At 40.5% G+C, this 144,179-nt stretch overlaps 1 protein-coding gene across 6 annotated transcripts; it reads right to left on the bottom strand.

The window, feature by feature from the left end:
• Positions 1 to 31,587: 31,587 nt before the first annotated feature.
• On the bottom strand, positions 31,588 to 136,052 carry zmym4.1 (zinc finger MYM-type containing 4, tandem duplicate 1). Of its 6 annotated transcripts, XM_041212590.1 has the most exons (29): positions 135,930 to 136,004; positions 120,075 to 120,135; positions 113,713 to 113,815; positions 111,696 to 112,646; positions 102,808 to 102,875; positions 100,384 to 100,551; positions 99,248 to 99,326; positions 93,585 to 93,849; positions 84,735 to 84,897; positions 83,565 to 83,777; positions 78,908 to 79,061; positions 77,874 to 77,989; positions 73,439 to 73,702; positions 70,563 to 70,713; positions 68,388 to 68,560; positions 58,285 to 58,435; positions 56,897 to 57,019; positions 53,161 to 53,204; positions 52,917 to 53,061; positions 50,945 to 51,060; positions 49,298 to 49,469; positions 47,675 to 47,884; positions 43,750 to 43,853; positions 43,389 to 43,560; positions 41,279 to 41,430; positions 40,007 to 40,121; positions 38,750 to 38,998; positions 36,871 to 36,997; positions 31,588 to 34,861 (listed from the first exon to the last, which is right to left on the bottom strand). In XM_041212590.1, the coding sequence occupies exons 4-29, from the start codon at positions 112,633 to 112,635 to the stop codon at positions 34,651 to 34,653; spliced, it is 4,845 nt and encodes a 1,614-aa protein (XP_041068524.1). In that variant the 5' UTR covers positions 112,636 to 112,646; positions 113,713 to 113,815; positions 120,075 to 120,135; positions 135,930 to 136,004; the 3' UTR covers positions 31,588 to 34,650. The 6 variants fall into 6 exon arrangements, with proteins under 6 accessions (XP_041068524.1, XP_041068518.1, XP_041068521.1 ...); XM_041212584.1 differs by lacking the exon at positions 113,713 to 113,815 and having other exon boundaries at positions 135,930 to 136,052; XM_041212587.1 differs by lacking the exon at positions 113,713 to 113,815 and having other exon boundaries at positions 53,173 to 53,204; positions 135,930 to 136,052.
• Between the last annotated feature and the right edge of the window lie 8,127 nt (positions 136,053 to 144,179).

Raw genomic sequence — 144,179 nt, 5'->3', positions numbered from 1 at the left:
GCCTTGCATTCATTTACTGTCGACAAACTCCAAAAAGTCCCTCACAACTGCACCCTACAAATTGGAATGCCGCCACTCTCCGACTGTTAAGTCATTGCACTGGGACACTCCCGCAAATGCAGAAAACCTTCTCACTGTCATCCAGAGCTGGTGCCAGGGGCAAATTCTTTTTCCTAAAATGGACTGGCCCTCAATGGCACGTCTTTTCCCTGCCCTGGTTGGTTTGCCTTTCACTGTCCTGATTGATCATTCCATCAGAGCACTTCAATTGGCCTACCAGGGATTCCATGGAGAAGGCCAGTGGGGGAGAGCAGTAGCCCAGCAGGGGACAAAGGGGGAGAGCAGGAGGGCAGCGGGAGACAAAGGGGGAGAGCAGGAGGGCAGCGGGGGACAACGGGAGGCAGTGAGGGAGAATAGGAAGAACGAGAGACCAATGAGAGACCCCGATAGGTCAGCGGGGGAGAGAAGGAGGGCAGCAGGAGAGGCACTGATTTATAGGAGTTACTGAGGTTAATTTATGGGCCTATTTTACTCACATGACCTCCTATAAATTAACCCCTTGACTGCCTGGGAGTTGGGAGCGAATCAGCCTCTGGGTGACGACAGAAGATTGACAGCAGTATCCGCCAACTGCAAGCCGCAATTCAAGAGGTAGTTGACGGCATCCATCAGTAAACTACTAACCAGCAGTTAGGAAGGAGGCAGGAAGGTTCGGTTGAGCAGTTCAACCAAACTTCTCATTGAAAGATTGCGTACTTTCCTGCTTGCGGCTCTAGGTGCAAATTTCCCACATTTAAGGTACAGCCACTAGTTTAAATTCCAGCTTCTGGTTGAAAGCGTCTATTGTTAGAATCCAGTGTGCAAATGAAAATAAATGAGGCTATTACATGGAGGTTGGGCTTACGTTGTACATTGCGCAGCAAAGTTAGAGTGGGATAGAGGATTCTGGGATCTTGTGACTAACCAAGCCTTGGTTCAGTTTTTTTAAGAAAATGAGGCAGAAATATCATTGAAGCAAAAGTCTGTGATTCGCAACTGCAGTCTTCAAATAATTGTGTGTGTAAATAGTGTTGCCAAATCTGGCTGGACATATTCTGGGAGATGTCATCACATGACCTCTTACCTTCAACTGTTCCCGCCCCAGACCCCTGCCATTGGTCACCCAACATGTGGATCATCAGAGTCTCGCCTTCCCAAGGCTTATAAATGTGTCTCAGTTTTGAATTTTGGAAAACTGGTCATCCTAGCCAGGATAAGTCAGTGAGCCCAGGGGTGATGGGTAAACAGCATTGGTGTGAGTTAGGACAAGGGCAGGGGAGGTTTGGATGGCCTCAAGCTTACAGAGGGTAGAATGTGAGAGAGTGGCCAGGATTGCTTTAGAATAGAAACAGAAAATGCTGGAAAAACTCAGCAGGCCTGGTAGCACCTGTGGAGAGAAAAGCAGAGTTAGTGTTTTGAGTCCAGCATGACTCTCCTTCGGAACTTTGAATTTGGAATTAGAACTCGGAATTTTGAATAGTCAGGTCTGGAGTTAACAGAGCTATGGATGAGGATTTCAGCAGTGGAAAAACTGAGGCGAGGTAGAGATGGGTGATGTTATGGAGGTGGAAATGAGCATTATGAATGATGGCATGGATGTGTGATTGAAAGCTCATCTTGGGGTCAAGTATGTCACCAGGGTTATAACCGTCTGGTTCAGCCTCAGAAAGTACGTTGCCAGGGAGAGAGATGGAATTAGTGACTAGGGAACAGAGATAGTGCAGGGTGCGAAGGACAATGGCTTCAGTATTCCCAACATTTAACTGGGGGAAATTTCTGCTCAGCCAGATCTGGCCTCAGTAATGGTGCCATGAAATTATCACCGATTGTCATAATACCCATCTGTCTCACTAATGTCCTTGAGGGAAGGATGTTATGACATTGCAGAGATGTGTGCCAGGCGGACCAATCCACAAGAAAAACTTGGCCATGCTATTACAATGGGGGTTTTGCAATTTGTATTTATTACAAGATGATTTATGCATTCAGTTCAGAAGTAATGAGTCCACTAACACCTTTAGAGATTTTTTAGAAACTAAATTAAAACATCTATTAACAAAAGAAAAGATTTCAAGCACATACGTAAGATTACAGTTACTTAATACTATAACAAATCCCAAAATTCCTAATTAATCTGACTCCCAACTACACACTCCCTTTAAGGCAATAGTTCAAAATAGATTTTTAATTTAAATAGCAAGCCAGCATGTTTATCATAGCACCCACTCAACAGTGGAATTCTAAATGCTTTTCTCCAACTTTAGTTACTGGACACAGCAAAATTCTGCAAAAATGGCTGGAGGCTTCCCCAAGGCTGTTTCACATACTCCTGTTAAATCTTACATGGCCCCCCAACATAGCCTTTCATTCCTCTAGATATGTTTCCCTCTCTTTAATCTGTAAATACCATTGTTTCATGCGTCTTTATAAATTTACTTTTCCCGTAGTATAAAAATCTTTTATGTTGCCAATATGGGCAGTACCCTTTAGGAAAAATAAATGTAACAACCTTGCCCTATTTGATATGTTAGTTGTAAACATCCTACCATCCCTTTGAAACCTAAGCAACTCCACTTAGCTAAAAATGCAAATTTCCTTCACGCCTTGAATGCTAAGACCTCATCCATCTTTACTCATTAGCATTTCAAATGTCTTTTACCCCTAACTTATTTTGATAATTTTAAGCTTGCAGCCTATATGACTCTAATTTAATTAAATCACACAGGCAGAACCATTTACACTCACTCCCATAAACCTACTTTATAATAAACCACAATAATATTATGAAAATTATTATAGTTTTGTGACAAGGAATCTGCCATCCTTACCTGGTCTAGCCTACATGTGACTCCAGTTTCACAGCAGCTTGGCTGACTCTTAACTGACCTCTAAAATGGCCTAGCAAGCCATTCAGGTGTACAAAGCTTTTACAGAAAAATCAAAAAGGAATGAAACCAGACAGATCACTTGTCATCGACTTAGGCACCGGAAATGACAATGGCACATTCAGCCCTGTTGACCCTGCAAAGTTCACCTTACTAACATATGGAGGCTTGTGCCAAAATTGGGAGAGCTGTCCCAGACTAGTCAAGTGACAGCCTGACATAGTCATGCTCACAGAATCATACCTTAAAGACAATTTCCCAGACACCACTATCACCATCCCTGGGTATATTCTACCCCACTGGAAGGACAGACCCAGCAGAGGCAGAGGAACAATGGTATACACTTGGGATGGAGTTGGTCTGGGAGTTCTCAACATTGAGTCCAGACCCTATGAAGTCTTATGGCCTCAGGTAAAACATGGGCAAAGAAACCTGTTACTTTACTTATTGCCACCCCACCATCACCCCCCACCCCCCACCCCACCACCCCTCTCCCCCCAACAACAATTCCCCCCCTTCCCCCCAGCTGATGAATCAGCACCCCACCATGTTAAACACAACTTGGAGGAAGCACTGAGGTTAGCAAGGGCACAGAATGTACTCTTGGTTGGTGACTTCAATGTCCATCACTAACAGTAGCCCAGTAGCACCACTACTGACTGAGCTGGTTGAGTCCTGAAGGACATATCTGCCAGACTGTGCCTGCAGCAGGTGGTGAGGGAATTAGTGAGGGGGCAAAAGCTGCCAGACTTTGTCCTCACCAATTCATCAGTCACAGATGCATCTGTCCATGACAGTATAGGTAGGAGCGACCAACACACAGCCCTTGTGAAGATGAAGCCCCGTATTCACACCGAGCATACCCTCCATTGTGTTGTGAGGCACTCCCACAATGCTAAATGGGATAGATTCAGGACAGATCTAGCAACTCAAAGTTGGCCATCCATGAGGCACTGTGGGCTGTCAGCAGCAGCAGAATTGTATTTAACCATAATCTGTAAGCTCATGGCTTGGCATATCCCTCAATCTACCATTACCATCCAACCAAAACCCTGTTTCAATGAATAATGCAGGAGGGCATGTCAGGAGCAGCACCAGGCATACCTAAAAATGAGATGTTAACCTGATGAGGCTACAATATAAGGACTACTTGCATGCCAAAGAGCAGCAGCACATCAATACAAAAGACAAGTCTGAAGCATTTGAAACCATCTTTGTCCAGAAGTACTAAGTAAATGATCTAGCTCAGCCTCCTCCTAAGGTCCCCAGCATCACAGACGTCAGTCTTCAGCCAAATCAATTCACTTCGCAACATGTGAAGAAACAGCTGAAGGCACTAAATATGGCAAAGGCTATGGCCGCTATCACCATCTCAACAATTGTACTCCAGATTTGTGCTACAGAACTTGCTTTGCCCCTAGCCAGGCTGTTCCAGTATATCTACAACACTGGCATCTTCCTGACAAGGTGGAAAATGTCCAAGGTACGTCCTTTCCACAAAAAGCAGGAAAAATCCAATCTAGCCAATTACAGCCCCATCAGCCTCTTCTCGATCATCAGCAAAGCAGGAGAAGGTGTCACCGACAGTGCTATCAAGTGGCACTTACACAATAATAGCCTGCTCACTGATGCTCAGTTTGGGTTCTGCCAGGACCACTCGGCTCCTCACAGCCTTGGTCCAAACATTGTTAAAAGTGCTAAAATCAAGAGGTGAGGTGAGGTGACATCAAGGCAGCATTTGACTTAGTTTGACATCAAGGAGCCCTAGCAAAACTGAAGTGAATGGGAATCGGGGGAAAATTCTCCATTGACTGGAGTCATACCTAGCACAAGGGAAGATGGTATGGTTGTTGGAGGCCAATCATCTCAGTTTCTGGACATCACTGCAGGAGTTCCTCAGGGTAATGTCCTTGGCCCAACTTCCTTCAGCTGCTTCATCAATGACCTTTCTTTCATCATAAGGTCAGAAGTGGGGATGCTCTCTTCTGCACAATGATGATTGCACAATGTTCAGTATTATTCGCAGCTCCTCAGATACTGAAGCAGTCCATGTCTACATGCATAACATTCAAGGTAGAATTCAGGCTTGAGCTGATAAGTGTCACTGATATTTGAGCCACATAAGGCAATGACCATCTCCAACAAGACAGAATCTAATCATCTCCTTCTTGACATTCAATAGTATTACCTTCGCTGAATTCCCACACTACCACATCCTCTGGTTACCATTGGGCAGAAACTGAATTCGGCCAGTCATATAAATACAAAGGTTACAAGAGCAGGTCAGAGGCTGCGAATTCCATCATGAATAGCTCACCTCATGCCTCCTCAAAGACTGTCCACCATCTACATGGCACAAGTCGGGAGTGTGATAGATTACTCTTTACTTGCCTGGATGAATGCTGCCCCAACACTCAAGAAGCTTGACATCATCGAAGACAAAGCAACCCGCTTGATGGCACCTCATCCATCAGCTCAAACATTTATTTCCTCCATCACCAATGCATAGTGACTGCAGTGTGCATAGGTAAGATGCACTGCAGCAACTCACCAAGGCTCCTTCAACGGCACCTTCCAAATCCATAACCCCTATCATCCACAAGGACAAGAGCAGCGGATGCATGGGAACACCACCACCTGTAATTTCCCCTCCAAACCACACACCGTCCTCACTTGGAACTATATCACAATTCCTTCACTTTCGCTGGGTCAAAATCACAGCACTCACTCCCAAGCAGCACGTGGACTATAGCAGTTCAAGGAGGCGACTCACCACCACCTTCTCAGGGGCAATTAGGAATGGGCAACAAATGCTGGCCTAGCCAGCGACGCCCACATCCCAGGAAAGAATTTATATTTTAAAAAATTCCTTTCATCAATTGTTTGTGAAGGCTAGTGATTGTGTTCTTCAAAGTGTAGAGTGCTTAACTGAAACAATACCTGGGAACATTAACAATCACCATAGTGATTATCAAACAATGTAGAGAAGCCTTTTCTTTTAAATGTAGTTCGTTGGATTTGCTATGACTATTCCCACGTCTGCAGCTGTAATCATATCGAAACTATTTCAGGCCCAACTTTCAGCACAATACCCAGTACTCAAGGGACTTGGTGCTTGGGAATCAATCATTAATCTAGTGCTTCCTGAATGCCATTCTAGGCCCTTTCAGCCCCCTCAAAGGTTTTGAACACACTAATTGACTAGGTATTCAGTTTTCCACACATTTAAAAAATCATACATTCTTTTGGAAATTGCTTTTAATTTTGTGCATTTTGTAATATTAAATAGATTTACTGAGTTTGAAAATATACTGTGGAAGATTAGTAGACAATAGCAACATTTTCACAAGAGATTGCTACTTTTACTTTAAATGATTTAAAACTATTGTTAAAATGAATGTATGTGTTAAGAAAATTATAGAAGTTATATGGCCTTGGAGTTCTATTATGGTGCAGTAGTGCGCAAATCTGAACCCTACCATTCCACAGCATAATTCCAAGGCCATAATTTCTTGTAGCATTGTAAAGAAAAGATAAAGTATGAACTTTGAAAGCTTCTAAGAACATGCAACTCTCTAAAGAGTTAATGCATCCATCCTCACTTACTGGCCCAATGAGCTAAACACTGGCCACGTTAAATGGGGTGCCACTATATTGAATGTCCTGTTTTTCAGTTAGTGGTACACACTTTGTCAATCGTTGTGAACAACATAGGGGGATTTTCCATAAAATTGACTTTGTGAATTTATTCGAAGCATCTCTCCCATCACAAGAACATTTCCAGTCCACTTCTCTTTTTGTTTTTGTACATTTCAGCTACTTCTAAATTGTCTAACAATTCAAAGAAATACTCTAATCCTTATGGACTATAACAACAATACAATTTGGAGTTCAGGAGGCTAATTAGAATTAAAGGCTCCCAAGGCAATAAATGCCAGAAGATCAGGACAATCCTGTCCAACTCTGCAAAAACATGATAAGAAATTTCAGCCAATATTAGAGTACCATTTATAATATTTTAATGTTTAAATGATAGGACGTTCAATAGCAATATACTTCAGAGCTCGGGGGTTAGTTTGTATTATTTGTCTCTTGTGGTGTTAAACAATTTAGTCTGTCACCTTTGTGTTTGTTCGACATATGAGATCTTTCTCAATAATTGTAACCTCATGAACCCCAATGTATATTGCTAAAAAATAAGATGAAATGTAACCTTATAGGGTCAGAAGCCAAACTCTTGATGACTTACAACAAATTATAACAGGTGTCAGTGTACAATTGTAACTTTAACAATAGGTTCAGCAGGACGCTTTCTTTTTTTAAACATTCAATGCCAGTAGCCATCACTACCAGCTCAGGTGCCCAGATAAAGAGTAGAACTTCCCCAACAATGTATTTTGAACCCAGTTTCTAAAGATTACTTCTTATTGCACCATTCTGATGTTTCTCTTAGTCTAGTTTAGGTGGTTAAATTATGGATTGAGCCTTGAACCTCCAACATTCTAAGTCAGAGGGAAGAGTGCAATTACCGAGCTAAGCCTGGCACATTTATGTTGTTTCTTCCCTCTTCAGTCGCCCTTTTTCCCATGCCACAGTTCAACCCAAACTTAGATGTCCCAAGCCCCTTTGGCTAACAAGTACCAGATTCCAAATTCATCATAAGGCAATAAGGGAAGCAAGGAAAGAAGATTTGGGGCTGAACACCAAGCAACATATTTTGTAAAGGATATATCTCTTTCAGAAATTGGGAATAATGTTAATTCCTGGATCTAATTGGTTAAAATAATGATGATAATTGGCATCAATCTGAAAAGAAACCAAAGGGGTGAACATTAATATAACCGACATGTCAGCAAATGGATGAGGTGGGGTCAGCCATCCATTTTACACCATGACTGATTTTACACTCCATCAAAAGTATCCAAATCCATTAGTTATATATACACAAGTTCTTTCTTCTTTATTTAATCCTCTCCTATTTGTAGATCTTCATCTGTCCTCATCGGAGATTGACTAATTCAGCTCAGACCAAGGAATGAATAAATTACCTTCAATGTAATTATGTACCATACCACACAATGCACTTACTGAGCAACTCATCAAGAAGTATATTGTAAGATGTAAAATGATTTCCACCCTTGTTTTCTTTACTGAAAATGTACTGTTCATAAATAAGTCAATCAAGTTAAGGGAGTAGAGGAAAGCACCTGCAGGGAGTAGAGATCAGGAAAGAAAAGGTCATTAAAAATATGAAACTCATGAAGGTTAATAAAAATCAAATCTGGAAGGAACATGCCCAGCAGAGTGACAAGAAGTGAAGGTAGAAATTCCAACAGCAGTCTAAGGAACTTCATAGGAGCCAGGGAGACAGCAAAAGAACTAGAGAATGGATTACACTATGTCAATTTTTAGATAAGTATAATACCAAGAACCGTAGGTTGTGAGAAAAATATCACAGTTCATAATAATGGAAGCAACAAAGTGCATTTAATTTCACTGGGGCATAAAACAAAACTTTAAAATTATTTATATTAAGGTGGCGATTTTGAACACCAGCCTGTGTACCAAATCTATCCTACAAACGTATTTTATTCAGCCCAAGGAAACACTCCCCGTTCTGTTCACCACAAAGTAATTGAAAAATGCCATCTACCCCATGTATATTCAAAGACATCCAAGGATAGAGCATGAAAAGAGACTGGCAGCTAACATAAAAGGGAATCCCAAGGTCTTCTATAAGCATATAAATAAGAAGAGGGTGAGAAAAGAAAGAGTAGGGCTGATTAGGGTTATAAAAAAAGGGGACTTGCATGTTGAGGCAGGAGAAATAGGAGAGGTATTAAACGAATACATTGCATCCGTCTTTACAAAGGAAGATGATGTTACCCAGGCCAAGGTAAGAGAGGAGGTACATTTACAATTGAGAAGGGGGAGGTGTTAGAAAGGCTATCTTTACTTAAAATAGATAGGGTACCAGGACCAGGTGAGATGCATCCAAATGTACCAAGGGAAGTGAGAATGGAAATTGCAGGACCACTAGTGATGATCTTCCAGTCTACCTTAGACAAAGGGGTGGGGTCAGAGGACTGGAGAATTGTGAATGTTACATCCTTGTTCAAAAAGGCATGCAAGGGTAAAGCCAGCAACTACAGGCCAGGTGGTTTGACCTCATTGGTAGGGAAACTTCAAGAAACTATAGTTTGTGGCGAAATCAATAGTCACTTAGACAAGTGCAGGATAATTAAAGAAACCCAGCATGGATTAGACCATAAGACCATAAGACATAGGAGCAGAAACTAGGCCATTCAGCCCATCGAGTCTGCTCCGCCATTCAATCATGGCTGATAAGTTTCTCAACCCCATTCTCCCGCCTTCGCCCCATAACCTTTGATCCCCTTACCAATCAAGAACCTATCTATCTCGGTCTTAAATAAACTCAATGACCTGGCCTCCATAGCCTTCTGAAGCAATGAATTCTATAGATTCACCACTCTCTGGCTAAAGAAGTTTCTCCTCATCTCTGTTCTAAAAGGTCTTCCCTTTACTCTGAGGCTGTGCCCTCGGGTCCTAATCTCTCCTACTAATGGAAACATCTTCCCCACGTCCACTCTATCCAGGCCTTTCAGTATTCTGTAAGTTTCAATCAAATCCCCCCTCATCCTTCTAAACTCCATCGAGTATAGACCCAGAGTCCTCAAACGTTCCGCATATGTTAAGCCTTTCATTCCTGGGATCGTTCTCGTGAACCTCCTCTGGACCCTCTCCAGGGCCAGAACATCCTTCCTGAGGTACGGGGCCCAAAATTGCTCACAATATTCTAAATGTGGTCTGACCAGAGCCTTATAAAGCTTCAGCAGCACATTCCTGCTTTTATATTCTAGTCCTCTCGAAATAAATGCCTACATTGCATTTGCCTTCCTAACTAGCGACTCAACCTGCAAGTTAACCTTAAGAGAATCCTGGACTAGGACTCCCAAGACCCTTTGCACTCCAGATTTCTGAATTCTCTCCCCATTTAGAAAATAGTCTATGCCTCTATTCTTTCTACCAAAGTGCCTGACTTCACATCTCTCCATGTTGTATTCCATCTGCCACTTATTTGCCCATTCTCCTAACCTGTCCAAATCCTTCTGCAGCCTCCCTGCCTCCTCAATACTACCCGTCCCTCCACCTATCTTTGTATCATCTGCAAACTTAGCCAGAACGCTCTCAGTTCCTTCATCTAGATCATTATTGTATTAAGTGAAAAGTTGTGGTCCCAACACTGACCCCTGCGGAACACCACTAGTCACCTGCCGCCATCCTGAGAAGGACCCCCTTATCCCCATTCTGTGCCTCCTGCCAGACAGCCAATCTTCTATCCATGCTAGAACCTTGCCTCTAAAACCATGCTTCTAAGGGAAAATCATATTTAACTAACTTGCTGGAGTCTTTTGAGGAAATGCCACACAATAGACCTGTGAGCAAAATTCTAGCTCATTAGATCTCGCCAACCAGAAAATGATCCATGTATGCCTAAATCTCTGTTTACTATTAGATAGCCAATCTTCTATCGATGCCAGTATGCTACCCACTATACCACAAGCTTTTATTTTCCACAATAACCTTTGATGTAGCACCTCAGCAAATGCCTTTTGGAAATCTAAGTACAGTACATCCACTGGTTCTCCTTTATCCACAGCATGTTACTTCTTCAAAGAATCCCAATAAATTGGTTAAACATGATATCCCTTCCACAAAACCACGTTGATTCTGCCTGATTACCTTGAAATTTTCCAAGTGCCCTGCTATAACGTTCTTAATAATTTATAACAATTTCCCTACGACTGATGTTAAGCTAATAGGTCTGTAGTTTCCTGCTTTATGTCTCCCCCCTTTTTGAATAAAGGAGTTACATTCACTATTTTCCAGTCTAATGGAACCTTCCTTGAACCTAGGGAATTTTGGAAAATTGAAACCAACGTATCAACTATCTCACTAGCCTTTTTTTTAAGGCCCTAGGATGAAGTTCATCAGGACCTGGGGATTTGTCAGCCCGCAGCTCGAACAATTTGCTACATTCCAATTCCCTGGTGATCATAAATTTCTTGCGTTCCTCCCTCCTTTCCAATTCCTATATTACAGCTATTTCTAGGATGTTACTTGTATCCTCTATCGTGAAGAGCGATGCAAAATACCTGGTTAGTTTATCTGCTATGTCTTTATAGCCCCTTATTAAATCCCCAGACTCACTTTCTATATGGCCAATGTCCACTTTGTTAATTCTTTTCTTTTTCAAATATCTATAGAAACTTTTACTATCTATTTTTATATTTCTAGCTAGCTTTCTCTTGTACTCTGATTTTTCCTTCCTTATCAATCTTCCAGCCATTCTTTGCTGATTTTATATTCTGTCCAATCTTCTGATCTGCCACCATTTTGGCACAATTATGTGCTTTTTCTTTAAGTTTGATACTATCTTTAACTTTTTTAGTTACCATGGATGGTGGGTCCTCCACTTGGAATTTTTCTTTCTTATTGGAATGTATCTATTCTGTGTATTCTCAAATATCTTCTTAAATGTCTGCCACTGCATCTCTAATGACCCATCCCTTAACCTAATTTGCCAGTTCACTTTAGCTAGCTCTGTGATCATGCTCTTATAACTGCCCTTATTTAAATTTAAAATGCAAGTCTAGGACACACTCTTCTCTACCTCAAACTGAATGTAAAATTTAATTATATTATGATTGCTGCTACCTAGGGGGATCTTCACTATGAGGTCACCAATTAATCCTATCTCGTTGTACAATGCCAGGCCTAGTATAGCCTGCCCTCTGGTTGGCTCCAAAACGTGCTGTTCTAAGAAACTATCCTAAAAACATTCTATGAACACCTTAACTAGGCAACCTTTGTCCTAGTTTTTCAAGTCTATCTGTGGATTAAAAACCCCCATGGTTATCATCGTACCTTTCTGTCAAGCTGCCATTATATCTTCCTTTATACTCTGTCCTACCATGTAATTACTATTAGGTGGCCTGTACATCATTCCGACAATTGACTTCTTTCCTTAATCAATTTGCATCTCTATTCAAACCGCTTCTACATTCTAGTTTCCTGAACTTGGGTCACCCCTCTCTATTGTGCTAGTACCATTAATTAATTAACAAAGCCACCCCTCCACCTTTACCTAGCTTCCTGGCCTTCCTAAATGCCATGTACCCTTCAATATTCAGGCCCCAATCTTTGTCACCCTGCACCCATGTCATTGTAATAGCCATCAGGTCGTACATATTTATTTCCACTTGCACTATCAGTTCATCTTTTTTTTTGAATGCTATGCGTATTCAGATACAGACCCTTTAGTTTTGTCCTTGTATTATTTTTGTAACCTCTAGCCTTATCTGCTGATTTACTCTTAGATTTGTACTCTATCCCTTCCTGTCACATTCTGTTTATCATTTACCTTTCTATCTTGCCTTTACCACATCTTCCCAAATTTGATCCCTTGCCCCTATTTAGTTTAAAACCCTCTCTTCTTCCCCAGTTATGTAGCTTGCTGGAACACCAGCCTCAGCACTGTTCAGATATAGACCATCCCAACAGTACAGTCCCCAATTTCCTCAGTACTGGTGCCAGTGCCCCACGAACTGGAACCTACTGCTTCCACAACAACCTTTGAGCCATGCATTCATTTCTCTAATATTATTTGCCCTAAGCCAATTTGTGCATGGCTCAGGTAATAATCCATAGATTATTGTCTTTGAGGTTCTGGATCTTAATTTGATGCTTAGCTCCTCATATTGAGGATGCAGAACTTCTTTCCTTGCCCTGCCTATATTGTTGGTACTACATGGACCACAATAACTAGATCCTCCCCCTGCTACTCCATGTTCCTCTCTAGCCCTGAGCAGTTGTCCCAAACCCTGGCACCAGGCAGCAAGACAGCCTTCTGGACTCTCATTCTTTGCTGCAGAGAACAGTGTCAATATGCCTTAGTACACTGTCCCTGACTACCACTACATTTCTTTTTGCTCTCCCAACCTGAATGGCTTCCTGTACCACGGTGCCCTGGTCAGTCAGCTCGTCCACCCTGCAGTCACCACTCTCATCCAAACAAACTGAAAGAACCTCAAACCTTTCGGACAATTTCAAAGGCTGATACTCCTGCACTCCTGCCCTCTAAGTCCCCTTACCTGCCTCAGCTGCAGTAATGCCCTCTTGTCCCTGACCACTTCCCAAATCAGAAGACCCTATCCTAAGGAGTGCATCTGCCTTCTGGTACAAAGCTTCCAAGTAACTTTCCCCCTCCCTGATGTGTTGCTGTGTCTACCAGGTCGATGACTCTGAGCCAAAGCTCCTTAAGCCGCAAAAGTTTACTGGGGATGTGCCATCACAATGGCATCCAGGTGCTCCCACATGCTGCAGCAGTGGCACATCACCTGCCCTGCAATCTTTAATGTGTTTTAATTATATTATTTAATTACTTATTTTCCTTTTATTTATTTTATTAACCTTATCACAAGTTCCTATATTATTTTAAACCTTAGGAGTAGAATAGACCTTAACCACTTACCAAATATTCACCATACAGCTAGCTTCTTCCCCTGTAGTAGAGTAAGAATCAATTCCTACTGGGTGAAAAAGATAGAGAAAGCAAAGGAGCACCTCCTTCCCCTAACTCCCTTAACTCACCAAACTTCCAGCACTCAATTCAGGCCGCACTCCAGTGCTAGATTGCACAGAGATGCCTATAATTATATGCTCTGAAACTAAAGAGACTGGCTGAGCCCCAGGTATGGAAAAATACAGTTCAAGCTGGTTTCCTTAATTAACTAACTACAACTGCTCCCCAGTGGATAGATTTTACCTCTGTGCTTAAAAGCCTGGGTGAGATTGAGAATTTAAACAGTACTTTCAGTTAAATGTTAAATGCAAACAATATTTGATATTTATAGAGAGATTTTAAATTTCCTCAACTCATCAAACTCCCAGCACACTGTTCAGGCCACACTCCATGTCTGTCAGCATCTGTGGAGAGAGAAACAGAGTTAACGTTTCTGGTTGATGACTTTCCCTCAGAAAAGGGAAAGCGAAGACGCCTAGAAGTTGCCATTAGTGTAAAACTTTTGCTGATGGCAATTATGTGATATTATTCGTCAAATATCCTCTCCATTTGAAAACTTTTTGTATCATCGAGTGAGTAAGCACAAGAATTTGTGCCCAAAATAAACTGAGCACATAAAACAACTTTGAAATTGATGTTAATGCGTTTGGACAATGATTATCACCTTTAGATCAATATTTGCCTGTTTAAAATGTGGATATTTTAAATGGTGGGGGACTATACTCAGTGTTTCCTAGTTTCAACAATTTTTTATCCATTCCCAGACTTTACCTTAAATTGTTAGCCTTTTGTCCGGAACTTGGTGAAAAGCCTTTTGGAAGTCAAAGTATACCACATCATTGGGCTTCCCAAGCCAACGAGGGCTGTCATTTTCTGAAATAAGTTAAGAAGATTGGCCAGGCATGGGACCTGTTCCTTCTCAATCCATGTTAACTACTGATTACTAGATTGCTTTCAAATGATTCCATTATTTTAAGTGAAATATATGAAGGCTAGGTCTCTAGCTGCAGACCTGTCACCTTTTTAAACTATAGTACCACATTAACCAGTTTGCAACCTTCTGGTGCCTCCCAGTGTGCTTCAGAGTTATTGTTAGTGTTTCACTAATCTCTTCACTCGTCTCTTTTAGCAACCTGAGATAGATACCATGTATTCCTGGACATGTGTCTATTTTGAGTCCAAGTACCTTGCTAGGACTTCCATCTCATTTATAACTAAGTCATTAATATTATTTGGGCTGTCCTGGGAGATGGCATGTAGCTTGAGGCTTCCCTTGTGAATAATTAAAAATATAGTTGATACTTGTTTGCTTCTCCTCAGTTTCAAGCCAGTTTGCAGTTTTGACAGTTTTCTCCCCTTCTCTGACTGCCTTCTTTATTATTATGCAATAAGTTTTTTTTTCCTTAATGTCTCTATGCCTCTCTGATCAACTTTGTAACAGGATTCTATAATTTCCTGCATTAACCATAGTGATTCCTGCAGACTTGCACAGGCCAATCATTTCTCTTGTGTCCACAAAGCTGATTAGGATTTTTAACGTGGATAGCTGATTAGAGATTATCATCACTGTGGGTCTTGGATGTGGTAGTCATGGATCTGGATTTACAGATAAGGCTGGAGGCTAGACTGTTGGTAAACACTAACTTTTATTGAACATTATACTAACTATGTACAATACAGACTCAGCATGGGGTTCTACATAGAACTATATCTCTCCATGCTCTGTTGTCAAATGATCTTACATCACTGACAATGTAGACTATATATTTACTTATTTAACAATAACCATTTACACTAGACCTCCCCCAAGTTTCTGATTCTAATAGATACTATTTACATTATCCTACATTTAGCCCCAAAATCTCTGCCTTCATCTCTGATTCACAGAGACAAGTGTTGCAATGGTTTCATCATTCACCCTGACCTTGTTCTCATCTGTCTTAGAGGTTGCATAGGATTCTCCATGTCCTTTCTGGAACTGTGTAGAGTAGCAGCTGAATCTTCAGAGACTATTGGTTCTCTGTTCAGGTTGTCTTCCTGATCATACTGTAGTTAGTCCATTACATTGATGGGCTTCTCATAGATATGAGTGCACTTGTATTTTTTCTCACTATTCCATTCTCAATCTCTAGCAGATGTGATCTTGAACTTTGTGTCTTTTCTGTTAGTTAGCCTTCTCTATTCTGGTCTCTAATCCAGGCTGATTCACTTATTTGGAGTTCCAGTAACTCATGCACTCTATGGTGTTGATTGTAGTTTTTGGTCTGATTTGCACAATATTTATCCTCCTCCCTTACTCTCTCGATCTCAGTTGTTTTTTTTACATCGCTTGAGCATATGTGGAAGGACAGGAAGTTGAGTCCATAGTCTTCTTCCCATCAGAAGTTCTGACAGAGACAACCCATTCTGAAGTGTTGTGGAACAGTAGCTCAACTGTGCTAAGTTGATATCATGATTCCTTTTCAACAAACCTTTGACTGTTCATAATCCTCTTTTGGCCTCACATTTGTTTGCGGGTACCTGTGTGAACTAGTTGTGTGTCTTCTCTAAATTTCTTGAATCCTTCAGTCACCAATTGTAGACCATTGTCTGAAATTTCAAGACTTGGAATGCCGTTTGTGGCAAAAAAATCTTTTTGTGAATTAAAGATTGCTCTAGAGGTTGTTCCATGAAGATGTTTAACCTCAATCCACCTGGAATAATAGTCAACAGCTATAAGGAATGTCTTCTTTTTGAACTCGACAAGGTCCATTTTGGGATGTTCTCAAGGTCTGGACGGAAATGATGATACCATCAGCAGTTCTTTTTGCTCTTGGTGATGGATTGCACAGGTGATGGAGATTGAAATTATTTCCTCTAGTGATTTTGAGATTCCTGGCCACTAAACTGAATTTCATGCTCTAGTATGACTTCTTGTAATGCCTGGGTGTCCTGGTGTATTCTTTGACAGATCTTGAGTCTGAGGACTCTTGATATGACCAACCTCTCATCGTAGATCAATAAGTCGTCCACAATATTGATATGTCTGTGTTGCTCGAAGTATTGTTTTAGGATGAGATTCTTAGGAACATAATCTGGTCATCCACTTTTGCAGTATTCTCTAATTTTAGTACATTCTTCATCTCTTTTCTCTGGTTGCTGGTATGAATTTTGTAGTCAATGAGCTGTATGACTCTACGTCCTCAACAAGATTTATGCCTTCCTGTTCTGGCTTCCCAACAGGAATGCTTGACAATGCATATGTTGTTGTTTGTCTTGTACATGTTTGTCTGGATGCTGCACCTAATGTTCCAGGGAAATCTTCTGTCTGGTTTCCTCATGTTTTCCAATTCATCTCCTTTAAAGATGACTTGTAGGTCTGTGCATGCATTTCGACTTAACGATGAACACACTTTATTGTGGATCTTATACAAAGTTCCTGTGATTTGCCTTCCTTTGTACTGAAGTTTTGTAGCCAACTGTCTCTTGATATTTAGCTGAATGTCTCCTGGACCGTGGAGTCTTATGGTCAATGTTGGGGTAAGTCTGATTTTAACATTGTCCTGTGTCTGAAAGAATTGAAACTCCTGCTCCAGTGTCTAATTTGAAGTTTGTTTTATGTATGTTGACCATAATATCTGCATTCCAGTAGTTCCCATTTGATCCTGTAATTTCTGCCAAGAATTATATTTCTGTTTGCTTTTCTTCTTCAACTTCTTTAATGCCTTCAACTTCTTGAATGGTCCTTGATCTTAGCTGTTTCTCCTTTAATTGTTCTGTTAAGAGTTGTTTTCTGCAGCAAACTGATTTAAAATGGCCTCTCCTTTTGCAGGAATGGCGCTTCACATTTTTGGCAGGGAATTCTTTGCAACAATGCAGCTTTTTCCCACCACAATAAGAATGCTGAATAATGGTGGCTACTCTGCCCTCTTCACTTTTTCTCTGTTTGGGGTTAGGTGCGCTGCAATTTCTATGTGTTACAAACTGGACTGTATCAGCCCTTTTTGCCCACAAGATTTCTTTTTGCCTTGAATAAAAATTTTGTTTTGCTTTCTGTCTTCTGCCTGCCTTGTTAAATGGACAGCCTTCGATTGCGTTGAATCTTCCCCTGGCTGAAGAAAATTCGATAATGCCTCTTCTAAGACTTTCACAACAATGTGATCCCAAATTTATTCATCTTTCAGGGCTTCCTATTCACAATTCTTGGCTAAGTAACTCGTTAATAAAGAAATCTATGCTCTCACCCAGTCTTTGGGTGCACCTATTTAATTTTGCTCTCTCTATAATGGTACATTTTTTTTGAAGAATGAAATAAGTATCAAGGGCTACGAAAGCTTCATTTGTCATTGTGCCTTCGTTTATGCCCTGTCTGACGATTATCTGCATGACTGCCTATGGCATAAAGTAAGGCACTGACCTGCTCCTTGCTCGCCTTCTTTGCCAGTGCCCTTACTGTTCTGTGCCTGGTAAACCGGTGACACCAGTTGTGCCATTTCAGAGCTTGATCTGGGCTTTGCACATGGTTGAAGCACTCTGATAAAGATAGGATTTTTTCTATGTCTTCCTTTTGCTATTGCCTTCTCTAGAGATTGGTTGAAGATTTTCCCATGCTGTCCTTGTCCTGCAGTCACTTCTCTTGCTGCTTCTTCCAGTTGCTGGGCTCAACACTTGTTGCTCCTTTCGTCATGTTTTCCGTTGTCACCCTCAATTATCACCATTTTCACCCTCGATTATCACCATTGTCGGTCTTAAAGGTAGTAGTCATGGGTCTGAATGTACAGATTAAACTGAAGGCTGGACTTTTGGTAAACTTTTATTGAACATTATACTAATTATCCACAATATAGAATTAGCACAAGGCTCTACATAGAACTGTCGCTTTCCATGCTCTGTTATCATGTGATTTTATATCACTGGTGATGTAGACTATATATTTATATATTTAGCATTAACCCTTTATACCATACTTCTTTGCATTAATTGGGAGCCAGTTTTTAACAGCCTCTCAGTCCTTGCGAGTTTAATGGCTGAAGCTTCTAAATATTCATGTTTTGGGGGAGTGGGGAGGATAATGATAATTTATTTGAAAGAAAATATTGTGAATGATCTGCTCAAAGTTTTATATGTAGTTTATTTTATCTAAGGGTTTGATGTTTTAAGATCTACATTTTTGTGTGTAAGTTTGATCTGTTATATGTGTTTTGTTTGTATATGATGGACTTGGATTATTTTTGCATTGCAGCTCATGTGTAATGTGGAAAATCTCTGGCTGCTTGCCCATCATCTTTTACAATACACACTCTGTGACTGAGGCTCCTAGCTGGGAGTGTAGCATTGTGAGATCAGCCCTGTTTTGTACAGGGGCTCAAGGCCGGATTTTCACTGAGTCAAGACTCCGTGGAGCGCTCAAAATAGTGGCTGAGACCCGGATTCTTAAGTCTCGTTGCTATTTCCAGTAGAAACCATTCTCGATAGTAGGGAAAGTCGGGCATGACGTGCTTTGCGCATGCATGGCTCCCAAGTCTGTCAGGACATTTAAAAGCGTTGCAAAGTTCAAATTCAGGTGTGACTTTCATCACAGGATGTGACTGAATCCTCATTTGTGACTCATAACTTTATTGACAAGTGATAAAAAGTTCTGAAGGCCTCCAGAAATACATCTTTCCCCTGTGCAGACCGCAGAGAATTTAAATTTTGACCACAGAGGTTTTCCATCACAGATAGAGATTTGTGGATGATCCTATGAAAGTGGTGGGTGTGGGTCTTGTGGAATTGGAAGGACATATCTCGGTGGCCCATTCAGATAACTCTGCCTTGAGCAGCCACGTGGGAGGCAGGATTGACTGCCAGACTCACTGGGGGAAAAGCATGCAGCATCCTGTTCTTGCAAACACTCATACCTAGTCCTCCCCATGTTGCCACAGAGGAGATGGAGGCAGGCTGCTCATCTTTCCTGACATATGGCATTGAGGAGTGTGACTGCTGGCCTTGTCATGCAGTAACCCGGTGGGGACCTACCTGAGACTGCGGACTCTGCATTCCTCCAGGAGCAACTGTTGTCACTGGGACATGTATTGCAAACAAAGGCTCTGGAGGAGGAGCTGGGGAAGTAGTAGAAGACGGGGATTCCGAGGTGTTCTCGGACCCCTCATCCTCCTCACACATCTCCACAACTCTGAGTTGGCTTTCTGTGTGTTAGATAGGGCTGGCTGCTGAGGCTCAGCCATCTTCCTTTCCTGCCACCGTTGTGCCACCAGCGTGAATGTCCTGCTAAGGGTGCATAGCTCCTCACATGCTCCTTGGAGATCAGCATTCATACTATAATTGGCCTGCTCCAAGCTACTGATTGAGTCTTGTACTCTTTGTAGGCCAGAAGTTATGTTGCTCTTGTATGCAGCATGTGTGATTTTGCATGTGTCTCCCCATGAGATTGGCCATTCTCTCATGGATAGAGCTCATGCATTTGAGCCCCCGAGGCAAGGTAGAGCTCATCACAGCAATGGACACCCCCGCTCGCAGTAGGTGAGTTCGAATTGCCTCAGGGAACTCTGCCAGATGTCACAAATACTGTGCCCATAAGGAGACTCTTGAGGCCCTACCTTCATACCCACTGAAGCATCAGCGTGACTGTCCTTGCTCCTCTGAGGCTGACTCTGCACACATGTCTCTGACTCAGACACCTCCTCCTGCACTCTGGTGTGCTGCCCTTCACCACGTGCCACCGACTCTGAACACATGCTACATCCCTCAGTGTCTGTGTTGGCAGAGGGTGGGCGTCAGATGTGACACTGCCTCCTCAGGCATCTCTTCCTCCTTCTGATTCCCGAGGGATGAGATGGTCTGGGGGGTGGGGGTGCTGAGCAAGCATCACTGGGACCTGCGTAAGACTCAAAAGAAAGTAATTAAAGTAAGACCTTGACATTTTCAGAGCACACACGGGTCTAGAAAATTGCTTTCAACCATCTTAGTGGAACCCTTATTATACAGGCCACCCTTCACACTCTACCTCATACCAATGTCCCCTTCTGCATCGTGCACTAACTGTATCACCTCCACCATTTACACCATGATCGAAGGTGCCTCTAACACCATCTTTGTCCTTTACAATGGGTGATTCACTATCATCAATAAGGTGCTCGGCTGGTACCCTCACTATTTCTGTCACTCGATGGTGAGAATCATCCATAGACTCACAGACCTTTCCCCAGTCCAGGCCAACTCTCTGGCGTTGTGAGCCCGCTTGTCTTGCAAATACAACATATAGAGTGAATGTAAGGTCATTCTCTCGTGCCGCCAGGAACAAAGCTTTTCAATGTGGCGGTGTGTCACAGTGGTCATTCTCTTGTCAACCATAACTGCGTGGATCAACATGTGTGCCTTGGACATACAATTGTCTATGCGAAAGGCAAGGTATGGACTAGGTCTGCCCCAACAGGTGCAGCATTCAGATGTCATCCATCACAGGGACCTATGTGCTTCTGCCAAACAACTCACCTTGCCAGATCACAACAGGTTGTCGACCTCTTGCAGTATTGGATTCAGGACTGTTGATGTCCACCTGCTGCACTCGCACTGGATGCTACCTCCTGCCATGCTCTCTTCATCACACGAGATGCACTCCTCCTTCCTCTGGGGTATATGATCTACCTCCTTCACTGCATCTCTTTGACCAGAATCTGAAGGCCCTGGTCGCAGATGCAGGGTGCTGGCCCTCCCACACCTTCATCAGCTGGCCTCTGCCTGTACCATTCTGACATGACAATGAAGAAAGCACGTGAGCAATTAAAGCTTCCAGTTTCATTGGTCACCACACATAATCTATGTCTGCTCACATGCAGGAACCTGATTCTCTAGTTCAGCACTGACTGATGTTTGTGGGGGGGTGCTGTGTGAATGCAGGGTGGTATGACATATGTTCCTTACTAAACACTAACATAATAATTGATGTACACTATCTCTGTCTCAATTGTCACTATCGTAAACCATTTAAGTAACCATGTGTGTGGAAAAAAATTCTAAACTTCCCCTTCATCTTCCAATGATAAAAGAAAGACTGGCATTTTCTTAGCACTTTTCATGACCATTGGATGTCTCAAAACATTTTACAACCAATGAAGTGCTACTGAAGTGTAGTCACTGCAGTAATATAGGAAATGCAGCAGCCAATTAATCTGCAGCAAACTCCCACAAACAGCAATGTAATAATGAAGATATAATCCATTTTTTTAATGTTGATTGAGAAATAAATATTGGCCAGTACACCAGGGATAACTCCCCTGCAACATAATGTTGTGGGATCTTTTACATTCACCTGTAAGGGCAGACAGGACCTCAATTTAATGCTGCATCCAAGAAACAGCACCTCCAACTCTCCCTCAGTCATGCACTGGAGTGTCAGCTTTGATTTTTATGCCCAAGTTATGAAGTGGGACTTGAACCCAGAACCTTCTGAGTCAAAGGGGAGAGTACAACCAACAGAGCCACAGCTTACACAAATCTTCAGTCTCTGCTCCCTTTTATTTTCCAAACAGTGGAAACAAACTTTCACTTGTTATTCTCAAAATATAAAGTCATAATTTTGAAAAACTTACATCTGCGTTTAACACTTGCGGTTTATAAAAAAAAAACCTCAGTTTTTTTTGGAGCCTAGCTTCATAACCATAATCACCTATTTCTAGCATCAGTGTAGTGAATCTCATTGTATCCTTTTTCCATGGCCTTAAACTTCCTATAATGAGATGCCCCAAACAGCTTATTATACTCCAACTGTAACCTAACTGCAGTATATCCTAGAGTACCAACTGCACCATAAAGCATTAGGTGAGTGCTGCAAGATTTGAGCATTTTGTCACCATATTGACCAAAAAACACCAGCACCTCAAAATGAGCTACGAAGAGAATCTACAGAAACCTGCCCTGGTTGTGAATGTTTCCTTGGTTATTTTCTCCCTTCCTGTCATGAAATCAGGGTGCGTTTCTGCAGGCACCACTCATCCATCAGTACTTTGAACAAATGCCCATTATTCACATGGGTATTGACTGTCAGTAGACTATTCAGCTGTATGAGGCATGCTAACCAAGCCAAGTTCCCCACACAATGCTCAGAGGGTGCATTGCCAGAATGGGCTCCAGATAATAATCAGCAACAGCACTTCATCCTTTGATTCAGCACTTTACAGCCTTCCAGACTCAACATTAAGTTCGACTATAATCTCTGCTCCATTTATTTCCTTTTCTTTGCTGGTTTCATTTTTTTGCTTTCAGACAGCAACACACCTGCTCTAGGCACATCTTTTGTTTCTTTTTTTGCCCCATCACAATTCCCTTTGGCCCTGTATTCTAACCTATCATTCAATCTCTCCTGTCTTCTACCCTATCACAGACCTTCCTTTTGTCCTTGTAACACCCATGCTCTATTCAAAACCGATAACATCTCTAATTTTCTCCAGTTCTGATGAAAGGTCATCGCCCTGCAATGTTAACTCTGTCTTTCTCCACAGATGCTGCCATAACCTGCTGAGTATTTCCAGCATTTTCTGGGGTTTTTTTTACAGAAACCCTGATTTTATTTCCTCTGACGTACCAGGGCTGCTTGAGGCAAATGTTGCCCCTACTTTTGTCCTGAATGAGGTTAGCTACCTCAGTAGGTGCTGGCAATCAAACCTGGGAGTTTCAAGGTCTGTGTAGCCCAACTATTGACTGGATAACCTCCCCCAGCCATTTGAGAGTATCTAGGAAAATCTTTAAAGTTATAAGGAAATTAATAGGATGAATGAGGAGAGAACAGGAAAACTCCCAGAGGATAAAATTCCAAACTAAGTAAGCTTTGAATGTCATAATTCAAGAGTAAGGGCCTGAAACTCCAGATTCTAAAAAGTTTAGAATTTCCTCAGGGTTCAGGCTGCTCCCCTATCTTAGAGCCCCTCAGCCAGCTCCAGGCTGATATATCTCAAAACAAAAACAGAATTACCTGGAAAAACTCAGCAGGTTTGGCAGCATCGGCGGAGAAGAAAAGACTTGATGTTTCGAGTCCTCATGACCCTTCAACAGAACTAGGTGAATCCCAGGGAGGGTTGAAATATAAGCTGGTTTAAAGTGGTGGTGGTGGGGGGGTGGGGGGGAGAGAAGTGGAGGGGGGTGGTGTGGTTGTAGGCAAAAGCAGTGATAGAAGCAGATCATCAAAAGATGTCACAGACGGCAGAACAAAAGAACACATAGGTGTCAAAGTTGGTGACATTATCTAAACGAATGTGCTAATTAAGAATGGTTGGTAGGGCACTCAAGGTATAGCTCTAGTGGGGGTGGGGGGAGCATAAAAGATTTAAAAATATTTAAAAATAATGGAAATAGGAGGGAAAAAGAAAAATCTATATAATTTATTGGAAAAAAACAAAAGGAAGGGGGAAGAAACAGAAGGGGGGTGGGGATGGACGAGGGACGTCAAGACCTAAAGTTGTTGAATTCAATATTCAGTCCGGAAGGCTGTAAAGTCCCTAGTCGGAAGATGAGGTGTTGTTCCTCCAGTTTGCGTTGGGCTTCACTGGAACAATGCAGCAAGCCAAGGACAGACATGTGGGCAAGAGAGCAGGGTGGAGTGCTAAAATGGCAAGCGACAGGGAGGTTTGGGTCATTCTTGCGGACAGACCGCAGGTGCTCTGCAAAGCGGTCGCCGAGTTTACATTTGGTCTCTCCAATGTAGAGGAGACCGCATTGGGAGCAACGAATGCAGAGACTAAGTTGGGGGAAATGCAAGTGAAATGTTGCTTCACTTGAAAGGAGTGTTTGGGCCCTTGGACGGTGAGGAGAGAGGAAGTGAAGGGGCAGGTGTTACATCTTTTGCGTGGGCATGGGGTGGTGCCATAGGTGGGGGTTGGGGAGTAGGGGGTGATGGAGGAGTGGACCAGGGTTTCCCAGATATATCTCATCTCACTCATTGCAAGGGGTGAGTGAAAGTTCTGCCCCCAACAAGGGCAACCAGAAGCAGTATGGATCTAGTCTAATCAGGTCCTTGCCATTGCCCAGTGAGCCCCAGTGAGATTCAATGGAATCCCAAAAAAATATGCGTGGCCTAGCGATCTTATATTTAAAATAAGTAAATTACAGGAACGACAACACCTCGGGTAGTGCATGAAGAGGCATTCAAAAATGAGGTCCAAGTGGGTGCATAAGAATAAGGAATATAGATTGAACGTTTTTCACCTAACCTAATCTTTATATGAGTGCTTGCAATAATTTATCTTTCACTATTTTTATGATGCCACACATCATTCCAACACAGAGTGGGAGCCTACTTTGAGGCCTTGATGGGGCTATGAAACACCCATCAGGAAATGGACGCCAGCATTGAGAGTCAGATCAGTCTCTCGTTTCCCCCTGCTCTCTCCTAAAAAAAGGGGGAAGGAAGGTATCTCACCCACAATCTCCCAAGTTCCTCTTTCAAAGGCTGTGGGAAATTAACGCCACTGGTATTTTCCTGAATTCCCTATGGGTCGATTGTAGACTAATTGATAGAGATCAATTGGTATGATTAATCAACATCTCCATTGCTGCATCACAAAACCAGCAGAATGGTAGAAAGCGAACTTAATGGACCTTGGTCTATTTTTCACATAGCAATTCCTAGGTTCCTAACTAGAGGTAATGAACTCTGCTCCCTTAACCGCCCCCACCCCACCAACTATTACCACCACTACCACTTTGCTTTACACCATAGCAGCAAGCCACAAGCCCACTTGGAAATATGTCTGGATTCACAATTGGCTTAGCAAAAAATGTAGTAAGAGCTGGTTGTGTTAGGACAAAATCTGATGTGTGCACAGCTGTAACTGTGGTGAATGGTCAACAAGGTTCCACAGATCTTTTGACAGCTGGATAACACTTACATATTTTTCAATTCAATTGTGTCTTTGATAGTTTTTAATTGTGAGCCATAAGTCATGTTCTTTAAGGCTTCCTTTAGTTGAATTTGATCTCAAACTAGTATGACCTCTGAACAAGGGTCCTCATGCTTGAATCCGATTGTTGATAAACTTAGCTGGGCACTAATCTCAATTTACATGTGCTTATTTAGGGCGTTTATACTGCATCCTCTTCACTACCACCCTATTTGGAAGTGTTTGTATTCCGATTCCAAGTGCTCCAAGTACTTCTTTTAAAAACAGACTCTGAAAACAAAGTGCCAAAAACAACGAAACCATCGTTTATCAGTCCCCAACATAATGTATTCGCACTTTGGTGTTAATTGCATTGATAGGAGGTTGGTATGGTCCCATTTTACTTCTGTATTTATACAGTTGTATCCCTGGCCATAAAAGAAATCCTAAAAATATCAAAGTCCATTTGTACACAATGTATGAAATTATTAAGTCTGTAATATACCCTGGTGTAGTTTATGTTCACTCATTGGAGGAATGTCCTCGCTAGATAATGGAATACCTTGTCACAAACCTAGAATCAGCATTTACTGAATGGCCTCCTTCTGTGTTGTAACCATTCCATGACCTATAAATTAGCTGCACACAGCTAAATGCTGTGATCCATAAATGCACACACTCAACAGAGCACTTTCTGCTACATCAACAAAAAGGTGCATTTTTATGTAGCACCTCACCATAGTACAATGTCCCAAGGCACTGCACAAGAGGATTAACAAACTAAGTTTGACAATGAGCTGCATAAAGTGATATTTGCCTGGATCTTGCAGTGTGGTGAACTGGAGGTGTTTCCACCAGTTGCGTTTAAAACCACAATCTTACCTTTCTTGCTGGCTGCAGCGGGAACTTGCTTTCCTGGCTGCAGCATAGATCCATCGGTGAGTTAAGTAGGGAGGCCTAGTGTTGAGGCGCAATTCCAGCCACATCCATCTTTGAGGTCACGAGCTGAAGATTTGCCCCTGAGGTCTGCCTTCATCTCAATGACAGCTAAATGCTATTCATGGTTTTAAATGTTCTCTTCAATCAACTTTTAATTCCAGTTTACCACTGCACCCACTCCCATTCCTCCCCTAGCTGTCACCCAAGCTCTGCTCCCACAACCTCGTCGCACCAGTCATCCATTCCCACCTGTCACCACAGCCACCCCGCTAGTACTCCTGACTCTTCTGACATTGGTGGGACTGAGGAGCTGCGGGGCAAGAGAGGGGGGTATGGAGCCGGGGGTTGATCGCACAGCCTGGGGTGGAGTGGGGAGGGTGGATACAGAGCTGGGACAGTGTTTGGAGCTGGAGTAAAGGGGGTTTGGGGTTGCAGGGTGAGGGTGCAGTGTACAGCTGGAGAGCCAGGTGGGGGAATGGGCCAGGGAGTAGCCAGAGATACTGAAGTGCTTAAATGCTCCACCTTATTTAAAGGGTGGTGCACTTGAGCAGAGTCTATGCCTGCTAAGAGCAGCCCTAAATAAATCAGGGCATTCTCCAGTGCTTGCACGAGATGGTACCTAGAAAGGAGTTGGAGCGTTGAGTGAAGGGAGTGGTCACTTTGAAATGCTGGAGGAGGAGAGGAAGATACATTTTGTGGTGGCATCATTTTGGAGGTGGCTAGAATAGAGGGTGATCAATTAGATGTGGTGACTGTCAGGATGGATGGTGAGGACAAGGGGAACCCTAATCATGATTATAGGAAGGACAAGAAGAGGTGAGAGCTAAGATTTGGGAAGCTAAACAAAAATGACCAAGATTCCTGTCAATCACAATGAGGCCAGCAGAATAAGTGTCTAATTAAAGATAAAGGAAGATATCTCAAAGCACTGATATAGAAGGTGGCATCATCAGAACATATGTGGCAGAGATGGAGAAACTGGGAAAATGGAACAGAGTCCTTATGGAAAGGGGGTAGGAGATAATCAAGGTAGTTGTCAGAGTTCGTGAGCTTCTGGTGAATATTGGTCAATAGTATACAGAGACAGAGAACTCAAGGAAGGGAAGGGAGGAATTGGAAATGGACCTGGTGAAGATGAAGGAAGGGTGAAAATTGGAAGTAAATTTGATATTCTCTAGTTTGGATGAGAGCATGAAACGTTATCAAAACAGTCAATGTAGCTCCTCTAGACACATCAATGCTTCTTAACATGACCCATGACCATCCTCTTTTCCCTTGCACCATGATGTCTTTTGTCACATAATCTGTCCGCCTTCCACCTTATCAGACACAAAATTGTTCATGATGCCAAACTTGAAGATGTAACAGAGAGGATGATACAAATTGACTGCAACAGGACGTAGGTAGGCTAACAGAATGGGCAAATGGTAGATGAAATTTAACACTGAAAAGTTTAGAAGGGGGAGGGAGAGGCAATATATTCAATGACACAGTTCTGAAGACTGCAGGAACATAAGGACCTTGAGATCCATGTGCATAGATCTTTGCAGGTAGCAGGATATATTAAGAAAATTATATATTAAGAAAGCAGAGTTGGAATGTGGAGTTGAGGTTACAATCAGATCAGCCATGATCTTATTAAATGGCGGAGCAGGCTTAAGGAACCGAGTGGCTTGCTCTTGCTCCTGCTCCTAATTCATATGTCCGTAAGCATTTAACAGAGCATATGGGATTTTGGGTTTCATAAAGAAAAATATCGAGAACAAATGCAGGGAAATTATGCTGAACCTTTATAAATCGCATTGGGATGAGATGAAGTTGTGGAAGACACTTTTTGTGACTCTATGACTCAGTCCACATACACCACTGCGGATGGCCCAGCCCACCAGAGCCATCATGGAGACACCCATCTCTTTAATCACATATCATTCATGCCATTTTGCTAAAATGCCTAACTATTGACTTCTCTCTATAAAATAACTCATTCATCAAAATGATGTATGATTGCATTTTAAAGTTTGCTTTCTGCTTTTATCTAATCAAACAAACTAAAAGGAAAACAAGACTGTTTTGCTTAATTACCTGAAATAGAAACTCCTCTCAAAGACTGAAACACTTGTTAGATAACAAACCCCGCCAGGTAAACAGGAAATGTTTATTAAGATAAGACTATCAGTCTGGAGGGAGAGGTCAGTCTAAAACACATTTGTTACATCGGAAATGGCATCGCCTGCAGGAAGTGCCTGGTGCCATAGTTACTGGAGTTGTATCTTTAAACCTGGTGTTTTACTTTACATATTTGCTACTTCAAATGCCTTACACTTGTTAATTAGGTGATTAATTAGTTATGTGTACTGATTAGAAAGGTCTTTGATGTATTTATGGTTAGAGGAAACCATAATCACAATCACCAAGCATGTTTAACAGTAATGTTTATTGGAGCACTTTGTTGACCATTCCCTTTCTGCTCTGTGGCCTTTATAAATGGCTCTTTAACAACTAAAACATATGAGAAAACAATAATAATGATAAGGGTTATGAGAACTGCAGGTCTTTTAATGCCACTTCCATCATTTCCCCATCCACCTCTAACTGTTATTGTTGGCTTTACTTATCAGGCGAATGATAGCAAACAGAGAGAGGGGGAAAGGAGGCGGGGACGGAGTATTTTAGCAGATTTGGCAAGACTCATTGATTCTGGTCTGAAAAACGACCAATCTGGGCATGTCACTCTTAAAAGTGCACCCAGTACTGTATTTTCACAGGGTTTGCAATCTATGCATTTCCTGATATGTGGAATGACATTCATAATTTTTTTAATGTTCACAACTCAGAATTGTAGTGGATGAGAGTTGGGAAGAGAGCCTGATAGAGATGAAAAAGTACACAATATGCAGCATTGAAAAGAATAAGAATAAATTTGCATTTATATACAGTGCCTTTCACATCTTAGGATATGCTCTGGTGCTTTACAGCCAATGAATTACTTTACAAGTATAGTTACTGGTATTTTGTGAGCAAAAACACAAGTCTGTACACAGCAAGACCCTACAAACATCAAAGGAGTAATCAGTTAAAGGTGCTAAAGTAAAAGTTGCTTTTATTTAAAGTGGGAAAATGTCCCTTCAAAAAGTTTAATAAAAAGCAAGAGGTTGAAAATCTAATCCTCTCGCTGTGTAAACTATGTTCCTTCTCAGGTTGCCTTTGGTTCTTTTATCAATCACTTAAAAGCAGAGATAGTTAACTGCCAAACACAGCAGGACAAAGCAACAAATATCCAAACGGTTTTTATTCAACTCATCAGGGGAAATGCTTATCATTTTTTATTGTCCCACTAAAACAACCACTTAGTCCACAGATGCACTGACCTAAAAACTTGTCATTACTGGTAAACTTGTGTATAAACATATCTATGAAATTTGTTTTGTACGAGGCACTCAATATTAACTGGGTACATGTAATATGAGTACACATAACCCCTGCAATACTGCACCACCAGCATAGTGCCCAGAGGGTTTCCTTTCCAAATAGCCAATGGAGGTAGGGTACAAGAAGCCATTGATGTACAAATCTCTCCAAGGCCTCGCTTGATTATCACTGTCATCTCCTCCTGCTCCACAATCAAGATACCTGCACTCCTCTAATTTCTAGTTTCTTCAGCATTCCCAATTTTAATCACTCCACCATTGGGCACTTTGCCTTTAGCTTCTTTGTTCTCTCTAAGCCTTAGAATTCCTCCCTAAACCTCTCCACCTTTCTCCTTCAAGGCACTCCTTATAACCTATCTTTTCCATCAAGCTTTTGGTTATCTGTCCTAATATCTCTTTAAGTGGCACATCATGTTTTGTTTTATAATATCCTGAGGCACTTCATGGAGGCATGCTATGATGTTAAAAGTGCTACAAATTGTTGATCCCTATGGCATGCATTTTTCCCTTTCTCAACATTACTTTGATTCCATCAGCTCTAGGGGATCTCTGGTGTCTAGCAAGTGTTGTCATCAACCAGACTAAGCAGTCAATCACCAATGAATAATTCTCTCAGACAGCAAACCAGAAAGTAACAAAAACATTATCCTTCATTTTTAATTATTTTTCAGATAGCAAAATAAAGATTAGAACATACACAAGATTAAGGTGCAAACTGAAATATCACACACAAATTTTAATCTGTGGAGTGTATAATGGAGAAATTTGACATTCCACAAATATAAAATTAGTTTTTCATGGCCAGAGGAGTTGTTCATCAGTAGTTATGAACTAATATGCTGTTAAAAACTCAGTTATACCTCATTCAACAAGGCATAACATTATCAAAGGATTTTACTAAACTAAGCATAAAAATACTAGATCGCATCAATTCAAGTGGTTTCAGATTTCCAACTGTGGAGACTTTAACAGTGCACCCTGTGAAATAGTAGGGATTCACTGACAACAAATTCTGCATTTCCATGTTTAACTGTGCTTGCATAGATGTCAGATGTTGTCATCAGGTACACAGTTGTAGTGACAACAAACACTGAACTCAGTGGAATCACTTCCAAGGCTGTGAACTAATTACAGAATCAAATGGTGATGAAGAACCATTAGAATATCCTCCTTTGCCATATAGCCAGTGACCACTCATTTATTTCTGTGGCTTCAAATGTAATTTTATACTTAAAAATCACTGTCCAAAGTTTTCAAATTTAGCATGTTGTGTAAATTCACCAATTTTGGGACCTTTTTTCCCTCCAAAGTGATGCTAATAATTAAAAGTGGAATGCTCTACCCTTTGGTGATCAAATTACAATGTGACTGTACATGCTGAAAGATACCGCTGCCTCACCCAACTATCCAAAAACAATGAACTGTTTTTCTCTTGCAATTTAAGCACCCACGGTGTTGAAAACATTGCCACATCGGGGTATAGTAATTAAGAAGTCATTTGGTTACAAAACTTAAGGATAAGGTACAATAATGTTTTTTCTGTGGCAAATTTTCTTTCAATACTTTTTAAAAAGGACATTCCAGTAATTGACATATCTCCCATTTCCATTGCCTTAGACTTAATATGTTCACAGAAGTTCCAGTATTCCTGCACAAGACAAATTTTCTATTTAAAGGACCGGCAGGATTTGCCTTCCCCTCAAGAGGGCAAGACAAAAATTACTAATATCTTGTCCTTTAATTACAATGGGAGATTTTCTACATTAATTTTAACATACAACAGACAAGAGCAATCAAACCATGAGAGACATCCAAGCAGTAACGAATACAAATGGCTGTAGATTAAAAAAAAAAGAAATTTTATTCAGGTAACATAAATATTCACTTATTTTTGTTCATTTATTATAAGTTGAATTAAAATTTGACTAAAAACTTTAAAAAGGCTCATAAATGACAGCAGCTGAATCCTGTAGTTCTTACTGATAAATATTTTATTAAAGGGGCATAGTCGTTTGATACGTCTTGCACTTTATACCAGGTTTGCGAATAGAAGTGTAAAAAAATGATCCACAACAATGATCACAAAGTCTTTTATGTTTTAAAACAAATCTTTTTTTTTTAAAAAAAGGTTGTACTGTGCCAAAACAAAAATATTCCTGCAGCTCCATGATCCTGGATACTCAGGCTTTTCAACTGGGATTTCAGAACATTGTTCCTGGTCATTTCACACATTCAGCTTGCCTGAAAACCCTCTCCACAAAAAGATTCTCAGTGCCCCTTTAAAATGTACTTATAGCACTGTAATATTATCTGAACACAGTTGAAATATGGAAGAATGCATTGATTATAAAATAACAGTCACTTACTTTCGGCCATTAAAAGGCATTATGCTCTTCAATGATTAGAAAAGAACTGCTGGTTCTATTCGAAACAAATTATACCATCTTGTACCACGTACAGTTTCATTTAAAACCTGATCACTATAGGACCATTCATTTCTTGGGTGATAACATTCAAGAGTTGCTGATAAATTTGTAAAACATGCCAAAGGTTGAAAACCAAACTAGGTTATTCTTCCCCAATCCCAACACTTCACCTCATCCTTTATGCCAATTGAAAATGTTTCAGAAAATGTACTTAACTAGCTTTCAGTTACTCGCCCTCAGATTTACAAGATTTGGGAGTGGGCGAGAGGTGTACTGCAATTTCTAAGATAACCACTTGCAGTTGAATGAAATGACACAATAGGCTAGAAACACTATCCCTTTATCTCTGGGATCTGGATTTGACCCCATTTAGGGTGATGGCATGAATGCCTCCTCTTTCCTGTAGGTTGTGGTAGCCTGAAAAAAAAGAGTGCTGGCAGTCACAACTCAGTGCAAGCCCACCACACAATAGTGCTCAGAATTCGGCACAAATTAACACTAAGTTATAACTGTCACAATGATTGGAAATTGAATATTTACATTGTGCATTAGGGATGCTCTTCTAGATAGTGGTTAAGGCACATTGTTGGGATGGTGGAGTTTCACCCTGTATCTTAACTGATAGTTTACTCAAACTGGAGAAGGCTTAATGCTGACAATAGGTGCAAAAAAGTGGAAAAATCTTCAGTTTCTCGGTTTAAGCTTTCTGCTAAGTTCACTGGAAAAAGATACAAACAGGCAATAGGCAAATTCTACACATAACGATAGGAAAATCTCTTCCTAAAGGTTAATGGGTAAAAAATCTTGGGGATGGACAATTTCCGAATAGGTGCTGTTAGCATATGCTGGGATGAAGTGGAAAATCTCTTCAAATCAGTCAGTTCTCCCAGGTTCTAAACTATGTTTCAGTGACTCTTCCAACCTTTCACTCCTTAGTAAAATAAGTTTAGATTTTTTTTTGAAAATAAAATCAGGTTCACCAAAACACAGTGCCTCAGAATAAAAGGGCACAAGTTTGATTGGTGATTGCTTTCCAGTTCCAAAAGGAAATTTAAGGGTAAATCAGTGATTCTGAGCTCCCATCATTCAGCCTTCCCCAAAGAAAATGAGTGTCTGAGGACGGGCTACAGCACTGCAGTACTCCAACTGGAGCTCCTTGAACATAGCTCATTGTTGAGACTGTAAATGAATTTACCTGACAGACCATCAGCCAAATGTGTATCCACAGGAAGGGGCAAAGAAAATTATAAAAATAATTCAATTATCCCCTCCATCACCACTCTTCTACTTGTATTTTTTAGTCCAGCAGCAGGTGCACTGCTTGGTCATTGCCTGGATTTGAGAATTTTAAGTAAAAGTAATTGATGCACCTCCGTTCATAGAATGAAGCAGAAAAGGTATTAGAACTAAGTCTTTCCCTTAATGGGAAAAAAAAACTCAATGCGTCTAGTTCACAGCAATTTCCATGTACAAAATGCCTTTCTCAAAACTAAACTCAAAACGGTATCTAGTGTATTAACTACTTTCAAGTTGCCCATTGTATATGCAAATGGGGAACAGTGCGTTTCTCGGCTAATGTAGAGGTAAAAGGTACTTTCACACAAACGCCTGTTTACTACAATGCAAACTGTATTATATAACAAGGAGTACATTGGGTTTTTCTACAAATGTAATGAGTTTGCGGTATGTAAAGTCTGACCAGGCTTCACATAAGCAATTATTTTATACACAGTAAAGATATAAATGTAATTAAAATGTATGTACAAAAACATATCGGCAAGAACCTAAACTTATAACAACATCCTTTTAGCTGCCCATCACCTTCAAAATATACAAATTTATACTCATGTGTACATCTACACCTAAACTTACAGCACACGGATCTCCTCTAAACGAAATGTGAGCACAGGACATTTTAACAAGGGATTAGTAGATGCATTTCAATGCTATTTTTTTAAAAACAAAATTTCACAGTTAACAGCAATCTAGGAACTAAACATTGCGTTTTCATTCATAGGTGTTAACATTTAAATGGCGAAATACTGTCTCTATGACCTTCAAACGTGGCTGCAACATTCTAAAATGGTAGTATTGCCATTTAAATACTTCTTGGTGTGATTCTTGCGCCCTTCATCCCACCTGTCCCTCTTCCCCATTCTCCCTATAAATGATTTTGTTGCACATAGGTTTTCATGATGAAAATCCAGTGGATCAGCATGGGGTAAAAACAAATCCACATCACTTGTCATTTTTAACAAAAAAGTATTTAAACTGCAATTGTTTAAAAGCACCAAGATTTCCTGTCAATTTAATTATCAACATCAATTTTTTTTGACCAGTGTGTTTATCAACCCTCCCTTTCCTGTCCCCCAAATCAACCCAGAGGAAGAGTATGCTATATTCCTAGCAGTCTGTTACTCTTCATGGGTACATGCATTCTAAAATTCAGTGCTTAAAAATGGATAAAAATCTAGTTCATTCAAACGCATCTTCCTCTTCAGCATCCTCGTGATTGACCTTTGCAAGCTCCTCATGAACCTCTCTCACCATGAGAATACGAGTTAACATGGCATCCAGAATGGCAGGGTCAGTTGGTAACGTTGAATACCACATGGGGCTGTCAGGCACACACGAGCGTTCCGGCTGAAGGTAGAAAACGTCACTTCTCGACTTCACACTCTCAGAACTATGGAACAGTTAAAAGAAAAATACAAAGGTGGTTAGAAGTGATGAATAGATACTTTTTATTAATTATAAAGGACTTATTTTTTACATTGATCAAATAGAATAATATATAAACATTGATGCAAAAGCAAAATACTGCAGATGCTGAAAATATGAAATAAAAACAGAAAGTGCTGGGAATATGCAACAGGTATAGCAGCATCCATGGAGAAAGAAATAGAGATAACGGTTCAGGCTGATGATCTTTGATCAGAACTGGAAAAAGTTAGAGATTCAACAGGTTTCAAGTAAGTGCAAAAACATGAAAGCGGGGCAGAATGAAAAGGGAATGTTTGTGACAGGTGGAAGGCGGGAGAGATGAACTGACAAATGGAATAGCAGTGTAAAGCAAAAGGAGGTGGTAATGGAACAAGAAACAAAAGATGGTTGTGTAAATACGAATAACAAAACAGCTGCTATGCAAAAACAAAATGTAAAGGATTAAAAAAAGGGTCAGAGATTACAATCTGAAATTGTTGAATTCAAGTATTGAATTGGAAGGCTGTATATTGCCTAAACGAAAGATGAGGTGCAGTTCCTTGATCACACGTTGCCCTTCACTGGAACAGTGCAAAAGGCAGAGTGCACGGAGGTTATAGTGGGATGGGAAAGAGAATTAAAACAACAGGCAATCACAAACTCAGGGTCATGTTTGTGGATAAAAGTGATCATCCAATCTGCGCCAAATCTCCCTATTATCCACCATATACTCACCGCCTCCCTGAGCCAGCTAACTACAATTCCTCAGTCCTGGCATAAAGGCTCTATTCCATTCTCCCGATTTCTCCATATCAGTTGCATCTGTTCTGACCTTGCAACCTTCCATAACATTGCACCAACGTTTCCCTTCTTGCTCAGCTAAGAACTCCACCCCGACCACTGACCAATCTAGTTGTCAGGGTCACACTGCCATTCTATTTCCCCCACTTCTGTTCTCACATCTCACCTCCTTCCCAGACCATAAAGGGTTCCCCCTTGCCTCACTTTCCACCCCACAGCCTTCACATTCAACAGATAATCTTCATCATTTTCATCACCTCCAGTATGATGTCACTGCTATACACTTCTATCCCCCTTCCCTCCCTTCAGCATTCCAAAGGTCCTATTCCCTCCATAACACCCTCGCCATCCCTCAATCGCTCTCCACAATCCCTCCCCATCCCACTGTACATTCACATGTAAGCACAGGAGATGTAACGCTTGCAATTCTACCTCTTCCTTGCTCACCATTCAAGGCTGGAAACACTTCATGGTGGAACATCAATTTACTTGTCCTTCTTTCAATTTAGTACCAGCTCACGACGTGGTCTCCTCTACATTCAGGAGGCCAAACACAGATGGACTGGAATGCTTTGCCAAACATTTCAGTGCAGTCTCCATGCACAGCCACAAGCTTCCATTTGCCTATCATTTTAAATTTCCAACCCTCTCTGGCCTCAGCCTCCTACACTGTTCCAATGAAACTCAACACAAGCTCAAGGATCAGTACAACTTTCCACCAAGTACTTCATGGTACTTCCAACTCAATATCGAATTCAACAATTTCACATCATAATCTGTGCCCAACCTTTTTCTTTGTTTTTCTGGTTTCACCATTTACACCTCCTCTAGAGCCATTTTTTGCTTCTGTACTCTTCTATTACTATCCCTTTTACTTTGTACCATCATTCATTTTGTCATTTAATCTCCCCTGCCTTCCACCTTTACACAGACCTTCCCCTTTTTGTTCTTTCCTCCTCCCTCCTTTCCTTGCCTGAGATTATTAAAACCTGTCACATCTCTAGCTTTTTCCAGATCTGACAAAAAGTCATCACCCTGAAACGTTAACTGTTTCTCTCTCTCTACAAATGCTAACTGACCTGAGTGTTTCAAGCATCTTCTGTTTCTGCTGCAAACATTAATTTTGTTTCATTTTGTGTACTTTTAATTTCATCTTTCAAGACTGATTTTACAAGAAAATTGAAGGCATACCATTTAGACAAGTAGAATTCAAAGAGGCGTACTGGACATCTGAGTGGATTATCTGTATTTTCGGCCATTTCCATAGCACCTTCCTCCTCTTCATCACTGCGCTTCCGCTTTCCATATTGTAACTTATCTAAATTAGAAACACAAATTAGCAAATACAACATTGCCTCCTCTGACCCTGTGGCATCAGTAGTACCTGTTTTAGACTTGGATCCTTTTCTTCTCAACCTGCTATTTTCTTCCCTTGTTTTTAAGTCAGTCTTAAAATATAGGGAAAAACATCAGCACTATATTGATTACTTGACAGGACATGGGTACTGGAATCCCTCAGACTGCTTAACTACAATCCTAGAAGAGCATCCCTATTTCACATTATAAAAGCACAGTAGGTCCTGTTTTAAAGAAATTCTGTGTATTGGGCCACACCTCATTTCATTACTGTACTCTTTTCTCAGTAGCCAGACAGTTGACTTCATCTGATGCCCTGAAAGCTGCCAATTAAATGTGTTGACATCTGAAAGATGCATTCTTTATCCATTCTGAGATGTCTTGAATTTTCATAAAAATCTGGATTCCTAAATTGTACTGTCAATCTCCTGAATTTCAGTCAGTAATGAAAGACAACATGCTCTTAAACTGAATAGTCACTCCCCTTCCATTAACCTCTGTACAGGTATTTAAATTGGCTGCATTCACAATAACTGTAGCGTGATACACCCTCTGCAGTTACAATGTAATACTGACTGAATCTCAAGTCAAAGCTAAAACCACTTCATACTGACATAAGTTTATAGTGTGAATGCACTGTTGGCGAAATGTGTGTCAACAATCACTTGCTGGCTGCTTGCCATGTCCATAGTGCAGTTAACTATTATCTGCTGGACAGCAATCGCAAGAGAATGCATTGGGCCACCAAGGATGTCAGAACCTCATGTGTCAGTGGATCACATCTGCATCATAGGGAATACGTCATGTAAACAACACAAAGCACTGAACAAGGAATTTTCTTACTACTACAAATACTTAAAATCATAACTTTTTTTAAACACTCTTCATAAGAAAAAGGAGTTTCACAGTTATAGCTGCAAAGTGGTATACACATCCAACTCTACTGTTTCCTGAGCAATATGCATTGGAATTGTATTTGATAGGACAATTTGGCTTCAGCTCTTTTGAGTACAAACCCATTTCCATCTGTTTCAGATGAAGTTACATTGTTTCATAGTTTGCCATTGTGAGAGTTGAACTCTTGATCTTGGGGTTACAAACCCAGTACCATAACCACTTGGCTATTTAGGCCAAGCATAAACACCTTCAACTCTTTCGAGTACAAACCCGTTTCCATCTGTTTCAGATGAAGTTACATTGTTTCATGGTTTGCCATTGTGAGATTTGAACTCTTGATACTCTTTTTGAGTAAACCTGTTTCCATCTGTTTCAGATGAAGTTACATTGTTTCATAGTTTGCCATTGTGAGATTTGAACTCTTGATTTCAGATGAAGTTACATTGTTTCATAGTTTTGCCATTGTGAGATTTGAACTCTTGATCTTAGGGTTACAAACCCAGTACCATAACCACTTGGCTATTTAGGCCAAGCCTTTTAGTTTAACCGGTAATTATAGGATCAGCCATACAGCACTAGACAGAAGTGCACTGAAAACCAGACAGCTGCAGCTCATGGGAAATACTTAATTTGGTCACAATTTGATCAACAAGCATGAGACAAGAGGAAGACTCAGGAGCTTCCTTACTTTGTCTCAGTACAAACTATTTGGATCATTTTGTGTCGCAAGAACTATCAACCATTTTGTGATAGAACTTCACCAAGTGGTGCCCCAATATGCTACTATATATCGGGTAAGAAAAAGATTTGCTTGTACCTATATCTTTGTCCTTTTTGTACATAGGTGGGAAGAATCGAAGGTAGGTCAGTTTTGTGTTATGTTTCAAAGACTTTGTACACCTCATTACATGAGCAAAAGAAAGCTTCATATGTTCACTGACACTTTTCAGCTGGAAGTACTTGGTGTTGAAAAACAGTAACGTATTGAGGAGGACTGTTGGAGAATACGCTCCAAGTTGTTTACACTCCCATAAATGTTCCTCTTCAATTCGACAAAATAACTGGCCTGCAGACAAAACAGTGAGATAGTGAGTACAACATCAAGCAGGAGTATGCTGTTCATAAAATAACTTAGATGCTAATTTTTCTTGTATTTATCGCACAGGACATAAATAGCGCCAAAACAGGATCTGGGATCTAAGTGACAGGGCAAAGATTTGTATCTCCTCAATCAGCCAGACTGAAGGACTATGAAATTATGGAATAATTACAAGGTCAATTGTTGGCAGGTAAGCTCTCAACAAATTGTAACCATCTTGCTAGAAGCGGGCAAATAAGCTAATTACGCGATTAACAGAGAGCACAAGTTTAGCTTTGGCATTTGACCGCATAAAGTACCACCATTTTTTAAGCAAATTAGATCACAATTTTTAAAGATGTTCATTAAAAATCTGTTTTTGGAAGGAACAAGCAATTTATTTTTCCTCAGATAAAATACTTAAGATAATGGTCCATGACTGTATAGTGATTCCAGGGATAAAGCAAAAAAAGGGCTGAATTTCAAAGAGGCCACCCATATAAATGTTTTTCCCCCACTGCTTAGCATTTTCTGGTGTTTCGAGCCACATAAGTCAAAAGAGTACCTGGAAACTCAAATTTGGAAGAAACAAAGATAACTGACTCTGTTGGTGAAACAGAAACACCCTTACTGGAAGATGCCTGGAAGCCAAAAACATGTGTCCACCTGACCAAAGGAGTTAACAAAAATTTAAATAAATATTTTAAATAAAAATAAAAAGAGTTATAAGATTAAATAATATATAAAAGGAATAGAATGTGTAATTCTCCTACTCTGTATACATGAAAGCTGCATTTCCACTTGCTATAACTCCAACAGATTCTATGCTTTATTCCTGAGTCCCCAAGGAATAAAGCCAAATTTAGTTTTTATGAAATGACTGAGGCACTGTACAGCCAATATAAAGAGGCATGTTATCAAAATTATTTTTTTAAAAAACTGGTAAATAATGATACTGTTCTCAAATGGGCAAGAATTCTCTGTACTGACACTTACCATTTGGGAGAAGCTGCGGTTGCCAAAATTTCAGAGCCTTTGTAAGCTCAGAGGTGAATTTTGTGTAGTAAAGGTCTGTGAAGATGTTATCAATCCGGCTGTTCTCAAATATGTACTGAAAGAAAGCAGAACATCTGATTTATGCAGTTCTCAAAACAATCTCATTGGCCATTGAGAACATGAACTCCCTCTCTGGCCTAGATTCTTAACACAGCTCCAAGGGGTCAAATAGCAATATTTAACTGACTGAGCCAGAGGCCTTTTTAAAATAAGGGAGCTTTTAATAGCACTCTGGGACTGTTTGGAATAGCACATCGTTGGTTTGCTGAAGCTTCATACTGGAATATTATAGACACTGTCGTGGAGTTCAATCTCTTGCCCTGCTCAGTTCCTGCTTAAACCGCACAGCACATATAAACTAGAGGTTAAATGAGTCTTCATGTGGGAGTAGAAAATCCCTTGATGACCTACTTAGAGCATGACTGGTAGAGGCCTGTGAACCGGCTTTACATCTCTGGCCATAAGGCAAACACGTCCCTATTGCTGGCTGGAGAAGGGACAGGGTCGAGGGGGATGTAATTGAGGGAAACAGTATGTGCTATCACCACAGGGAAACGGGTCACTTTCTTTTAAAGTAATGACTGTGATTTTTTGACATTAGTTGATTTCAAACAGTACGAGTTCATGCTGAGCTATACAGGGAGGGATTTCTTTTCTGAAAAAGAGAATTGAAAGCTGATCATTTCCTCCAGGGCCTGAATAATTTGGACATTCCCAGATTCTCATTATTCTTCTCTTGACAAAACTCTTTGTTAAATCTTTAACCGCTGTAAAACTCTGGTTGCAAGTCTGATAGTCAGCAAATAATGATTAATTTAAATAAAAATTAAAAATTAATCATCAGAAAGTTTGATGCCATCTCGTGTTCACAAAAATACACTACATAGATCTGTATTTATAAAGAAAAATCAACATATAAAGGTACTAACTAATGGAGCAAATCACTCTCTGGTTTGATAGGACATTAATGCAATTTCCAAGTGCCCCTCTCCTAATCATTATAGTTTAACAACATAGGCAGGTCTGAATACCAGGTTAGTGTTAGAGCATCTGAAGGTCTACCACCAAAACACATTTTAATCCAGTCATTACAATAGAAAATACTAGTCCGCATAGGTATGTATAACTATCTCCTATGTAACATCATGTCTTTTTAAACCACAAAATGAAAGGCTCCATATAAATTTCAGTCAGTTTAGTATTGTGTGATACCTGTTGAATTCCTAGACAAAGGTAGAAGATACTATCCGGCTCATATTTTTCTCCATTTGGTCTCCGTACTTCTCGAATAAATTGACACAGGCCATAACTGAGCTCAGCAGCGGTACATGAAAGAATGTCCTCTTTTAGCTTAATTGGTCGAGCTGCACATAAATTTAGGTTGATCATAAATAAGGTATCATCACTAATCACGAAACAAACACTGCTACTGAAACCAGAAGCTTTTTTTCAAAAGAGTGCTCTGGGTTTGTGTTTCCACAATTCCCCAAACTGAGATTTCTACATGGGCTGGGATGCTAGAGGAATAAAAGGGTTTAGGTTCTCTGTGCATCTCCTAGCAGTTAGCATTAGCCTGGATGTTGGACTGCACGCATAGCAAGACACATGGTCAATTTAACCACATGTATCATAATCAACATAGAACTACAGGAAGTTTTGGGTTCAAGCCTCATTCCAGAATTTCAGAACAATCTAAACTGACACTTCAATAGTATGTTAAAATCCCAAACTGCCAGAGGATACAACAGTAAAGTGAGATCCTGTCTATTCATTCACGTAAAGGATCTTTTGGCACTCTTTCAGAGAAGCATGAGGAGTTTTCTTGATGTTCTGGCCAATACTTATCCCTCAGTCAACGCTCAAAGTAAATTAACTAATCATTTATCAAAACTGTGAGACTTTACAGTGCACAAATGGATTGCATTATTTACCTACAAATGAAGTATCTACATTTCAAAAGTAAATATTAATAGTTGTTTGGTAGTACAGAAGTTGAGTATTGCTGAAAAAAAGACATGTCTAAGCTTTTCATCTTACACTCATCAGGACACTTCGCAAGAATATCAATATAAGGGGAAAACAACAATTTATACCGTATGCGAAGAGAGTGCTGATTGATTGGCAAGTGGCATTGCCATGGAGAATACACCAATGACGGTTAACTGCCAAGCATTGTTTGAAATTTAAACGAGGCAAGCTTGCCCTGAGGAATGAGTCAGTGAATGTCTGTCACTTATTTTGTTCAGCTGAAACAGGCACAATGTGTACACATGTTCTTTGTGCCTGCAAAGAACAGGGCCCTGTGTGTTAATATATGTAGCTTCCAGTATGTGCAAATGCGCCACACTGCAAGCCTGACTGGCAATCTTAAATTGATTGTCAGCGTAATTCTTAGTACACTAACTATTTAGCAAATTGTCCAACTGTGGAATCACTTCTAATGTTGGACACTGTATTTTGAGTTTTGAGAATGTCCCAGCAGCTGTTCCTAATGGGTAGGGTACAGACAGTACCCAACCAGCCCATGCTTGGCAGTTAACTGGTAGTTGCTGGTGCATTTTCCATGGCAGCGACACTTGCCAACCAATCAGCACTCTCTTCAGATTATAAACTGTTGTTTTCCTCTTGTACTGGTATTCTTACAAAGTGTCCTGATGAGTACAAGAAAGCAGCTTAACAAGTCTCTTTTTTCAGCAATTTCAAAAGTAATCGAGTTATTGTGAAATGCTTCAGGAGATCCTGAGAAGCTGAAAGCACTATATAAATACAAGCTCTTTCTTCATATGCCTATATGAACAGAAAAACCTGAACAAATATGGAAGTTGAAGAACTACAGCAAGATGTGCCATAAAGGCATCAAGCTGAGGCTTGACATTTGTCTACAGGAAGTTAAGAGAAAAAACTGTGATCAACATTCAAGATCACATTTAGAAACCTCATATTACCCAGTTACAGGACAGCATTAGCAAACCTTGGGAGCAGATTGCATGCCATTCCCTTGGCTTAGGTATGGTGTGTGGAGGCCTAAAAAAGGGAAATGAGAAAATAAGAAAAATATCAAGAATGATATCAAAAATGGCAACAGGTGGATCCACTACCATGGCAACTGGAGATGAGACAGGGACTGCTTGCCTGTGGAGAATTACATATTTCTAGATAGACATACAGCTTATTAGACACATATGTCTTAAAAGAACAATATGCTTGAAATATTCTCCTTTTGCTGTCATGGGTGATTTATTGAATTATGTGGAAAGCAGGAAACAAAGAACTAACTTTACTTTAGGTCCATCTGAGGTTAATTTTTCCTCTAACTACTTACATCCAAATCGCAGCTCCTCTGTGGGATCTCCTTTATCATTCCTAAATTGTACCCATCTTTTCCAAGCCTTCACACCATACATATACTTTAGAAACAGACCAACGTCATTCCCGCCAGTTACAGGTTCCTGTAAAACATCTCGGGTGTACCCCACAATAGACTTCTTCCTTCCCTAAAGAGTTAAACAAAAGCAATAGTCTTACAGCTCTTGTCAAAAAAGTTCAACAGCCAGAATTAATGAGCTAATTTGTACTTTTTAAAACTGTAGGTCACGTCCCCTGTGATTAATAAATTTGCTGTATGAATGCATCAATCAAATGCTGTAATCAAGCTCGATTACAAAATAAATGGCTAAGCTTACCCGTTTCCTTGGTTGCGGGAAGCCATCTTTGTTCTTTGCACGTTGCCTTGCCCTATGCTGTCGTGCTGTTGCCATTCGGTCTCGTCGAGATGATTCAAAATTAGCTATTTCAAAAAATAAGTTGAAAACTAATTTTCCAAATACCATCTGTAGGAACCTTTACATTGCTTAAAATGGAAAAGTAAACAACTTTCATGACTCTAATCTCCACATGAAATTAGGTTTGAAAATGATGCCACTGGACATGTATAAATAAGAGTTTATTCTTTTCTCCTATAGATAAGTGGCTGAGCAGACATAAGGCATCTGATACTCTATTAAACAGAGATAAATACAAGGAACAGTTAAAGACATTTAGGCTGCTATTTGATTAGCCAAAGGCCAATTGTAGAAGTAACAGGAAAAGCTTTTTCAGTGTGAAGAATCACATAACTGTCAAAGACTGCATTGGGCCATTGGAGGATAATCATGAAGGGCTCACATGGGATGTCAGAATATTAAAAGACAATACTTGACGATTTAAACGGTGGCGATAATAAAACCAGTAATACTAACAAAGATGAACATATTGGTTTAGGTAAAACTAAGAACCTGAAAGCAGATAAGAGCAGCCAGGCCTGATGATACCTACCAGAGAGGGTCCTCAGGTAATCAAGCAGGTGCTCTGCAAGATGGTAGGTATGAAGTAGTTACAGATGGATTTGAATCTATTTGGAGACCGGCCATCAATGCTGCCTGCAGTTGGGACCTTCGTTGTTTACCATTTTATTCATTATTTAGATATAGGTATTGAGGTCACAATCTGCAAGTTTGGAAATAATATGAGGGTCTGTGTGACTGTTAGAACAATAGGCGATGCTCAACTGTTGCCGTCAGATCTTGTTTTTCAAGAGAACTGGGTTCATGGCCGGCAGGGCGAATAGTGCATATTCCTTTCAGGAAAAAACATTAATGAAAGAAAGGACAGTCTAGAGCAAAGTGCAATGCTCAAGAGCAATACCATGAAGCGATAGCAGGACTAATAGAATTTTCACAGCAAGGGTTTGGGAGTGGCAATTTAAGAGTCAACCACCTTGCTCGGGGTTTGGAGTCACATGTAGGCTAGACCGGGTATGGATGGCAGATTTCCTTCTCTAAAGGACATCAGTGCACCAGATGAGTTTTTGTGACAATCGACAATGGTTTCATGGTCACTATTACCAAGACTAGCTTTTAATTCCAGATTTATTAACTGAATTTAAACTCCACCAGCTGCCATGGTGGGATCTGAGTCTATGTCCCCAGAGCATTAGCCTGGACCTCTGGATTACTGGTATAGTGACATTACCGCTATGCCACCACCTCCCCGTTGCTCATATATATGATTTACTCCCAAGATTTCACCAATATTACTCTTTAACCAGCTGTTAGGGGGTTAAGAATAGTTTAGAACAATTAGTTTTCCTGTTCGGAAGCATCTGGTCCTCACTTGAAATGGCTCATATAACAAACACTATGTAAAAATCGGTGAACATGAAACCAAAATGTTTTTAATATATACACACACATATTAATTATATACAATATGCAGAAATAAATCTGAAGTGATCACATTGTTAGGTCAACATTCAGCATTGAAACTACTTATTCAAACATTTAGAATGACACTCCTGCATGTAAATTGTTGCCTGTGATGCTGCAATTGCATTAGCCTGGCCAGTCAGTGGCTCAATGAAGCAAGCTTCTGAAGTGAACTCACTACATCACAGTGATAAGATGTTTAGTCCATATTCAGGATGTGTTCATTTTAGAATTCATATGTTCTGGACATGTGCATAGACCCACTGTAAAATCACAACTGTCTTCTTCAGACAGGACTTGATGCAAGTTTCCCAGGCTTCAGATGCTTACATGAAGTTCACTGTTCCTGAATAAGGCTTGTATATCAAACCAGATCTGTCATTATCACCCCTTAAATGACTGAAGGTGCTATTTGAAATGAGGTCCTTGCTTATCTCCCAATGTCTGTAAGGAACACTTCTTATTCTAGTATTAAACATCTAAGTTGCAAAGGAAAATCGTTAAGAACAAAATTATCAGGAAATATCACAGATCAATTCATAATTACTTATTGTGTTCAGCTTATAGTACTGCTGACTGTTACTATGCTATCCACAACATTGGTCAGATCCTGTCTGGAGTTTGGGTTCAGTTTCCAAAGGGAATAGTTCTATATCTATTCTATTTAATCCTCATTCCAAACACCTCAATTGGATCACCGAACCACCTTCTAAACTCAAGGGAATGTAGTTCAAGTTTATGTAATCTGTCCTCATCATTTAACTCTTTTAGCCCTGATATAGTTCTGGAAAATCTGCAGTGCACCCCTTTCTGGGACTAATACATTCTTCCTGAACTTGGCTGGATGACTGCAGCTCTAACAACAGCCAAGAAGCTCAGCATCATCCAGGACAAAGCAGCCCGCTTGATAGGGTGCCAGTCCACCACCTTCAACGTTCATTCCCTCCACCATGGACGCACAGTGGCAGTAATGTGTACCATCTACAAGATGCGCTGCAGCAACTCAAAGACCCTTTGACGGCACCTACTAAACCCACAACCTCTACCACCTAGGAGGACTAGGGCAGCAAATGCATGGGGATACACCATCTTCAAGTTTCCCACCCCCCCACAAGCCACACACCATCCTTGGGTCAAAATCCTAGAACTCCCTTCCAAACGGCATCACATGAACTGCAGCAGTTCAGCAAGGCGGCTCACCACCGCCTCATTAAGGGCAATTATATCAGTTTCGGACTAAGAGGCTCTGCATTAAAATAAATAGCAGGGCATGAAGTTGTGGTACTTACATAACAGGTGCCCACTAAGGATGCCAGAAAACATTTGGGCTTGTCAATTCAAGTGTAAGTGAATTTTTAAAGATGCGACAAGTCTTAATTCCTGCCAAAACAATGTCTCTCTCACTAAAATTTAATCTTTCCAAGCGTAGAGTCCCATTCCTTCAAATTTTAATTGCTGGAGATATGAAAAATGCAATCATTCTTTCCTTTTTACTTGGTCTTTTATCTCTCTTGCTTAATCCAATCTGTCACTGAATTAACTATTCTGTATTACATTTCATGTTTACATTAGGCTCTAAGTGCCTAAGGATTCTTCAATGTGATTGGTTAAGGTAGTTAACAGCAGTGCTTGGCTTGCTCACATTGGTTCCATATCCCCTGTAGAAAGTACTGCACTGTTTTTGATTTCGAATAACTGCAACTTGAAGTACAAAAACCCACAAAAAGTCTGAACAGGTGTAGGTGTAATGAACACCACACCATTCATTTGCCACTAAGCACCAAATCCAGGCCAATAATTTTTTTTGAGTCTACATAATTTTAAGGCTAAGCATGACTCTGGTTTAATTTTTATATCACCTTCTTATATTTTGATGTATATCTTATATTTTCTCTTATTCTTTCCTAAAAATATTAACTGACGTTGTGGTACCATTCAAAAGGTGCACTAACATTCAGGTATTTCATTCAAATGCCCATTCTCGATGTGCACGCTTAAACAATGAATGTCAATAGACTAGTTGCCCACAGAAGGCACCACAGTTGAATCAGCATAAAGGGTCAGAAACTGTTTAATTTTGGCCTCTCCTAAATCAGAAACAATACTTAATGCAGCCCAGACTGGCATTAACTAATACAACAGAGACAAGGTATTGTATTAAAAAGTTTTCTTGCCACTGGCTCAGTGACACACAATACTGAGATATCACAAAACACCAGTAGATTTCAAAATTGTTATACCAAATTTTAGGATTTAAATATTTTAATACTACTTTGTGGGGGAAGTGGGGGGTGTACAAGATCGACATTTTATTTTCAACGGCACACATTACTAAAACGTCTTCCTGTTGTCTGCTCTTACTGACCTACTGATATGTCAGCTTCCAGATCGTCCTCCGGTCCTTCAATGAGATGTGACTGTATCTCTGGCTCAGTTGCTGGTGGAGGTGGAGGTAGAGGTACAGGTGCAGATGTGATAGACTGTTTCAGAGTAAAGTTGCTCAGCTCGTCCTCCCAGCTGTGCGGAGTAGACACAGCCTCTGACTCAAGATCCCCACTGTATGTGCTACCCTGATCTGGAAGGAGAACCACATTTGCTTAAGCTGACAATGTTTTCAATTTACACAGGACCTAATCTCAAAAGGAAAAAAGAATTGCACGTTTACAGCCCTTAAGGTCTGATTTACTAGTTGCAGTGGAGGTTGTACTAACATAGAGCTATGCTAAAGTAGCAAACCTTCTGTCAACAGATCACAACTGAGATACCATTGTCGTATGTGGATGAAACAGGTCAACAATTCTTAAAACTTAAATGTCAGGAATGCAACAAACTTAACTATAACCAAATATATGCAATTGTGGATGCGGTTTAGCCAGGCAGTGTGCCCATGTGAGAATAAGGGTACCTACAAATGAGGATATAATAATACTTCACAAGACATTGGAGGTGGGTGCTAACCCAATGAATTTCCCTTGTGTTTCATTGAACAAAGAGCTTTGTAACATAAATATTAAGGGCAGTCAACTGTGAAATTCAATGCCAATTAGGCTTTGTCTTTTCTGAATATTAAGTATCCTCTCCTCTTTTAGTATTTCATTCAGGCATGTAGGTAAGCAAACAATCTACTCCCGAAATCTGTCAATGCAATTCAGTAATTAGCAATTTTCAAACATCAGTGATAAAAACAAAAACAAAAAACTACGGATGCTGGAAATTCAAAGGGTCATGAGGACTCGAAACGTCAACTCTTTTCTTCTCCGCCGATGCTGCCAGACCTGCCGAGTTTTTCCAGGCAATTCTGTTTTTGTTTCAAACATCAGTGCCTGTATCCTGTTCCTGCAGTAAGTCATGTTTGCCACTGGCCTCCACGATAATTGACCAATATTAGTTTTCTGATCCCCAAATCCCCGAAGTTTCCAAATCCCCATCTTCAAATCCCATCTTGACCTTGCCCCACTATGTTTGCAATCCTCTCCAGCCTTATATCTTCTCCTGCACCTTAATGAATTTTCTTGAATTCCATTTTCTCAACTAAACTTTGTTATCTCTTCTAACTCTTACACCTGTATCTTGCCCATTCCTTTATTGCCTTTTTCCTCTCCCCTGTGTAAAGTACACTAGAGATTATTTATATTAAAAAGTGCTACATAAATGCAAGCTATTTTTGTCACAGATCACTATCACCCAATAATGTTTACTTCAGCCCCACCGACTTCAATAAGGCTGGAGATTAATTTCCAGCACCCAACTGTCTGCGCTCACATTACTGACCTCTGGCTATGTGACTATCAAAATCCCAAGAGTTAAAAGAAAGGCTTCACTAAACTATTTAAAAAGATAGGCTCCTATAGCTCTCGTGGTGAAATAGAAAGTAAAGATTTGAGACTCTTTGGAACAGGTTTGAATGGGTGTTACAAGCAATTATTCTCCAAAACAAGTATCAGAGTTGGATTAGAAACTGGAAATTACATTTCTAATCTATACCAACCACCATGTGAAACTGTTTTCTCTTTTTCTTCCTCTTCTGCAATCATCGCAGCCATTGTTAGAAGATCTGCTTCAAAAGGATTTGAGGGAATTTTCTCCTTTATTTCTTGGATTGTTTCAATTATTCTATCCGCACTGTCCAGCGTTGTTGGAATGAACATTGGTACTGGGAGCTGAAATGAAAAGGTTTTTTTTTCAAAGAATATTGGAGTAGAGTTCATCTTCGCCTTCGCAGTAATCTGGTCAAGGGTTTTACCTGCCCAATTTTTATTCCATGGGTTTCAACGGAATGAAAATCAGGCAGTTTCAATAAGCAATGGCTGATCCACTCCAGCAGACATTCGAGTAAACATCTACCCCATACAACATTTATTCTACAACATTATTACAAGAGATTGAAATTCTGTAAAGAACCAGTTACGAGTATTTAACTTCACCCATCAAATTCTGTTGTGAAATTACTGAAAATTATGAGCTTTATTTCTAAATATTTCCAGATCTGATTTTGCCTGTTACCTATTTAACACCACCAAGTGCCAAGTCTCAAGAAAGCACTAGTAGAAGTTCCACCAGCAATGCATGCTGATGTATTACTATCTGATTCTATCAGAGCCCTGATTCTGTACAATTTGGTCTCATACTTACTACATGTCCACAATGCTCAGAACAATTTCTCAATCAGTTAAACATTAGCATAACACTGATACAATCAAAGTGAACTCAGGGAAAAAAAGTAACAGTACAAGGCATTTTGATCTGCATTATGTTGATCAAGTGTTTCACTGAATAAAACTCATTAGTGCATTTGATTATTCTGAACTGATCGTCCCAACAAAAAAATGTGAGTATCTTTATAGGCACTTGCATGCTGACAACAATGAAGCACTTACATTTACAAATGTTAAAAAAAGCACACACAAAAAAATTAAAAAAACTTATTGACCTACTGCTTCCCTTCCTGGAAGCTATAATACATAAGATTTGGAATGTACAGGGTGACTGGGTACAGTCTCCACCTGCAGACTATCATAGTAACAGTTAGTGCTTCCAACTTACTGCAAGACAGCTATGCCAAGGTCTGAAATGTATCACTCATACGATTTACTGAGGCTCAGAATTTGGCACTACCTCTGAATCTAAATTCTACATTGCACTGAATTCTCTCATTTTAACAATGTCTTGAGGAAGCTGCTGTCTAACCCCTATGCTAGTCTAACATGAATGTCATTGGGCATCACAGTTAATCATATGCCTGACAGTTACTGTTGAGATGTCATCTGAACCAATTGCTTGTTGCTACCCATTACAGCTATAATCTATTCTGTAATACCCAACAAGTCCTATGCTCTGAAGTGAAGCTTGCTGTTTGTTGCTGTCCATTACGATACCTGACACCAATAGAAAGATTTCTGAAAATGTATCAAAACCAGTCTTGGAACTCCAACTTTAACACACCTTTAACAATACAAAATGTAATGTAATTCCAAGAACTTCATACCTCTAGGTTCAAGTAATATTTAAAATCATGATCATTGCTCCTCAGAATACTGTATTACTGCCTTAAATCACACTCCAGCTTCTGCATTATGCTATAAAAATCAGCCAGGAGGAAACCTTTTGACAGCCTACCATTTTGAGTGTAACTTACAGGCACAGGCATCCCTATTGGTAATGGTGTAAACTGGGAGTAAAGATGCAGAGGCATTGGAATATAGACTGGCACAGGGATGGGCAACACAATCACTTGTTGCTTCCAATCCTCTTCTGTAAATGAAAAAAAGAGGCAAAATAGATAACAATAATACAAGAATCATTCATTGTTGGATATAAAATGTTTCACTTTTAATCAATTCCAAAGTTTTCCAGCAACATAAATTGACAATTTCTATCAGCTTATGAAGGTTGGATGATCTAGTTCAGAATTTAACACATTGTAAATTCTATACTGCCATTATTTAACTCACTGTACAGCTAATTAGAGTCACAATTCTGACCAGAGCATAAAATTACAATGCATAGCATTTTTCCCGGGACAGTCCTAATGCATACAAACTCAGTGCACCAAATCACTTCCACTGTATAAAATCTCTGATATAAGTGTATATCCTTCTACAGTCAAAAGTTTTTTAGGAAAGAATACTGGAGTTGCAATTTGGTGGAACTCTGAGCCAGTCACATTGCTTGGAAATGCAGTACCCAGAAGTCACATTCAGAGTGAAACATCACTTACAGAAACAAGATTGCTGAAACTAAGACTGGTACATCCAGAATTTTTCTCATCTCTCAACGCAGCTGAAAACACTTCTCACTGACTGCGCTCAAAATCAAGGCAACATTTGACTGAGTGTGGTATTAAGGAGCCCTAGTAAAATTGAAGTCAATGGGAATCGGTGGGGGTGGGGGATTGGACTCATACCTAGCACAAAGGTTGTGACTGTTGCAGGGCAATCATCTCAGCCCAAGGACATCGTTACAGAAATCCCCAGGGCAGAGACCTTTGGGCCCAATCAAATTTAGTTGCTTCATCAATGTCCTTCCCTCTATCATAAGGTCTGACATGAGGATATTTGTTGATGATTGCTGTGGTCAGTATCATTTGCAATTTCAGACACTGTCTTCAGCCACATTCTGCAAGACCTGGATGACATTCAGACTTGAACTGCTAAGCGGCATGTGATATTTGCACCATACAAGTACCAAGTAATGACCATCTCCAACAAGGGAGAGTCCATCTAACTCTCCTGGGTATTCAACTGCATTACCATCGTTGAATCCCCCACCAATATCATGACGGTCAACATTAACCAGAAACTTAACTCAACCAGCCACATAAGCACTGAGGCTACAAAAGCTGGTTAGGGGCTGGATATTCTGTGGCAGGTGATGCACCCTGGCTCCCAAAGCACTTCCACAATTTCCACAGAACAAGTTAGGATTGTGATGGAATACTCCCCACTTGCCTGGATGAGTGCAGCTGAAACAACTCTCAAGAAGCTCAATACCATCCAGGACCCCATCCATGACCTTAAACCCCTTCTACCACCAGCACACTGTGACTGCAATGTGTGCCATCTACAAGATGCAGTGCAGCAATTCACCCAAGTATCTTGAACAGCATCCTTCTAATCTAATCCTATACCAGCTAGAAGGCCAAGAGAGAACACCACCACCTCCAAGTTCCCCTTCAAGTTACACAACATTCTGACTTGGAAATAAACTGCTGTCCCATCACTACCACTGGGTCAAAATCCCACGACAACCTACCTAGTAGTACTATGGCAGTAACTTCACATGGGCTGCAGTGGTTTAAGAAGGTGGCTTACCACCACCTTCTCAAGGGCAAAAATGGATTGACAATAAATGCACCATTTTATATACAGAAGAACAAACTCCTCCAAATTTCACCCATTTTGTTTAGATTGAACTATTAATTTTATTGGTTAAGTGGACTGTAGCACAAAGCTTTAAAACTTGGCTGTTTCTACATAGAGATGATAGAAATTTTCATTCAAATCTAAATATTTCTTAAAAAGGTAGCTCTACGTTAATCAACTGTATCTACACGAAACTACTATTATTATATGCATGCATGTGAACAGACATCCACACACATACTGTACCTGTCTGACAAGCCTTGGTCTGAGTGTGTGGTTTACAGGATGTTGCTTTGGTCTGTGTGATAGGTTTACAGAGTAACGCTTTATTCTTGAGCACCTTGGGTGGAGCAGAAGGTTGCAATCGAATGGGTTCTGTCTGAGTGCTGACCTAATTATCAAAAGATTGAAGAGACGCAATGTAAAGACAAAGTTAACTGCAAACAATTCAGAATTGTCAAACCAAACACTAACCAATCTCCTTACTTACCTCTCCACTAACCTGAGTTCCTGAAGTGGTACGAGTTCCTCCTGCTAAAAGGAAATAAATAAATTTTAATATACAATCATAACCTTAGATCTGCCAGAAAAACATGGCAGAATACTTTGAATTTATTTAAATAAAGGGCTAATTGTACAAGCCAAGACAAGAGTTCAACAGTGTAACCTCCTCTGAAAATCTTTCCTCCTATGCTGTTTGTTCTTAACATTTAGCCATGTAACAAAGGAGATAGGTATACTTGTAACAGGCCTCAACATAATCAAACAAGGAAGCAAGATTAAGGAAATTGCCTCTTTGAGCCTGTGGCACTGCTTTCTAACGGCTTGCATTAATTTGGTACTTTCAACACAGAAAAATACTTTGCACTTAGGTGCAATCAAAAGATGGACAGCTAGTGAAGGTCAAAGCTTGGTCAAAAAGGTGGACTTCAAGTAGGGTCTGGAAAGGCTATGTTGCAAGTTGCACAATTGTTTTCCCCACTGCAAATCCCATAGGAGCTCTTCCTCTCAAACAAAATTGTCACATAGTAAGAAAAATGAGAAATTCAATTACAAGATAAGTTATTAAAGATCTGAACTCTAATCATGGCCAATTTGGAAACTGTCTTTCTAAGTTGTTGCTACAAACTGGTTGGAGGGCAAAGTTGTCAGTGAAACTATTGTCAGGCAATGGGAAAGGGATAGAATCATTGATTGAAAGGAGGTACTTTTTTTCCTTTCACAATCATACAAAGTACAGGAGTAAAGAAATAATCTCATTAGAAAAACTCATTTGAACATGCATATGAAGAAATCTGTAAGTGTAACATATCACACAAAAGCACATACATAGCAATTATTTACACTCATTTTAACAATATTCTTAAAAATGAGAGAAGCCAAAAGAAAAAGCTAACTTTTAAAGCAAAGTAGAATCTTCGTCGACCACAAATTAGCTCTGCCCTCTGTATGAGCTTGAAAAAATATCTAGAAGCTTTTAATACTAATTCAGGGATACGTAGTATCATGGACAGCAATTTGGCAGACCAAAAAGGTTAGGTTAGGGTTCACAAGTGTTGCATGGATTGAGGCTGATGTACCCTAGGGTCCAGTGCTGAGTTAACACCATAATATGTATAAATCAATTGGACTTGGGCAAAAGAAGCACAATTTGTTGAGACATGGAGGTAAGGATCTTTGGCACTAGCAAAATGGGTTGTAAAAGACTTCAGGAGTGTGTAGGCAACTTAGATAAAGGGGCAGACAGGTGGCAGATGCAATTCATTGTCGCCAAGTGTGAGGTAATGCATTTCAGGGAAAATATAGAAGCTTTTGAATGGCTGTTAAACGTAGAATGAATACGCTGAGATACAACGATTAATGGCTCTTCAAATGCCTGGTGGTATCCCCTTCAAGCCTTTCACATGAAAACGTCATCTGAGAGGGGTGCTCAAAAGGTTGTTGGGACTGTGGAATAGCTTCACTATGCCTTACAATCATTATTCAGTTTGTCTCCTGATTTTGGCACACAAACATGAGCAAGCTTGAAGATTGTGCATTGAATATACAGGGCTTGGCTATAATCACACCACATTTACCTTCCCTTGCAAAATAAGCCTCCAAAATTGGCCTTGTGGTCAGGGGATGCACTACTGAAGGTAATGAGAAACAGAACCAGGAGTAAATGCATAATTCCTTGAAAATGCAAGTACAATTTTTTTAAAAAGCCCTCAAAAATACCAATAGGATTTGGGTTTTTAGAAATAGGGACGTGGAGTACAAAAACAAAGAGATTGTGATAAATTTGTACCAGACAATGGTTAGTGGTCATGGTTGGAATACAGATGTTTTGGATAGCTCGTTCTTGAAAATGCATTAAAGCCATGCTGAATATACAGTGTAAACCCACCAGGGTGATAATAGGGATAAGAAACTATGGGTTGAGAAACTGGAACTATTTTCACTGACGCAAAGAAAGCTGAGGAAATATAATGGAAGCTTTTTAAATTAGGAAGAATTTTAATAAGGTGAATACGAAGATACTGCTCCACGGACACGATGAGGATCAGTTTAAAATTGTCACAAAGAATGAAAGGGAAGCTTAAATAAATTTCCTTACACAAAGGGTTGTTACCAGTATGGAATGATTTGCCACTACAGTGATTGGGTCAGACAATGCTTTCGCTTTTTTAAAAGTAGGTAAATATTTGAAGCAGCGGAAGACATGAGAAATGGCAACATTGCAGACAGTGAAATTAGTTTTAGGTTAATTGAGTAAATATTTTATACACATGGGGCAGAATCTTCGGCTCAGCGAGCAGAGGCAGGGCCCGCTCACCTACGAGTAAAATGACTCGCGGTGACATCAGGCGTGCGTCCCGACGTTACCACACGTCATTCCAATTTTCAGTTCGGCGGGCGCGCACCAGAGTCGGCTGCGGGCCCTCTGAACTGTCAAAGGCCTATTAAAGCCATTTAAAAGCTAATTAAACCACTTCATATAGCTGCTTGTCCAACCTTAAGGTTGGCGGGCAGGCGAAGAGTCCAAGTGGCCTACACATTTTTCACGAAACCTCATCCACGGGCGGGATGAGGTTTCATGAATGATTTATAAGTGAAATAAAGATTTTCATTAAAATTCATAGACATGTCCCAGCTCGTGTGACGCTTTCACATGAAGGGACATGTCCTAATTATTTCTTTCTTTGCTAAAACTTTTGGAAACACAAACTGATCTCCCTGCAGCAGCTCTGTTCCTCAGGGAGATTTCTGCACTCTTTCACTCAGCGCTTCCTGGTGCGCGTCACATTGGGCAGGCCTTAATTGGCCCACCCACGTAAAATGGCGACATGCAGCCGATCGCGGGCGGTGATTGGCTGCGCACTCACCCACCACCACCCCCGCCCCCCACCACCGACAGGGGGAAAATTCTCCCCATGAGGGGCTGAATAATCTCCTCCTGTGCTCTGTACTTTTATGATTCTATAATTAAGCACTATCAACTGATAATTCAAAAGAAAGAAATTTCAGGTACAAAGGAAAATCCTCAAAGAGTAGCATGCAACCAGCCATCCAGAATTACGTGGTCAATCTGTTTCAGTCCTGCTAAAAAGTTATTACTTCACATTGATCAGTCAGGGTTCACAGTTGCTATCCACTGATCCTGTTGGAAGCTTTTGAATTGCTGTTAAATGTAGAATGAATACACAACTGAGATACAGCGACTAATGTCTCTTCAAAATGCCTGGTGGTACCCCCTCCAAGCCTTTTACATGAAAAGGGGTGCTCATAGGCTGCTGGGATTGTAGAATAGCTTCAGGAAGTGGGTTTGCCCCACAAAATAAGCCTCCAAAATTGGCCTTGTTGGCAGGGGATGCAATAAGCAATGGATGGATGATTTCCATGAGGATGAGGAAAGGAAAGAAGAAATGTGTTGCAATTCACCTATTCAGGCCACCTGCCTATACCTGCTCGTAAATAGTGACAAGGAATCAGTGGCAGACACTTATGAGGCTGCCTGCCTACTTGACAAATGTTGCATAAAAGACGACATTCTTTCAGGAGCAGAAGATTTAAATACCAAATAGAAAGAAAAAAAATTTACTGAAGAGCAGGCAGCACATCAAGTTTTAGCTTGGAACTGATCTTCCTCTACCGAGCATTGAACAAGTTTTTAATTCTCCACATATGTTGCTTTGTTAAAAGATAGGCAAATGTTAAATTCGAGCTTGCAGCAGCCTCCATACCATTTAAAGCTGTGGTTGAACTAGCAGCATTCTGTACTGGCGGGGTGTTAGCCAAGGACATCACATTTGCTATGACAGGAGTAGATTCCTTTCTCTGGATACTAGGAACATTTGGTACCGTTACTGTCAAAAGAAGATGGTGATTATTGAATGATTATTGAAAGGTTTAAAAAGAAGCATACAAAACATTTAATAAAAAGTAGTTTCTAGTTCATCACATAACACCAATTGAAGTTAGATTCTGTTTTAAAAGATGTGTAACTTTTAAAGTAACCCCACGAGGACCAATGCAGTACTTCAATACTAGAATCAAATCAGAATTACAATTTCATTTCATTTAGAAGATACATTAAGATTTAAAAGAATGGATATTGAATCTCTGTGTCAACTTTTACATCCAGTCATTTCAACATGTCTAGAACAACACATTTTAAGGAACTAGAAATTACAACAGTTCCTTTCAGGGTAATGTGCCACTGTTTTCTGGTTTTGCAGATACAATCCTCCAGTGACATTGCTCAGTGAATCAAAGCACATTCCCTTTTACACTATATAACATATAATAATATTATGATCACTGATTTAGTGGTGAATTAAGTCAAATTATATTTAAATTACATATTGACAGTGCACTACTGAAGACTTCAGGATCAAATTCTATGTTTGTATGAACACTAATTTAGTAGTCTTAATTAGCACTAAAATTGGTTGATTTACCTCCATTTCATAGGTTACAGATGTACATGAAAACATATATATGTATATATATTTATATATATATACACACATACACACACAAACACACACACACACACAAGGTTTAGAGAATCATAGCAATTTATTCAGGAATGGCAGTTGTGTTTTCAGTGAATATTACGCAATTATCGGCTATTAAATGCAGACGTCATCAGTGACCTGCGTAAACTCGCTCAAGGTCATTTTGAAAGGGCCTCAAGATTTAATAGTTGAGGTGAATTTTTTTTAAACACGCTGATACATTCTCTGCATTATGGGTCAGGGACACTAAGACATTTACCATGAAGTCTCGAGGGCTCAGTAAATAGGCTGACTTTGCAATCCAGACAAGGAATCTCAGCCATTGAGAGCATGCATCAAGAGTTCAATCATGCAGTGTACATGATTTCCCAATTAGTAGTTCCAACTGGTTTAAATTTAAATTCCCAGTCACTTGAAAGACAAGAAATAAGCACAAATAGGATGGGGTCGACTTGGCTTCATTGCTAGATTTCCAAGGAATAGGGCTGTAGTTAACCCCAGAGAGCAAGTTAGGCATTCCTCTATAATGGTGACAATGTACACACACATTTTGTTTCAAGCCCACTCAAAAAAAAAAACATATGGAGAACTGTCAGGGCTGCATTTAATACCTTTTCCATCTTGAGGTGCCGTTTCTGTTAGGTGATGTTGATTGCAGAATGTGAGGACACAATGAAGGTTACAAAAATGTTTGGTTTGTCCATGCCATTTAATTGACTCATTTAGTTTACCTTGACGTTTGCAGCAATCACACTTAGCCATCTACAGGATAAAAAGGTAAATAAAATTCAAAATCTCCAACTCCATTCTTAGTGAATTTTGTAAGTTAATTGGAGGTCTCTGTATGAAGTGTCAACTTCTTCAGTGGGAGCATGATCTTCTGGAGTCACAAGGTTGTGGGTTCAGGTCACGCCAGCATTTCAACAAAACTCGATTGATGCCTTAATGTGAGGAATCAGTGCAGTAAAGGAGTGCAGTAATGTCAGAGGGACTATGTTTCAGATGAATTAAACTAAGTGTGCAGGTGAATAGCACAACTTGAAGAGCTCCTTTAATCAATATCATCAAAACAAATTGACGTGTAATCTGCTGTTCATGGGACCTTGCTCAAATTGACTGCTTTATTTGTCTACAATACAATAACTAAACTTAGTAAAATAATCATCGATTTTGAAGTGCTTTGGAAGAAAAAGAATTAGCTGATGTTCCTGCTCCTGATCACTATCGGGTACTCCTTCTGAAAAGGGTGCTTGATTGCAGTTTGAGCATGCACATGATCTTGTAGAGTCAGTTTAACTTCAGTGGCAGGGAAACTTCTAGAAACAAGAATGAATAGTCACATGGAAAAATGTAGATCGATTCGGAAGAGTCAGCATAGATTTGTTAAAGGAAAATTGTGCCCAACTAACTTGGAGTTTTTTTGAAGAGGTAACAGAAATGGCTGATGAGGGCAAGGCTGTTGATGTGGTGCATATGTATTTTCAAAAGACGCTTGATACAGTACCACGCAACAGACTTGAGGAAAATTATAGGTCATAGAATAAAAGGGGCAGTAGCAATGTGGATACAAAATTGGTTGAGGGATAAGAAACAGAGAGCAATGGTTAATGGGTACTTTTCAGGCTAGAAGGAGGTTTGCAGTGGAGTCCCCCCAGGGGTCGGTATTGGGACCCTTGCTTTTCCTGATATATATAAATAATCTAGATCTTGGTGTGCAGCGGGTAATTTCAAAGTTTGCAGATGAGCCAAAACTTGGGAAAATTGTAAACTGTGAGGAGGACAGTGTAGAACTTCAAAAGGACATTGACACATTGATGGAGTGGGCAGATAAATGGCAGATGAAGTTCAATGCGGAGAAGTGTGAGCTGATACTTTGGTACAAAGAACATGGAAAGACAGTACAAAATAAAGGATACCATTCTAAAGGGTGTGCAAAAGGAGAGAGACCTGGGTGTACATGTACATAAGTCATTAAAGGTGGCAGGGCAGGTAGAGAGCTGTTACTGAAGCATACAGTATTCTAGGCTTCATTAATAGGGCCACAGTGTACAAGAGCAGGGAGGTTATGATGAACTTATATATATTTTAAATTACTTATACAGGACACTGCTTCGATCTCAGCTGGAGTGTTGTGTACAGTTCAAATGCAAGGTGAGAAAAAACTTTTCCACACAGCAAGTTGTTAGGGGTTGGAATGCATTGCCTGGAAGTGCGGTGGAGGCAGGCTCAATTGAGGCATTCAAGAGGACACTGGATGATTATTTAAATAGAAACAACGTGCAGGGTTACGGGAAAAGGGCAGGAGATTGGCACTAAGTTAAAATGCTCAGAGAGCTGGTGCAGACATGATGGGCTGAATGGCGTCCTTCTACACCATAACAATTCTGTGATTCTGAATGGTTCACTGAAATGCATCATCTAAGGCCAACCATATTTGAGTCAGATCTTCAGAGCTGTCTGTGCCATGAAACCAAATGCCAGCTTTAGTTGCGACACAAAAGACGTGGATATTTGTGCAGATGTGAGCTATTTAATCAGCTGTTAAGAATTAGTCTTATTAACTAGCTCAGTAACCATGGAATGAAACAGCAGGTGCCATGACAAACTACAGTGGTATCACTTCTAGTCCAGCTTGTTCTTGGAGCAGTTCCTAGAAAGCACGACTTTCGATCAGCTGCCTCTGGTTAGCTAACTGGCCAACCTGCCTTAGAAGCTCCAAAAACTGAAGTGGAAACTCACCATGCTTTCTAAATTCTCAACTCTTGCTCAGAATGGTATGAGGCTAATGGAAACGTTTGGTAAACCAAACTGTTGCTTCCAAAGATAAATACACAAGTGTGTACTCAAGGTTACCCCAGGATGAACAGCAAAGAAACTGGACATCATAAACTATGAATAGTCAATAGCTACATAAATGCGAGGTATAATGTTTTGGGCAATAAGGCTGTCTTTCTTGTATATTATATTGTACAAGTACTGTGACTCAGTGCCATTTTAACACTAATCCCACCAGCTTTCTCAATATTGCTCCAACACAGTGAAGGACAGTGTTTGCTGGCATAACCTATACAGTACATGAGAAAGTAGGTACATTATTGCTATTGGCTTCACGGTGAAAACCGCAATCAAAGTCACTGGATAGGAGCTTTCATGAAAAAAGACAGAATTGACAGTGTGAATCCTGCAGCACAGGTAAAAATCCTACAATCTATTAAAATAATAGACATCATAAGCCAGTGGTCCTGATTAAAATCTACTTTTTAAAGTAACTGTAGAGTATTGCATAACAATTTTGTACTGGAAAGCGCTCTGCATTGTGAAATATTTTCCAATATACCTGGATTTTTATCTCTACCTGATTTGAACTTTGGCAGTGTGCCAATTCAAGCTGTTCCCAATACTCTATCCGTACTCAACACGAATTCCAAAAAGCAAACATAGAAAACAAAACTATCTTTTCTCTCTACCCCAGTGCTGACTTTTTGGACAGTATGAAATGCCTGGTAAACAGTAGGTGCATCAGCACCCTCTCGTGGTAGGCAAGTGGCATGTCATGCAACAACATTTAATGGCAGTATTTACTATAAAAATATCGGTGAGGTTAACAACCCACACAATATTTTATGTGCAAATTGGACAGCAACTCCAGGTGAAGGCAGATCAAATGTGAAAATACAGAAGTTGCTGTTAGAGGTGTTCCGCCCTTCTATAAGCTCTAAAACAGCATCTTGCTATCTGGATCATCATTCAAATATAATGAACGGTGTAATGTTCCTGTACTTAGGTCATTGTTATGGACTAAACTTTCAGCAAAAGTTGGGGTTAGTCCATTTCAATCTAAGTATCCTGTTAATAACATGATAATTAAGACCAGACAACTTCTCTGGGGTTGAAAATATTAAGGTTTACAAGGGGGAAAATTTCATTCTTTCAGATTTTAACTGTTGTTGGAGATATTCTTTTACAAAATTAACTATTGTTATCTTCCTCTTTTGTCTCTTTTCACACTCACTCTCTGCAGTTTGGATTGCTAATTTACATGAACATCCAGTGTGAAAGGTCACTGGAATTAAACGGACGAGAGCAAGTTGAACAAATGACGGGCGCTGTTCTTTTTGCCAGCAACAGTAAATTCCAACCCTAAGTGTCCTAAAAACTAACATATCACCCATAGCGAGCCTCACACTAACTCGATGCATGTGGTCTGCCTCTTATGAAACTTGGCTGTGTTGGTGTTAGTAGTTTTTGCAGTGTGCGCGGTCCTCTACCTCTCTCCCTCTTTCTGTACAATCACCTTAATTACTTTTATCTTCCTTTGGTTGGGAAGCAAGGATGGCATGACAAAAAAAACCTGCAGACTGCATTTTCTGGTGGCTTCTGTGGGGCTCCAATTATAGGAGTGATCTGGAAGGAGCACAATCAATGGATAGGATTGCTTTTTTTGGGATGGACGGACTTTTGGGCAGTATGGATTGCACATTGGAGGGAGTGACAGCTGCAGGATAGTGCTAAAACAAAATATCCAAATTTATTGAATGACTCCCAAATGAAGTAATTACTTTTTGTAGCTTTTGTTTTAACACGAATCAGAACCAGTGCTAATTACACATGAAATAACAGGCAAATGATATTTCAATTAATAGGTAAATTTCACTTTAAATAGTCGATGCAAAAAAATATACATCTAACACAACCATAAACATTTGCATCACTCCCTGCACAAATGTGGCACTACATGGCTACACAGTTCCACAATATGTTGTTCTTTATTCGTACAGGGTAGATGAGGAGCCCTATCAAACAGCATTCATCTTCAAGTTTCGCAGGTACAATTATCATCATCAAGGCACACTTCTCCTTGATTCACAACAATCCTGTGGTGTAGCTTTTCAAAGTTCCTTTTCAACCTGATGATTGTCTGGCTACTTCTGGGAAAACACCCAGCGCTTTAGCATCTTCGAAAACACGAATAAGGAGGAGTAGGCTATTCAGCCCCTCAAACCTGCTCCGCCATTTAATAAGATCACGGCTGGTCTGATAGTAACCTGAAATCTGCATCCCACCTCCCGCCAATAACCTAGCACCCTCGTGCTTACCAAGAATCTATCCACTTCTATCACCTGTTCAAGAGTTCCAAAGGCTCACTATCCGCAGAAAATATTTCGCTTCATCTCTGCTTTAAATGAGTGACCCCTTATTTTCAAACGATGACCCCCAGTTCTAGATTCTTCCACAAGGGGAAACATTCTCTCCACATCCACCCTGTCAAGACCCCTCAGTATCTAAAATGTTTCAATCACGTCACCTCTTACCCTTCTAAACTCCAGGGGATACAAGCCTAGTCTGTCCAACCTTTCCTCATAAGATAACCTGACCATTGCAGGTATTAGTCTGGTAAACCTTCTCTGAACTGCTTCCAATGCTTTTACATCATTCTTTAAATAAGGTGACCAATACTGCACAGTGTTCCAAATGTGGTCTCACTAGTGCCCTCAACTTGAAGCATAACCTCCCTACTTTTGTATTCAATTCTCATTACAATAAACGATCACATTCTATTAGCTTTCCTAATTGCTTGCTTTTGTTTTATTCATTCACGAGATGTGGGTTTTGCTGGCTGAGCCAGCATTTATTGCCCATCCCCAGTTGCCCTTGAGAAGGTGGTGGTGAGCTGCCTTCTTGAATCGCTGCAGTCCATGCGCAGTGCTGTCAGGAAGGGAGTTCCAGGATTTTGACCCAACGACAATGAAGGAACATCGATATATTTCCAAGTCAGGATAGTGAGTGACTTGGAGGGGAACTTCCAGGTAGCAGTGTTCCTATCTATCTGCTGCCCTAGTCCTTCTAGATGGTAGTGATTGTGGGTTTGGAAGGTACTGTCTACAGGGCCTTGGTGAATTCCTGAATGCTGTACTGGCATATCAGCCTTTTGTGATTCATGCTCTCGGACACCCAGGTCCCTCTGCACCTCAGAGCTCTGCAATTTCTCACCATTTAGATAATATACTTCTCCTTTATTCTTCCTGCCAAAATGGACAATTTTACATTTTTCCATATTATACTCCATCTGCCACGTCTTTACCTATTCACCTAACCTATATCTGTCAGTAGCCTCCTTATATCCTCTTCGCAACTTACTTTCCTACTTATCTTTGTGTCATCAGCAAATTTGGCAATCATCCCTTCATTCACATTTGGATTGGGGGAGAGTGGGTTTTGGTAAAATAAGCCAGGATCTGGCCAAGGTAGATTGGGAACAGTTACTTGTGGAGAAATCTACAGAGAAACAGTGGGGGGTGTTCAAAAAGGAAATGGGGAGGGTACAGGCTCAACATGTTCCCTCTAGGGTGATAGGAAGGAATAACAAGCCCAGAGAACCATGGATGACCAGAGATATTCAGGTTACAATGAGGAGGAGAAGAGAGGCTTTTAGCAGGTACAAGGGAAGCAAATCAGCAGAGGCATTACTGGAATACAGACAGTGCAGGGTGGAGCTTAAGAAAGCAATTAGGAGAGCAAAGAGGGGATATGAGAAAGCTCTGGCTGGTAAAAGTAGGGGAAATCCCATTATATTCTGTAAGTATATCAATGGGAAGAGGATAACCAGGGAAAGAGTAGGGCCCATAAGGGACCAAGGGGGCAATCTATGGGTGGAGCAAGAGGACATCTCTAGAGTGTTGAATGAATACTTCACATCCGTCTTCACCCAAGAGAATGAGGATGAAGGTATCGAACTCGGGGAGAGAGACTGCAAGGTTCTTAAGCAAATTGATATAGGGAGTGACAAGGTATTGGAGTGTTGGCAGGCTTAAAAGTGGACAAATCTCCAGGTCTGGATGATTTGTGCCCCAGACTGCTGAGGGAGGCAAGGGAGGAGATCGCAAGGGCTCTGACCCAAATTTTTAATTCCTCTCTGGCCATGGAGGAGGTGCCAGAGGACTGGAGAACAGCTAATGTGGTTCTGCTATTTAAGAAGGGTTGTAGAGATAAGCCTGGGAACTACAGGCCAGTGAGTCTCACGTCAGTGGTAGGGAAACTATTGGAGAAATTTCTGAAGGAGAGTATCTATCTCCACTTGGAGAGGCGAGGTTTGATCATAGATAGTCAGCATGGCTTTGTCAGAGGGAGGTCATGCCTAACAAATTTGATTGAATTTTTTGAGGAGGTGACTAGGTGTGTAGATGAGTGTAGTGTAGTTGACGTAGTTTATATGGATTTCAGCAAAGCCTTTGACAAGGTCCCATTTGGGAGACTTAAAAGGAAGGCAAAGGCACATGGAATACAGTGTAATTTGATGAGGTGGATTCAAAATTGGCTTAGTTGTAGGAGGCAGAGGGTGATAACAGAAGGATGCTTTAGTGACTGAAAGCCAGTGTCCAGTGGCGTACCACAGCGAACTATGTTCGGTCCCCTATTATTTGTCATTTATATAAACGACATAGATGACTATGTGGGGGTAGGATTAATAAGCTTGCGGATGACGCAAAGATTGGCTGGGTGGTTAACAGTGAGGTTGAGTGTCTTGGGCTACAGGAAGATATAGACAGGATGGTCAAATGGGCAGATAAGTAGCAGATGGAATTTAACTCTGAAAAGTGTGAGGTGATACACTTTGGAAGGAGTAATTTGACAAGGAAGTATTCAATGGATGGCATGGCACTAGGAAGTTCTGAGGAACAAAGGGGCCTTGGCGTGTGTGTCCATAGATCTCTGAAGGCGGAGGGGCATGTTAGTGGGGTGGTGAAAAAGGCATATGGGACACTTGCCTTTATCAATTGAGGCATAGATTACAAAAGTAGGGAGGTCATGTTGGGGTTGTATAGAACCTTGGTGAGGCCACAGCTGGAGTACTGTGTGCAGTTCTGGTCGCCACATTATAGGAAGGATGTGAATGCACTGAAGGGGGTGCAGAGGAGATTCACCAGAATGTTGCCTGGGATGAAACATTTAAGTTATGAAGAGAGGTTGGATAGACTTCGGTTGTTTTCGTTGGAGCAGAGAAGGCTGAGGGACGACCTGATCGAGGTGTACAAGATTATGAGGGGCATGGATAGGGTGGTTAGGGAGCAGCTGTTCCCCTTAGTTGAAGGAGCTGTCACAAGGGGGATTAAGTTCAAGGTGAGGAGCAGGAGGTTTAGGGAGGACGTGAGGAAAAACTTTTTTACCCAGAGGTTGGTGACGGTCTGGAATGCACTGCCTGGGAGGGTGGTGGAGGCAGGTTGCCTTACATCCTTTAAAAAGTACCTGGATGAGCACTCGGCATGTCATAACATTCAGGGCTATGGACCAAATGCTGGTAAATGGGATTAGGTAGGTAGGTCAGGTGTTTCTCACGTGTCAGTGCAGACTCGATGGGCCGAAGGGCCTTTTCTGCACTGTGATTCTGTGAAATATTATACATAGGTCCCAGCACCAGTCCCTGTGGCATGCCACTTGTTACATCTTGCCAACCTGAAAAGACCTATTTATGCCTATTCTCTGCTTCATGTTAGCCAGCCAATCTCCTATCCATGCCAATATGTTACCCACTAAACCATGCACTTATCCTTTTCGCAATAACCTTTAATGGGGCACTTTATCAAATGCCTTTTGGAAATCTAAGTACAGTACAGCTACCGGTTCTCCTTTATCCACAGCACATGTGACTCCTTCAAAGAACACCAATAAATTGGTTAAACATAATTTCTCTTTCACAAAACCATGTTGACTCTTCCTGATGGAACTGAGCTTATCCAAATGCCCTGCTATAACTTCTTTAATAATAGCTTCTAATATTTTCCCTACAACAGATGTTAAGCTAACTGGTCTGTTTCCCATTTTCTATCTCCTTCCCTTTTTGAATAAGGGAGTTACATTTGCTATCTTCCAATCTAATGGGACCTTTCCCGAATCTAGGGAGTTTTGGAAAATTAAAAACAATGCACCAACTATCTCACTAGACACTCATTTTAAAACCCTAGGATGAAGTCCATCAGGCCTCAGGCTCTTGTCAGCCCACAGCTCCAGTAATTTACTCAGTGCCACTTCTCTGGTGACTGTAATTTTCCTGACTTCCTACCCCACTTCCGTTTCCTGGTTTATAGCTGTTTCTGGGTAGTTACTTGTATTATCTATAGTGAAAACTGATGCATAGCTTTCCAGGTTTTAGACCTTTTTAGCCAGCTTACACAGTACCTCCAAGAACTCCTGTCTCCTTTTCTGCCAAGAAAAGAATGATCTTGAGAATTTTGAGAATGATTTGTTTCTTCTCAAGAGTTTGATGCGTTCCTCGGTCTGCTTTCTCTTTTTGTGTTTGCATCTGTGCCTTCACATTCCAGTTCCGGTGTTTGTAGCTCTCCTATGTGTCTGCAGCTCTCCTTTGTGTCTAGCTAGTGCCCAAATCTTACCTTCCTTCCTGTTGGTGCTGATTCCTGGTCAAGTCACAAGGACCTACACTTATTATCCAAGAAATTGCAATTGATCCCTTTACAATTGATGCAAACTCAAGTCTTTTTCAAAAACTCTTTAAAAAAAAAAGGTTCCACAGATATTTTAAAGAAATTACATATTTTCCTTACTGTTCTGCTTCCGGGTCAAAGGTCATCATAATAGGGACATGGAGCTAAGGGACATGAGCAAGGATGTAGCTATGTTTTAGATCACGGAAAGGGAGGGTCCTAGAATGAAATCAACGTAAAGAGGACAGTGCAGCAGTCCAGTTCCTTGACATGTTTCCTCGTATATCCACTCTCCATCTTATACTCTATGCCTTACTTTGGACCATTTTTCCTATCGCTACCTATTTTGTACTCTGGCTCTCAGTTCCATCACCGCCACCGTTCACTCAGCACTCCAATTCCATTTCCTGCCCCGCCTGCTTTTTCTTACTCCTTCACTCTTAACCTTGCCTCTCCCATTACGCCATTGCTCTGAATGCTTTCCTTATACAGCTTTGAAAAAAAGTTGTAATCACCATGAATTGGCAAGATTAAAGCTCAGGCTGGGAAGAGAGAGCGTTTAGAGAATGGGTGAGCAGCAATTGCAATTAAGTAAGATTTAATAAACTTCTCTGCCATCCCAGCTAGACAAACAAAATAAAACAGGCTTTGCAGGAGCAGGGGTGCAACCCAGTGATAGGAAGACTAAAAGGACTGATGCATATTTACCTGGATGAACTTCAGACATAAATCAAAGGCAGTTGCTATTGTTTATTAGTTTCTACAATAACTCTCAAGCATTAAAGTAATATAAAGCAAAGACGACCTTTCTCGGTCTCTGTTCTGTACCTTTACTGCTAAAGCTTGATATTTAAGATTGATTACAGCTTTTTCCTCACATACAGTGCCATAATTATCAGCAACTTTTTGGTACTCCACCCAAGCCCCATACACATACATGCGTGTGCTTAAAAAAACAGAATAACTCTGAAATCCCTACGCATAATTGGTGCTCTGTCTGATTTCGATGGGAAAGTGTCTGATTTCAATAGGAAGGTTAGATATGCAGATGGGTCTTGTCCAACTGCTTTAGGCTCGATACCCCCTGAGAACTGATGCCACACTCAAGCATGCCTGTCTGCAGTCCCAATTGCTTTGGTGACTGAAAGGTTTCAAGTGACACAGGAAAGTTCAGCAAGTATTTTATCAGTGCAAACAACAATTGAAAATAAAGGTAAGCCAATTCTATATCAATTCAAATTTACTTAATTATGTCTTGTACAAATGAAGACGTTTACCTGATAAAAGAGCACAGTAAACTTGAACAAACATTCTTCACTGCAGAACTCCTCTATTTTTCCCCCAAACTGCTGGTTAAGTAGCCGTTTTGATGATTGTGAGCAGGAACTACAAGACTTACAGTGAAGTCCCCAACGTTTTGCCAAGTCATGCTTGTAAAGAAGCTTGCAACCTGCAAATGAAATAACAAGAGCACTCTTTTATATTAAAATGAATATTTTCATGCATCAAAAAGTCAACTCATTTTTGTTAAAACTGCACCCTCACCCTACACCGTTGCCATATTTCCATTCTTTTTCCACTCAATGTTATTAAATATTCTGCAATCGTGCAGTTCTATGTTATGCCTGTTTTGAATTAGTTTTTGCAGCTTCATTTGGCCCAATGGACAAATGCTCTGTCCAATGAGGTACTAACCCATGGAAAAGACTCTAGGGGCAGAATTATCTGCTTGTCGAGCGGGTGCAAGCCCGATAGGGTCCGCGCCAGCATTTTACGTGGGCGGGCCAATTAAGGCCCCCCCCCTCTAGAGTAACACATGCCTGGAAGTACCGAGTGCTCCCTGTGCTGCAGGGGAGTGTTGCCAGAGTCGGGAGTGCGCTCTTTCGCGAGATGCCTCATCGAGATTAGTTTTAAGTCCAAAAAGTTTAATAAAATGGCGAGAAAATTTTTATGACGTGTCCCCTCATGTGAAACTGTCACATGAGCTGGGACACATACATTGATTTCAATCAAAATTTTTGTCAAAATTTAAAATCGTTCATGAAACCTCATTCCATCCGTGGGATGAGTTTCCATGGAAAATGCAAAGGCTGCCTGGGCTATTCACCTGCCCGCCAACATTGAGGTTGGACAGGAAGCTCCGTTAATTACTTTAATTGAGAGTTAAATGGCCTTAATAGGCCTTTGACAGTTTGGCGGGTGCACAGCTGACTCCGGTGCACACCCGCCGAACAAAGTCTGAATGACGCGCCGTGACGTCGGTACGTATGCCCAGCCTCAGCATGCGTTATTTTATGCCTCGGCGAGCGAGCCCCGCCCCTGCTCGCCAAGCCGAAGATTCAGCTCCAGGATTCAGTCCTGTGCTACAATTCGAATATTTGATCTCAGCAAGTAATTTGGTCTTCCCTGTCGCTCAACACTTTTAGCTCTCCTTCTGTTCTGTCTTTGCTCTCCTACACCATTCCGACTCAATGCAAACTTCATAAACAGCATATTTTTCTGATGGGCGTTTTCCATCTCTCTTATCAGAACATTTATTTATTATTAACTTCAGACTTTAGCTATAGCTTCCAATTTCTTCCTCTCCATCACCTGGCTACAGAATGGTGCATGGTGTAAAGAGGGGAAGCTCAACTAATGCAGGAGGAAAAGAAACATCCCTCAGGTTGTAGAGAATTGGAAATATCAGTGGAATAAATCAAAGACAAAAGTCAAATTAAATAAGGTTGACTGTCAGTGCATCGTCAAATTCTCTTCAATTAATTTCAAGGAATGAGGGCAAAATCCCAATTTTACTTTGTGAAGTTTTACCCAAGGGTATTTTATCTTATTTGACAGATTAAATAAGTTGCTGAGAATGGAAATTGTAAATGGAAGATTGCAAAGATCAAGTTTGATGGGTCAAGCATAGCCTTTTCACATTTCATTTATTCTTATGTACTTAGATGAAAAGGGCATATTTGTCACCAGTTTTGTTTTCATACAATTATATGCCAGGCTATATGCAATTCTCACTCTAATTTTTGTTATGCGTGGCCTGTGTACTGCATTGCACAGTACATTCAAGATTGTTGCACAGCCACGCACGCTGCATCTCAAAGGGAACATTGAACGTGCACAGCCTTTTTATTGCACTCAGCAGGACATTACAGATTACTGCACAGAAGTACAGTCATGCAGTTTAGTGGGAACAGTGATTATCTCTTTTAGCTCAAACCACCAAATAGCCTACAGTGAAAACTTGTCAATTCCAAAGTATTCTGAACATATTTTTATATTTATTATCCCCATTTTCTTCACCCACAGGAAGAAATAAACCAGCAGTGGGCTTTAATAGAAATCATACTGAACAAAATAGTTTATCAGAAATTGTTCATACAAATTATTAAAGTGATGAGGGCCAAAATTTTAGTTCATTCAGCACCGCAACTATTTCAAATCACATTCATTACCTTCACTACAAAATGGCTTGTCAACACTTGAAAACTTTACTGTCTCCTTGACAATCTTTTCTGACCGACAGTATTCACATATCGCAACCACAGAGTTGATTCGTTTGTATTCATCACAACAAGATTTTCCACAGAATTGAACCATTCTACCCTGTGTGAAGAAGAAAGTTAAATGTGACTGCTGGCACTTGAGCAAAAATGGCATCTAATAAAAGTATCACAAAAATCAGTGAAAAGTATATGATTTCACCCATGATAAGGCAGGTTCAAATAAACCAAAATACTTTGCCCATAATTTTTTAAATTCCAGAAGTATAGAATTCCTTATTTGAAAATTTGTTCTACAATTCCAAATTTAATTTTTTTAAAGAAGTGTCATGAGGTGTTTGAACATAAGTTTGAAATGATAGAATCTTAGAATCCACAATACACTGTTTTCAGGCGTCATCATTTGGTCCATCACACCCATGCTGGCTCTGTGAAAGAGCTATCCACTCAATTCCAATTCCCTGCACCCATACCCTTTAGAATTCTTTTACAGAAGTTTACCAACTTGCCTTTTAAAAGTAATAATGGATTCTTCTGCAACTCATTTTTGATAAGGCATTCCACTTTGACAAATGGTTTCAGGGAAGAGGCACTTCAGTTAAGAACAGAGATTGGAGCAGCTGGAGCTGTTCTCTTTAGAGGAGGGTTGAGAGGTAGTTTGACAGAGGTGTTCAAAATCATAAGGAGCCTGGACAGAATGGATAGGGAGAAACTGTGCCCAGGTTCAAAAACCAGAGAACACCAATTTACAGTGAATGACAAAAGAACCAAGGGTAAAAGGAAAAGCTTTTAAACCCAAGTAGTTAGGATCTGGAATGCACTAGAATGTGGGGGAGGAAAACTTAATCGCGGCTTTCAAAAAAGTATTGAATAATTATCTGAAGACAAAAAGTTTGCAGGGCAACAGGGAAAAGACAGCCGAGTGGGGCTAGCTGAGTTGTTGCAGAGAGCCAGCACAGGCATGAGTGAATGGCCTCCTTCCATGCAGTAATCTAGAATCTATGATTCTAAGTTTATTAAACAAAAAATCTCTTCCCCTCGTGCTTTGGCGGTTACCTTAAATTTTGCTCATTGACCACTAAATAATTTGCCCCTCATCCACTTATAATTTTTAACACTACCATCTGACCTCCTCTAAACCTTAACAAAAACAGAATTACCTGGAAAAACTCAGCAGGTCTGGCAGCATCGGCGGAGAAGAAAAGAGTTGACGTTTCGAGTCCTCATGACCCTTCGACAGAACTTGAGTTTGAGTCCAAGAAAGAGTTGAAATATAAGCTGGTTTAAGGTTTGTGTGTGGGGGGCGGAGAGATAGAGAGACAGAGAGGTGGAGGGGGGGGGAGGGGGGGTGTGTGGTTGTAGGGACAAACAAGCAGTGATAGAAGCAGATCATCAAAAGATGTCAACGACAATAGTACAATAGAACACATAGATGTTAAAGTTAAAGTTGGTGATATTATCTAAACGAATGTGCTAATTAAGAATGGATGGTAGGGCACTCAAGGTATAGCTCTAGTGGGGTTTTTTATTTATTTATTTTTTATAATAATAATAAAAAAAAATTAAAAAAAAATAAAAAAAACCCCACTAGAGCTATACCTTGAGTGCCCTACCATCCATTCTTAATTAGCACATTCGTTTAGATAATATCACCAACTCTTTAACTTTAACACCTATGTGTTCTATTGTACTATTGTCGTTGACATCTTTTGATGATCTGCTTCTATCACTGCTTGTTTGTCCCTACAACCACACCGCCCCCCCCTCCACCTCTCTGTCTCTCTATCTCTCCGCCCCCCACACACACACCTTAAACCAGCTTATATTTCAACTCTTTCTTGGACTCAAACTCAAGTTCTGTCGAAGGGTCATGAGGACTCGAAACGTCAACTCTTTTCTTCTCCGCCGATGCTGCCAGACCTGCTGAGTTTTTCCAGGTAATTCTGTTTTTGTTTTGGATTTCCAGCATCCGCAGTTTTTTTGTTTTTATCTCCTCTAAACCTTTTCTGTTCAATCAAATGCAAGTATTATTCTTTCCAAAACCAAATCTCCACCGACAAGACTGTTTCACTGAAATTCATGTACATATTCACAGTTATAGTTTTCCTGCTGCCTAACCAAACAAGGATCTCACCCAGTGGAACAGCTCATATGGAGATGCAGAAGTAGCTTGCTCTAAGTAAAATTTAACATAGATAGATTCCAGGTATTAAACTCCATAGGATATATAAATTTATATGAGTTGTATTATTGTGGAATCTACATTTAAAGAAAAACAATAGAGCCTGATCTCAGTAAGACTGAGATTTGTTGAGTGTTGCTTTGAAGATTCCCAAACCAAAAACAGAGAATAAGCAAATGCTGCCATATTGTTGACCCTGTCCTCAGTTGGCATCAGACGTGATTTCCAGCAGGGTTATGTGAAGAGCAGTAATGTTAAGTATTTTATCCTCCTTAGCTCAGATATACTCAACCCAATTATTCTAGCCATTGTTTTTGCCTCAGCCGAGATAAACTAATCCAGCACAAACAAGGACTGAAACTGGGATGAGGCTGTGTTACTATCCACTGAGCTAACAAATGGCTCTTCAACACCCTTTTAGATGTAACTGGTTAAATGAAAAAATGGAGGAGAAATGGGCACATTAAAAATGAAGGGAAAACTTAAATCCATTCATCAGGAAATGAAACTTTGAACATTACTACCACTTTTGAAAAAGTTTCAATATGTTTCTCAACTCTCAAAATACTGATTTTGGAGAGTTTACCCTTGAAATGCACAGAAATGCTAGATAAAAGTTAAATCATCTTGCATCAGAAATTCTTACCTTGTATTCAAGCAGCTCAGGCTTAGAGGAGAACAACCGCTGGCAATACTGGCATTTCAGTCTGATAAGTGTACGAGCTACTGTCACCTGCTGAGATTGTGCAAGCCTCTGTAACCCTGCTGCCGCCGATGTGGTGACAGAAGTTGAAGAAACCACAGGAGCTCCAGCCACTACTGAAGCAGTTGATGGAATATTTACCGCTAACTGACCCTGAGACAGGGGTACAACAGTTTGAGAGCCTGGAGCAGCTTGGCTGAATAATCCCTATGGGAAAATATAAAACAAACTATAGAAATCCTTTTATTTTAATAAATTTCATAGAACCAGCTTCTGAAATAAATTTCAATCTATAGTGAAACAAAGCTTTTTTTGCCAATTGTAGCTTAATTGTTTTGTTAAAGGAGGATGATTAGAAACCTTTTGCATCAAATTATTCGTAATACCAGTTGAAAAAGAGAGGTTAACCACTGCATTCAGTCACCACTCTCATTCAGACTTTCAATTATATTTTTCCCAAACATATGCTTTATCTATTAAAAAAATTGTTAAATTACATTCCATTACAGTTCAACTTGGACATTACCAAAAATATAATAGTTTAATATTTTTTTCATTCAGCATGTGACACTGAGGTGCCTCAAAACAATTACACTTGATATTTATAAAAATATTCCAAGACAGCTATACCACCCTAAGAGTTTTACAGTTTCCAGTATCTCTATACTATGCCATGTAGAACTTCGACTCTGGCCTTTCCCTGTTGAGCCTTTGTGGCGGCTCCCCGAAGCTTTAGTGTGTCCCTTAGCACACTGTCCTGGACCTTGGAATGTGCCAGCCTGCAACACAGAGTCACGGACAACTCGTTGCACTGCAAGATCGATAAGTTTCAGGACCGAAAACCAGAAAACCAAAGAGCGCCTTTTGAAGGTTGATGTCTGTCTTGGGGTATATCCCTGGGAACAGCCTGTAGAGCAGAGTCCTACGTCAGACCTTCTTTGCAAAGGCACATTTGACAAGGAGGTGGGTGTTGGTCTGTCTGTTCCCCACTGTAACTATCTCGAGGGTAGCTGGGGAGGGGGTGAGGCTCAGAGTCAGGAAGGATCTGACAGGAGGGCCTTTCTCACCAGCAGCCAGGCTATGCCTTGCTGCTCATTTGCAAGTTCTGGCGAAATGCCATTCTGCCAAATGACTTCAACGGTCTGTTCAGGGAGCCATCTGACAGGATCCACCATCTGCAGACCAGTGCCTGATGGACTTGTGGTCAAAGATATTTTTCTGCATGTTCTCCATAAGGAACAAGTCCAACTGACTGGAGTGTATTGCAGCAACGTGGCCAGCCTTTGAGTTTATAATATCACAGTGCTGTTGCTGGGTGCAACAATATGCAATGAGGGCAGGGGGGGTAGATAATAGAAGACTTTAAATACTGTGATATACTTCTCATGTGATACTCCTAATTCATCATATCTAATTTCTCCCTACCAACACTAACAAACCTGCACTTAACCCTGGTGCTCTGCAATTCACGTTCTGCAGACTACGCAGCATGAAACCTTCATTCTCTTAGCTGAAATTTCAGTGAAATCACTGAATAAGACACCTTACCATACTGTACCTAAGCTCCTAATTTTCTCGACACATTCAAAATTACATTCTTGGACATCAAGTGCAGTATGCACCTCATTAAAAGAGGAAGAATAGGTTATATAGAAGGTAAAGTGCATTATAGCACATGCACATCAATAGAGACTGGAAAAGGTTGAAACTATAGCATAGAAACATAAAGGCAGGAATAGACAATTCAGCTCTTCAAGCCTGTCCCAGCGTTCAATGACATTGCAGCTGATCTGTATCTTGACTCCACCAACCTGTCTTGGCTCTATATACTTTCATACCCTTGGCTAGCAAGAAATCAAATCAATCTCAGATTCAAAATTAATTAAACTGGTATTCACTGCTTTTTGTGGAACAGAGGTCCGCAACTCTGCCATCCTTTGCATGGAAAAGTATTTTTTAAAATTCTCTTCAGAACGACCTGGTTCTGATTTTAATGTTATGTGCACTACAGTCACTATTAGTGGAAATTGTTTCTCTCTATCGACCACATCAATTATTTTTAAAATCCAAAAAACCCCACAAAACCACGTCACCCTTAACATTCCATATTCCAGGAATATAGGCATAATTTACATACCCTCTCAATCTCTCTGCTCATAATCTAACCCTTGTAGCCCTCAATCGTCTAAGGAATCTGCACTGCACTTCTTCCCGGTGCTCAGAACTTGTATAGCATTCCAAGCGTGGTCTAACCAGGGTTTTTTTACAGCTGCTAAAGCACCTACATTGAAACTGCTGCACCACTGTTGCATATCCGATATAGCTGAATTTAAAAAAGTTTTTTTTTCCCTTTTTTGATAATCCATCACTGTTCACACTCCCTTTTTTGGCTGTACACAACATACATTTGTGTAAATGCATTTTTTTGAAGAAATTTGCTTGGTTTGTGTATATTTTAACTTTTTGCCGTTTCACATCCCACTGTGATGAGGTTGAGATAAAACTGTGTGTTGCTAGAAGTCCAAAATATCAACTGTAAACCACTACCTTGAGCCAAGCAGTATGGCTGCACCACTGATATCCACCTCACAATGTGAAAAATTGCTCAAGTATGTCCTGACAACAAAAAGCAAGACAAATCCATTCCAGCTAATTACCACCCTAGTCATACATGCAAAGTGATGGAAGGTGTCATCAACAATATTATCGAACAACACTTAACTCACCAATAATCTGCTAAATGATTCTCAGTTTGGGTTCCACAAGGACAACTTGGCTCTAGATCTCAGTGTAGCCTTGGTCCAAACAAAGCCAAAAGAGTTGAATACCAGGTGTCAGACAACCTTAAGGCAGCATTTGACTATGCATGGCATCAAGCAGTCCTATCAAAATTCAAGTCAGTGGATATCAGAGGGAAAACATTCTACTGCCAAGAGTCAAACCCAACAGAAAGGAAAATGGTTGTGCTTATTGGATGCCAATTATCTCAGTCCCAAGATATCACTAAGAATTCCTCAAGGCAGTGCCCTATGCCTAACAATCTTCAACTGCTTCATCAATTAGTTTCCCTGCATCATAAGGTCATACGTATGACGTTTACTGATAACTGTGTGCAATTCCATTCTCAACTCGTCAGATAATGAAGCAGTCAGTGCCCGCATGCAGCAAGACATGGATAAGATCCAGGCTCCTTGGGCTGATAAGTGCAAGCAGCATACATGCCACACAAATGCCAGACAATGACCAGCTCCAACGGGAAAGTGACTAACCACCTTCCCCTGACATTCAATGGTATTACCATCGCTGAATCCCCCACCATCAATATTCTAGGGGTTACCATTGACCAGAAGTTTAATCAGACGATCCAAAGAAATACTGTGCCTGCAAAACAAGATTAAAGGCTGTGAGTAACTCATCTTCCAACTCCCCAAAGCCTGTCCACCATCTACAGGGCACAGCCCAGGAGTGTGATAGAATACTTGCTTGCCTGGATGAGTACAGCTCCAACAACGTGCAAGAAGCTGGAACCATCAAGGACAGAGCAGCCTGTTTGAATGCCATGCCTCCATAATTTTAAACATTCACTCCCCTCCACCACCTGCACACCTTAGCCGGGCAGTGCATGCCATCTTCAAGATGAACTGCAGCAATTCGTCAAGGCTTCTTCTACAGCACCTTCCAAACCAGCGACTTATGCCACCTAGAAGGACAACGGCATCAGACACATGGGTGCACCACCAGCTGCAAGTTCCTCTTTAAGGCATACACCATCCTGAACTTGGAAATAAATCACCATTCCTTCATCATTGCTGAGTCAAAATCTCGGAACTCCCTACCTAACTACAATATCGGAGTACCTATATCATAATGACTGTAGCAGTTCAAAAAGATGGATCACTACCATCTTCATTAGGGTAAATAAGGCAGCACAATAAATGCTGGGCTTACCAGCAATGTTCACATTCCATGAATGATTAAAAATGAAGAATAGATATAAAGCAGGCATTAGTGAAGCGACTGCACATATTTTTCACTTGTAAATAGAAAGTCTTTGAAAGAGGCTGGTAATTAACCTGTTACTAAAGCCTCTTGAATATTTGGCCATCAAAAATTAATGCAATATTGAAAGGATTCTTTGAGTAAATCTTGCCAGCAAAAATTGTGAATAGGATCAAAAGTATGTGTAAGAAATGCCCAATTTTACTAAGTCATGTCTTCTTCCACAACATTAAATGCAAATGTGTAGAACCCATTGAATGCCCCCAAAACGTGCAGCGTATTAACATCCAAGCCAACAAACACAAAATTCTAAGTTATGCTGTCAAGGTGAGAGAAGTCGATGAGCAAAAGAAAAGATCATTTTTTTGAAAAATCATACCTGAAATGATGCCACACAGTTATAACTGCAGAAATTCCGAATACTACCATCTGACATAGCAAGGTGATACTGAGGTGTCATTGTCACTTTACAGTAATTGCACTGAACACTGGTACCTAATGGGATACAAATACAAAATCATGTCCAAACATGCAAAATTAGCTCTAAGCATCTCCTAAAACCAGAGAAACATAATAAAATACCAACGACAGTGAGCTAATGACAGACAAATTGTCCCAAGTCACCCTATTAAACCCAGTGATACATTTACTTCCATTTATTTGATGCAGCATTCACCATCAAGACCACATTCATAATTGTAGGAAGCAATCAATAGCTTATAATGACATTTTTCTCAACAGAATATTTGATTACAGAAGACAGATAAGGTATTCAAATCCCATTATAACTTCACCAATTAAGGAGGTGTTTAAACACCAAGAGAAGTCAGATAAATAAGTTGTTTCAACATAATTAACTCTAACTAGATCTCTGGTTATTCAACAAACCGTACCTCACATTCAGCGTTTTCCAAGTGAAACTGAATTAAAATGGACTCATGCGGAGAGTCCATGTATTTAGGTTTTATATGAAACATTTAATTGCGTGGAAAAAGACTTATCACCATGACACTATTTCTAATTTTTCAGGTTCTCAATAATTTTAGCTTCTGGCCTCTAATTTTATGCAATGTGTCTCTCAGGAAAGCAACCTCGATGAAGGTCAGCTATGAAACCAAAAAAACTCACTGTTCCACAAATACAAGGTTTCCTCATGCTAGTTGACTTACATTTGTTGAACTGCATAGTGAGCTTGCATCATTACACAATCATGCTGACACAGCTCAACATATTTGCAAGTCCAACAAAGGAGACAATGATACAATCAGCAGACCCATACAAATGTGTATCTCACTACTTCAGACCCAAAAATTGATGGCTTCAGAATTGCAAAGTGCCTTAGAAGTGTCAAATACACCTTAAACAATTAAAACTTCCGAAAGTTTTACACAATATTTGAAGAAATTATACCACTACCTTGTGTGGTCACCACATGCACTCGAAATGCTGAAAGGCAGTTAACTGAGCAAAATAGTTCAGCTTTTCCAAATGAGTTTGTGTTTTCAATCATTTCGGCAGACGATCTCAGGCATTTACACCAAGCGCAGGGAGTAATCTTTGAATTTTTCTGTTACAAGAATAGAAAGTGTTAGGTGTAAAACAAGGATTAAGACTGTTTTATTACTTCACAGATAAGAGGCACCATTTGAGCCGTACAACTCATCCATCTATAAACACGTTAACTATGAAATATACTAATAATATGGAGAGAGACGGGGTCTTGAATGGGAAGGAGGGGTGCGGTGCAGAACCAACTTCCATTATTTAGTATCTTTTGTATATAAGACTTTTTCCAAGCAGCGTATGAGGTAGTCAATGTGCATTTCAAAATAAATGAATTAACTCTAATTGCATCTGAAGTTCTATTCTGAATTCAATTTTTATTCTTTTCTGAAAGTATTTATTCATGCTGGAGATGGAGTACAGTATCAAGAGTTCAGCTCACCCAAGTGGCAATTCTTTCTGCATGAGGCTAAACAGTGCAAGCAATTTGATGACATCAGGCTTCACAGTCAAGTCTAATCCTGTCCTTATCTGGTCCACTTACATATGCTTTAAGTCAATCAGAAACAAAGATTTTGGATGAATTTTTCCCTCTCTACTCCAGCACCGTTGTGGTCAAGTGTGACCTAACAAAGACTGGATTCAGATCTAGGACACTGCTGGTCTGTATGGTTCAGTTCCAGACTAGGTACTGTGCCCAACTGAGCTAATGGGAAAGCCTCACATTCTGGAGGATGAGGATTCTAATATTCATTATTTGAGAGGGGGCCTGGTATCTATTAACACATCTCATATAGTTATCCATATAGATGTCTAATATCTGCACTCCAGACTGGTGCCAATATTGTGCACATGCAGACACATCACAAGCTCTAACTGTGTGGAAGTTCAGGGAGGTGGAGAAACAAACAGTTATACTAGCGATTCAAATCATATGGGAAAAAAATGACCCAAGCATTCTACACATGCAAGACAGATTACAAGGCCCATTTTTATTGCAACTGACTGGCATGTTAAAGTCTCAAGTTTATTTCACAGAGATTCTCCACACAAACACCTCTAATCACACAATAAACAAGATACAATTCCTCTCAGCAATAATTACAGCAAACACATTGTGCTGATATGAAATTTCTTTGTGCACCATTATGACATATCTATAACCTGCTTACTTTAAGCTCTTCAATAAATCAACTGGAGTAGCACCAAGGAATTCCATACAAGCATTGTAAGATACTAACAATAAATATCAGCCATTTCCCCAAAGGTTATTTTCTGTTTTTTTTAAGGTTTATAAGGTCATTGCAGTTAGAATGTCTGGAAAAGGCATAGGATCAACACAGAGATAGGGAGGGGGAAGAATTGTACTTGCTGTGGTATCACTGTCCAATATTAAACTCATTAAGTGTCAGCTTAGCTGAATGGTTGCAATCTCACCTACAATTCAGAAGATCATGGTTCAAGCTAACTACATATTTATACACAATCAGTGCAGTGCTGAGGGAGTACTGCATTGTGGGATGTGCTGGAGGTTAGACATCACACCCGAGTTTACAAGTACAAGTAGAAATCAAAAAGTACATTTCACAGAGAGGTATTATTCAAAATGTCTCGCTAATATTTAGCCCTCAACCAAAACCACTAACAGATTAATTGATCATTTATCTAATTTTGTGTTTGTGGAATCCTGCTGCCTGCAAAATGGCTACAGCATCTGTCTACATGACAACAGTAACTACACCCCAAATGGACCATAAGATGTAGGAGCAGAAGTAGGCCATTTGGCCCATTGAGTCTGCTCCACCATTCAATGAAATCATGGCTGATCTGATAACCCTGAACTCCACTTTCCTGCCTATTCCCCACAACCTTGATTCCCTTACTGATGAGAAATCTGTCTATCTCAGCCTTGAATATACTTAATGACCCAGCCTCTATAGCCCTCTGCAATAAAGAATTACACAGGTTCACCACCCTCAAAAGAAATTCTCCTCATCTGTCTTAAATGGGCAACCCCTTACTCTGAGATTATGCCCTCTGGTCCTAGACTCTCCCACAAGGGGAAACAACCTCTGTGTCTACCCTGTCAAGCCCCCTAAGAATCTTATATGTTTCATTCTTCCAAACTTCAATGAGTTCAAACCAAACCTACTCAATCTCTCCTCATAAGATCATGCCTCCATGCCCGGGGTCAACCTTGTGAACCTTCTCTGGGCTGCTTCCAATGCTAGTACATCTTTCCTTAGATAAGGGGACCAAAACTGTTCACAGTATTCTAGGTGTGGTCTAACTAGTGCGTTGTATAGTTTTAGCAAAACTTCCCTATTTTCATACTCCATTCCCTTTGAAATAAAGGCCAACATTCCATTTGCCTTCCCTATTTCCTGAACTTGTATGTTATCTTTTTGGGGTTCAAGCATGAGGACTCCCTGATTCCTCTGTGCTACAGCTGTCTGCAGTCTTTCTCCATTTAAATAATATTCAGCTCCTCTATTCTTTCTGCTAAAGTGCATAACCTCACATTTTCCCACAATATATTCCATCTGCCAAGTTTCTGCCCTGTCACTTAACCTGTCTATATCCCTCTGTAGACTCCGTGTGTCATCCTCACCACTTGCCTTCCTACCTATTTTTGTGTCATTCACGAACTTGACAACAGTACATTCACTTTCCTCATCTTAGTCATTCATATATATTGTAAAAAAAAAAATGTGGCCCCAGCACCGATCCCTGTGGCACTCCACTAGTTACAGGTTGCCATCCTGAAAATGCCTCCCTTATCCCAACTCTCCATCTTCTATTAGTGAGTCAATCCTCTATCCATGCTAATATACTATCCACAACACCATGGGCTCTTATATTAAGTAGCCTTATGTGTGGTACCTTATAGAACACCTTTTGGAATCCAAACATATTACATCTACTGATTCCCCTTTATCTATCCTGCTTGTTACCTCCTCGAAGAATCCTAATAAATGTGTCAGGCATGATTTCCCCTTCATGAAGCCATGCTGACTCTGCTTGATTATACTATGCATTTCTAAACACTCTGCTATTACATTCTTTATAATGGACTTTAACATTTTCCTAATAATGGATGTTAAGCTAATTGGCCTATAGTTACCTGTTTTTGTCTCCCTTTTTGAATAAGGACATTACATTGGTAGTTTCCAATCTTCTGGGACTGCTCCAGAATCAAAGGATTCTTGGACAATTATTGTCAGTACATCCACTATTTGTGTATCTACTTCCTTCAATATCCTAGGATACAATCCATCAGGTCCAGGGTACTTATCGGCCTTTAGCCCCATTAGCTTCCCTAGTACTTTTTCTCTGGTGATAGTTATTGTATTTATTTCTTCCAACTGCCTTTTTCCCCTTGATTATTTAGCATGTTTGGAAAGCTATTAGTGTCTTCTACCATGAAGGCTGATGCAAAGTATTTATTCAACTCCTCTGCCTTTTCCTGGCTCCCTACTATTATTTCCCCAGCCTCATTCTCTAAGGTGCTTATGTTCACTTTGGCCTCTCTCTTCCTTACTGTATATTTAAAGAAGCTCTTACTGTCCGCTTTTATATTACTTGCTAGTTTACCCTCAAAGTTAATTTTCTCCCTCTTTTTTTTCGGTCATTTTTGTTGGTTTTTAAAACTTTCCCAATCCTCTGGCTTACCACTAATCTTTGCCACATTGTATGTTTTTTCTTTCAATTTGATATTATCCTTTACTTCCTTGGTTAACCATGGTTGGTTTGTCCCCTTCCTGGAATCCTTCTTCCTCTCTGGGATATATCTTTGTTGTGAGTCTTGAACTACTTTCTTAAACATCTGATTAGGTAATTAAGTAGGTATGAGACACTTTTGAATGTCACGAGGACATGACAGGTGCTACGTAGAACAAGTTCACAATGCATACTCAGAATTATACTGATAAACTCATTAGGTTTGCCCTTCAGTCATCCAGCTATCCTCAGTTCTCTTCATAAAGTGTTTAACTGTCTGATCAGTTGCTGTTTGTGCAATCTTTTCTGAGTGCACTGCAGCTTTCAGTCACCACTTCAATCTCAAACATCTCTCTGGTGGCCCTACCACTGTTAAAGCAGTGACTCGAGATCACCCTTTCACCTGCTGACACACCCTGAGGTCTTCCTTTATTAGACACTACAATCCTGAATTAAATCTAAATAAAGAATGCCAAGTCATCATGTGGGATAGTGCAATCATGTACAACTGAGGTCTGGAAAAGGTAGGCAAGCAGTTTACTTCACTTGTTACTGGAGCCTTGGCAACACTTTTGGAGTTATATTTAGCACACTACTACATCAGTCCAATCTATGTATCCATCTTATTAATAGGTTTACAGTAACAAAGGACAGCTTGCAAAACATTAGATAAAGCAGCATTAATTTTACATTCCTGGAATGAAGACAGTCATATAGTTGACAGGAACAAAGGAACATGTTTAAAAAAATTAACTTGTACGCAGGGAAAACAGACATCTGGCATCACATTAAGTAACGTGCAATTCAGCTTTTCATTTGTGGCCTGCTGGTTTAAAAGGCAACAAACCTGTTTGAATGAAGACAAACAGGCAGAACCACAGAACTTCTTACACTGTCCTTCAGTCTGAAGCATGTGACACTGTGCAGACCCACTGTAACAATAAGCTCCGCAGTTATCACAGCAATTCATAGTGAGATTGTTGGCCATTCGAAACTTGGAGAAACATATATCACTGCAAAGTTGGTGTACAACATTCTGGTAGTTCACTTCATGGCGCACCTGAAATAAAGAATAAAATCTTATGATGTGCAATATGATAGTTAAAAATATATTAGTGAACATGACATTGCAATGAGCTGTGGCACTGAAATGCTCACCTACAACGTTTTGAACATGTTTAACTCCCCAAACAGAGCTCAATTTCCTCCAGCGCCACCACATACCAGAAGTCAGGCACAGCTCCACAGGAAAATAGATTGTGTTTACATATAAATTAAGGGAAAACCAACTCAAGACCATTCTCATGTATTTATTGCCTTACAGCGGATTACAGAGCAGTAATGGTTACCTGTAATAGACCTCTTGGCTGGGCCTTTTTTTGCTGAAATACAGTGAGTGCATTCTGCATACGCTAAATGGATAATCATCACAGCTACCAACATAATCAAATTAACTTGCAACAGCTAAGCTTTTTTCATATTACTTATCCCCAACCCTATGATGACTGTACTACACGAGGTACAGATGATTCAGAACCAACACCATCAATGGGTTAACCAGGTAACTTATGGCAAGGTTGCAAGTGATGCATGAGAAGCATCCTGTGAGACAAAACATGTCCAATGATTCTTCATTATTGAATCCATTTTTACCATATTTAGGGTAAGTAAGCAAGACTAAACCACTAAAAAGTGACATTTACATTGAATTTGAAACTGGATTGCAACATGACCTGGTAATAGCGGTTCCATTATGTTGCTTCCCAATTGTAACCTCATTCCTAAAAGCCATGACTATTTCTTTGAGATGTCCTCACAGATGGTAGAACGATTTTTCCAAATTAATCATTTACTGAGTTATTCACTATTTTGCAACAGAAAATTTCCTGTACATACAAGAAACTGGAAAATAATTCAGTTTCATTTTGAATTCTTGATCACCAAATGAAATATTATGGAGAACACTGAATAGGAGTGGATCATAAATAAAGAAATAGATATTAATAGATAAACTTACAACAGAGACTTTCTGACAAATGCTGCACTTGGTGGTAATATTATTAGTCGTTGAAGCAGACTTTCTTTTCATCTCAAATAAGCAGTTATGGTTACAGAATTCCTTGTATGGACCCCTACCATCAATTTGACCCATTACTAGGTCCTTTAGGTTCATGATTTCTCTGGAAAAAAAAAAGTTGAATGACATTTTAAAGAAAATTTCAGCAACTTCCTCCAATTTAAAAACACACATTAACTCAAACCAAAGATGTTGCTTTTTCCAAACTAATTAAAACAAAATTTCACAGTGGAGTTCTTGTCCAACATGCTAGCCTCAGAACTATTTCTTCTACCACATTATGTGCTACAACGAGCAACGGTTTCAAAACCATGCCAGAAAGATCAAAGTGAAACAAAATATAAATACTGCCTCGTCCAAATATAGATGAAATAGTCCATACACTGTGTATATTAAATAATACTGAGTGTGATATTCTAGGTATCTGATTTAAAGGTCAGGTAGACCTTCCATTTGTTGGTTTATTTTTCCTTATTTCTCCAATTTTCCCTCTCTGGTACGTCAGTTTTCCCCTCCTTTGGCTAGAAGGAGGGAAGTGTCCATTGTTGCTGCCAAAGTGAGGTAAGCAGTTCCATTTAATGGTGTGCGTTAAGAATTCTCTCATAATTACAGCATACAAGCTTGAATGCAAAGTCAAGGGTGGAATTCAAAGGCACACCATATTGGGTAGGAATCGAATTTGCTACTGCCGAAGGACTATGCCAACTGAGAGCTTACTACTGATCTGTACATTTTGGCCTATGAAACACTTTGAATTACACTGGATTGAAGTATTGTTACAATCACTCTAGAGACTGGTAAACTTTGGGAAAGGGATCCCCATCATGCCAATGGAAAGAAAACTGCCAGACATGATTTCACTTTGTAGAACGATTATAACATAACTATAATTAACATAATTCAAACATTAATTAACAGGTGAAGGATATTCCAAATAAAAGGATAATTTCGCTTTGAATAGTTGGCACAACAGAGGTATGCCTCACATTGTTACAAGCACTCGCATTATTTCCTGCACAAATGTGGGGCCTTATGTGATCACTCTGTCTTTTCAACTTAGTTTGCATTCTGTCGTATTTCTCACTTTCCATCCAACAATTTCGGCTTGAACTGCATTCACTGGCAGCTGTTTTCCATCCGAAGTCCCCTGACATGGTTACCATTGACAAGGTGCATGTCTATAAACTCTCTTTGACTCAGGTCACGACAATACTGATGACACAGAATCCCCAGGGACCACCTTCACCAACTCCTTTAAACAGTCTGGTGGGCCCTGGCACCACTTCAACAGCTGCAATGGGTATTGTCCAATCCACAATCCCTCACTTGTCCTGTCTTCAGTGCTCTGTCCTTTTCAACTGTGTAATACCAGGATTTGTTCGAAGACTGCCAAACAGAAAACTGTCCTATCTGGAAAGCGCCTTGCTTGTTTTCTCATTTCACAAATTCTCAGTCTTCCGAACTGCCAAACAAAAAGAAAGACTGACTCTACCCCACCGTGATTAGCTTTCCATTTACCCTTTACATCTTAGCTATTCATGGGTAATTCTTGGGAACTAATAATGTCATATTCAGGAAACCAATTAACCCTGTTTCAAAATACTCCCCAGAATAATTTGTTCTTAAAGCAATCCCGCACAAAAGAAATTACAGGCTGCTCCCAGCAGATGCACCACCACAGTATTACTTGGCAATTTAGTTCTGAAAGGGTTTGACACATTGTCACATGGGATTGGGGAGGGCTTACTGGTGAGGACTTTCATGACAATATTTCAAAGAACCATGAGTACCACTAATTTGTACATTCTGATTCTGTGGCCATCAGGAATTTTCTTTTTTAATTTGATTCTAAAATCCATAGGATAACCTAGCACAGAAATATAATCTGACCGTAAAAAATTATTTTAATTAAGTAATTAACAAACACCGGGAAGATCAGCATCACTGTGAAAATGCCGGAAGGAGTGTGAAGCAGAGCGACATCACTGTGAAGAGACCGGGAGGAGTGCGAAGCAGGTCAGCATAACTGTGGAGAGACCAAGAAGACTGTGAAGCAGGTCAGCATCCCTGCGAAGAGACCTGGAGGTGTTTGAGGCAGGTTATCACTGAAGTGGGAAAGAGAAAAAACACTGTGACATCACTGGAAAGCCACGCATCGATTGTCTGCTGAGTAAAGCTGCTGCTTTTCCTTTCTCCAAAGTTAGAGTTGAACGGCAGGAAACAGCGAGTAAAGCGAGGTTCTCTGCCGCCACCAGCAGCAGGTCTGTGGGCTCAAAGACCACACACGGAAAGAAAAATTGAGGTGTGACGTCACAGGGAAGCAAGTTGGTGATTGGCTGGTGAGTAACTCCGATTTCTCTTACCTAAACAAGGCAGCCAAGGGGGTAGTCGGGGGGTGGGGGTGGTAGTCGGGTTTTGGGAGGATGGTCAGGTGGGTAACTGTGGGGGGGGGGGGGGGGGGGTTGGGATTATAGAAGGCGATCGGGGAGGGGTACCAGGATTTAGAAGTGGTTTTAATTCTTCTAACTTTCCCTGGGTAACTATTCTGCTAAGACAATCGGAACGATCTGTAATCTTCAATTTAAATTGGGGTTTTGGATGGTTCCCAGTGCAGGGTAAAGGGTAACTTCCCATCAGAAGTTTGAACTTCCGGGCAAGTGCCGGGCGGTCCCCCAGTGCATCTTTTGGGGTATCTCCAGGGTACAACCCCTCCACACTCAGCACCAACCAAGGGATAGTCCAGGCAGAGTCAAGATATATTCCATCAAAAGGGAAAGGTAGGGTGAACAAATGCAGAGCTCCCTGTTTAACGAGAGAGAGAGAAATTAAGAGTAAGAAGAAAAAGTATGCTTATGACAGGTATCAGGTGGATAGTACAATGAAGAATCAGGCTGAGTACAGAAGGTTCATAGGGAAAGTGAAAAATCAAAGAAGAGAAACAAAGAGGGAGTATGAAAAGATACTGGCAGCTAACATAAAAGGGAATGCCAAAGTCAAGTAAAAGGGTGGTGAGAGGAGAAGCAGGCCAATTAGGGACCAAAAAGAGGTTTACACATGGAGGCAAGAGGCATAGCTGAGATATTAAATGAATACTTTGCTTCTATCTTTACCAAGGAAGTTGATGCTACCCAGGTAATGGCGAAAGAGGAGATAATTAATACACTAGAAGGGTTTAAAATTGATGAGAAGTTAATAGATTGTCTATAGTTAGAAGTTGATACCACACTGTCAAGAAGATATAATTCTCAATGTTATTGAAATTTGTTGTAGAGTAATAGTAGAATGTGTCTATGTATGGATCTGAGAGGTTTACTTAAATTACAGGCAACTAGTGTCTGGGTGCTTTGATCTAAGAAGAGGGAGTAAGTTTGAAATGTTAATTAGATAAGCATGGGGAGGTTTAGAAATATAGGTATCAAGGGAACATTTGCATTTTGAAATAAGCCAGGCTAGATTGTTTTCAAAGGAGGGGTGAAATGTGTCACCTTGCCAGATGAAGTTTAGAAACAGAGTGTTTATATTTCCTAAAGATTACTGGTAAAACTTAGTACTGAGGGGGTTTTATTATTAGGGAGATGAAGCTCAAAGACATAGTGAAACAATGGGCATTTGCATTCAAAGAAAAAGATATGTATAAAGAAGACTATTTTGTAAGGGAAGGCATTTTTAAGATCTTACAAGTGTGTGAAAAGCCTTCAGCATTGATGCCTCAAGCTGCTGTCTTCAAAGACTGAAGTTAAGAAAACTTACTTGGAAGTCGACTTGTTCAGGGTGTTATGTTTCTTTGCCTGGGTCTTTTAAAATCTGTATGTCTTACGGTTGCCTTAACGAAAGTGTAACTGGGAGTTAGATTAAGATGGGGATTTAGAAATTAACATAGTAGTAATTTATGTATGTATTTAAAATCATTTCTCTAATTAATAAATGTTCAATCTAATTTTGTGAAAACTTATAAGACTTGGTGGTGTTACAACTATTGAATTCAAAGCACGCATCTCGGAATTTATATAAATTGAAAATTAGTTGTGACAGTGATTTCAAGTTTCCCTCTGAGATTTGAACAGCTCGGCATTTACCATCTGCTGTGTCATAACAGGCACCAGGGCCTAATGAGATGCATCCAAGGATACTGAGGGAAGTGAACGTGGAAATTGTAGAGACACTGGCCATAATTCTCCAGCCTTCCTTATTCCCAGGGGTGGTTCTAGAAGATTGGAACACTGCAAGTATTACACCCTTCTTCAAAAAAGGATGTAATGTTAAGTCCAGCAACGACAGGCCAGTCAGTTTAACTTGGGTGTCAGGGAAACTTCTGGAAACAATAATACGGGACAAAATTAACAGTCACATGGGCAAATGGATTAATTAAAGAAAATGGATTTGTTGAAGGGAAATCATGTCTAACTCACTTTGAATTTTTTTTTTAGAGGTAACAGAAGGTTGATGAGGACAATGCTGTTCATGTTATGTACATGGACTTCCAAAAGGTATTTGACACAGTGCCACATAACACTTGTGAACAAAGTTACAGCTCACAGAATAAATGGGAAAGGAACAACTGAATACAAAACTTACTGAGTGATGTAATGGGGGAAGGGGTTTGTAGTGGAGTTCCCCAGGGATCGGTGTTGGGACCCTTGGTTTTCCTGATATATATTGGTGTACAGGGTACAATTTCAAAATTTGCAGATGATACCAAACTTGAGGGGGGTAGCGTAGAGCTTCAAAAGTACTTAGACAAGTTGGTGGAATGGGTGGACCACGAGCATAACACATAGAAATATGAATTGATTCATTTTGGTAGGAAGGACATGGAGAGACAATATAAAATAAAGTATACAATTCTAAAGAGGCTGCAGGAGCAGAGGGACCTGGCTGGGTATGTGCGTTAGTCATTGAAGGTGGTAGGAGAGGTTGATAGAGCAGTTAACAAAGCATACAGTATCCTAGGTTTTATTAATAGAGGCATAGAGTACAAGAGCAAGGAGGTTATGTTAAGCTTGTATAAGCTACGAGTTCGGCCTCGGCTGGAGTACTTATAAGACTGCGTCCAGTTCTGGAAAGATGTGAAGGCATTGGACAGAGTGCAGAAAAGATTCATGAGGATGGTTCCAGGGATGAGGAACTTCAATTATTAAGATAGACTGGAGAAGTTGGGACTATTTTCCTTGAAGAGCCGACTGATAGGTGGTTTGATGGAGGTATCCAAAACCACATTGGGTCTGGAGAGAGTAGATAGGGAGAAACCATTCCCACTCGTAAAAGGATCAAAAACGAGAGGGCACAGATTTAAACTAATTGCCAAAAGAAGTAAAAGCAGCATGAGGAAAAACTTTTGCACGCAAGAGGGAATTAGACCGCTATCCAAAAAGGAAGAAGGTGCAGGGTTACGGGCAGAGTGTGGGGGAATGGCACTAGGCAAATTGCTCATTCGAAGACCTAGTGCAGGAAGACCTATAACAATTCTGTGATTCTGTGAATTTAGTTCTCTAGATTCCAGAAAAGAGAGTTTTGGATTTAAAAAAAAAATCACTTGCACTGTAATTGTCACTGGCAGTCATAAGCAGACAACACAGAATTCATTTAGGTAAGGGGGAAGAGAAAAGTCTCTTAAAATGACACTATCAGCTGAGATGAAAGTCAGAGTTGACATGGTGGATTTTAAAATGTCTAGGGATAACAGAAACATATTCTCAGAAAACAGGTAGAAAGGTTCAATACAAAAGGCTATCAAAAATGAAATTGGAATTGGAGGTAACTTTCTGACATGGGCTGATAATTGGTTGAGAGTTAGAAGAAAGTAGAGATAAAGGGTACATTTTGCAATTGGCAGGTGACAAATGGTGCTCCCCAGGTCTCAGCTTTGCACTCTCTATGTGTGTTTATGTAATATATTGTAAATATATCAATGACTTGGATGAATGAAGAGAGCTGCATATACAAGTTTGCAGGTGACATCAAGTCAGGAGATAAAAACTAAGTTGTGCATGCGGAGGTAAAAAGGAGCAGTAGCTTTGGACGGACGGACGGACGGACGCACGCACACACGCACACACACACACACGCACGCACACACACACACGCACACACACACACGCACACACACGCACGGTAGTGGAAATCTGGAACTGTCCCCCAAAAGGTCCATTGAAATTTTGAAGACCAGGAGTGAAAGAAAACCATCTGGGCAATCACATCTGCAACAAAAGCATTTTTTAAAATCTGGAAATTATTCCCTGATGTTCTTTGTTTAATACCCCAGTTACCTTCAAGGCCATTATTTTTAAAAATTATACTGCTACATATCACAGCAATGCGGAAGCAAAATAGACCTTTTCATCTAAGCTTAAGTACACAAAAACAAAAGGATCCTCGCTGCCATGCTCCTCCCACCTATATAAAGTTATAAACTTTCCACTCTCCCTTTCCTGATGAAGGCACATTTCTGCAAAAGTGATGACAGAAGCCTTACAAAAACAATGTAATTGGAATGACAGGAAAAGGCATTTTCTCCATAGAACGAGCTCTGAACATCTTCAATCTGCAAGGCATCATCATCATCATCAAACAAAGGCAAGGCATTTCCCTGTCAGGCTGGTATAAGTGATCTAATGATCTTCCTCTTAATGGGCTTTTACTCTTTATCTCCAGGATGACAGATGGGGATATCAGCCTTGAACAAAGATATCTCAGAAGGGGGTGAGAGAGACACATATTTAATTGGATAAACAAAACCCAGAATAGTTCTAATGTGCCATGGATGTAGGATTTTTGACTGTAACTTTAGGACAGGTTCCAGGAAGTACTTCACACAAAAGGTAACTAAGCAGTCAGAAGGAAGAGTGATCAACAGCTACAACGAATTTACAAGATGGGTGGTTGAGTTGAGGACACTGGATTCATACAGGGAGCAAGCAATGAGAACATAATACATTAATACAAAGGACCAATCAAATGAGCTAAAGATCATTTGGTCTTGTGAATGATACTGGGGTTTACATTTACATTCTTTTTCCATTCAAGTGTCATTTTACAGTATGCACTCAAACGAAATGGAACCGCTCTGAAATCAGAGAAACAACAAACCTTCTCCCTGGTCAAAGAAATATTTGCATTTATATAGTGCCTCTGATTATCTCAGGACATCCTAAGTAGCTTTACAGCCAATTAAATACTTCTGAAGCTTAGTGACTATTAAAAAGTAGGAGACAAAACAACCAATTTGCACACAGCAAGCTCCCATAAACAGCAATGAGATAAATCCTGCTTTAGTGATGTTACTTAAAAGGGTAAATACTGGATAAGACAGTTCTTCAAAATAATGCCAGGGGATCTTTTACGTCCACCTGAGATTGCCGGTGAAGCCTTGGTTTAATGTCTAATCCAAGCGATGGCATCTCCAAAGTGCAGCATCTCTTAGTGTAACATTGGAGTGTTAGACTCGATTTTACGCTCCAGTCTCTAACTCGTAAGTACAAGTGTGACCAACGAAGCCATGGCTAACAATCTTTCTGCTACTGTCTGATTGATTCTATCATGAAAACAGCCAAACAACTGTTCAAACAAGAGCCTACACTGAATAAAATAGAAAACTTAAAGATGAGCTTACAATGCAGACACATGAATTTAATTACATGACCATTCATTGGCCATAAAAACAAAAAACCATTTGGGTTCGAGTCAAATTATACCTTTCCTTCCACTGGAATATTTCCAGTTTTCATTTTGGGCTCAAGGGCACATGAACCACATACAAACAAAGGATAATATTTTGCATTAAAACATGTAATTTTTCTTCTTACAACTCAGCAAAGCTCACTTGTCGTGAATAAACAACAAAAACGAAGCCTTTCCCTATTTTCTCTGAATGTCAATGAAACTTCTCGATCAGCCAGCCACAAACAGGTTAATATTCATTGTGGCTTCTGGCAAGACACTCTCAAGATTGGTAAGCAAGTAACCAGAAAAAAATGTTACCTTGAAGCACCTTTGAGATGTCCTCTCTGATGACAATTATTTTGACTGATTGGTCAACCAATGAGGAATCAGACAGTCAACAGTTGATAACAATTCAACTCTATTTCTGTTGATCTGCTACAAGTGGCTCTTGGATGGTGAAAATACCGAAATATTGAATAACTGAACTGAGTACAAGTGGTGAACTACAAATGCACATTATGTAAATGAGGCAGTGCTAAAGACAACCTCAGAATGCAAGTGAAGAACAATAAAGTCTTTGCTCATAAACAATTTTTGACTGTAAAAATGCCTAAGAAATCAACATACTTCCTCTTTAAAAGTTAAAGGGTAACTTGTTATGAACCCAAAACTTAATGGTGTTGTGAACAGACTACTTTCAATAATTTTACACCTTGCTCATTGGTCTCATGTACAAAGTTAGTTGATTAGTGTAACTACCTGGTTTAATATGACCTTATTTCCAAAACAAGATGACAAGTTAAAATATATAGAGGTACTTCAGTATAATTAGAAGCCAGTAATCTAATTGAGCAGCTCCCATGTAATCGAACAAAGATGGGCACTTTGAATCTGCTCTGAGACGTCATCCGTACAAAACAACTGTTATTTCCACTGGTTGGCTATGTTTTACCAGATGGGATTGGTGTACCTACCAACGTCAGTACAGCTACTAACCCAAGTAGAAAGCATAGCTTCTCATTTTCCCAGGCTAACCATTGTTAGATACATAAACTGTAAGGGAATACCTCTCATGTTCACCTCAGAGTTGACAGTTAAAACAAATACTATTAAATTAAAGGCAGGTCATACTTGTTGCAGAGATAGCAGGATTTTTTCGGAGGAGGAAGAGGTCTTGGAGTAGATGCTGAGAGTCCAGTAAGGCAGAGCGTGGAACAGAAGAGTTGGGTTGAACCTTTCCTCTGATAGGCAGTTTGTCCCTTCTTTAGAATCTTCTTACATCCTGAACAAGTGACTCGTACACTCATAGGAGTTGAAGCTGGCTGCCCACTGCCACCTGCAGGTGACTTTGTTGAGCTGAGTGTATTTGGTGTATTTTGCTGCACCAACTGTGATACTGCAATACAATATGACAAAGTCTGAAAATAAGGCAAATACGCTGGAACAAACTTAGAATTGCAATGTGCTTGTGCCTTTTTTGTGTTCCTTTCTTTTTGTAAAATATATAAATACTTCCTTTTCAACTTTTTTCCCCTTGCTCCACACATGAAATGCAGCCTCCACTAATGTTGCTCCATGTAGGACAGTCATTTTTTTTGCCCCTGTTGGAATGGTATAAACACCTGCACTTTTGTCATACATGACAGCAAAGCATTTGCTGATCTTTGCAGCTATTGGGAAAGATATTGGGAGGGGTAGAGAAAGTGAGAGACCTTGGAGTGTATGTCCACAGGTCCCTGAAGGTGGCAGGACAGCTTGATAAGGTGGTACAGAAAGCATGTGGAATGCTTTCCATTATTGGATGAAGTATAGAATACAAAAGCTGGGATGTAATGATGGAACTGCAAAAACACTAGTTAGGCCACAGCTGGAATTTTTTGTACAGTTCTGGTCACATTACAGGAAGGACATAATAGCTCTGGAGAGAGTACAGAGAAGACTTACAAGGATGTTGCCAGGGCTTGAAAATTGCAGCTATGAGAAGAGATTGGATAAGCTGGGGTTGTTTTCCTTGGAACTGAGGAGGCTAAGGGGTGACCTGATTGAGGCGTACAAGATTATGAGGGATCTAGATAGAGTAGGCAGGGATGCCCTGTTTCCCCTAGTGGAGAGGTCAATTACCAGGGGGCACAGATTTAAGGTGATTTGAGGATTAGAGGAGGCATGAAGAAAAACTTCTTCACCCAGAGGGTGGTGGGTGTTTGGAACTGACTGCGTGGTTTGGTGTGGAGGCAGAAACCCTCAACTCATTTAAAAGGTACCTGGATCTACACCTAAAGTGCTGCAACCTGCAAGGCTACAGACTGGGTGCTAAAAGGTGGGTTTAGAATGGGTAACTAGTTTTTTATTTTTAGCTGGCGCAGGTACGATGGGCTGAATGGCCTCTTTGTGCTGTAACTTTTCTATGGTTCTATACTGCCACCAGCTAAATAGCTGTGAACAATAACGTCAAAATAACTGCACCAGGTCAATCGGTCTAGAGGAGAACAAGTGCTGCAGAAGCCACCTCACAAAAGTGCCACGATTCACATCAAAATGTAGCCTTTGGTGCATCTCTAGTTTAAAAGTTCATGTTTATATACATTGTAAGGCTTTTACATAAACTAGTATTTGAAAAAAATCAGTAGGAAGCTCTAAAAGACTTCCAGGAAGCACTTATGAATCAGCAGATTTACACAGTAAATCAGCAAGGAGGGCTTGCGTTTGATGTCAGCCAGGAGCACTGGTATGAATTCTACAATTAGCCTCAGCAACCTTTAGCTCAGTAAGAACAACACCCTATCACCATCTAGTGACCCCGTTTGGAATTGCACATCTGTATCCAACACTAATCAGTAAAAAATGGATTTGACCCAGTTTTGATGATCCCACAGTCTAAAATCCTGCTGAACAACACTGCAAAAATCTGCAGGCCAACCAATGCCTATGGAACCCCGTTCTAGTTAGGAGACAGAAATCAGCAAGGAAAAAGGCTGCTAAATATTTGGAAGATATTTCTTACAATTACCTCCATTGATGCAAATATTCATTTTAAAGGGGACATTAGTGTAGAACTAAGTATTAATGGATAAAGTTCGTCACAGCAGCACACTCAAAACTTAGGTTTAATAACATCAATTATATATCTCAATGTCTGCTAACACACCACATTAAGCAATTACCTCCATAGTAATGCTCTGATTTATTCACAAAGCATTTCGTTTGCAATATATTCAACAGCACCTGCAGTAAACTGATGTTATGAAATCCTTTTTGCTCTAATGTATAGGGGAGCTAAAAATAGCTATATTTTATAAAATAATTTTGAGTTAGCAGGCTAGAGCGGCCCCAACTGATTATAACATCCAAGTCGGGAGACGCATGTTTGAGTCTGCAACTCTTTATGTTGTTTCACTAAGTCAGGACAGCGATCTCTGCGTACCATCACCACCAACCTCCATTCCCCAAAAAGGATAGACTTGAGTTGTTTGTATATTGTTGTGATCCCCAGCTGAGGTTACCCCTGGACAAGCCTGATCCCAAGGTGGAAGCCAGCTTGATAGATCCTAACGTTTATTTGTTTGTTTAGATCCATAGAGAGGGGCTACTGAACAGAGTCACTGGAGTCAGCTGATGAACTTATAATAAAAGCATAAAACATTTATTAAACAAGATGAACTATATTACAATGCCCCTTCACCCACAACTATGTATTTACAGATATATACAGATTTGTAAGGATAAGACAAGTTACAAAAGCTATCTTATACTCTAATGTTCACAGTAAGCACAGTCCATGTAAACCAATTGGCGACTGGTAGTCAGACACATCACACTCTGAAATCAAGTGATAGATGCCACCCCATACAGGTGCTATGGGTCTCTCAACTTCCCCCAGACGCTTTCTCTCAGATGCTTTCCGCAAGGGTCCACCTCCAGGATTTCAAATTCTCCTCTCGATGTTCTTCTCCCCAGGTCACAACATGCATTCAAGCTGTCTTCTATACACGCACACACTCACTGACTCAGCCGTCAACAGTACATCACTGCTTCACATGCCCATAGCGAAGAGTTACAGGCCTTCAGTTGTCTCTTTGAACCTTCTGGCCTCTTGCGTGTTGTTCTCGCTTTAAATCTACTTTCTGTAGCTTTTGTCTCTAAATCTGAAGCTTGGAGCCTTTGCCTTTGCCCCTCACTCTTAACTTCATTTAACAGGATCCTTTCCAGGTTCCTGTTCTTCCCTTTGACTAAGAGGTCTGCTTGGGACTTTCTCCTGTTCCACTCCCCTGGATTTCAGGGCCTTTTCTTTGGCTTGGAACTGGCTATTTGTCCCCTTTGCTCCAGTCTCTCCAGGCAGCTATTTTCAAAACCAACTGAACTCACGCAGCTTCCAGATCAAACAGCTTCCAAATCAAACTGCTGTTTCTGGTTTCTTCTGTATTGTATATGGGAGGGGCCAACCTCTCTGGACCCCCATTGCTAGGCAACAATCCAGTTTCTCTACTCTTATTTATTTAACTTCACTGCAACAGTCGTAAAACTCTCATTAGAAATGCAGGCACCCTTTAAAATGAAACTAAAACTCAATTTGACCTTTTTTTAAACACAGATACAGAACTACAAATCTAACTTAAACTTTAAAGCTAAAACTCATTCATACCACCTAGAAATATAAATATAACTTATTAAACTTTTTCTATTTCCTAACAGTTTAGAAATAAAATAAAAGTACCAGGAGAACCGCATACATGCCATCAATTGTGTACCTCTAAATGTAAAACCTTCCATATTTGTGCATTTAGAATCTCGGTCAAGCATCAGGCAAATGACAACAGCAAGTGAAGCACTAACCAGAGAGCTTGAATGAGCATGGATGTGAGTGAAAGGAAGTGAGATCCAATTCTACTGTCAGCCCAACTCTTAGCTAATGATTAAAAATGAGCTTCAAGCCTATCATAGCAACCAGGCAACACATATGGAAACTTAAATGCAAAGAAATTGTAAACAAACGTTACCAATTTTTCCTTTCACAAGAGGAGCTGATTTCAGAATGTTTGTTTTATTGACCTTTTTTCTGGTTTTATAATTAAATAGCAACTGCAGGAATATAATCTGCAGTGGAAGTGCATAAAAAATTCACTGCTGGTGTTTTATTGAGAATAACTGCTTTTGGATTCTGTTATATCCAAAGTACTGTGGATGCTGGAAATCTGAAAAAGAAAATACTAGAAATACTCCGCAGATCTGGCAACATCTGTGGAGAGAGAGAGAAAGTTAATATTTCAAATCAATGACCTTTCATCAGAACTGCGAGGAATTAGAGATGTTATAAGTTTTGAGTGAAAGGAGGAAGGTGGGAACAAGAACAAAAAGGGAAGGTCTGTGATAGGGTGGAAGGCAGGAGCTTTAAATGCCAAAACAGTTCATGGTGCCAGGCCAAAGGGAATGTTCATGGGAAAGAAACAAAAGATATCTCGAGAGGAGATTTGAATGGTAGAATCATGAACAGCTGCCATCTGAAAGCAAAATAAAAGGAGAGAAACAATAGATTAAACCAAAACCAGTAAAGAAAAAGGAAACAAAATGGGAGCAGAGAAAAGGTTGACAAGTTAACTCAGTTTCTCTCTCCACAGAGGCTGCCAGGCCTGCTGAGTATTTCCAGCATTTTCTGTTTTTACAGCACAATCCAGTTAAAGTGATTAATTTGAGCTGTAAACTTCTCAGTCTTTCCGCTTTGATGTACTGCTCAGAATGTTAGTGCTTTTATTTTGTTTCATTCATTGCTCTTATCCCAAATTTGGCTCTGTAAATGGAGCACTGATCAGTTTTTACCAGTCCTTTTAACAGCTGAGCAGGATTATGTCAGAATGCTAAGCTAAAACAAGAATAAATAGTATAAACCACAAGCATTAATACATTCTTTTATAGGACTATCTTCTGAACCATGCATTTGAGAAGTTGAGCAGCTGAAGAACAGTTTACATCCAGATGTTTAAAAGGCTAGTCAATGATGAGCAACAATGTTTCAACAGTAAAGCTAACTCAAGATTAGCAACGCTACAACTGAGGCAACTTTCAATCAAATGAAATTGCTACCAAACTGACCAGTGCAACCGAACTGCATTGATCACTATAAGCAAAAGGTCACTATAAACAGTCAACAGCAAGTCCAGGCATTTTAAATGGAAGATGCTTGCAATGGTACAGAATCCTTTACGAGCCTCTCATACATTGCTGTATAAGCACATGTCCACTAATCTTAACCTGCTTTGAATTAAGGCAGTTTAAATGAGCAATTCATCATTCACAATTTGATACATGGAATACTGATGGCTTTAATGAAAATGCAGTAATGTGACTAACCATTTGAATTTTAAATCTGGGGGCAAAGTACTATTTATGTAAAACAGCATAGCACTGCAGGAGTGCAGCTGATGGAAATGTGCTCCAATTCTTCAGCCTTGTGTTATTTAAAAACAAACTCTCCCTTCCTACTCTTCAATCCTGGCTTAGTTCCCAAGGTTGATGTTTTATGCAGGATTTTTAAGTTTGGAATAGAACAGGAGTGCTTGAAGACTGGCTGTTTGCGTCAAACAGTTCCTAGGAATTGGCTCTTGTTGCCTCTGTTCACCTCTGTTCAGATTACTGCCCTGTGCAATGTAGCATCATTTAGATTAATGGTGTTGGACTGCACAATGCATTTTTTTTTAATTTTGTTCTGTTAACACGCAGCTTTTTTGTCACGCTTTTAAGAAATCTCCCTCCAGAGAAAGTCATCATTCTCCAAATATGCAACATTACTGTACAATGCTTACCAAGAGGACTGCCACTCACTGAGAACACTGCACTGATTCGGATATCAGACTCCTGAGACTTGGAATGATGGCCATATCCCTGAAATTAAAAAATATATACTTTTGCTATTACACTTGCATAAACGAAAACTATCAGCCTTGCACTTTGCCGATGCTTGTACTTCTTAAATTACTGCAAAATGATGAGCATAAAATGTAATAGCTTTTTCGGAGTTACTTTCATTCACCAACGTATTCTGCCACAAATGAGCAAAAAATATTTAAAAATTAGGTAGAGTTGACAGCATTCTGGTTTCTGGATACAACCTGGGTCTTGAATGCATAATCTATGCAGTACTGAGGTGTCATCCATCAAAAAATGTTATATTAATGGAAAGCAGAAAGCTGCGGATGCTGGAAATCCGAAACAAAATCAGTAAATGGTGGAAACACTCAGCAGGCCAAGCAGCAACTGTGGAGCGAGAAACAGGGCCAATGATGACCTTTCATCAGAGCTCATCGATCTGAAAAATTGGCTGTTTCTCTCTCCACCTGACCTGTTATAATGCCTGACCTGTTAATTGTTTCCAGCACTTTCAGTGAATGGTAAATTAATGCCCTGCCTGTGTTCAGGTAAATCTTGGCGATTCCAAGGGCACTATTTTAAAAAGTTTTACCCATGTCCTGGCCAATACATTTTGTCCTCCAAAGCAGATTAGCCGCTTATTTCTTCTCATTGGTGTATGTATGACCATTTGGTAAGCAAAATATCGGTCACACTTGCACTTCAAAGTACATCACTGTGTGAGATGTAAGTTCTGAAAGACATTATATTGTGCTGGATAAATGCAAATCTTTATTTTAATTGACGATTGTATACATGGCAGTCCTGCTATTGGAGAATCATAGCAGGGACAGAGAATGATAATGAGACACTTCTTAAAAAAAAAGTTGAATCACCTAGATTTCTCAGTGGATTAAAAACTCCACCTGTCACAATACCACACTATACAAACCAATCAGGTGAAGGTTTAATTAACTCATATTTAAACGGAAAAGCAAGATTTACATTTATACAATACTTTATCACATTATACTCATTCTTTGCTTCACTTGAAGTTTTAACATTTTATGTGATAAAAACAAACTTACTATACCTGTAAAGAATCAGGCTCATCCTTAATTCTTGCACCTTCTTGTGGTGCAAAGGCTTTCTCATATCCTTCATCCAAAGGTTCATCTTTTATTTTCATACTTTGCATAAAACTGGAGTTGCAAGTGCTTTTAAGAACTTCAGTATGCCGGTGTGAATTTAAGCTCTTTTCCTAGAAGAAAAAAAAACTTTTCTATGAAGATTCTTTAAAACATGTTGAACTTCTAACTCACCAGCCTTTCTGGGCTCAAACACTTGATTCATAGCCTGAAAACTGAAAGTCAGATTTGTTTAGCAATTTTGGCCAACTTTGTTTTTATGCTTTCACCTTCTGAGCAGAAAATGTCAACACGAACCCCATTAGGTGGAAATTTCCCTTTTATGACCAGTTAAGGCCTATGTGTTGAAAAATTCTTATCAGGTTAACAAAATTAACCAAATATCCTCCTTTGTGAGGTTTGTAAGTAATATATCTAAAATTGTATGAATTAATGGGACATTACATTCCCATTACATGCTTTATATATCAGCAGCAAAACGTTAATAAAGACTGAATTAAGGAAGTTTTAATTAAAATAGTATTTGAGTCAGTTTTAAAACTCAATATAATTAAATTTAGGTATCCATAAGCAACGAAGCTCATTATCCATTTAAATCTGTCAGTATAGAATCATTACTTCCATTGCTGTAAAAACATAGCCAACATGCCATAATCAGCATACTATCTACATTTAAAATGAATTTGTTAGTCTCACTGCACTGGTGAAGTTTACAAATTAAAACAGATTTCAGTGGAATTTGCTTACAATGATCTCAAAAACAAAATGATCATTATAGCTGACAGGCAATCAGGTAGCTTTGAAAGTAGTCTAGCTAAATCTGAAATTAAGTTTTAGATACTCTTTTAAAGTTCTGGTTGTGGACTTCTATGAAATGGTACCAATTGCTCCATGGGAAAGCAATCTGCACATCAGACTGGCAGTCTGCGTAAAGCAGAGTTTTAAACAGTGTTCTGAAACCTTTTGCCACAAAAATATCAAATCCTTTAAAGTCCAGTGGAAGAATATTAAAAATATACCTAAAAATTAAACTAAAATCAAGTAGGAGTGCCAGCTCATGAGGCTGCTTGGTTGTTTTAAAAGATTGGTGAGTAGCACTAAATACAGGCAATCTTGTGACAGTTGAATTTAATTTTTCAGTATTCTTTTTTGGCTGAAAAATTGTTCCTTTTCACAGCACAAATTGGTTAATACAGCTAACTTACACTGGTTGGCACAACCAATGAAGACCCTTGAATTAAAAAGCGCCTTTTCACAACCAACCTAAAGTACTTTTGAAGTATAGTCACTGTTGTAATGTAGGAAAGGCAGCAGCCAACTTGTGCACAGCAAAGTCCCACAAACAGCAATGTGATAATGACCAGATAATCTGTTTTTGTGATGGTCATTGATGGATAAGTACTGGCCAGAACACCCGAGATACGTCCTCTGCTCTTCTTCAAAAAAGTGCCATCAGTGATTTCTGCAGCCACCTGAGGGGCCAGACGTGGCCTCAGTTTATCGTCTCATCTGAAAGATGGCACCTCTGATGCACCATCTATTACATTTACTGAACTGCAGCATCTTAGCTAACATTAGCAGCTGTATGAAGCACAAAATGAAACAAAAGGGTCATTTAAATACTTGGACCTAAACATATATCAAACAGCTTTTGATATCAATCGAGTATTTATTTCCAAAACGGGAGAATTAAAACTTCTACTCCTGGAATTTGTTTTCACATTCATTCCCAATATCTTCTTAACTCTTGACAGCTCATGCAACCTGAAGTCAACATGAGTACTCTGATCACCCCAATATTCTAGCTGGTAACCAGAGGGCTGCCCATGTCAGAGTACCATTTTTATAGATGAACATCTCTTGAAGTCAGGATCTATAGATAGTGGGGAGGGGAGCAAATTTCCACGGGGTTTTCTGCTCATCTGCCTAACTTCAGCAGAAGAGATACAGAAAGTGTGGGAGAAACAATAGCAACCAGGAGAACCCCTATAGAAATTAACTTATTTAATCCATAATGATTTTAAAAGCATCTTCCCTAGAATGTGATTGCAGATTGTCCTGCACCATGTTCCACAGCATTGATTTCGCCTTCCTGTTGAATCAAAGCCACCATCTATAGATGCACCAGCTATCGCTCAGAACGTCAAGCTTGATTTTTGTGCTGAGGTCCTCGAATGAGACTTGAACCCACAACCTTCCAATTCAAGAGGCAAATGTGCTATGAATTGAGCCATGGCTGACAAGTGAAGGAGAGAAAGCGACGGGGAGAGACAGCACGTTAAATTATAGCGTATATGGGGCTTCAGCTTTTAACACAAAATGAAGTACTATATGTATTCGGTCAATATTGGTTAAATGCCGTTTCTTACCACAGGAGATGCTGTTACTGCTGTAATAGTTGCTTCTGATTCAATAGCATCAATGTCTTGTGTCTCATCTAAGAATTATAAAAATGATTTTAATAAGTTATTTACAACAAGGATTCACACTTATGTAATACCACAATAGAAACTAAAAGAAATTCAAGTTTTCAACTACTGCTAAATTTCAGGGTTATACCTGCCTCCGGCCACCTTCCCACTCCCCACAAATAACTATTGCTATTTAACTGTCATCTTGACTGAGATGCACAATCATTTCCCTTTAAGTGAAATTCTTAGAAAATTTTAGGACTTGGTAAAATTGTTCGACGTCACCTGCACAACTCTCTCTATACTAATTATATTACTATACGTCCTTTTGATTACTTTCCTGTATTCAGCCAGAAGTGAAAATACATTTGCTCATAGTAACCATTCAATGACAGTGAACCCACACACACAGACTGTGGACAGACCACTCAATGTAGGTGAGTAATCAAGTTTCCCATTGATGGAAAAACCTTGAGTCCAAATACCGAAGTTTAGTAATCACAAGTTGAGCTAAAGAAAAATTAATGGGAGCACTGATTTGAACTTCATATATAACCCATAAAACCCACTGTAGGCACCTAATGTGCCCAAAATTAAACATTCCAACTTACACAGCAGCCAGGAACATAGGAAAGAGGGGGGTACTTAGTATATTCCTCACCAAATTTCCAAATCCTGTACATTTGCAGCTCCCTCTACCAATTCTCCCACCCATCTGCTATGCACCACTACAGAAGGATCAAGCGAAGATGCCTGAAGTTACATTTTTTTAAATCCCTACAGACAGGAACCAAATCAGTATGCAGCACTTTTTTTTTTACTTAACACTTCAGGTTTTTCCCAGGTTGCTTCCTTGGATTGGCCAGTGTAATCTTAGGGGAAACCTACTGCATCGAGGTGACTGCTGTCCACTCAAGAGAAGAAAGGGGAAGCAAGTTGAAAGCCATACATTTTACCCTACAAGAGCTGGGAGTCAACCCCACAGAGCCTTTGCATGGTTTATATACTCCTGAAATTAAGAAATGTTTTAGGAGTAAATCCTGGCCTACTTCTGCTCCTACTGCCTATAGTCTTATGTACTGAGGTATGTCTTGGTGTTGTTTCCTAAAGGAACCCGACTCAAGAAATTAGCGTGTGGCTCTGACACATGTTTGAAACACTAATTGCAGCATCAATTAATGAATAACGTCTATCAAGTATTAAAATTTTTAAAAGCAACAAAACAAAAACAGTCCAACCACTGCAGTGGCACAAACCATATCACCAGAAGGATTGGTTTATTCGCCATGGCTTAACACAATGGAGGGGTTTCTGAGGCAACACATGGGAACAGTTTGAGGTAACTGCCTCCATTCTTCCTTCCTTACCTGTAGCAAAATATCAAACCTCCACTTGTCACCTCACTGATGCCAAATTGTTTATACTGCCATTGTTTTAGTGCATATTCTGAGAGATTGGAGTCTCCAATTGGTTTCCAGAGTGTCCATGTTATACTCAGCTTTTCTGATTTTTCTTAATGCCAAGAAAAAAAAAATCAGTCTATGATTTTGCTGCCAGGATAAAGGAGGGGGGAACTATCATATAGACTTCAGGAATTGGCTTATGGACTCCAGCCCCTCAAAATCCAAACTAAAACAACAGCAACAGTGAGGTGTCTTAAGACTGACTGTGAAGAATCATAAGCATGAAATTCTGGAAAACAACTGCCATCATGCAATGTACTGTATACCTTCCAATTTATCTTGGTTTATACAGAACTTCATATTATACATATACATTAGAAATAGAACAAGTTGGGTATAAATATAATGATCTACTTTGGACTGATTGAACACAGAAAATAACACGCTCACATCAAGGAAGTAATAATGCAGCCCATTTAGTGGATTTTGCATATTCATTCTTCTGTCAATTATGTACAAAGTAAAGGATAGTAATTTGTTTACAGCAGGTGAAGGTAAGGCTCTGTGAAACAAATCTGTTCGCTCACCACTGCTGCTCTTATTAAGAAAAATGGCTATTGGTGACTGGAAAAATGAAGGGATCTCATAAGTATATCCACATAAATTAGAGCAATTTTTTGTCAACGTGACAACTACATGCACTGGCGACCTATTAATCTAGTTCAACTAACATACTTTTGGAGCTAACCAGTGCATTTGCTACGGCACTGCTCAAGAATAGTCTGGGATACAGGCTATACAGCAAAACAGTCAAGTAGAGAATGGAGCAGCGAACTAGGAGGGAGAGCCATGCTAAAAACAGGCCACCCAAGTGAGGCAAAAATTGGATAGGTGATATAGCAGCGCAAGTTTAAGCAGGAATTGATTTTGGACAATTTGCTGTCAGCTGACAAGTTCAGTGCCAGTGGGGAGGTGGGACAATCTGTACTGGATGCAGTAAAGTTCAGAATGCGGAGCGTGGAGAGTCACTAATATTCACAGATTTCATCTCCACCCCTCCAAATGCTCCTAATCCCATAAACAATACAGCTATGATTCTGCTGTTAGGTTAAACAGCCAGAATAAAGCAGGCAACATCCCCGAGGCAGTGGTCAGCAAGACCCAAATTATTTAAGGTTTCTGTGACAACTGGTCTTGGTGCATCAAACAGGTTTACCCTGGGGTAGGCAACTGGCTGTGTAAAAGCCACACACCAAGAATACATGTCTCTGATGCTCCATTAAATTCAATACAAAAACTCAAAAAGATTTCCAGCATTAGCACTAATTTGCTTGCCAAATATTTAATAATTCTTTTCACTAAATTGGAGCAGCACCTACTTTTTCTTTTATATTTTCTTCCACTCCTTTTGATATTTTTGAGTCACAAAACATTCCTTAAATAAAAGGTAGCTAGGAAACTAGCTACCAGATTTTGATCTTGTCTCCATGCCCAAAAACACAGCCAAGATCTTTTTGAGGGTTTAAAATATAGAATCTGCTTGGATGGAGCAAAGGAAAGTCACTGGTGGGAGTGGTCTACAGACCCCCTGATAGTAACTATACTGTAGGACAGAGTATAAAACAAGAAATAATAGGGGCTTGTAATATCGGATGAAAGCAGGAGCAGGCTATTGAGTTGGATGATCAGCCATGATCATACTGAATGGCGGAGCAGGCTCGAAGGGTCGAATGGCCTACTCCTGCTCCTATTTTCTGTGTGTGTTTCTAAGAAGGGTACTGCAATAGTGGTAGTTTAATCTTCATACAGATTGGACAAATCAAACTGGCAAAAGTTACCTGGAGGGGAAGTTCATAGAATGTATTCAGGATAATTTTTTAGAACAATACATTCTGGAACCAAACAGGATTAATGACCTCATTTTAAAGGGTCCTCTAGGTAAGGAGTGATCATAAGATGAGAGAATTTCACATTCTGTTTGAGAGAGAGAAATTTGGGTCTGAGGCTAGTGTATTAAACTTAATAAAGGCAATTACAAGGATATGAAGACAGAGTGACTAAAATGGAATGGGAAAATTGGTTAAAAGGTAGTGAAGCAGTGGCAGACATTTAAGGAGAACACTCTCAACAAAGATACATTCCATTGAGAAAGGAAGATTCTATGAAAAGCATGCCCCATCATGGATAACTACAAAGTTAAGGATGGTATCAAATTAAACAAAAAGATGTACAATGCTGCAAGGATTAATGGGAGGCCAGAAGATTGATAAAATGTTTGAAATCAGCAAAGGCTGATTAAAATAATAATAAAGAGTGAGGCATTGGAGTGAGAGAAAACTAGCAAGAAATATAAAAATACGCTGTAAAAGCTTCTACAAGTATATAAAAAGAAAAGTGTAGAGCAAATGAACATTGTAGGCTGAGACTAGGGGAATAATAGCAGAGACTTTGAACAAATATGTTGTTCCTGTCTTCAGAGTAGAAGACACAAAAATAATTTCAATAGTAGAAAAGCAGAGTGCAAAAAAGGAAGAACTTCAAACAATTACAATCACTAGAGAAGTACTAGGGAGAAAAAAACTAAAAACTAACTGGAGATTAATGGCTGACAAGTACCCTGGACTTGATGGTCTGCATCCTAGGGTCTTAAAGGAAGTGGCTGCAGAGATAGTGAATGCATTGGTTGCAATCTCCCAAATTCCCTAGGTTCTAGGAAGGGCCCACCAGATTGGGAAAAACAAAAATCTAACTTCATTATACAAGAAGGGAGGGAGACAGAAAGCAAGAAAGTCTGTCATTGGGAAAACACTATAATCCATTATTGAGGCAGTAACTGGACATTTAGAAAATTATAATACTGTCAGGCAGCGTCAATATGATTCTGACATTTGACAATTTTATTTTATTAATTTGACAAATTTATTAAGGGTATAAACAAGCAGGGTGGATAAAGGAAAACCAGTAGATGTAGTGTACTTAGATTTTAAAAAGGCATTCGATAAGGTGCCACATAAAAGGTTACTGCACAAGACAAAAGCTAATGGTGTTGGTGGTGATATATTAGCACAGACAGAGGATAAATGGGTCATTTACAGATTGGAAAACGAACTAGTAGGGTGCCACAGGGATCAGTGCTGGGTCCTCAAATATTTACAACATATATTAATGACTTGGATAAAGGGATCAACTGTACTGTAGCCAAATTTACTGTCAATACAAAGGTAGGTAGGAAAGCAAGCTGTGAGGAGGATACAAAGAGTCTACAAGGGGATATAGATAGGTTAAGTGAGTGAGCAAAAATTTAGCAGATGGAGTCTAATGTGAGAAAACGCGAGGTTGCCCATTTTGGCAAGAAATATAGAAAAACAAAATATTATTTAAATGGCAAGAGACTGCAGAATGCTACAGTACAGAGGGATCCCAATGTCCTTGTACATGAATCACAAAAAGCTGGCATGCAGGAAAAGCAAGTAACTGAAAAGATAAATGAAACACTGGCCTTTATTCTAAGAGGAATGGAGTATAAAAATAGGGAAGTCCTGCTACAGCTGCACAGGGCCTTGGTGAGACCACACCTGGGGTACTGTGTACAGTTCCGATCTTCTTTCCTAAGGAGGGACGTGCTTGCGTTAGAAGCAATTTAGAGAAGACTTACTTGGCTGATTCTTGGAATAAAGGGGTTGTCTTATGAAGAAAGGTTGAGCAGATTGGACCTATACTGACTGGAGTTTAACTGAATGATATGCGATTTTATTGAAACATACAATACTCTGAAGGGGTGTAACTGGGGTAGTTACTGAGAGGATGTTTCTTCCTGTGGAGCAATCTAGAACTAGGGGGTACTGTTTAAAAATAAGGGATCTCCCATTTAAGACAGTGATGAGCATGCTGGGCCATTGGATATATTCAAGGCTAAATTAGACAGATATTTGATCTACAAAGGAGTCAAGGGTTGGGGGGGGGGGGGGACACAGGCAGAAAAGTGGAATTGAGGCCACCATGATCTTACTGAATGGCAGAGCAAGCTTGACGGGCCAATTGGCCTACTTTTGCTCCTATTTCTTAGGATCTTAAGACTGGGAGAACTGTGGACAAGGTTTTAACTCATTCGAAACCCATCCACTTAGTGTCAAAATTGGGTCCTATATGTGGGAATCTATGGCCACAAACATAATTACATCAAGAGCAAGAGGATAACAAAGGAAAGAATAGGGCCTGGTGGAGGCCAAAAAGGTTACCTGTGAGAGAACGGGAAGACGTGCACTTGGTTTTTAATGAATACTTTGCAGCTCTCTTCATTAAATAGGCGGATGATGTAGACATTCTAGTTAAGCAGGAGGAATATTGGATATGACAAGCATAGTGAAAGACAAAATATTAAGGGGCTTAACATCTTTGAAAGTAGATAAATCGCTAGGCTAGGATAAGGCGGACACCAGGTTGTTAAAGAAAACAAGGGAGAAAAAAGCAAGGGCTCCAATCATCATTCTGGTGTCCGAGGATCTCTAACGTTATGCTGTTGTTTACAAAGGAAGAAAGGAATAGAACAAGTCATGACAGAACAGTCAGCCTAGTCTTGGTGGTGGGGAAATTACTGGAAAAAAAATGAGCGATGATATTCATTGTTGTTTAGAAAGACAATCAATCAGCATGAATTTGTTCAGAAAGTTGTATCAGTTAGATTTGATTGAATTTTGAGATAATAAGGATGGTCCATGATGGTAAAATATTTTAATGTAATCGTGGATTTTAGCAAAGTTTTTGACAATGATTTACATGGCTGACTGGTCAGAGAGCCCATGGGATCAAGGGTAGATGGCAAACTGGATCCAAAATTGGCTCAATGGCAGGAAGTAAAAGCTAATGGTCAATTGTTGTTTTTGTCACTGGAAAGCTGTTTCCAGTGGGGTTCCATAGGCTAGAGTTCTAGATCCCTTACTATTCACGGTATATAGCAATGATTTAGATTTAAATGTGGGTTGATTACAAGATTACAAAGTTTGCAAATTATTCAAAAATTGGCTGTGTGATTTATAGTGAGGAAGAAAGCTGTAGGCCACACGAAGATATCAATGGACTGACAAGGTAGATAACAAAAAACAGCAAATGTAATTCAAGCCAGAGAATTGTAAGGTAGTGCATTTTGGAAAGCAAGCAAGGCTAGATAATGTACAATGCTGATAAGTGTAGAGGAACAGATAGGCTTTGGAGTAAATATCCACAGATTCCTTAAGATAGCAGAGCAGGTAGATATGCTGATGAAGAAAGCATACAAGATACTTTCCACTATTAGCTGAGGCACAGAACATAAAAGTAGGGAGATTATTCCAGAGCTGGATAGAACAACGGTTAGAAGAAAGCTAGAGTTCTGCATACAGTTCTGATCACCGCATTACAGGTAGGAGGTGATCATATCAGAGAAGTTAGAGGGGATTTACAAGGATGTTGCCAAGAATGGAGAATTTTAAATATGGGGTCAGATTGGATGGAGTGGGGTTGTTTTCTTTGGAAAAGGAGACTGAGGGGAAATTTAATTGATATGTATTGAGGGGCCTAGATAGAGTGAATAGGAAGGGTCTCAGCAGAGAGATCAATAACCCGGGAGCACAGATTTAAAGTAATTAGAAGAATTAAATGGGAGTTATGGAGAATTTCCTTCACCCAGAGGATGGGGAGAGTCTGAAACTCACTGCCTGAAAGGGTGGCTGAGACCAAAACCCTTGTAGAATTTAGAAAGTATTTAGATATGTACTTGAAGTGCCATAACCCACAGGGCTACAGGCTAAGAATTGGAAGGTAGGATTAGGCTGGATAACTCTTTCTTGTTCAGCACAGACATTCACCTTCTGTACCATAAATCCCTATGATTCTATGGTCTTCTTTACTGCTGACTGAAATTACATAATCAAATGGAGTTCTGGGGTAGAACTACTCAAATAGAGACCTAAAAACCTTGATGCCATGCTCTCCACTCATTGCCTTGCTTCCTTCTGTCACCTCAAACACAGCTCCAAATCCACAATTCCGATTGATTAAATGTCTGGATTCTCCTGCTCATTTGTACAGTGAAGCCTCACTGTAGTTGACAGACACATGAAAATTTGGCTGAGTTGCTGGAAGCTTGGTCCTTTATACTGTCGAGTGGCAGGAACTGTATTCATTCAATGTTCAAGGGCCTTCAATGTCACTTTCTGCCTTCAAGGATACAGCCTTCTCTCAGAGGCAGAATTCCTCTGCCTGATTACTGTTAAAAACTTGTCTTTCAAAATCTGTTTCCATTAGAAAAAGCCTCCTATATAAACAAATATAGCTTACTATTTCTTTAGCAGCAGCAACAACTGAAAAGTACCTGCTAATGAATTTCTGCAATTCAAGAAATGCGCTAGCAATTTACATAGCATCTTTCATGATTTCAGGATCACTCCAAGTGCTTCAGAACATGAAGTACTTCCGAAGTGAAGTCACTGTTATAATGTACAGAAACACAGCTGCCAATGCACACACAGCAATGAGATGAATGTCCAGATCCTGTTTTAGTGATTTTGGTTGAGGATAAACGTTGGTAAGGCACAGAGAACTCTCCAGGGCCTTCTTCAAATAGTGACATGAAATATTTTACAACCACCAGAAGGTTAACGGCTAATCCAAAAGGGAGCAACTTCAAAGCTATAGTACCCTCTGTACTAAAGAGTAAGCATAGATTACATGCTCAAGTCTTCAGAGCAGAGATTGAGCCCAAAGCTTTATGATTCAAAGGCAAGAGTATTAAAACTGATACTTTGGCTCAGTACTCCCATCTGAAAGCTAAGCAGCAAATGCACTGAATTGGACATTTTCACTCTTATATGCTTAATGACATGAATTGATTGTGCGCCAGCCAGAAACCAGTTACAGACCCACCACCCCCCCAATGCTTGGGGATCAAACAATATTTTAATACCACAAAAATACAGGCCAATAAATAAACTGTCAGATTGAATAAACTAATTTTGGTGAAACGTACACAAGGCGCCAGTCCTCCATGTTTCTACTGATAAGAGAAACTCAGCCTCCATATTCTTTGGTGCAACCCAAGTTAAGCAAATGATATTAAAAGGGAGATGATATAGAGCCAGTGGTCTCCTTATATAACATAAAAACACCTAAAGAACTCCTTACAATATGGAGTTTAATTTTAATTTTGCATGGAACAAGGACTTCTTGTTCCAATTTTCACTCTCTTCTGAAGCTTTTTGCCCTTGCAAGAACCACTGAACAATGAAAAGGAGAGGAAACTATAGCTGATCTTCCCTTCCTGAAACAGAAGCAAAGGACAATAATGCAATTTTTTTCTGGCTGAGACCAGCTGAATCTGTGAAGCCTAAGATTTGGGCCTGTGTGGCTTATTTATTGGAACACATTTGGCAAATGTGTAGTAGCACATTTCTTCATTCTGGTACTAACCTGCAGATAAATCTTCATGCTCAGTCACTTTCCGATTCTTTTCATTTCTTCCCTTATCCAGGACTTCAGCTTGTGCCTCCACAGTCCCTCTCAGTAAAGAATCAACTACTGTTGGCAAACCATCTTTAATCGCTAGCCTCGTCTCTGACAAAAAATCTTTCTTGTCTGACCTTTTCATTGGAAATCCAACAGATTCTTTTAGGATAACTGCTTTACGTGATAATGCTGCAGCTTTTTCATCTTCACCTAGAGCAGGCCTACCCCCTGCTCTTGAAATATCATCTCCATTTTCAGCAATATTAAATAGTTCCGTTTTATGCAAAGTCGAACTATCTTCATTCGTATTAGACAAAGTTGTTTGGTGAACACCCCGATTCTCATCTCCACAATCAAAGCGTCTGTCACAATCATTTAATAGCAAATCCTTCTCAAAGTTGTTAGCACCATCTGATGCACACTCATCAGGTTTGCTTCCAATTGACTGCTTTCTACATTTTAGCTCATCAAGCTCAGACTTCCTCCTTTTTTCCTCAGCTTCATTAAAAATGCCCTGTTCAACTCCATTTCCTTCTTCAAAATTATTACTAAGAGTAGTTTGGTTACTCTGAGTGTGCTGAATGCCTAGACAGTCCACTGGGTCAAAATCAACTTCATTGTCATTATCTTCCCCTAAAGGCACAGCAATAAGTTCACTTGAGCTCATATAGTCATTTTCATCCTCATCCAACAGCCGATGTCCTCTATGTAACAAAGCTTGCTCTTTATTGTTAAAAACATCACTTGGCCTCCCAAATGAGTCACTCTGACCAAAGTTGCTTTCATTCACGGTCACAGACAGTTCAAGTCTTCTCTCGGCTTTAGCTCGATTTGTTGTGCTGAAGTCCAGTGCCTCAGAAGATTCCCTGGATGGAACTGGTTGCCAACCACCCTCCGTATCCATCTCGTCCTCACCTAAGAGGAAAGCAGAAAGACTGTTGCATAAATACATTGTTAATTAGTTTATATAGAATGCATAATTTACAAACATCCCTCCTTTAATGCTTCATGGTCTAACCTACTGTTGCCCTTGTATCTGATGGCGATCCAATTGACACCAGCCAAAGCCCGACATTCTGAACCAAAGAAAGTGTGCTACAGCCCCCAGAAACCTGAAGCTCCACAACTTCCGCCTGGTCTCAATGCAGGCCTAGCAGCCTTCTGTCCCCAAGCCTGTTTGCCTGATTTATAAACACTATTCAAAATTAAGTATTTTTTCAGCCACAGTCCTGGCCTGAATTCAGGCCCTTTCACTGTACATGTTCTAGTGTCGCTCATTGCCCACATTCCTTACTATTGTCACCACCATTGAAATAAAAAAATTGGGACATAATGATTGCTTTAAATTATACACTGTTCAGGGGTAAGTACTTAATGTGAAAATATGCACACATTATTCCATACAAAGGTAGGTACAATTTTGTACAAGCTAACATTTAAAATAACAGCAGGGATTATGAAGGCTAATTACACTGACTACAAAAATAAACTGCAGATTGTAAATCAATTGAAGTAGTTTAAAAATGACAGAAATCAAGGAATGAGTAGATTAGGGGTCACTTTAATATTTTAAAATTATATTGTTGTTCAACGATAGAAGATCTACTAGCATACTAAAATTTGGCATGCCTATAGTGATTGGAATTTTATAATCTAATTTTGTGACAAAATAAAGTGTAACAATCATGCTCTCTCAACTTATGGCATCATTTCAACCTTTCAATTGAATTGGTACCCAGTAGCCACGTTTGCCAATGGATGTCCATGTGCAAATATTGCCCTTTTTCAGCTGTTCTATATTTAACTCCACTGTTTATTTGAGGTGCACTGGATTTTACATTCTGCGACCAACACACATTTATTTTTAATACAAAATAACAGAAACAGATTAAAAACAACTTCCCCAGATTAGCAGCAATGGATTTCCCTAGAATGTGTGAACATTTAATTTTCTTGAAAAAAAAAAGAGTTATGCAAATACCATCTGTTGCAGAGATGAAACTGCCAGAAGATAGCAAGATGTCAGCATAGATCTAGAAGATAGGCTTTCCTGGTGACCCAGAAGTCACATTCTCTTGAGGCATCTGGATTGAGAAGGCGCCACATTTGAGTTAACTCATAATAGTGCTACAATTAACTGCAGCGCTTTGGGTTAGTAAAGGAAAATATCAGCCACTGTTTCTGCTTTTCATTGCTCACTGGTGACTGACTTGAAGTACATATGTGTGCTTGCTAATAGGTGCCGGAATCAAAGTGAGCCCATGATGTCCTCTACTGATTGATATCCTGCTGATGCTTAACATGGGCTGCAGTGGTTCTAGAAGGCAGCTCACCACCAACTTCTCAAGGGTAACTAGGGATGGACAATAAATGCTGGCCCAGCTAGCAAAAACTACATCCCAGTAATGAATGAATAAAAAAAAAAACACTGCCCCTGAATAACAGCTACTTGACTGAAGTGTTAGAGGATGACTACCAACTGTCGAATCGTATTTCAGCAAGGAAGTGGGTCCTTCTGAAGAACACAGAAAAATTAAAGATGTTTTCCATCACCATACGTTTTGTAGTTGAATTATATTGTTTATAAGGTTTTTTTTAAATGTAAAAACATGTTTCATTAACCTATTTATTTTTGTAAGCTGAAAATGTGCAACAAGGATGATACAGGAACATCCCTGTTCCTACTGATGCTCAATTTGGCATTATGCTATTATAAAAGCTTTTTTGAAAACATTCATCAACTGCTGCTACGTTATATCGTAGAAGTATCTGAACAGCCTTTACATGAATTATTGCTGCTGTGACAATCAGCCTATGAACCACACAGCTTCCAAAGTATTGTAGAAGATCTGAAAACACTTGCTTCAAAAGCAGATAAAGACCTGCCCTTGCATTATTTAAATACATGAACCAGCCTATAGTATTTGTGTCAAATCAGCATGTTACCACCAGTATTTTATATACCTCTGCAAATCTCTCAAATTGTCCTTTTACAGAGAATTTCTATTGTACCTACCATCACACAGCATAAGCAAACTTAACCCCAAACACCTGTTCATAATTCAGAGAATGGTGTTTAATTTAATGAAAGCACACACAGCTGTAAGTCAGCAGCATCCTTTTCGGTGCCAAAGTACCAATTTTACACAAATACAAAGTCTTAGTGAAATATATCTGAAGTAACTTGTAGTAATTACATCAGAATCATTGATCCTTCAGTGTGGATGTCACCACGCATCACTGATATACAGAACATTGGCGGTCTGCACCTACTATGAAAGCCAATGCCAGCAAAAAAACAACAGAATTAAGCCAATTGTTAGCTTCACATTTACTTAATGATTATTATGATCTTCAGGTCAATAACTTTTTAAAGAAAAAATGATTCCCCACAACTTCCACAAAAAAATAAAATACTGGCCTAGATTTCATTTTTCCAAACATTTTCTGTAACAAATCAACTAAAATCAACATAATTCAAACATTAATTAACAGGAAAAAACAAAAAATGCTGGAAAAACTCAGCAGGTCTGACAGCATCTGCGGAGAGAGAAAAACAAAAGTTAATGTTGCGAGTCTGTATGACCCTTCTTCAGTGCTGAAGCCCTTCTCCAGCTCTGAAGAAGGGTCATACAGACTCGAGGCGTTAACTTTGTTTTTCTCTCCCCACAGATGCTGTCAGACCTGCTGAATTTTTCCAGTATTTTCTGTTTTTGTTTCAGATTTCCAGAATCCACAGTATTTTGTTTTTATCTTAGGAATTAATTAACAGGCGAAGGCTATTGCAAATAAAAAGGTAAATTTTGCTTTCAATAGTTGCTACAACAAAGACATGCCTCACGCAGTTTTAAGCACTTGCATTACTTTCCACACAATTGTGGGACCACATGCAATCTCTTAGTTTTTCCAACTCAGTCTCCACTATGAAGGTTCTCATTTTCCACCCAATTGATCCAGCCCTCGATTCACATTCACCAGCAGTGGTTTGCCATCTGATGTCCCTGGATATGGTTATCTGAGACAAGAACTATCATGTCCAAGAACTTTCTCTCATTCGGGTAATGATAGTACTGATGACAAGAGTCCCCACAGACTCCCTTCTCCAACTCATGCAGATGGTCTCATGGGCTCTGGCAACACTGAAACAGCAGCAATTGGTGTTGTCCAATCCAGAATCCCTTGCTCTTCCTGTCTTCAGCTCCCTGCTTTTTCGGCCGGTATAACATACATGGTAACACAGACTCTGCTACTGAATCCTGCTTCAGCACTAGGATCTGTTCAAAGACTGTCAAACTGAAAATTGTTCCATTCAGAGAAAACATTGCTTGTTTCCTCTTTGCACAAATTTTCAGTGTTTTCTGAACTGTCAAACAGAAAACGCTGACCCAACCCCACTGCAATTAGCTATCTATTTACCCTTTGCTTTTTAACTGTTTATTCCTATGGGAATCTCAGGTCACATGGGAATTTCTTAGAACCTAATGATGTCATAATCAGTAAACTAATTAACCTTCTTTGAGACTACTCCTCAACGAACTTTGATTTTAAAGGGACATTGCACAAAATACAAGCTTTTCTCAGTGCAAGTCATTAAATGATCTAACTGCAATTACTTTAAGGTTGCAGTCTTATTATATAATTGGCATTACCTCAGCCACTCAAGGAGATTAATGCCTTTTCATCATTCCTGTATATCCAACACGGATCAATTACAAATATTTTAGAAATTCCTTTTAATCTCAATAAAGAAAGACAATTATATTTCACCTTTAATAGTTCAAGCATTCTGCATGGGCTGGTATTAAATTGAACACTGGATTTATTTCTTTGTAATAGGAATGAAATTAAAGGTTAGGGACAGAAAAAAAGGGCTTAGTGCTTTTAACAGTTAAAGACATGGATGCCAAACATGGTGATAAGGGATACCTAAGAAGCTGGAGGAAAAGAGAATTCTTGGAGGGTTGTGCAGTTAGAGGAGTTTACAGAGATAGGAAGGGACAAGGCGATCAATGAGGAATTTGAATATGAATGAGTGAACTCTAAATTGCAGGAAACGGCAGATCATGAGACAAGGTAGGTTTGCTAGTACAGGGATAAAGGATAAGCGGGACACCATGCAGGTTAGGATGCAAGAAGCATAGTTTGAGGCTATGGACAGTGGAGTTTGGTAGGCCAGCTATGAAAATGTTGGAATAATTGGGACAAAGGCACGAACAAGGGTTTCAAAAAGGCATGGTAATTCTAACTATTTTGATTTAATTAGCTGTTAGCTGTATCAATTGAGGTTAAGCAGATACAGGTGAAGGGCATTGATTGAATAGTTAGTTGAGTACAAAAAAGGGACACTTATTGATAAAGGAGGAGATATCAACCTGTCTTGCTTCACTCTGTGAATGAATATATTCCAAGAAAAGACTGACTCTGGTTTCTTCATTCACCAACTGGTTATCAGGAATATAACAATGGCACTAGCAGTGAGAAGATGTTACACAGCGGAATTAGACAGTTTGCGGTGAAAATCTTGGGAGGGTTGGAAGCTCAGCTCAGTCAAATAGGATGCCGAGTTGAGAACAGTCAACTCTAACCTGGGACAATGGACAAGGACAGAGTCAGAGTCGGAAGCAAGTGTATGAAGCAACTTTGCACCCATTTCTTTTTTTTGAGAGCCCAGGTAATTTAATTGCGTGGACACTTCACTTGTTTTTTTGCATATCCACGCAAGCCTGACAACTTAAAAGAGGTTGACGTTTGCGTGGTTTGTGTGGGGACTTTCAGGTTGCTTTGTAATCACTCAGCTTGCAGGGAACATTGCTATGACATTTACAACGTGGACCAAAGGCTATGACTTTGCTCTTCCTAATGCTTAACTGGAGGAAACTGCGGCCTATCTAGGACAGAAATGTTTGACAAGCAGGTTGACAACACAGAGGAAGTGCACAGGTTAAGAAGTAGTGGAGAAGGAGAGCTGGGTGTTGTCAACATACAGGTGTAACACAGCATCAAGTTTTCAGGTGGTTTATCAAGGGAACCAAGGATAGATACGTAGACACATTCTGCACTTATACACACACTATTGCACAAAGAGAAGCCAAAGAATTTAACTGAAGACCAAGTTAGAAAATCTTTGCTCCCAATGATAAGTTGCCATTTGTCTAGACATGACAATGATGACGACGACGGAGTTTCAAATTAGAAACTTACCAGAAGGAATGGAACGAAAAAGGTTAACATTCAGAATTGCTTAGAGATTGATGTTGTCTAAATAAGGAATTGATTTTTGAAATTAGGAATAAGAAATAAAGCTGCCCAAAGCAATTAATCAGGTAACAAACCAGGTTACGCAGATCAACATTGGTGAGATTTCTCCAGTTCGGAAATTATAAACTGCAGCAGCAACAGGCCTGTTGACGACAGATAGCAGAAGGGGGGCAGCTAATGCTAACATTTAGCAATGCATCCATTGAAATATCTTAAATCCTCTTAAATTCAGAAGCAAAAAATTGTGTCTAAAATGCCAGCTTGCAATATAAAATTTTTATTTTAAAAAAACTAACACAAACTACTGGCAGCCAAACAGACAACAATTTGAATCAAATTCCAGGGAGTGCCAACAAATACTTTAAGAAGTCCACTAAATCTACTTTTGGCAAGGCTTCAAGTAGACTTTTCAGAAATAAATCTGAGCAGCTATTCATAAACTTAGTCAATTTTTGATGGTTCTCCAACACGTTCCTCCCCTTCTCATGTTTTTCTTCAGAAAGGTAAAGCAAGCTCTAAATGATGTTGCAGTTTCAAGTTTAAATTGCTTCAAGAACAAACTGTAACAAGAATATTTGTCAGCAAGTATTTGAGTTAGCAGGCCAGAAGGTCTGACTCCAATGACCAAACGGTCTGGGTGTCCCATTTCAACCAGTAATACAGTTGGGAATTTGGTCTCAGCACCTCTTATGCATCCATCTACAAAATATTCTAACAGCCTCAAGTTTTCCAGACATCAATTGAAAAACACATCCCTCTTTGTTGTTATGATTCCTGTAGAATGTAAGAAAAGGATCCCCACAACACCACTGAAAGAAAACTGCTGGACAAGATTTCACTTTTTAAAACTCTTCCTGTCACAAATCAACATAATTCAACATTAATTAACAGGTGAAGGGTATTTCAAACGAGGTAGTAAATTTCACTTTAAATAGTCAATACAACAGAGACATATATCATATAGTTACAAGCATTCGCATTACTTCCCACACAAATGTAGAACCACTTTAAATCTCAGTCTTTCCAACTTGGCCTCTATTTTGCTCCCATCCAATTGTTTCAACCTTGAGTCATATATACCAGCAGCCACATTCCATTCAAAGGCCCCGAACATGGTTACTACTGACAAGACACACATCTTTGTATCCTCTCTCATTTGAGTAACGACATTTCTGACAACACAGAATCCCGACAGACTCCCCTCCCTGATCCCTTTAAATGGGTTCTGGCAAGACAACAGCAACAATGGGTTTTGTCCTATCCACCTTGCCCTTCCTGTCTTCTGCTCTCTCCAAATGTATAACAGACACACACACACACACAGTTATACAGTCTGCTCTATTCTCAGTACTGCTGCGACATCAGAATTTATTCAAAGACTGCCAAACTGTTCTATGTGGAGAAAACATTAATTGTTTCCTCTTTACACAAATTTTCAATGTTCTGAACTGCCAAACAGCAAAGACTGGCTAACTCAACCCCACTGCAATTAGTTTTTTATTTACCCTTTGCTTCTTAGCCAGTCATGCCCATGGCAACCTCAGGTCACATGGGTATTTCCTGTACCTAGTGATGACATAATAATGAAACCAATTAACTTTTTTTAGAATATTATCCAGCCTACTTTTGGACATCACACCGAAAGATAATACATGTTTCCCAAAGCACGAGTCATCACACTGTCAGAGTAGAATTTTCACTTTACTAATCCACTCAGCAGCCAGATGTCCCCTCCACAAACTCCTTACAACTCAAAATAAGCAATGCCATGACAATTCACAAATGTTCAATAAAATGTTTTACACTGAAGATCAATTTCCGCACAAATTGAAAGTTTTCAAACTTTTCCTCACTCAATGCCCAATCAGCATCTTGCTATGTGTACCTGACATGGATATTTTCAGCTATATATTAAACCACAGTCTTCTTATGTTTCATATGGCAAATTGATCAGTTCTGCAGTGCCTGTTCACTCTTCTTATTGCAGGGTCTCCATAGATGTAGATTCAACCTTTTGTAGGATCAAATGAATTTTTTTGTTAAGCAGTTTTTTCCAAATTCAACATTCAAAGATAAAGCACTTACTAGCATCACCATCTTCTTCCCATGTGCCAGGAGAAGCAGCATTGCCAAGGTATTCGTCATCCTAGAAGCAGAGAAGTCGCAAAAATATTGGAGTGAAACAAATGATATTTAATCATTGAATACAACTGTACTCTGTTCCACTTCTGGCAAGAAAAATTATCCTCCTGGAAGTTATCCATTTCAAAAATCAGTTATTTTAATAAGTTTTATAAATGGCGTGCTAGTGAATTGTGTATTATAGTCCTGCACATAATGCACACTTCTCGCAAGTGTCACACCTGCTGGCTGTAACACCTTCAGTCACCTCTCTCATCAACTCAAGCTTATTCAAATATACATAGTATAGTTAAACAAATGTACCCATGCTGCAAAGTAATATCACATGGCATTTAACAGAAGCTCTAGAGGACCCACAGAAATTAGAGACACACTGTTTGTATGGACTTTCAGAAGGCAGAACAGAAACTCCGTTCCAAAATAAACACAAACTAACATCCAGTAACAATAATACACACACAATCTCAGAACTGTTACAGTGCATGAGGCCATTTGGCCCATTGTGTCTGCACCAGCTCTCCAAATGAGTATGGCACTGGGTGAAATTCTCCTTCCTTTTCCCCATAACGCTACAGGTTGTTTATTTTCAAATAATCATATTTCCTCTTGAATGCCTCAGTTGAACCTGCCTCCACCATACACACAGGCAGTGCATTCCAGACCCTGTGTGAAAATGTTTTCTTTCTGTCATATAGTTATTGTTCCTTTTGCCAATTACTTTTAAATGTGTGCCTTCTCGATCTTCAAGGAGAGGCAGTGGCTTAGTAGCAAAGTCACAAGACCAGTAACCAAGGCCCAGGCTGATGCTCTGGGGAAATTGGTGAAATTTAAATTCAACTAATAAATATCTGGAATTGAAAGATAGGTTTTTATGACAATTAATAGTCTCAGTATTTGGTGCCATGAAATTCCCTGGTTCACTAATGTCTTTGGGAGAAGAAAATCTGCTGTCTTTACCTGGTCTGACCTACATGCAACTCCAGACCCACAGCAATATGGTTGAATCTTAATTGCCCTCTGAAATGGCCTAGGGGGTCTCTCAAGTTGTACCAAACCACTAGAGAAAAGTCAAAAAGTAATAAAACAGGACAGATCACCTGACATCGACCAAGGCACCAAAAATGAAAACAGCACACTCAGCCCTTATGACCTTGCAAAGTCCTCCTTACTAAGATCTGAGGGCTTGTGCCAAAATTTGGAGAGCTGTCTCACAGACTAATCAAGCAACAGCCTGTCATTGTCTGTAAGGTACAATTCCATGAATATGACTATGTCCCAGGCACCACCATCACCAGCCCTGGGTATGTCACTGCCACCGGCAGTGGCACCATGATCTACAATCGGGAGGAGATTTATCTGGGAGTCCTCAACATTGAGTCTGGACCCCATGAAGTCTCATGCAATCAGGTCAAACATGGACAAGGAAACCTCTTGCTGATTATCACCTACCACTCTCCCTCAGCTGATGAATCAGGGCTGCACGAATGTAGAACAACACATGGAGGAAACAAGGGCACGGAATGCACTCTGGGTAGGGGACTTCAATGTTCATCACCAAGGGTGGCTCTGTACCACCACTACAGGTCAAGTTGGCTGAGTCCTGAAGGAAATTTATGCAAGACTGAACCTGCAGTAAGTGGTGAGGGAACCAAGAGGGAAAAAAGCCTACCAGACCTTGGCTTCACCAATCTACCTGTCACAAATACATCTGCCCTTGACATTATAAATAGGAGCGACCACTTCTCAGCCCTTGTGAAGAGGAAATCCAATCTTCATGCTGAGCATACCCTCCAGAATTGTGTTGCACTACCACCGTGTTAAATGGAACAGATCTAGCAACTCAAAACCCAGCATCCACGAGTTACTGTGGGCCAGCAGCAGCAGCTGAACTGAATTCAACCACAACCTGTGACCTCACGGCCTGGTACATCCCTCACTCTACCACCACCACCACCATCAAGCTAAGGTTATCAATCCTGGTTCAATGAAGAGCACATACCAGGAGTAGCACCAAGTATACATGAAAATGAGATGCCAACCTGATGAAGCTACAACACAGGGCTGCCTGCATAATAAACAGAAGAAGCAGCATGCAATATAGCTAAGGAATCCATAATCAATAAAGCAGATCAAAGCTCTGCAGTCCTGGTACATCCAGTCATGAAGGGTGATGGACAACTAAACCAGTAACTGGAGGAGGCGGCTCCACAATTATCCCCAACCGCAAAGATGGGGGAGCCTAGTACATCAGTGCAAAAGAGAAGCCTGAAGCATTTGCAATGATCATCAGCCAGAAATTCTGAGTGAATGTGCCATTTCGGCGTCCTCCTGAGGACCCCAGCATCACAGTTGCCAATCTTCAGCCAATTCAATTACACCATGTGATGTCAAGAAAAGGCTGAAGGCACTGGATATTGCAAAGTCTATGGGCCCAGATAACATCCCGGCAATAGTTCTGAAGACCTGTGCTCCAAAACGAGCTGCACCATTAGCAAGCTGTTCCAGTACAGCTACAACACTGGCATCTACTCAACTATGTGGAAAATTGCCCAGTTATGTCCAGTGCACAAAAAGCAGGACAAATCCAATCTGGCCAAGTACCTGCATAGCAAAATTATGGAAGGTGTCATTGACAGTGCTATCAGGCAGCAATTGCGGGGCAAAAACATGCTCACTAATGCTCAGTCAGAGTTCTATCAGGAGGTGAGAACGTCTGCCGATGCAGCTCCTGACCAAGTACGTCTGCCGATGCAGCACCTGACCAAGAACGTCTGCCGATGCAGCACCTGACCAAGAACGTCTGCCGATGCAGCACCTGACCAAGAACGTCTGCCGATGCAGCACCGGACCAAGAACGTCTGCCGATGCAGCACCTGACCAAGAACGTCTGCCGATGCAGCACCTGACCAAGAACTTTTGCCAATGCAGCACCTGACCAAGAACGTCTGCCAATGCAGCACCTGACCAAGAACGTCTGCCAATGCAGCACCTGACCAAGAAAGTCTGCCAATGCAGCACCTGACCAAGAACGTCTGCCAATGCAGCACTTGACCAAGAACGTCTGCCAATGCAGCACTTGACCAAGAACGTCTGCCAATGCAGCACTTGACCAAGAACGTCTGCCAATGCAGCACTTGACCAAGAACGTCTGCCAATGCAGCACTTGACCAAGAACGTCTGCCAATGCAGCACTTGACCAAGTGTGGCTTCAAGAAGGCCTAAGGAAATTAAAGTCCTTGAGGGTTAGAATCATACATAGCACACAGCAAGATAGTTGTAGTTGTTGAAGGCCAATCACCTCAGTTCCATGAGATCTCTGCAGGAATTCCTCAGGGTGGTGTCCTTGGCCCAACCATCTTCCAGCTGCTTCATCAACAGCCTTCCCTCCATCATAAGGTCAGAAGTGGGGATGTTCGCTGAAGATTGCACAATGTTCAGCACCATTCACAACTGCTCAGACACTGAAGCAGTCCGTGCCCTTTTGCAGGAAGACCTGACAACATTCAGGCTTGGGCTGATAAGTGGCAAGTGACATTCCTGCCACACAAGTTCCAGGAAATAACCATGAGAGAGAATCCAACCATCTCCCCTTGACATTATTTTTTCTTGTTCATTCATGGGGTGTGGGCTTCGCTGGCTCAGCCAGCATTTATTGCCCACCCCTAAATGACCTTGAGAAGGTGGTGGTGAGCTGCCTTCTTGAACCACTGTAGTCCCTGTGGTGTAGGTATACCCACAATGCTCTTGGGAGGGAGCTCCAGGATTTTGACCCAGTGACAGTGAAGGAACAGCAATATATTTCCAAGTCAGGATGGTGAGTGGCTTGGAGGGGAACTTCCAGGTGGAGACATTCCCATGTATCTGCTGTCCTTGTCCTTCTAGATAACATTATCATCACTATCATCACCCCAACTATCAACATGCCAGTGGTTACCAATGACCAGAAACTGAACTGGACCAGCCTCATAAACACTGTGGCTACAAGAGGTGGCTGGGAATTCCGTGGTGACTAACACCTCCTGACTCCCCAAAGCCTGTCCACCATTTACAAGTCACAAGTCAGGAGTGTGATGTAATACTCTCCACTTGCCTGGATGAGTGCAGCTCCAACAACACTCAAGCAGCTCTACACCATCCAGGACAAAGCAGCCCACTTGATTGGCACACCATCCACCACTTTCAACATCCACTCCCTCTACCACCAATGCAGAATGGCAACAGTGCTTACCATACACAAGATTCACTGTAACAATTCACCAAGGCTCCTTCAGCAACACTTTCCAAACCCAAGACCTCTACCACATAGAAGGACAAAAGCAGCAGACAATTGAGAACACCATCACCTGCAAGTTCCCCTACAAACTATTCCCAAAAGAGCATATGAATTAGGAGCAGGAGGCCCCTTGGCCCCTCTAACCCGATCCACCATTCAATAAGATCATGGCTGATCTGACTGTAACCTCAATTCCACATTCCCATCTACCCCAATAACCTTACACCCTTTTGCTTATCAAGAATCTATCAAGCTCTGCCTTAAAAATATTCAAAGGCTCTAGTAAGTGTGTTCCAAAGACTCATGACCTTCACAGAAAAAAATTCTCATTTGTCTTAAACAGGCAATTAATTTTTAAACAATGACCCCTAGTTCTAGATTCTCCCACAAAAGGAAATGTCCTTTCCATACCAGGATCTTATATGTTTCAATCAAGTCACCTTTTACTCCAGTAGATACAAGCCTAGCATGTTTAGCCTTTTCTCTGAAGACAACCTTCCCATTCCAGGTATTAGTCCAGTAAACCTTCCCTGAACTGCTTCTAACACATTTACATCCTTCCTTAAATAAGGAGAGCAATACTGTACACTACTCCAGATGTGGTCTCACCAATGCCCTGAATAACTGAAGCATAACCTCTTTATTTTTGTATTCAATTCCCTTCGCAATAAACAATAACATTCTATTAGCTTTCCTAATTACTTGCTATAACTGCATATTAGTCTTTTGCAATTCATGCACTGTGACACCCAGATCCTGACTTGGATATGCATCGCCATTCCTTCACCATTGCTGAATCAAAATCCTAGAACACCCTTCCAAAAAACACTGTGGGTGTACCTACACCAGATAGACTGCAGCAGTTCAAGAAGACAGCTCACCAGCACATTCTCAAGGACAATTAAGGATAGGCAACAAATGCTGGCCTCGCCAGTGACACCCACATCACATGAAATGAAAATAAAACACAGATCATGGACCAAATGTTTGATTTCCAATCTATACTGCTAGCTCATCTCAATCAGAAAAGCCACTGCAAAAATAGATTACAGATGAAGAAAATACGACAGCCCTACATATTGCCATTTACTGCCATATGGTGCTCTGAATTTGATTGGGTTCTATGAAGAAGGTTTGATTAAAAAAAAAAAATCGAGACAAAATATAAAATGGATTAAATTCAAGCAAATTAAGTTGTACATTGAAACATGAGAAAAAATAAAGAATATGCTGTAAAGAAAGTTCAACTGCCCTGTTCAATTCTCCCATGAAATGTAATTGTGTATTAGTACTTTCCTTCACAACTTCCAGTAAGTGTTCTGCAATGTTCTGACATCTGAAAAACTGCAAACTTAGCAACTTCGGATTGAGGAAGTTGGCTGGTGATTGCTGCCAAAATCATGTGATGAAGTGGGCAGTTTACTGACACTGCCACACTGTTGTGTTTATCAAGGTGTTGGGGAATCAGTTTGCCATTTTGAACTGTGACAGGGTCACATATTAACAGTTCCAATGTAAAACTCAAGGCACTTCCCAGAAACTTACCTCAACACCCCCCAGGAAACTGATTGTTTCCATTTATCATAGAAGCCATGAGGACCTCAGTAAAAGTGCCCATTTATAGACAGTATAATGAGGTGAACAATGCAAGGTGTTTGGAAATAGTCCATAATTCTTTTATGTACCATCCCTGCAAGCAATCTGAATTAAATGTGAACCCACACCTCACGGATCAGTTGTAGGTATTCACTATCCTACCCAATTCTTTCCCTCAACAAATAAGTTCTAAAACATCTCAAATGGCAGTGTTTCCCAAACTGTGGGTCACGATACCCATTGGTGTCACAAGGTCACCTCTCTTCCAAGGCAGCAAAGACGACTGTGGAGAGGACATTATCTAGTTTGGAGGAGCTGGCAGGGCAGCCCTGGACCCATCGGGTCGATTCTGCTAAACAGTAAGGAGCATACGCTGAGTGAGTGCCAAGCGGGTACGGGATGTTTGTGCGGGGACTTGGCACAGGTCAGGTATGTAGGTGTAACTCAGTGACTGACTATGTCCAGAGTATGGGAAAACTGGGAGGTCATGAGGCTGAACTGAGAAGATATTTGGCAGTTTCAAACTTTGCTGTGTTTCTGCTCCTGTCCGCCTGTTGTGAAGGTTCATTACCTGGGCTGGAAACTCTGTTTTGCAGACACTGGCAACTATGTCAAAAGGATGATGGGGAAGAGCGAGTGGGGCTAATTATTGCGCCTGTGTGAGAGAGTGGTGGGAAAGGGTCTGATTACAGTGCATGTGTACAAATCTGCATATAGATATGCTTTGGAGGGGGTGGGGAGAGGAGGGTTTGCACACATGCGTGCATGTTTTGCAGGGGGGGGGGGGGAGGTGTTGAGGTGGAAAACAGGAGGGGGCTTCACTGAGTCTTCTCTCATTGGGGGACATGGAGACCTTGGCTGACGTAAATGAAATAACATTTTTACAGGCACTTTAAAAACAGATTTTCATATTTGTATGTATTATATATATATTTTTATTCATTGATGGGATGTGGGTTTCATTGGCTAGACCAGCATTTATTGCCCATCCCTAAATTCCCTTGAAAAGGTGGTGGTGAGCTATCTTCTTGAACAGCTGCAGTCCATGTGGTGTAGGTACACCCACGGTGCTGTTAGGAAGGGAGCTCCAGGATTTTGACCCAGCGACAGTGAAGGATTGGCGATATAATCCCAAATCAGGATGGAGAGTGACTGGAGGGAAACTTCCAGGTGGTAGTGGTCCCATTTATCTGCTGCCCTTGTCCTTCTAGATGTAAGCGATCGTGGATTTGGAAGGTGCTGTCTAAGGAACCTTGGTGAATTCCTGCAATGCATCTCGTAGATGGTATACACTGCTGCTATTGTACGTCGGTGGTGGAGGGAGTGGATGTTTGTGGATGTGGTGCCAATCAAGCAGGCTGCTTTGTCCTGGACAGTGTCAAGCTTCTTAAGTGGTGTGGGAGCTGCACTCATCCAGGCAAGTGGGGAGTATTCCATCACACTCCTGACTTGTGCCTTGTAGATGGTGGGCAGGCTTTGGGGAGTTAGGAGGTGGGTTACTCATCACACAATTCCTAGCCTCTGACCTACTCTTGTAGCCACAGCATTTATATGGCTAGTCCAGTTCAGTTTCTGGTCAATGGTAACCCTCAGGATGTTGATAGTGGGGGATTCAGTGATGGTAATGCCATCGAACGTCAAGGGGCGATGGTTAGATTCTCTCTTGCTGGAGATGGTCATTGCCTGACAGTTCTATGGCGTGAATGTTACTTGCCACTTGTCAGCCCAAGCCTGGATATTGTCAAGGTCTTGCTGCATTTGGACATGGACTCCTTCAGTATCTGAGGAGTCACGAATGATAAACATCATGCAATCAGCGAGCATCCCCACTCCTGACCTTACGGAGGAAGGAAAATTATTGATGAAGCAGCTGAAGATGGTTGGGCCGAGGACACTACCCTGAGGAACTCCTGCAGTGATGTCCTGGAGCTGAGATGACTGACCTCCAACAACCACAACCATCTTCCTTTGTGCCATGTATGACTCCAACCAGTGTGGAGCTTTCTCCGGTTCCCACTGACTCCAGTTTTGCTAGGGCTCCTTGATGCCACAATGTCAAATGTTGCCTTGATGTCAAGGGCAGTCACACTCACCTCACGAGTTCAGCTCTTTTGTCCATGTTTGAACCAGGGCTATAATGAGGTCAGAAACTGAGTGGCCCTGGAGGAACCCAAACTGGGAATCAGTGAGCAGGTTATTGCTAAGCAAGTGCCGCTTGATGGCACTGTTGATGACCCCTTCCATTACTTCACTGATAATGGAGCATAGACTGATGAGGCGGTAACTGGCCAGGTTGGATTCGTCCTGCTTTTAATGTACAGGACACACCCAGGCAACTTTCCACATAGCCGAGTAGGTGCCAGTGTTGTAGCTGTACTGGAACAGCACGTTCTGGAGCATAAGTCTTGAGTACTATTGTTGGAATATTGTCAGGGCCCATAGCCTTTGCAGTATCCAGTGTCTTCAGCCATTTCTTGATATCATGTGGACTGAATCAAATTGGCTGAAGACTGGCAGCTGTGATGCTGGGGACCTCCAGCGGAGGCCGAGATGGATCATCCATCCGGCACTTCTGTCTGAAGATTGTAGCAAATGCTTCAGCCTCATCTTTTGCACTGATATGCTGGACTCCTCCATCATTGAGGGTGGAGATATTTGTGGAGCCTCCTCCTCCAGTGAGTTGTTTAATTGACCACCACCATTCACGACTGGATGTGGCAGGGCTGCAGAGCTTAGATCTGATCCATTGGTTGTGGGATCGCTTAGCTCTGTCTATTACTTGCTGCTTATGCTGTTTGGCACACAAGTGTTATAGCTTCACCAGGTTGACACCTCATTTTTAGGTATGCCTCGTGCTGCTCCTGGCATGCCCTCCTGCACTCTTCATTGAACCAGGGTTGATCCCCTGGCTCGATGGTAATGGTGGAATGGGGGATATGCTGAGTCATGAGGTTGCAGAATGTGATTGTACACAATTGTACTACTGTTGATGGCCACAACACCTCATGGATGCCCAGTCTTGAGTTGCTAGATCTGTTCGAAATCTATTCTATTTAGCACGTTGGTAGTGCCACACAACAATGTGAAGGCGGAACTTCGTCTCCACAATGACTATGCGGTGGTCACTCCTACCAATACTGTCATGGACAGATGTATCAGCGGCAGGCAGGCTAGTAAGGATGAGGTCAAGTATGTTTTTCCCTCTTGTTGGTTCCCTCACCACCTGCCGCAGACCTAGTCTAGCAGCGATGTAATTTAGGACTCGGCCAGCTCGATCAGTCATGGTGTACTGAGCCACTGAAGTTCCCACCCAGAGTACATTCTGTGCCCTTGCCACCCTCAGTGCTTCCTCCAAGTGGTGTTCAACATGGAGGAGCACTGATTCTCAGCTGAAGGAGGGTGGCACGTGGTCACCAGCAGGAGGTTTCCTTGCCCATGTCTGACCTGATGTCATGAGACTTCATGGCGTCCAGGGTCGATGCTGGGTCCCAGGACAACTCCCTTCCGACTCTATACCACTGTACCGCCACCTCTGCTGGGCCTATCCTACCAGTGGTGTCTGGGGTATTATCTGTAAGGTACTGTTCCATAAGAATGACTATGTCAGGCTGTTGCTTGACTGGTCTGAGAGACAGCTCTCCCAATTTTGGCACTAGCCCCCAAATGTTAGTAAGGAGGACTTTGGAGGGTCAACAGGGCTGAGAATGCCTTTGTCGTTTCCAGTGCCCAGGTCAACGCCAGGTAGTCCATCCGGTTTCATTACTTTTTTGTGACTTTTTAGCAGTTTGATACAACTGAGTGGCTTGCTAGGCCATTTCAGAGGGCATTTTAAGAGTGAACCATATTGCATCACATATATTGATCTATCATACACAGTTAAATGTTACTAAGCTGTTTTATTACCATTTTGTTTTTGCTGACGTCTAGGGTCATGTTAATTTTCAAGTGTTAAAATGGGGTCACACTGAAAACTAGTTCGGGAAGCACAGTCATAGGTTTAATCCAATTTGTGATTGAATGCATTGCATTCCCCTAAATGGAACTCTCTTTTGAATATTGAGATAAAATTAAACAATCTACATTTCTGAACCAAATAAAGGGGTCTAGTTTTTTGACTTATACAGAAATAGTTCACGCAATTTAATTGGAGAGGCCACATGTAGAAAATCTCAATGATTGGAGCCGCCACTATTTGGAATTGGGCAACCCAGTCCCAAACAAGTCCGTAAAAAATCAATTTAACGATGAACAGTTATTCAACTTATTGTCGCATTGCTTATATTCTGCCATCACAGTAACAGATTTAAAAGGCAACTGGGATCATCAGTACCATAGACAGTTATGGTCAGATACTTCCAAGAGATGTGAGCAGCTGCTGTTTCCTACCTAAAAAGAAGGGTTTTTGTTTTGTACTAATTCATTAAGTATTTATATTAGGGCTTTACATCAGATGCAGAAATAAGCTCAGTACAATAGGAGACTTGCTCTCATAAATGTTTGCAAGATACCCCAATGGTTCCAAAGTAAATCTCAATTTCAGAGTCATTAAGACCAACAGGTTCACAGTTGGTCCCAACGTTGTATTATAAATCAGCTGATCAGAGATTACCATGCTAACAGGCTGCACTACTCTGACTGGCCTGCGCACCTTGAATGGTACCCTCTGCTAACTGATCCAGGGAAGCACCCAATCCCTGGAAGTGGTCCAGAAAAGGGCCACAAGGCCAATCCCTAGTGTCAGAAGGCTGAATTATAGGGAAAGATTACAAACCTTGGCTAAAACAGCCTCGCAAAAGGATGATTTGAGAAGAGAACTTACAGAGGTACATGACGATTACTATTATAGGAAACATTAATCCTATTTCAAAATGCAGAATGAGGCAGAGTTAACCGGGAACAGGCAAATCAAATCGCAGTTGATGTCAAGAGGTGCTTTTTCACATAAAGGCTGATCCAATCTTAGAAGTCAGGAAATGGTGGAGACAAAGATCTGGGGTTATTCACCAGATGGATGCTGGTAAAATGGGGTCACATTGAAAACTAGTTCAGGAAGCACAGTCATAGAGTTATACCAATTTGTGATTGAATGCATTGCATTTTCCTAAATAAAACACTCTTTTGAATACTGAGATAAAATTAAACAATCTGCATTTCTGAACCAAATAAAGAGATCTAGTTTTTTGACTTTTACATGAACAGTTCATACAATTTAATCGAAGAGGCCAGCTCGTCCGTTATCATACTTGGGATCTTAGCGAGGACTAAAACAGGGATGCTGCAATAGGTCATAGCATTCCTGGATCTTGAAGGGGAAACTCATCAAGGTTCTCATACTAAATCACCCTAAAACCACCCCCCCAATTTAACATGATAATGTACCAGCAGTAAAATATTGTCTTGGAAAATAGTCACTGGTGGCTTTTTTTAAATTTACAAAAGTTAATACCAAACTTGCAAAAAAAAATGCAAGAATAATTCAGGTCTAACAGCAATTGTGGAGAGAAAAACAGAGTTCTAACGGACTCAAAACGTTAACTGTTTTTCTCTCCACAGTTGCTGTTAGACCTGCTGAGTTTTTCCAGCATTTTGTTTTTGTTTCAGATTTCCAGCATCTGCAGTATTTTGCTTTTTTAAAAAAACTTAGTTCATTTTCATTCTATTAAGGAATTCTATTAAGGAATAAAATACACATCTTTGATAGCTCTCCATTGCGACACATGATTTCGGACGATGGTGATTAAATGGTTCCATCCCAGATCTGTATCAACTTAGCCAATCTTACAATCACAGCTATTAAGTTCGGCCTCAGCTTCCATTACAAGATGGATCTTGTTCTTCTTATTGAGCTTTCTGCCCGAAGACTGGACCTTGGTAATTATTTGCCTAACCATGGCGAAGTGCCAAGATTTTACTATGGGTTGGGCATAGAGGCAGGCACCAAGTCCACTTCATCTGGAATAGGGGAAAACCCTGTGCTGTTAGCATTAATCTGATCCACATGCGCACCATCTAGCCAACTTAGCTAACAGTCACCCCCCTCCCCCAAAAGATGGGTTACAAAACAAAATTTAACTAGAGCTTTCACTTTTGATCATTATTTTGAACGAAGAGCAGAATTATGCTTGTCTACGGTGCCCTTATGGATGATCAGCGCAATCTATCTACACTCACGCAAGAGTAATGACACCTGTGATGCACACCTAAGAATGCCGCTGATCCTAGAATCATAGATCTTATTCATGGCACATGTTTCAGTGGTGATACATACTAAAAGCTATAAGCGAGAAAACACATACCTCTGGATTTAGAATTTTTTAAAAAATCAGTGCCTTGAGATTAAAACACTAGTTAGGCCACAACTAGAATACTGCATTCAGTCTGGTCATTGTATTACAATAAGGCTGTGATTGCACAACAGAAGGTACAGTGGAGATTTATAAAGATGTTGCCAAGAATCGAGAATCTGAGCAACAAGGAAAGATTGAATCAAATGGGGCTGTTTTCTTTAGAACAGAGGAAGCTGAGGGGAAATTTAATTGAGGTGTATAAAATTGATGGGCCCTGGTTAGCGTGGACAGGAAGGACCTATTTCCCTTTGCGGAAAGGTTAACAACCAAGGATCATTAAATTTAAAGTAATTGGTAGAAGGATTAGAGAGGAATTGGGGAGAAATCCTTTAACTCAAAGGGTGGTGTGAGAATGGAACTTATTGCTTGAAAGAGTGGTAAAGATAGGAACCCTCATTCAATTTTTAAAAACTACTTGGATATGCACTTGAAGTGTTATAATCTGCAGGGCTGCAGACCAACAGCTGAAGAGTGGGATTAGGCTGCTTAGCTCTTTTTCAGCCAGCACAGAGACAATGGGCTAAATGGCTTCTTTCTGTGCTGTGAATTTTCTACATTTCTAAAAGCTGCATTACATTAAATAAAACTATCGAGAATGCAGAAAAAGAAATGATCAGCATGAAAGAGTAAACAAATGGTTGTCTTTTGCAAATTAGTGAGTTGCTTTGCTTTCCAGTCTCACCAAAGCCAAAAATTAGCTCATATTCAGCCTAATCATGAATGCAATTGTCTAGCCTTGTCACGTTTTCAACTGTTTCATCTCATAACAAGCACACTTTCTGTTGTTGATCAGAGTATACAGGTGTCAGTAGGATCAGTAGGGGCACTTTTGCAGCTGAGTTCCAAACCCATCCATTATGATCTCGGTAGAGGCCAGTAACATCGTCCTTAGAATCCTAAAACACAGGTATTTGCTAAAAGAATTAAGTCGGGGGGTTCATGAATTAAATCAAAAGAATTTTACTGCACCAAAATCAAAGATAGTGTAATTAGTGGTGTTCACAATCTTAAACAGTTATGTTAAAGATATTAACAGTACAACGAACACAGGTGCTTGTATTTTAAACTGAACTTTCTAGCCCATTTGACTTACACACCCAATAACTCAAGATAGGAATTTACCAAAAATTAGTAGATTAACCACTTGATCTGAGTACTGTTTCAAAGATTTGGACAGCAGCTAAGATTTCTCGGGATTTCCATTAACTTCAGGTAAGGCTGTCCCTTCAAGTCTCCTCCAATTGCCCCACAGTTGTAGATTACCAACACAGTTACCGCTACTGTCTTAAGTGTGGCCACCTTGAGTCTCCTGGTTCTAGTATTTTTATCTCCGGAGTCCTGCATCTAAACTCTCTCTCCTCAGCCTAGAATTTCAACTCACTGTTAGGAGTCCTTCAATTACCATGAGTTTCAAACTCTTCTAGCCAACACACAGAATTTCAATTGAACTCTGAATTAAAGGGATGTTTCCTCTCTCCAACTTGTTCTAAACCAAAAACCAAACTACTTGAACAGAGCCACATGCAGGGGCCAACTCACCCAGGTAATTAACTTCTGGTTGACCTTTCTTTTTCCCTATTGGTTATCTCCCAGGCAGCTTGGTCACATGATTATTTAGGGGAAGCCAGCTGCTTTTTTTCCAGAAATCTTTCAAAGAAATCTAGTTCTTAAAGGGACCATCGCCACATCATAAACAAAGGTCCCCCCCCACCCACCGAAGCACATGAACCCCACACACTTCACAGATTTAAGCGCATAATTTAGGTGGATATTTCAGGACAACCTTACAGATAAAATGCTTAACCTAAGTTCCATTTGCTCTCTCATGTGGACATAAAACATTAATACTTTTTGACGAGGATCAGAGAATTTCTCCCAACGTCCTGGCCAACATTCATCCCTTAATCAACATCACTAAAGCAGGTTATCTGATCAACATCACATTGCTGGTCATGGAACCTTGTTGTGCAGTACACTGGCTGCCACGTTTCCCACAGCAGTGACTACATTTCAGAAAGTATTTAATTGGCTGTAAAGTGCTCTGGAACATCCTGAGGTCATAAAAGACACAACATAAATTCAAGTTTTTTCTTTATTTTACTATGAACAAATTATTTAAACTTTAGATATGGGACCTGAATATTAGAAATACAGAGCTATATTAATTGCAAATAAAGTATACAACAAAATTACAGTACAGTTAATTTTAAAGAGCAGTTTGCTCAAAAATCAAAAGTGTTAATTTCCTTGTAGTGGGGATTTTTGATCCTAGATGAAGTTTGCTTAATTGATTAGATATTTCTAAAGACCACATAAATTCAAATTTCTTACCATTTAAAGAAGATAATTGTGTGTTGGCTAACACTTTGGCTAATAAACATATATATCTGGCTACTTGTAAATTGAATAATTACTGCAAACAATTATTGAGATAAATCTATTGGGATTCACGCTTGCATAAACATATTCACACTTTGCATATGCCACATTATCAATTACATTTACAAAAGTAATATTAAATTTCTCTCTAAAACCCTATTTATATTTAACATGCCACTCAGAAAGGCAGTCACTTAGCAGTAGAAGACTTTTTAATCCAGCAAAATTATTACACATAATTGTTAATCCTTGATTTCCACCATTGTGAAAGGGAAGATTACAGGACAAGTACACAGTACAGCTGTGGTACTGTGGAGAAAAAGGTCCACTTATGGGGACCACTATCAAATAGTTGAAAACTCAAAAATTGCATTTATCCAAACTATCGCCACAAATACAGAACGTTCTTATCTGAGAGTAGATTTCCCACAATTAAAAGACACAGAAGCTTAAGTACAATAGCATTCAACTACCTTATAAAAACAACCAAAGTTTCGGTAAAAATTGAATGATATACAGACTAAAGTTTTCCTCCTTTTAAAGTTTTGATCCAAATGTACACGCATCTTAGCAAATATCATGAGTGATCTGTAAAATAAATGGGCATTGTACAGATTTCTGTATTTCAAAACAATGTGCTGGGGCTTGAGAAAAAAAATCCTTCTCCCTCTCTCTCTCTCCCAGACAAAAGCAGGACCACTAAGCATGGGCCACACTAAGTCACTATCGCGATATCGAAAGCCCCACAAAGTTCCACCTTGTGTCATTTACAAGATATATAAAATAAAAGCTGCAAAATACTCAGAACCCTCCCGCCACTTCGTCAATATTTTAAATTTGCAAGAAGATGCAGCCAGCAAAGCGCTTCACACCTCACAGGAGTAAATAATGCAACTACGCGGATTCAAACTTAGGGGGGAGGGGGTGGGATTGGAGCCTTCCCTCTCGACACCGAAGGCGTCGCATGTGTATTTGTTTGTGTGTTTGTGCCTCTGATGGACTGACAAGTGACCCCCCCCCCCCCCCCCATTCCTCCATCTCTCTCCCCGGCAGACCACTCGCCTCAATGCGCTTCCCCCTCTATATCCATGTCTTGGCTTGAGATTTGTTTTATATTTTTTCCCCAAAACAGCTCAAAAAAGATATCAGAATAATGGCGCCCAGCGGTTGGGAAAGTGAAGGCGGCGGACTTGCCAGACCTACCGTGTGCGGTGAGCCTGTGCATCTGGAGACGCAGAGATCCTCCTGCTCTCTCGGGTCCGCCATGTTGGTGGCACCAACATCAGAATGTCACGCACAGCGCAGCGCGGGTGACGGCGTGACACACGGCGCCTCTACGTCACACGCACAACGGCGTGGTGACGTAAGCCGAGCGGAGGGGCGGGGCCGAGGCTGACGTGAGCATTCCCTGAGGAGGGGGTGGGGGGATCAGATCTCGCGAGAATTCAGCTTGCTTCTTCCCGCCTTTTGGAGGTTGACTGTTCTCTTCTGAGATGAAGCCCGGAAGCGGATACTGGGTTGTCCCAGGTAGGGGTGGGGTCCCCCCTATCCATCCATCCATCATTAGCCATAATCCATGAAGGGGATCCCATCCATCCATAATTAGCCATAGTCCATGAAGGGGGTCTCATCCATCCATAATTAGCCATAGTCCTCAAAGGAGGTCCCACCCATCCATAATTAGCCATAGTCCTCAAGGGAGGGTTCCATCCATCCATAATTAACCGTAGTCCAGGAGGCATCTTAAAAAAATATTAGGAGGAATAGACAATTCAGTCCCTCAAGCTTCTTCTGTCATTCAATAAGATCATGACTGCTCTGATTGTGACCTCAGCATTGTCATTCCTCCATTGTCCAGTTTCTGATTTTGACCACCCATCTAGTCCTTCTCCGACCCAGTCTGTTCTTTTGTGACGTTTCACCTTTTATCGCCAATACCAGCCTGTTCCAGTGGTCATACTTTCTCAATTTCCACTTCTTCAATTCAGCTGAAAGCCCATGAGATGGTTGGATTCTGATTTTCCTGCAAATTCATGTGTTCTTCTGTTCTGAAGAAGGCATATTGGGATATGAACTGTGTGACTCAGAGGCATGAATGCTACCAACCGAAACACACCTGACACAATTATTTAAAATATTACTTTTATCCACTCTGTTCACTGTGGTGCCCACCAGTCGCAGCGATTTGCAGGAATGCCAGTAAACACTTCCACTCTGTCTCCAATGCCACCCAAGCAGGGACAGGCCACAGAAGAGAATGTTCACTGAATTTGGAATTGCTTTCTTTCAACAGTTTTCAGCCTCTCTCTATTTAGACATGGGTTTCATTGTTTTAAGTTATTTCTTCAAAATGGTAATTATTTTCAATGTTAGGAAAAAATTGCAATTCTGATCATTAAAAACAGTGAAATCAAAATTATAGAAATGACTTTCATGGTGATAAATGTGCACAATTACTGAATATTTACCTTTGAGTTGTAGATATGGTTTTAGAAACTTGTTCATAATTATGTAAATCCATCCAATCATTATTTAGATAACCTTATGCTAATCTATTAATAAACTATTGCTTCAGAAGGTAAATGGTATAAATAAAAATAAAAAAATTGTTACTACACTACACAGATAAAAATGTGTACAAATTTGTCCTACATTTGATAAAAATAAACTTTTCCTATTCATTTGAGGGAGGTGGGCGCCGCTGGCAGGACCAAGATTTGTTGCCCATCCCTAATGCCCTTGAACTGACTGGCTTGCTATTTCAGAGGGCAGTTAAGATTCAGCCACATTGCTGAGTATGGAGTCACCTAGTCCAGACCAAGTAAAGATGGCGGATTTCCTCCCCTGGAGGGTATTAGCAAACCACTTGGGTTTTTATCAGTAGTTTTATGGTCACTATTACTGAGACTAGCTTTGCTTTTTAATCCAAATTTATTTATTAATTGAATTTAAATACCCCAGCTGCCATGGTGAGATTTGAACACGTGTTCCCAAAGCATTAGCTTGGGTCTCTGAATTACTAGCCCAGTAGCATTATCACTATTCTGCAATAAGTTTATCCACAAAACAAATCCAACTTAGCAGGAATGCTGAATATTGTATCTGAATAATGTTGAGTCTCTAGACTAAAGAAATACAAGGGTGAGAATGCACTGGGTGAAAGTAACTGCTAAATAGTCAATGGCAGATGATTTTAACATGCAGACGGAAGAAGAGAAAAATCTGTACTTTCTAACTCTGGGTAACTTCACGTTACTTTTAAATATATATCCTGTCATTCACTATGGATAAATATAAACAGGGGTTTATAATGGAAATTTAACAAAATAAGGATAGAATGAATGTCTTTAAATTTGCAACTGAATTGTATCTGCATACACTGGACCAAACCACTTCATTTCAAAGCTATACTTGATCTTGACTCCTTGTCTACAATGCTATATGAGATGAACTACTGTGTGTGTATTTTTACAGAAGCTAAACTTGGAAGCATGGATGATGGTGTTGAGATATTAGCAAAAGCCTTTCTTCAGAGATTTACAAGTATCCACCCATTCACTATCTGTACATCACCAGTGAGTATTCTGGTAAGGAATGCAATAGTACTCAGGAGGATGTCCACCCCTAAAGTCTGTAAAGTAAGAAATGCAGTTAGTAAGAAATAACTTGCATCTACATAGCACTTTATCATGTCTCTCAAAAGCAAAACTAAAGTGTTTCACTCAATAAATTATTTTGAAGTGGAAAAACTGCTGATGGAGTATGGAGGTAGAAAAACAATATCACAATTCATGCAAGATCTAAAAGCATAATAGGAGTGCAGAGATTCACAAAACAAGAGGCAATAAACTGCATCAGGATAAGTGGTGAATGGTGGGCAAACCTACCAAACAGAGGGGGTCATTGAAACTCATAAAGCCAAGCCTAGAAGTCAAAGGTGTAGAGGCATTCAAAACTAAGAGTGACAAAGGAACTGCAGAAATCTGCAGAACTAAGCAACGGACTTGGTGTGAGTTGGTGAAACACAGTAACCCAATGGTTAGGAGAAACTGTAGAACTAAGTGAACTGGAAGAAACTATGAAAGAAATCAAAATAGCTTCAATTATTTCTAAAAAAAAAAGGTTTAGCAGTTTTAAGAAAGTGAATATAGGAAGAAGCAGAATTAGTCAAAAAGTCATAAATGACTCGGTCCTGACAGGTTAAAGATTTGTGCTGAAATCCATAAACAGAACTAGGATTTAGGATTCATTCCCTCTACAACTTAATGACAGTTCCCAAAGATGGATATATGGCCATGCAGAGTGTCCACAAGAATGCATTTTGACTGACAAGAAAGAGATACTTATTTTTTTCTTTTCTTTTCAATCTTCATAATTTTCCCTCTGAGTCATGTTCCTTGTCATAACAGAGGCTACATTGATTATTTCCTTGTCTTGAACTTTCAAATTATGTATTTGATGATGGATCAGTTTGGTTCATTGATTTAAATTTTGGTTGGTATCTGAATTTTCCATCACAAAGAATCCTTTTATCTCTTTCAGTGGTCATGATGGATGCAGGATCATCTAGTTAACTAACAAATTCATATGTCTACTGCATGCAAGTCCCTTTTTTGTATCTGAGCAGATAATTATATATATTCTTTTTGGTGAAATCTGTTTCATTTGTTTAAGATTGAATGATTGTCAGATTATTACATAAAAGGAAAAAAAATGTTACAATCCTCTACATTAACAGAAAGGCTGTGAGATATTGTTTGATTTGATCCAAGAGCACATCAGAGAAGTCCAGATATCATAATTTTTACATCAAAGGGATTAACAACATAAAGTCTTGAGACCTCAGTACAGATCTTCTTCTAAAAGCTGATGTTATGGAAGAATCTTAAACCACCATACTACAAGAATTCCATCCAGTGTTTAGGTTGGGTATGATTCCTAGCTCACTATGAACAGAATTATCAGCCATGTTTATTAAGGGTGATTTAACTGATGAATATTATTATTCTATTTCTTTTGTGTTCTGAGACCTCTATCATGGCTTTATTGATGATAAGTAGGAAGATACATTATTTTATAATATCAGCTAAGTCATACTACATTCATTGCAATGTATTAAAATAAAATTGTTCTCCAATGACTTAGCTTGTGAACAAAAAATAACTTTCTTCCTGTAATTATCTGTTTGCTTTCCACCCACTCTCTTTGTCTTCCACTTCTTCTCACTCTGAATTTTGATGTAAGAAATCTAAAAATAAGAAAATGTGACGCCGAGATAAATCATGGGAGGTGGAATAAAACCATGCACTTGTCAAAGCAAGGATGGAAAGAGGGAATGGACTCACTGGGAGTTTCCTGTCAGCACTAGAGGAGTGAATGCACAAGTTTGGCAGCACTGAGGTAGTAGGTTGTGAGTCTGATAGTTCTGGTTTATATATTTGCAACAGATTTATGGAGAGACATTGGGCGGAATTTTCCAGTCCCACCTGTGATGGGTTTTGTGGTGGGCAGGAGCGGAAAATTCGGAGTAAGGCAAAAAGTCGAATTCCCGCCGGTGGAAAAACAAGTCAGAATTTTTCCCCTCACCGCTTTCATGGCAGGATGATGGTGGGTCAGCTTTCCCATTGATCCATGCCAGGAACGCCACGTGCATGTGTTCACATGTCATTAATAATCATTAAAAACGCAACTCGTCAGAACCACGTTCCCCCTCCCAACTATGTGCCACGTCAGCAGAAAATTCAACAGGCCTAAATCATGACCAGATATAAATGGCTTCCAGCTGTCCACCCTCACTTCAGTTGTGACTTCGAGGTGAGTGCAACATTCAGAGCCTACCTGCAACAGCACTGCTCCAGTTCCTCAGCGGTGCCAGTGTTAGCCCACAGTGGTGGGGGTGTATGGTGGGGGTGCTCCCCATGGCTGCCTTTGGTGTTGAGCTTAGCTATTCACCATGGCTGCCTCGGGTGTTGAGCTTGGCTGTTCACCGTGGCTGCCTCGGGTGTTGAGCTTGGCTGTTCACCATGGCTGCCTCGGGTGTTGAGCTTGGCTGTTCACCATGGCTGTCTTGGTTGTTGGGCTGGGCTGCTCACCACAGTTGCTATGCTACACCAGCAGGACAGCATTGTTTGCTGCGAGTTTCAGGCAGGACTGCACTTTAAAACAGAGACCAGCATGGTGACCAAGGGAGGAAAGATGATAGAGAAATTAGGGTGAACGGGGTTTAGGAAGGTTGGGGGCATGAAGAGCACAGCAACATGAGGGTGAAGAGAGTTTGGGAAGGTTGGGGGATGGCAGAGATAACAGAGACATGAGGGTGAAGGGTGTTTAGTAGGGTTGGAAGGGGGAAGACGATGGCAGAGACATGAGGGTGAAGGGGGTTTGCGAGGGTTGGGTGAGGGGGAACGATGGTAGGCAGAGGGAAGATTGGGGTTGGGAAGCTGGACCCCAACATGGAACAGTAGGACGCAGACACAGAAGTGGGTGGATAGGATTCGATTGGCATGAAGGAGAGGGGATGCACACAGACTCTAAGGAATGAAAGTCGGGGTGGGTGGTTAGTGTGGCACAAAAGGGATGGGTTGCACAGAGACTTATGGAGTGGGGAGAAGAATGGTCATTCATTAAGGAGCCAGAGAGCTGAGTGAAAGATAGCCATAGTCCCTGGACTGATGCCAAGAAGCTGGGGTGAGAAATTAAAGGCAGTCCTGTGGCTCTGTGGACCTCACAGTCAGGGTAAGAGATTAAAGGCAGCTCTGGGGCTCTGTGGGCCATGCATGGCATACACGTCAAGTTCCTGCTCCAGAGAAAGGCAAGGCCTGTGTGCTCAGTGAGGATCAGGCACAACTTGGTGTGCAGGGCATGGTGATAGTCTCACAGTCAGTGGTGATAGGGGTGTCTGGCTTGGTACTGGACTGCAGCTGGGATGGTTATGGGCAGTGAAGGCACCTGCAGCCTGTAAGTGGGGAAAACGCGATAAAGCGGGCGTACTCAAAACTCTCCTGGTGGTGGGGAGGTGGGGGTCACCTCTGTACATGACCGTGCACACAGCATCACAATGGGGAGGGGTGAGATCCACATGGGGCATGGGAACATCATCAGTGATGAGTTCAGAGAGAGCACCGGAACGTCCACTAGAATGATAATGGGATCCAGGGTTACTGGGAGAGGCAGGAGAATCATGGGAGGGAATTCTAGCTGCACATCTGCAGGCTTCAGGAAGAGCAGGGGGACCCGAACTCTGACAGGGGGAATGTTGAAGCTGGTCTCAAAGTAAAAATGGAGCACCACCATCTTGAGACCCCAAAGTTATGATGCAATTTATAATCAAAACTGGAAAAGAATCTGCAAGGGAGGGGGCTGAAGGGGTGTGAGAGGAGCCCGCGACTGGATTCAGGGACCCTAACAGGGAGCACCCTCACACTGCTTAAAGTAACAACATGGAAATAGAGTCTGAGTTGATAGAACTCAAGAAGAGTTTGTTGAGAAGCTGCATTTGGAGCCACTGACATTTGAAGCGCTTTAACTTGAGACTGCAGAGTCATTGGGTTCACAATGAAGTTGATCAATTTGAGCATTAACAGATAGGAATGTGAGAATGGAAGATGTAGCCAACCATGAAGGGAGCACAGCTGCTGGATATCTGCAAGATGATCAATGAAAGCCTCTAAGGTGCTTTCCACAATTGGCATAGCTGACAGGCCAAAGGGCATCCAGTCATTCCAAAAGTGCAGGTTAGGCATAATCAGTACACCAGATCAGACATACTAGGAGTGGCATTAGATAAGGTTGAACATATCCTGGAGGCAATCAAGCCTCATCCAACCTCTCCGTGATTAAGATGTCAAGTAGCTGCGGTGGCATCTTGGTCACCTAGATCTATGAGGTTGCACCTCAGCTGGAAGACTAGATCAGGGAATGGCAAGTAGTGCAGACGCACGCTAGGGAATAACATTGACTTTCTGGTTGCGATTGGGAGCTCTACTATCATTACCCATTACTCATTAATCTGTTGCATCTATCTGTCCACCGGGAGAAGGGGGATCGAATAATGAAGCCTGCGCTCAATGCTGCCTTCTTGATGGCAGTAATCCAATTGAGGAGGGGAAGAAGGGCCTGGCTTCAAGAAGAGGCCCGGCCTAAGGAACATGGTCCAAGGGAGCCCCAGCAAGAACCTGAGGATGAGGGGGTCAGACCCATCCCACGGAGGTGACTCACATGACCAAAGGTCTACCAAAGATGCGATTCCTATCTGGAGATGAGCAAGAGACAATGCTGCACACATCTAGGCTTGTCAAGAGATGTGGTAGCTCATATCTGACACTTCTGCAGGAGGAACTAAAGCCATATGGACGGAGAGGACATCACCTGCCAGTGTCCATGAAGATTATTGTCGCACTCAATGTTTTCACCAGCGAGTCATTCCAGGGATCCAGGAATCTAAGTGGCATCTCTCAGTCGTCAACACATAAATGTATCAAGGAGGTGACAGATGCCCTCTACAGTGAGGCTCATCACTATGTGAAGTCCACACTGGATGAAGCCAGCTAGGCTGCTAGATTTCTGGGTTTCACAGGAATCTCTGGCTTCCTTAGAGTACAGGGTGCAATCAATTTCACACATGTGGCTTTCAGAGCTCTATAAGAGCTGTCAGAGTCCCTGATGTTCATTAACAGGAAAAGGTTCCACTCACTAACATTCAGCTGGTGTGCAAACATCAGAAGTACATCATCCACGTTTGTGCCAGGTACTCTGGGAGTTCCCCTGACTAAGACATCCTGACGCAGCTCCAGCTGCCTCAGATATTTGAAGGGTTGAGGTGCTTACAAGGCTGACTGCTTGGTAATAAGGTGCACCCACTGAAACGATGGCTCATGACACCCATGCATGTCCTTAAAGTGCCTCAGAGGAAAGATACTTTGCAATGCATAGTTTGACAGGATCCATCATGGAGCACACCATTGGCATCCTGAAGATGCACTTCCAATGCTTGGGCAGCTCAGGTGGGGCTCTTCAGTACTCTCCAGAGAGGATATCCTGCATCATTGTGGTTTGTTGTGCCCTTTACAGCCTGATGTTTCAAAGCGGAGGTCACTTGCCAGAGGGAGACATGGAGGAGGCTGAGAACTCCTTGGACGATGAAGAACGGGAAGTGCAGGAACCTGAAGAGGGCGATGATGGGGAGTTTCCTCATGAGGGTGCGATCAAAGATGAGGAAGATGTGCCCGTGACACACTCATAGCCATGAGGTTTCAGGAGGAGTAAAGTGCAGGAAAGGGTACCCAGGCACATTTCTGCTGTCGCTTAGTGGCATGCCAGTTACCTGAAAGGCTTTCACAACAACTAACATTGAGAGCAATGTCAGCATTGGGCCTTGGACCTCCAACCCTCATGTTTCAGCAGGCCCTAATCTTTGAAAAGGTCATCAGCCAAAGCTGTATGCAGCTACTCTGG

Source organism: Carcharodon carcharias, chromosome 19 (genome assembly GCF_017639515.1).
Source record: "Carcharodon carcharias isolate sCarCar2 chromosome 19, sCarCar2.pri, whole genome shotgun sequence".
Taxonomy (NCBI): domain Eukaryota; kingdom Metazoa; phylum Chordata; class Chondrichthyes; order Lamniformes; family Lamnidae; genus Carcharodon; species Carcharodon carcharias.
The sequence above is the reverse complement of the archived record's forward strand: the minus strand, read 5'-3'. Positions and strand labels throughout refer to the sequence as shown.

What these genes read in the sequence shown, in the direction of transcription:
- zmym4.1 (XM_041212584.1), bottom strand. Translation starts at nt 135,992, where the DNA reads ATGGCGGACCCGAGAGAGCAGGAGGATCTCTGCGTCTCCAGATGCACA. An exon ending in GGAAGAAGATGGTGATGCTA is followed by an intron (nt 112,647 to 120,074) that starts GTAAGTGCTTTA and finishes CTTTCCTCTTAG; the next exon opens with GTGAGGACGAGATGGATACG. An exon ending in AGTGAGTGGCAGTCCTCTTG is followed by an intron (nt 93,850 to 99,247) that starts GTAAGCATTGTA and finishes ATTGTATTGCAG; the next exon opens with TATCACAGTTGGTGCAGCAA.